Source organism: Ixodes scapularis, unplaced genomic scaffold (assembly GCF_016920785.2).
Source record: "Ixodes scapularis isolate PalLabHiFi unplaced genomic scaffold, ASM1692078v2 PGA_scaffold4__175_contigs__length_147842914, whole genome shotgun sequence".
NCBI classification, from domain to species: domain Eukaryota; kingdom Metazoa; phylum Arthropoda; class Arachnida; order Ixodida; family Ixodidae; genus Ixodes; species Ixodes scapularis.
The window spans coordinates 110,642,200-110,774,183 of record NW_024609879.1 but is presented as its reverse complement, the minus strand read 5'-3'; the positions used below and the strand labels follow the sequence as shown (position 1 = coordinate 110,774,183).

The window sequence follows — 131,984 nt, the reverse complement described above, 5'->3', positions numbered from 1 at the left end:
GAGCAAAGCTCCCCGATTGGTCGCCCGCTACTGTGTCGAAGCCAGAGCCGACGTTCCATCGAGAAATATCGGATCGCCTGTGAACACTCGTTAAAAGGATCTATCCTCATTCATTCTGAATGGTTCCATAGTGTCCTCCCTTTTTAGCTTTAAACATTTAGTAATTTCGTTGTACACACAACCCCCCCCTCTGCTGTGAAGCTTTACACCACAAACCGATTAGGATATCGGTCTAATGCACCATCCAGTGAGCGTGAGCACAAAAGACGGTGTGAGCATCTCTATGCTTTTTAACAAGTCTGGTAACTAGTGACTATAGTCACTGGCAGGGTGAGAATGGCAGGGCATCCCCTTTATGAGCCCAGCCTCCAGCACACGCTCGTTGCCCTCCACCATGCTTCGGCTGCGTGTGCATGCTTGAAGCCCGCGAGGCGTCAAAGCCTTATCGAAGGCAGGAAGCACACGCTGGAGGCGGAACAACTTAAAGAACCTTCCTGCCTTTCTATTCCTGCCGGTGACTGTTACAATGTTTTCCTCCATTTGTCGACTAAAGGCTGGTTCACACGTTTACATTTGACTGCAATTAAGTGCATTGTGATCTCTTGTAACCGCATGACACACTGCCGCCATCTGTCGGGTAAGCCCAGAACTCATCCAACCTATATGTGACTATCGTTGGTGACACGTTAAGAGTTGAGGGGAAGCTCTTCCCACCTCTTTTCTCTTTAGCAGGGCGAATGCTGGAGAGGAGGTCACCTCCTCTCCTGCGTTCGCCCTGCTAATGTGGAAATAGGTGGGAGGTGCCTCCCCCGAACCCTTAACCTGTTGCCGACTATTGAATGAATGTTTTGCGGTGTTTGCAAGATCAGATCTATGCTTTATCTACGAGAAACAATCAATTACAACGTTGTCCTAATAATTTCGAGCGTACGGTGAAAAATAAAAAATTGTTGTAAAAAATTGTCAACATATATGTGCGGGTCAGAAGTTTTCCGAGGCTACCCCGACAGATGGCGCTAGCATGCGAGTGTTTTAAGCGCTCACGAGAAATCGTGCAAACGTGCGAAACCAGACTTAAACCGTCGGATCACCGACCTTGCGCTCGCTCGCAGGCATGCGAGCCAGGTGGACGCGGTGTTGCTATCTTTCCCCGACTGCGGCCACCTGGGGGCGCTACCGTACCTCGTGGGGCAGTGCGACCTCAAGTGCCCCATCTACGCCACGGTGCCCGTCTACAAGATGGGCCAGATGTTCATGTACGACCTGTTCCAGTCCCGGCACAACATGGAGGACTTCACCCTCTTCACGCTGGACGACGTCGACGCGGCGTTTGACAAGATCATCCAGCTCAAGTACAGCCAGACCGTGGCGCTGAAAGGTGCGCTCACTTTGTCCTCAATCCGCCGCTGATATGCGGCAGACGTCAAGGATGGTTGCCTGTGCCAACGTGAAGTCATTATGATTCTCCGTTTAGCAGAAATGACTCGTTCCCCGCACCCGCTCATTTTGATTTGGATTAGCATTGTACCGGCTCGTAGGTATGCAGTCACTACGGCACAATGTATTTTTATACGGTGGTACCGAACGGACCGAAGTGCCATTCCACAGTGGAGATTTTAATGCAGTCTAACTTCCCGGTGTCTGACCTCTAAGGAAAAGTTTACTTTTCAGAAATGTCATTATGAGCCTGTTTGTCTTGGCCAAGGTGTGCGAGCGTTCGTAACACGCGGCCGTGTAATGCTTGGATCGTGCATAAGGCTGCACTGCAGCGTTCAATCATGCAGAAGGCACGGTCGCTCGCAACCGTGCCTTGTGCATGGTTGCGAGCTGTGTGGACAGATGTCAGCATCTGTCCACATGCTGTAACGGAGCATCTAAGAGAATTAAGAAAGTTAAAATAAACCAAAGAAATATGCAGCTCGCACTTTCTGTCTCTTGTCAAAACGATAAGAATGGTCTTCCTCTAGCTTCCTTGTTCCTGTTATTTCCTTTCACAAATTTAAACCCACCAACGATAGTCTTTCAGCTTAGCGTCTGCGGGCAACGTAAAAAAGCGCACCAAGGCGTGACCGAGAAGTATTCGTTTCTGCTTGCCAGAGGCGCCGCCCAAATTTGAGAGCTATGGCACCAAGGTTACCATCACCAGTACCTCTACTGGGCTTGCTCTCAGAACTGTGAGTTCACGAGTTGTGATGTTTCGCGACTAAACAGGAAACTTGCGTCGACATGCATGGGGGACCCCATAGTGCTCGCCTCTCCTTCGCCAGACTGAACCGTTGCGTGACCGCATCGCAGGCAAGGGCCAGGGCCTGTCTATCACGCCGCTGGCCGCGGGCCATATGATCGGCGGCACAATCTGGCGTATCGTCAAGGACGGCGAGGAGGACATTGTGTACGCGGTGGACTTCAACCACAAGAAGGAGCGCCACCTCAACGGCTGCGTCATGGAAACACTCACGCGGCCCTCTCTTCTCATCACCGACGCCTACAACGCAAACTATGTCCAGGCCAGGAGGCGCACCCGCGACGAGCAGCTCATGAGTGAGTCTGGAGGGTGGAACGCTTCGTGCGGACCAGTGCAGTTTATTATCGTTTTAAATTGATAGCCTTATAAGGCTGGCTCGCACACTCGTCACTGCTTATGAATGGGTGCCGTATAACCTCTTGTGACCTTTTACGACTGTGGAACACTCGCAACTTGATATATGTCCTACTTTTTTGCACATCATTGTCTTTTTCTTAGCTCGAAGGACTTTTGACAGTGCTATAAACGGACGTTTCTCGTAAATAGCTTGTATGTATGACCTCGCAAATACCGCGAGGCCTTTGCTTTAGTTAGATGCGATTCCGGGGTGGCCTCGTAGGTGGCGCCAGCATGCCAATCCATTTTCTTGTCGCAAGAAATCGCAACAACTCAGTCGTAAGCAAACGCAAGTGCGGGAAGCAGCCTTTGTGGGGATCCCTGCACGGGCCTTGCTTGTTTGTGTCAGTGTTGGTCGCATTGTAGCAAGGCCACGGAAGAGAGTGCCAGCAACGGAGCACAGCTGTTGGTTTTGTCATCAGGGCGCATGCGACCAATGGCATTGCACCGCATGGAGTGCTAAAAGGGGGGGAGGGGGGATAAGCACTACACTAACATTCCCACCCCCTACCGTGCAGTAGGGTAGGAATTGCACATTAGTGCTTGTTCATTGCATTCAATGAAATACCTAATCCAGGCAATCTTTTTTTCTCTTTAATGTAGAGGGTGTGATTCTGTTAGCTTAAAAATGCATAAAGTGCTTTCTGAAAAAAAGAATACTTGTTGGTGTGCACGTTGGTAATGATGTAACTTTGGAAAGAGTTTTATACATAAAGACAAGACAGGACGACGCAAATTTTTTTGTGTTATATTGTTTGATAGGTGTCACTTAGAAACTGCATCTGGTTCCAGATTGCAATACCGCCTACTGACCCCATGGCAATAAGAATTGTGCAGACTCCTTTCCCTCGGGTTCTGCTTCTTTTTTTTCTGGACCGATGCAGATTAGGAACGTTATAATTAAACCTTGTTTTTAGGCGCGTTGTGCACTGTATTTTGACAAAGACGCAAAACGTTAATGGTGCAAAAGGCTTAATACTGAAATTTTCGTTTCGAAACCAGCCAACTATATTTTTCCTCGCATTCTCTCGCTGGAGCCGAAGTGATGCGCCCGCCTGACTGCATCAGGTGGATGGATTGATGGATATCAATCGTATTCTTTTTTACGGGCGGTAGCTTGCACCACCTAGCCTCAAAATTGGGCTAGGTGGCGTATGGAGTGTGCGTGCTTTTTCATGTCCTAGTCATATCTTGCCATCTCGGACGACAAGCCGGAACTTCTCACACTTCTCTCAAGGCCTCCGCTCTTCGGCCCATCTCAGTTCGTCGGCGTCGTGTCATACAAAAGGGACATTAAGTCACTGTCCGTCAGAGGATTTCTAATTCTAACGGTGTCAGATTGTGAAGGTCCATCACATGCACGTGCGAACAAAACAGCTGCCGAAACATGGTTCGTCGGAGCAGCGGCAGCTTGGGACAGCTGGGGATCCGGAGACACCGCTCTGATCCTCAAAGCTTCACCGGTATCTTTATATTAGGTGGTCTGTTTCGTGTTATTCCCTAGGTTAGAAATAAAATAAAGTTGATTCTGTTATGTCCTTTTTGCTGCTTGCCATCGCAGTAGGCCGTGCTGTAACTTTTTCAATCGAATAACTTTTTTTTTTTTGTCATCTCTGTCTAGCCAACATCCTGCAGACCCTAAGGAACGGCGGCAATGTTCTGGTGTCCGTGGACACGGCAGGGAGAGTTCTGGAGCTTGCTCACATGCTGGTAGGTGTCCCATCGTGCCGCAGTTTTTTTGGTCATCCCCGCCCCTCAGGGCCAAGACTGCCATGCCTACCCTACACCGCTATGGCGTCGTGTGCATAGCATTCAGCTCATCGCCTTTATAGAGCTTCGCGCTGTGGGCTTTTGTGGCACGGGCCTTTTGTTCTTCCGTGGCTACTGTCGCAATTTGTCAGCAAGAACACTTTTCTTTGGTGCTTTCATATTTGTACTTTAAGTAAGCGTCTTATAAAGCAAAGCTGCTTTCCTTTAGCCTTTGCTACATCCGTGTTTTTAATTTCTGAGTTCATTGGGGCTGTTTTGTTTTTTAGAAATTTGAGAACAATTGAGAGTCATCACTTGATGGACTCACTAAAAGAGCAACGTAGAAACAGATAGATAAAAATCCTCCTAGCATTCATTATTAGTAGCATACTAAAAAGAAAAGTTTGGTTCCCTCTGGAGCGTGACAAATTTCCCCCTTCTTTATATGGCGTACAAAGATGCTCATATGTGCATTTAAGATCGGTTACATAATTGTTAGTTTGTCAAGTTTCTCAAAATGGGAATGATTCAAATGCAAAATGCATTGCTTTCTTCTGACAATCTCATCTTGTAAAATCTAATTTGTACGGTGCTTCAACTGTGCAAAAAATGTTTTTTTTTTAGGTGACAACGAGTACAGTAAAGATAGTATAATCACTTACAAGGTGGAAATAACAAGGAAAAGTTTCAGTTGCCCTGCCTCTGGTGCAACCTTTCTACCTTCCACAATGCTTCAACGTCCCGCACACCTCAAGCGCACGCGTGCCTCTAAAGCACAGCAAAAGGCATGTAGCGCATGCTGGAGGTCGGGCATTTGAAAGACGCGCACGCATGTACGGACTTCCTTCTGGTTGAAGTGGTAATGAGGCACTGTCCGCGTGGCTGAATTGAAAGCAACGCGTAAGCCCGCAAGTCGCGTTGCGTCGACTGTGTTTCGAGTGCATTCTTCTCCGCAGGAACAACTGTGGCGCAACCAGGACTCCGGCCTTATGGCATACTCGCTGGCGCTCCTCAACAACGTCAGTTACAACGTGGTCGAGTTTGCAAAGTCTCAGGCAAGTCTGAAAAAAAACATTCAAGCGTGCGCGAAAAGTGCTGGGATTGAAAGGGCCGTGGAATGCAAAGGGCACCGGATAGTCCTTCTCTCTTGCACGTGCTTATCTTGTTGGACATATTTCATGTTTTCTTTTCTTGTCCTTTTTTTTTTTTTTTTTGTGCACCACTGGCAGGTGTTTAAAGCTTAAGAGATATCACCTTTTTCGTTCTCTATCACTCTATCAAGGCCGATTTAAACGTAACTTAACACTGTTGCAATGCTGCATCACTAATATAGCACTGTATCAGTGCTGTGTCACTAGTGCTCCATCAGCAAGATCGGTGCCATTTTTAGCACCGACTGTACAAATTATATATGTATATGTCATGTGTTGTTCAGGGGGACACTACCAAGAAAAGACAACAAATGTCTGCAAAGAAAAGTTGATTTTTAAAATGGATTTTGAAAAATGTCATATTTACATCCACCATCATCTAGAATATTTCCAGGAAGTTTTATTTGTTTACATGGCATAGTTTTTTTGTTTTTTTTTTTTCATATAAATAGTGGTTTGTTTCTTTGTTGCTAAAGAAAAGGGAGAGAGAGGTTCAAGCACTTTGAAGACATTTTTCTCCGTTCCGCTTTTTGGCATGAATTTCAGTTTAAGAAAGCTCGTTTGGTAAGAGGACAAAAGGAAAGGCTCGCTCGTTGTTTTTTTAATTGTGAATTTAATAGGCAATTCAACTCTGGCATTGTTTTTTTACTTTGTGGATGTCTTTTATAAAAGATCTTAGGATTTTGTTGACAACAAAAGCAAAAACTTGTTTGATGTTTCCAGTGCGGTGATAGTATAATAGAAATTACTTTTTGGCAATTTTCTTTTCACAGTTGCACTCTCCAGGCATTCTGCTGCATTTATCTAGTGAAGAAAAACGTTGGGTATTGTGTTAGTTCTCAAACTATAGTTTTCCTAAACAATGTCATTGCACTCCTGATGAAAACGATTATAATTTCTTTCATAATTAATGTACACAGATGAAACTTTGCACTGCATTTTGCCTCGCAACTGCCGGCATATACTGTAAATTTTATTCATATTAAAGGGACACTGACGGGGTACTTTAGCTCTCCAAGATTTTCATTTGTACATGACATATGAGAGCCCAACTACCCAGAACACAATTTGCAGCTCGAAATTCGTTTTCTTTCCACCCAAAACAGTTGACTGAGAACTGGCCAGTTTTGAGTTGCCCTCACTCTCTTCTCCGTGGTCATGTGCCTTTTTTTATGGTTTAGACAGAACCACCAAAGTTAATCAGAGTCGTGGGTCATTGGAGGCACACACTCAGTACTAAAAATGGACAAAAAATATTATACCCATTTTTTGTGGCTTCTAAAAAGTTGCAACTACATTGATTAAAAAAAAAAAAAGTTGCACAGCCACGTGATTTTTGGTATCTTTCTCCTCCTCTATATTTACTCTTCCTCCCCAGTCCAGTGAGCAATTGAATTTTTTTACTTTATTAAAAATATATGTGACGATGTAGCAAAATATTGATTGGGTAGTATTCAGACAGCCTAATAAATCGCCTGGCAAAAAATAAAAAAAAAGTTTTTGGGGGGTGTTAGTGTCCCTTTAAGGGCCAAAGGTTTAATAGTTGACCCTTTTGGGTAGTGTCCTCCCTTTAAAAAACCCTGAATAGAAAAAAAAAAATTTAAACAGTCTGGTTGGGACATGCGTGTCAAAAAATTAATTTTACGGGAAAAAAAAAAATTTTTTTAGAGCAATATTGACGCCGCAATTTAGTCGGTAGTCGCCTCCTTTCCACTTCTTTTCTCTCGGAATTTCGGGCTTGTGGAGGAGAGGTGGATCGGCTTGTTCATCACATTGAGGTGGAGAGAGTATATGACCATTCCGTGACGTCACAAACTTTGCGCGCAGAATTTTAAAAAAATATTGCGCCGTCAATATTAATTTTAAATTTTTCCCGTAAAATTTATTTTTTGACAGTGTCCCAACAAAACTCTTTAAAAAAAATTTTATTTTCTTTCTTTTTAGGGCCTTTTAAAGGAGCTGTGCAACGATTTTAACGTTGAAATAATTGGTATCTTCTACTTTTGGCATTGTTCACCTTGTCAGAAAAGACAGAAAACACACCTCCTTCGAAATGTTGCGATTCCGCCACGTAATCGCGAGGCAAAAATTAGAATATTCCTCGACCTGCAGCCGCGAGCGGCGGCCATGAGAAATACGCGGCATGACGTCAATGGGGGTCTTGTAGAAAGATGGCAAGTTGTGCGAATACCTGCTCAGTAAAAGGTAACTTTTCTATAAATCTTGTCGTTCCAACATAAATATAAATGCGTCAAAACCCTGGTATCATCGACAAAACTTTTATTATACGGAGTTTTAGTGGTGCCATCTATCCTAAATCCACAAAACCGTCGGCTCTACCTCCGACCGCGAACAGCGGAACAGCCACCAGAAGCTGGAGGGGGAAGGGGACAGGGCCGGACGGGTATGGCCGGACCCGGATGAGACTTACCTCCTTTCACCATACTGTTCGCGCTGCGCCTGCCAGCACGTGGTCACATGGTCGCGAGTGGATGAGTTCTCGCTGCTCACTGATGGCTCTAGAGAGAGAGCTTCACCGGAACCCCGCACCACCCCCATTGACGTCACAGCGCACGTGACTCGGAAGATGGTGAAGGAGTTGAGAGGTGCCGAAAACCTCAATCTTTGGTTATTTTTAAAATAGAAACTAGGACATGCAGGCAAAAGCGGTTTTTTGTTCTTTACTTCAGCAAGGTCGAAACACCAACTCCCACATTATTTAGGCAAAGCACTGAAACTGTTGCACAGCTCCTTTAACATGAACAACCTTTTGTATAGACAACAATGTTTAAAAACAAACTGGGCAAACTTTTTTTTCTCTTGTCTCGTTGTTTTGGAGGATTTACAGCATGGATAATTTTTGGGGGCAACAGAGGTGTTTGTGTTAATGAGACATGACTATGCCATTGTATAACTGATGTACCACTAATGTAGTGGAAATTTACTTAGGTAGCTCTGTGGCATATCTGTGAACATGTCTTTAGTAGACATGGGCGAATAGAGGATTCCGGGTCCGAATCGATTTCGAAGCAAATAGTGATTTTGGCCGAATAATTCCGAATAAAATAGTTTGAATAGTACAAGCAACAAATACCGCAAGATATGTTTATAGTTTGGTATTTGCACTTATTTGGTGTTAGAAGTAAGTACTGTAATTATTGATTTCAAGTGTATTGAGTGCGGGAGCACAAAATGGTCGAAATGGTTTAAAGCTTGCGCCACCTGGCCGGAAATCCAAGCCAGAGTAAGTCAAACCCGTTTATATCGAACTTGCAAAAAAAAAACGTCTACCAGTTTGATATAGCGGGCAATTCGATATAAAAGTTTTAATAAATTTGACTCAAAAATACACTTTCTGCTGAAGTATTACACAATGAAGTAGTGTTGCATCTTCTGCTGCTTTTTCTTCATTGTATCCGCGATAACGATATTTTTCTACGCTATCGACGGACTCCAAAATGCTGAGGTGGCTACCTTCTATATACGTGTATTAGCGCCGAACTATGCCGAGAGCACGGAGCACGTCCGAGCAGGAGCACCTCCTCCTGCTGAGTGCCATTTTGCTCTGCAAGTTGGTTTTCCCCTAAAAGAATTGGGTGAAGCCAACTAGAAAAGCAATATGACTTTTTTTTTTGGGGGGGGGGGGGGGGGGGGGGCGTTAATTGTTTAAAAGAAAAAACAGTATGGGAGAGGGAGCACGGAACACCCTTCTCCGCTCCCTCCACAAAATATATTTTGCGCGGCCGCCCGGAAAAGAAAAAAAGCTGCCTTGCTTTGCAAGCTGGGTTTCCCCCAATGCTGCCGCTCGTGTTGGGGGAAAGCCAGCTTGTGGAGCAAAACGGTGCTCTTGGCAGTTCGATATATCGGTAGCGGCTGCCATTTTTGTTCGATGCAACCGTCGTTTTTGCTATATATTATCACTGTAATATTACTGTGCACAAAGACTGTTCGATATAAGGAATCATTCGATGTAAACGGCTTCGATATAGTCGGGTTTGGCTGTATTTAGGAAGGTTGAATAATTCTATATTGTCGAATAATTCAATATTGTCGAATACTTAAATTTGATTCGAAGCGAATGCTGAATAGAACAGAATTCGATTGACTATTCGTAATAACCGAATATTCGCCCATCCCTAGTCTAGTAAACCAAAAATGCCATTCTTCTTTTTATTATTTTTTAGCACAAGATGTGATTTGTGTTTAGCTTGGTCACGTGTACTAGCTTGTGATTCATGCTTCATTTCTAAAATTGTTTCACTTTTTTTTTTTTTTTTAAATTTTAGGTGGAATGGATGAGTGACAAGGTGATGCGCTCCTTTGAAGGGGCACGCAACAATCCGTTCCAGTTTCGGCACCTCCAGCTCTGCCACGGCCTCGCCGAGCTGGCACGCGTGCCTGAGCCCAAGGTGGGTCGGGCTCTGGTTCAGTATTCCAGCTGGCGGCAAAGCTCGTTAGTCAACCTGAACTCGCAAGTTTATTGGTACACCGAGAAGCATACTCCCCTGTTGCCTGAAGTGAAAGTATGCAGGCAGACACAAATAAAATACCAGACAGCACAACTCGAAATCTCAAGAGGGATATCCAGGTAGGAACTGAGGGAGAGAAGACACAAGACTGTGCTGGGACGTTAGAACGCTGAGCTCTGGCTGGAATGATTAGAGGGTGGGTGCAAAGCTACCTACCTTTGTTTCTGCTCAGTTTCCGAATTCATTGGAGTGCTGGACGCCGGTGTTTGAAAATGTCTAACATTTGCCGTTTGTACCTGTATTGTGTCGTGCTGTTTGTTGTTTTATTTCTTCGTGGGTTGGTGTTTAAATTACAATCCTGCTATGTGTTTGCATTGTCTAGGCTGTGGATTCGATGCAAACCAGAAGGGTATCTTGGGGTATGAGGTAGTCACATTGTCAGCAGACGGTCTCCTTGGTAGTTAGAGGAAGGCAGATTTGTCAAATTGATGTCTACATTTTGGGTTCATTCTTTGGTTCTTGGAGGAAGCTGAATTTTGCCCAATACTTTTCTAAACCTGGAGGGTTCCGTCAAAATTAGATTAGGCAAAAGTTTTTCTAAAAAAGGTGGAAAAAAACTGATAATCTCAACAACTATAGTTTTTTTTATTAGGGATAATGGAAATGAGATCGAGTACAAATGTATGGATGGGCATAATCTACATTAGACAAATCCAAATAAATAAAAAAAAAATGGGGGGGGGGGGGGGGTTGTAAATAAACTCTGAAGTGTTATTTTTTTTTTAAAAAAGCTTGAATGCACAGTGATGGTTTTCACAGCCTGAAATTGGCTCGCAAAGGGTGACAATTTCCTGAATCTTAGTTTTTGACGCACAGCTCGACGGATGTCACCCCTGTAGGTTTCTCGGTTGCGAAACATCATTGCACGAGCTACGCCCGGATACTCTTGAGCTACCAACGACGGTAGCGAACCGACCTTACGCTGTCTAAATGCAGAGGTCTAATTTGGCCTTCTTTTTGGCAGTGTCACTGCGAAGCAGCATGCAAAACATTCGTGTTACACTTGTGACGGGCTTTTCAGGTGGTGCTGGCGAGCATGGCGGACATGGAGTGCGGTTTCTCCCGGGAGCTGTTTGTGCAGTGGTGCCGCAGCCCCAAGAACAGCGTGGTGCTCACCAGCAGGACCGCCCCCGGCACCCTGGCGAGGCAGCTGGTGGAGAACCCACATCAGCAGACGCTCACCATCAAGGTGAACGTCTACTAGCGTAAAAATCAAATACAATCTTTTTTCTTAATTTTTGTGGGTTGGTTTTTAATAATGGGCTTGAGTTGAGCTGGTTGGTTCTAGAGCATCACGAAGTATTGTTATGAGGGTGCGATAACGCGGCCGGCTATAAAAATGCTCGGTGCTCTGCCAAGAATCGAACCCTGAACCTAACGCTTTGCACTCCGATGCTCTAACCCTACTCCAGTGGAGCAACTCGGAGGAGCGTCATTATGGTCGCCGTGCGCTCGTGGCACTCCAGTGCCACGCGATTATGTCGGCCATGGGTTCTCCAACTGGGTACCGCGGAACAAGGGGGTTTTGCGAGCTGGTCTTGTGGGTTCCGTGAACAGCCAATTTACTCTCCCCCCTCCCTAGTTCAACCTTCCGTGGACTGAGCCATGGATTGAGTTGGTGTTGCAAACAAAGCAGGCCTCACCTTTCGCACTAATATGTTTACATATTTTACATTGTGCCCCAGGTTAACCGCTCTGCCTTCTTGCTATGAGTACCGTATATACTCGCATAATGAACACTTTTTCCTGAAAAATTGGCACTGCAAATGTCATATTAGGCCCCATTCTGACACGGCAAGGTACTGTGGCACGTCTCCAGTGGCGCACCCACGGCTGGTCGGGGGCGCACCACAGTAACCATGCTCTATAAATTGCAAACCTTTTTAGGGCACTTTACGGGGTGCCTTTTGCTGATGGAAAAGCGCCCTACGAAGCTCACTCAGGATGAAAAGCAGCGCGACCGTCCTTGGGCGATATATATTGCTAGTATCCGGCGGCACGCTCAGGTATATCGGCGACTACGCGTATAAGAACTCGTACCAAGTCCAACCACGGACTGCCAAGGCCGCACGCACGGATCAAGTTTCGTTCACGGAGACAAGAACTCGTACGGAGTCCAACTGCCGAAGCCCGCTCGCACAGATCAAGTTTCGTTCAGGGAGAGGCTACCAGACACTCTCAGCCTACAGCACAGGGTGCACCTCGCTGTGCCCTTCTGTTACGGATTAAATAAACACATTTAGCCAGAGTATATGAAATTAGGCCTAATCCCTTTCACAATTTCATCGTCCGAAAGCGGACCACAGACGTCGGCTTGTTTGTTGACATCAATGCATCCAATAGGCGAAGAATGTCCGGGGCTCGGCAATTCCTCAACCCAAGCTTCGTCAAGTGTGCGGAACACTTGGTTTCACAATTGATCACTTCCACAACTACCGCAAGTACGCACTTGCGGCCATTACGTGAGCAGCCTGGCTTGGCTTCACTTGGCTTGATTATGCCTGACCGCTTGGCGGCAAAAGAAAACTGGCTTGGTGGCTTGCTGAATTGGACGCAATTCGAGACTCTCGGATCCAAAAATTGGAGGTGCGTTGATTATGGAAGGGAAAAAAAAGTCAAAATATCGATGCCCGTTGTGGGGGTGCGTTCATTATGCATGTATGTTTATTATGTGAGTAAATATGGTAGTCTTCCATTTTGTCTTATTCTGTTGGTGCAATAAACTCCTGTTCACTATCTAAACGCCTTTATTGCTAGTATGATCGGTTAACAACAAAGGGAGGGGGTTGTTCCTTGGGACTTTTTGAGGCTTGCTGGGGTTCCCTAGGATGAAAAAGGAGAACCCCTGATGTAAGCTATTGCTACATGATCATGTGACACCCCCAGTGTCACGTGATCATGTAAGCCATTGCTACGTGATCGTGTGACCACTTTAGCTGTCATGGGATCCACTAGAGGTACGCAGTTACTATATTAGGTGACCACATTACATACCAATAAATCACGGTGTGTCATTTGACACGCCAACGACTTCAAGTGACCAAGTCCGCTAAATTTAGGAAGAAAAACATTCTGCATATTTTTGACTTGATAGGTATGATTAAGGATGCTTTCCTTGATTTCTTTTGTCCCAAACCAATGAACGGTATCTGACATGCAACAAAGCCGGAGAATTAAAAGGGCGACAAAAGTTATATGGTATGTTTGAACATTTGTGGCACGTAAGTTTGAGCGTGTTTATTTGCCCTACATAGCTTTTTCCATGAGCTAACGAACAAATGTCGCCTGCAAAGCCAGGCACTATGGGAAGGCGTGTAAACCAAACTTGTGCTGATTGAAGGATTCGTCTTCCACAGGTGAAGAAGCGCGTCCGTCTAGAGGGCTCCGAACTGGAGGAGTACATGCGCAGGGAGAAGGAGCTGGCCGCGGCACGACACAAGGCAGAGAGAGACACGTGAGTCGACTCGCCTTTGGACCTCGTTTGCACGAGACTGATCCAGAGCCGAAACAACTTGTTGCAGCCCACAAATCGATCGCTTTCGGTCGTAAAAACGGTTTCAGAGTCAGGTAGACGCACTGTATGTGAGCGAGGTGCACTCATCTTTTTTAATTCAGAACACATAAACATCGCCTTATGCGAGAGATGCAGCAAGGTTGGGAAAACGGTTCTCCACAAAAACGTGATCTGCACAGATGTCGTTTTTGCGGGAGGGCATTTTCTCTATCCCGTCGATCACAACAATTGGTTATCCACGTGCCCTGTGAGCAAATGGATGCGCAGGTTTCGTTTGTAAGCATTGCATCGAGTAGGTATTACTCGAGCAAGTGGCGTTATTTTGGGTGTTGGTAACAAGGTTTAAAGAGGTCCTTAAGCATGCTTGAATTTCAATGTTGATTGCAGAGTGGGATGTTTTTGATCTTTATAGCTTGAATCGAAGGCACCACAGTCGTCATTCTTATTGTTCCTCGTTTATTTTGTCTCCAGCTAAATAATTGAAACATTTTCACTTTATTCGGAAAGTGTTTCTAAACATATTTTAAAACTGAATGCTGCCGCAGAAGGGCAGCTCTTGTCGTAGTCGTGCAATAAGTTACACTCCTGAAAACACTAATGCTCTTAAAATTCCGTATTCCGTGATTTCTCATTTTCTAATTAAGCCTCAACGTTTCTCTAGAAATGCATAAAATATTTTTTTAATTAAAACTTTGCGATTCAGGGAACTGGATGCTTCAGACTCGAGTGAGGAGAGCGAAGACGACATGGACGTGGATGAGAAGAAGCCCCTGCCAGAACCCAAGGGGGAGGTGGGCACCACACCCTTCTTTTTTTCCCTACTCATGAGATAGCTTTAGCAACAGCCATAGAAGTATTTCATTGTGCATGGCATAGATAACTTTTCTTTATCGTAACGCACAAAAGTTAAAACGTTCGGGATCGACCTCAGCTTTCTTGGCAACAGCCTTGACCTTTGTATGACTTGCAGCAAATTTGTCAAATTTTAAAATGAAAGAAAAAATATTTGCACGTGACAAGCAGATTTACAAATCGCCTCGATTAGGACAGCTGCAACAAATACTCCTTTTACATGCCCCAATTCATGTACTATTTGTATTAAAATTAACGGAGCTTTGAAGTGGACATGTGGGAGGTTGGAAACAACCTTTACGAGTTCAATTGAATTTTCGTTTTAAGTCCCGAATTCGCTTCAAACTCTAAATCTACCATTCTAAAGTGTTGGCGAGCGCGTTGGTCGCAACGTGCCGCATAAATGGGTGCGTCTTCGAACCAATGTGGTTGCGTTTTGACGGGTTCCCCTAGGCCAAGTCCAAGTCGTTGGGGTTCTTCAAGCAAGCCAAGAAGTCTTACCTCATGTTCCCGGTCAAGGAGGAGAAGATAAAGTGGGACGACTACGGAGAGATTATTCGGTACGTAGGTGGATTTCCCACAAACTTCTATTGTTCCTTTCACCTTACGATGAACCCCCACCTTGTGCCACCAGCCATTGGGAGACAGTTCAGTACCACGTGGGTGCCACGTGATCTTCGGGAAGGTTGCTGCAACGTGCAGGGCACTTGGTCACGTGATACATTCACAGCGCTAGATTGGCTGGGGTGGCTTGTAGCATCCGCTGCGGTTCATCGTAATTGTGAAACAGAGCCCAGTAGACTTCCTACAACTTTTAGAAGACTTCTAACAGACTTCTGATTTTCAGGAATTGTTTTACTTCATTTTCCCGCCTTTGCACGCAAGCGCTGGTTGAACGAGCTTAGGTAGCGTTCCACGATAACAACCTATTTAACAAGCATGTCAGAAAAGCTTTTAGTATCATTTACTTTTGCACTTTTGCGTAAGTTTTGTTTGAGTGAATGAGGCTTTTCGTGACGAGACCTGCTAGGCTTCTTAGAGTCTGTTCAAATGGGGTTTTACCACACGGCCTCTGTGCCAAGCCTACGTCTGGATTGCTTTGTCGTATCACCTTTCTGACTCGAAGCGAGCGTGGAGCCTGGCAACGAGAGTTTTTAATGTCAGAAATGCGATTGCATGGTCAGTCTATAAAATGCAAAAAGAAAACCGAAGAAGTTTGTTTGTTGGCAAATCTGTTCTGATTGATCTTTGGGAGAGGATAATTTGGTCATCGTAATATAATTCTTTTCTTTTTTATTTTTATTTTTTTAATATAGAGGCTGACTATGCTCATGGGTTGGCCGGGCTCAAACCTATGTTTTGTGAAGATCTTGCACCTATTTTTCTCTTGTCGTAATGCTGTGGACAGTTTAAGGTGCCATTAGTTGATGAGAGCTTGCATTTCGTCTGCAGTCCCGAGGACTTCGTGATGGTGGACAAGACGACACAAGAGGAAGAAGCAGACGACACGAAAGCAGACGACGACGACCTTGCCCAGGGTGAGCATTTCTTTTGGACTCACTGGCTCATGGTTGGTTGTCATCATACTACCACCAGACTCCCTCTCCTTATACATGAAAGCTAAAATTGCTGGACTTCATCCCTATCTCTAGAGCACCCAGAACAGATGATGGAATGATGGTGGATTTCCCGCTCCTGCTGGAAATATGGGTGTTGCCTTTCATGGCATTAATTTGTTAAACAACAGTCGTTGCAATATTATAGTATACCTAAAGAAATGTCAGGTTTTTCGAGAAAAACCTCTACTGCGAGAGTGTCTGTTATATCAGTGCTACCTCAAATGCCTCTACAAATATTCTGTACCTGTATTACAAGCATGCTTCAGATTTGCTTTACTATACGGAGGTTCTACTGTGTACCAGTATCTTTGGTATATGGCTGAAAATGAGCTTTGGCTCAAAACGAGTCTCAACGTGAATATTGCACTAAAAGCTTCTTTTTTTTAAGTTTGTTTTGTGGCATAGGTGTAGGTATCCCGGACACCTAAGAAAAATGTCTTCTGGAAATTCAGTGTCAATTTAAAGGGGTTGTGCAACGATTTTCAGAATTTGGCCAATGAACTGCAGGAATTAGTTTGTGTCACCTAAAACCTCTTTCTGTTTACCCTCGTCCCCAGCCACGTAGTTCACATACCTGATATGGAGGGACAAAAAAAAAAAAAAAGCAAGACATTACAATCTAGAACAAGTAAAAAATTGAGCAGTCTTGTGTTAACAGCGATAGCTGCAACACGTCACGGCAAAGTCGTCGGGCATCGGCATCGCGTTAACGCACCGTGGGGCGCGTGAACGAAAGCATTCGGAACAAAATAGACACCTGGCCATTTTCTTCCGAACGCTTTTGCTTTCTTTTTGTTCCGGAGCACGTGAAAGCGCTTCTCCCGGCACGAGCTCTTGGCATTGACAGTGCTACAACAGCACTTTGTTATCTACTTTTGTTTTTCCTTTTCTTTTTTTTCCCAGAAAGAATGTGCAATGGGCATTGGTTACTAGAAAAATCCAGAGTATAGAGCAGGTTATTAACGCCGTGGCGTAGCTTGGTCACGTCTCCGCTTCATATGCAGTGAACCAAGGTTCGATTCCCGCAGGCGGCAGACAATCTTTTTCAGGGATTTTGTAACATCAACAATGGACGCCCTGCATCGCCAACGACAACATCAACAATGGACGTCGTTTCCAGTGGTGGGAGGAGCCTATAGCAACTATCGCTGTAAACAAATATAGAGGAGGCAAAACCAGGAATGACGAAAACGTTAACACCTTCCAGTTGCTTGGCAAGGACAATGCAATGTTTTCTCCTGCACCAGAAGCCCTTTGATTCAGGATGGCGACGACTATGCGGAAAAGGAATATACAATAAAAAGCAGAAAACCATTTTCTTTTTTTTTTCTTTTTTTTTCGCTTGCTATTTTTTGTTTTAAGAAAGGAAACAAATTAAAGTTTGGAGGACGCCTCAACTCTTCAGAGCCCCCAGCCGCTCCGTCTGCAACTGTCGACTTTTCAAAGATTAGCATCGTTGAAGGTTGCAGGGAGCGATTAAACAAAATATGGTTCGCCACAAAGTCATACGGCGAGTGTGGCAGCGGTGTGGGACTGGTTTTGTTGGCTTCCATGTACTGCCCGTGATGAGACACCGTGGTTCCCATAACCGCTATATGCGACTGCTGATCAGCAAATAATGCATCTTTTTTTTTGCAGTTATGCAGCAGATTTGCAGTATTTCGGTGGAAGTTGGTGCGTTTTCACTCTCTCGTGCAAAGACAAACAGACTTTGCCACTTTGTTATACTGGCGTGGCAAAGGCAGTGGTAACTTAGAATGTGATGTGTTAGTGGGGAAAAACTGTGTACACATGTGAGGACTGGATGGTGCAAATTATTGCTGGGTGCCATCTTGTGCAGCGGCAATTTAAATGCTACTTTCTCAGAGCCTGTTGGAGTGAGACTCATTAGACCAATCGTGCAGAAAAGAAAACAATTAAAACGCGACAGCGCCAAGCCGAGCTCTGGCGATAGCTTGCGGCAGGGCCAAAAGCTTGGAACTACCTCCACCTGTTGCGGCAAAGTGAGCACATCAGACGGAGCGTCTACCTATTTTTCTGCTTTTCTGTCACTAGCTGTTGCATTCTTTCTCTAAAGAAGCTCGGAGCACGCTCGTTTCACGGTGCAGAGCACCGTTGTATGACTGAACAAGTGGCGTTCCCCCCCCCTCACTGATTGAACACCAGTACCAGCCGAACCTCTTCCTCAAGTTCTTCAGTGTTACTCCCAACGGCGGCAAAACACCACAAGTTCAGACATAGGGTGGCGCTCTGCTTCATGAAACGAGCGCACTCCAGGCTTCCCCAAAGAAAGCAACAGAAAAACAGACTCCTTCGTTGCAATGAGTTGAAATAGTTTCGAGTGTTTGATCCTCTTTTGCCGCGAGCTGGTGCCAGGACACTGCTCGGCGCTGTCGCGTTCCAATTGTTCTGTTTTCCGCACGCTCCGTCTAGTGCGTCTCGCACTTCAACAAGCTTTGAGAAAGTCATATGTACACCTCAGCTGCGGAAGATGGCACCTACAAGTAAGACGTCCACAAGCCCTCATGCGCTTACCTCGGACAGCACAAGGCCACTTCACGCCATCCAGGCTCCACATGTGTACACAGTTCCTATGCACTAACGCATCACATTCTGTGATACCACCGCCTTCGCCACACTAGTGTGGCAAAAGGGTAATTTTTTATTGGGAGTTTAGCGCCAATTAAAGTGAGACGGAGTACGAAACGAAGCACAGATTCGCAGTATACACCACACAAATGACGATCTTTGCAGACGTGGCCGAGGTGCCCACCAAGTGCCTGGAGAGCACGCTGAGCCTGGATGTGAACGCGTCGCTGCAGTACATCGACTTCGAGGGCCGCTCGGACGGAGAGTCCGTGCGCAAGATCATCTCTATGATGAAGCCCCAGAGGGTGATCCTGGTCAGGGGCAGCCCCGACGCCACCCAGGCCCTGGCCGCATTCTGCCGGACCTCGGGCGCCGTCCAGGGGAGGGTGTTCACACCAAGGCCCGGGGAGGTGAGACGACGACGCTTTTCGTATAGGGTTATTTCGAATAATACGCCTTTTGATATTCGCTTTACAATGAACTGTGATATTCATACTTTTCAAAGTGTTGATCGCAGTGGGTCAGCTCTGTTGAGTACTGCAGAGACGCAACACTCGCGAGCTTTGTGGGTGTTGCTTCTCTGCGATGCACAAATGCTCAGTAAGGAGCACATTTAACATGGCTAACCCACCACGATTATGCGAGAGTGTATGTTATGCAGTGACATTTTAATGCGAAAGAATTAACTGGGGGGGGGTCTCATGAAGCGAGCCGGCTTCATCAGTTTGAATCGTGAAAACGGCAGCTTAAATCCCTTCTCCAAGTGTAGCCAGCTCCCAGCTAGGAAACCGCGCGAAAAGCCTAGACATGGCACCTAGTTCCCCCTATACCAAAGGAGTGAAGTAAAGCTGATGAATTTTCGGCTTCAGTCCCATTGGCTGGCGCACATCAACGAGGCTCCCATTGGCCGCTGCGCGTCAGTTTGAACAATCGCTTACCCGATAGCGCTGCGTGTCGGCGAGGCAGCGGCTCCACCATTCCACGCCCAAGGTCAGCGCGCCGTACGCCGCAGTCGAAAGAAGGGAGCGAAGAGCAGAGTGCGTGCTTTCGCATTCACAACTCATAAGAAGTGCTTAGGTGTACCTCGAGCCTTTTCATAACCCACGATCATCATTCATATTTGTTTTCTTTTTTGTTTCTTTCTCGAATTTGAAATTGAAGAATGTTTGCTTATATCGATCAGATTTCTAAATCCCCTTGGGTAGCTTAGCTGCCACAAATTTGTCATTTACAGGATATAGTTTTTAAGTATAGTTATAATAAAATTAACTGATCTTAGAAGTGGACAAGTGGAAGCAGGGGCAGGTGCAGGTGTTTCCAGAGGGAAGGGTCAGCGTATCAGATGTTTGAGAAAACGCCCCCCATCCACTTCCTTGCCCTAAAATTTTACATATGTGGAATTCAAGGGGGGGGGGGGGGGGGGGGGGGTCACAATGTTTATACCTCGCTTCTGAATCCGCCACTGAGAGGTTGTTTACTATTTGCGCATGCCAAGTTTCGGATCAGAAATCAACTCATAGAATCAGACTTTTTTCTAAGGAACCCTAATCTAGAAAATTCTATAGAAGTTGAAGGCTGCTGGCATATGTGTACCATGTTTCAGACTCAGGTACAAGGTCTGGGGTGATACCTTGTCTATTTCTTGGGGTATTATAATTGAGGCATCTGTTGGCTGGAAAAACCTGGAAATATGGAGGAGTCATTGGGAAAATTTGGCCAGAACGTTGCAAAAGTCAGGGTCGCCTGGGAGCCAAAGATTCATTCATTGGAGGCATTCTTTGATGTGTCTGTTTGGGAGATTCATGACTTTGCAGTTCTAGGTAGGAGCTGTCACTGAGTTGTGAATCCTATAGGCATGTGCAAATAGGGGATTTCGAGTTTGAAGCAAATTAAAAGTGAATAGTGATTTTTGGTGGAATATTTTTAGATCAAGCATCGAATAGTTCCTTCAAGCCTTTCACTACCATGCATCATGCTTCAATGAAAATTCAGCCAACCTTATGTAGGTTCTTCCCAACCTTCCACTTGTCACTTTTAAGCTCAGGTTATTTTAATATAACTATATTTATGAACTGTTGCACCTAAACTACAAATTTGTCAAAGATATCCTAATCAAGAAGATTTATTTTCTATGTGCAAATATTCTCTGCTCAATCTAAAAATTGACAAAATAAAAGTATGAATAATGAATGCAGGTTGTCAAGAAATTGCTGCCTAAAATGTACCCTCGCATAATGCATAGGCCCGTTGAGCGCGCTTCTCACCGAGCTTTTGTGCTCTGCGGGGAAGCAACACTCGCGCAGCGTGCGAGCTTCGCAGGTATTGCTTCCCCACAGTGCACAGGTGGGTGGTGGGAAGCGCACTCAATGGGACCAACCACCCGCAATCAACACCTTCGAAAAGTATGAATATCGCAGTTATCTCGAAAGGAACATTGAATGTCGTATTATTCTAAGCTATTATTCGAGCATTCGCACAACCCTAGAATTGTATATATATGAATCTTGTTTTTTGTATTTTCTCTGTTTTTGAACCCGCATTGTGTCACTGTCCAGAACAAACAACACATTGCTGTCATCTATGTTTCTAGGTCTTTTTTTTTTGTTATTATTAGTCTGGAAATTTAGGTAGGAATTTGTTTGGGGGAAAACTCTGAGGAATATGGAGTCTCAAGTAGAGTAGTTGAGCCTTATTTATCTTCACTCGAGAGTCTTCACGCGACGTAGAAAGCTTCGTGTGGTCACACGAGCCCTTGGCCCGCAACAATGACGGACTTCCCTGTTGTTTTCAGGTGGTGGACGCCACGACGGAGTCGCACATTTACCAGGTGAAGCTACGGGACTCGCTGGTGAGCTCGCTGCAGTTCTCCAAGGCCAAGAACGCCGAGCTCGCCTGGCTGGATGGGGAGATCATCGCTGAAGAGCACCTGGCACCTGACGGTTCCAGGGAGGATGCGCCAGGTGAGTACACTCCCTCTCATCAAACTAACCCACTTCTTGTAGAAGAGGGTTACTTTAATGTGCTGTGAGCATTGAGGTAGTTTTCGATTTTAAGGCAAAATGCTTTTAAGGGCCTGTTTTAAAATCTAGATTATCGTTGCTCTAAACATTAGACACTGGAGCATCGTTGCTCCAGTGTCTGAAGGCATATTTGGAAAAGCCTGTGAAGCACCAAGTCAACAGGGCAATTTCGGCACTATGACTGCCGTATTTTCAAGAATGTCATGTCGCCTTCTTTACTGGAAGAGAGAGAGAATGTGGGGCCCGAGGCTTAGGTAAACATCCCTCGGTGATTTATGCGCTAGGCTTTAGCCAACGTTACTAAACCATTCAGTTGGGAAGCTCACCCTTGAAACATAAACCGCTCGCGTCCACCGAGACCATACTGGATATGATAACAGCGCCGCCCTTCAGTTACGAGTCCAAACATTAAAGTTGATTCGTATAGCTACTGCGAAATAGCACTGTGAAATGGCACTGTGAAATGGCACTGTGAAATGACACCACCGGCCCTTGAACGAGCCAGAGCGACTCAACCTGAACTGATCCGTGCAGCCATGCAGTTCCCGGAGCAGCAGCTGCAGTAGGAATGGCGGCATTGCGATCGCTTTAGCTCGGTTCTCAAGTATGGATTGAAGCCACTTTTTCGAAGCAGGCTCTAGGGCAGTTTCCCAACTGAGTTCTAGTAATGTTGCCTTTAGCCTACTCCCGGATTTGCTAACACCTATCGGGTAAGCAAATCTGAGAGTTTGCTAGAGGCTGGTACGCGAACACCGAGGCTTGTTTAGCTAAACCTTGCCCCACCCCCCCCATTCCTTCTCTCTCCCCCTTTGCAAACCAGATGATGTGACGTTATGAAAATGCACCAGAGGGCAAGAATAGGCCTGCTAACTTACGACACAAACTTTTCCAAACATCCCGTCGAAAGGGGTCACGTGATTGCGTAATTGCTGTGGTTTATGCCAGGCCTAACAGCGACAGGAAGCCAGTTGCCATCACACAGCAGCCGACCGGCGGTTCAAGTGCCAGTTCACAGATAATCCGTTCGGTGCAGTGTGTAATGTGTGTGACTGACCGGGTTCAGGCGGATGTGAGCGAAGGCTTTCTAAAGGCCATGCATTTAGAACGCCTCTGGGAAATGCCAAAGATGCAGCCGATTTTTTGTTTTATCTTTGCTTTATTTGTCTCTTTCAGACGTGGAAGAGTCAAGAGACAGCATGTACATACTCCAGCCGCTGCCTCCAAGTCAGGTGCGTAGTACTTGCCTGCCTCCGTGCCTCGCCTTCAATAGTTTGCATTACAGGAACGAAGGCCTCGCAACGGCAAAGCGTAATGGGGCTTTTTCTTTCCTTGTGTTTTGTTTTTCTTTTGCTTGCCCGATTCCTTGACGGTGCTTTGTATACTTGGTTGCAGTCACTGAGATGACGTAACCCTTTGTTCCATTAATGTTTGTATTGTATAACATTGTTCTCTGTTAGCTTTTGTACTGCAGCATGTTGTTCTTTATTGATGTTTGTACTGCAGTTTGTCGTCCTCCATTAACGTTGGACCCCAACGTTTTGGAATGCAAACGTTAATATTTGTTGGGGTACAAGCATTAATGTATGTATTGCAACATGTTCTTCATTAATGTTTGTACTGCAGCATGTTCTTCTCCATTAACGTTCCCACTGCAATACATTCTCTATTAACATTTGTACCTCACAATGTTGCTGTCTGCTACTCGTCACAGATTCCGGGCCACGCCACCATTTTTGTGAACGAGCTGAAGCTGTCGGACTTCAAGCAGGTGCTGCTCCGCAACGGAGTCCAGGCAGAGTTCTCCGGCGGAGTGCTCTACTGCAACGGCATTGTCGCAGTGCGGAGGGTGAGACATACATACTACCGGCGAATCACGCTTAATATGTCGCACAATTCGCTGCGTTGAAAATTTTGAGAAATGTTGTGTTATCTAGGTGTAGGCAATCTAAAAGAATAACAGAGTTCTAGAGCTACCAGAGATGGTTTCTTGGGCATTTGTTGAAGCACTCCTAGATACAAGCATAGTAGAACGTTTGGTGTCTGTCCAGTGAACGGCAAGAAGTGCTTGATTCCCTTTGTAATCGTTAGTTTTAGATTATATGCTTCAAAAATGGGGATACGCTGGAAACATGTTAACAGATTTAGTAAGATTTTATGAGTATGATATAAATGGTGGATCTTGAATAGTACCGTCATGAGGCCAGTGGCTAGTTTTGAGGAGATGGAGGTAGAGGGCAGAGGTGTGCATGAAAAACATTAGTAACCAACACAGTGTCACTGCACATTTTTGCAGTGCTTTATGCACACACTTTTGTTTTTTCTCTCACTTGCCCTTGTTTCCGTTTAGAATGAAGCTGGCCGGATCAACATCGAAGGCTGTCTGTGTGAAGACTACTTCAAAGTGCGAGAGATCCTGTACAAGCAGTATGCCATCATCTAACATTAAAAACAGGGAAGAAAAATGCATTGTTGTGCAGTGTGTTATTTTTGCTAAAACCTTGGAAAGTTCTGTTTTCATCAAGCCTCACTTGGGCCTTTTCTTTTATGTGCAATGCACAAGGGTTAGGTGGGCCAGCGGTGTTGTAGATCAGTGGGTTCCCAGGGGAAGCTGCCCACTGTTTGATGTTTGATGTCTTACAAGTACTGTGGCGTCATGACCTGTCTGATGTACGTATTTTCAGAACTCAATTACTGTCCCTTTATAGTTATTTAACTTTTAATTGACTTTTTTGCAAAGAGCTTATCCTTATTTCCTTCACATTTGTTGTTTTCAAGGCATTGGCTTGCAGTTGAGATCAATCAGTTCTTTTTTTAACATGAAGTGTTCTTTGGCTAAGTGTTTGGCATTTTATGAAGCAAAAAGTGAAGCCTGGATAAAACCGTTGCATCGAGGCTCGACACTGATTGGTTGATGGGTGGGAGAGAAGGAGTGAGGTGCTCGATGCTGGCTGGTTAACGAGGGGCTTATTGTGACCATCGGTGGAGTGAGGACAAGTAGGTGAGGAGGCAAAATGGGAAAAGAGTTGGGGGTTAGAAGGTTCTGGAAAAGCACCAGGTTTATCATTTTATGTGTATGCATGCCACGCGTTAAATTGTCTGATGAAGACTGTCATGAATGTAGGCGTCCAGCTGAACATGCTACACGTGCTACTAAACGATAATGTAAACATTTACGATGCTAGAATGTTTCCTGTGTGCAACAATAGAAAATATGCAAAATTGTTTGTACGTCTGGCAACACTGTGTGCTGCCACCTTTGTTGTGTTGAGATTCATCTGCTTTTTGTCAATTTCGTGGCACTGTTGCTAATAATCGAGGCCTACTGCCCACCGTCATCTATCCTCACCCACACCTACGAGCTAAAGGTTAGTATTGTTTTATGCTCTTGCACGTGTATGTGCTTGTCGCACCGCCGGAAACCACCCCTGAAAAGAAAAAAAAAATGTTTGTGTTTTAAACAGTCTAATTGGGGCACTTGTGTCAAAAACAAATTCTACGCAAAAACAATTATTTTTTTTAGGAATATTGATGGCAAGAGATTTATTTGAAATTCTGCACGCTAAGTCCATGATGTCACGGGTCATTCCGGAATAACCACCTCGATTGTGAAGGCAAGCCACTCCACCTCTCTACCACATGCCTGAAATGCCGAGAGAAAACAAGCAGAAAGAAGGTGGCTGCCGACTAAACCGCGTCCTGCGCCATCAATACCGCTCTAAAAAAATGGGTTTCTTTTTGCGTAAAATTTATTTTTTGACACGCGTGTCCCAACCAGAATGTTTGAAAAAACTATTTTTTCTTTTCAGGGGTTCTTTAAGTGTTGGCAAAGGCGCAGGCGCCTGGTTTTCGAAAGCTTTTTTTCTGCGTGAGTGCCCTTCCGAGCAAAGGATTCTTCACAACTATGCTTTTGCACCCTGGCCTTTACCAGCACCGAAGCCAAATGGTGAGATGGAGCATGTTCTTTGGTGCCCCACTAGATGGCGCTGTGCATTTTGCATATGGTCTATGCGGAGCGCAAGTTTGTCTGCTTCTTTTGCAGGGGTTGTGGTGACGTCGGAATGCCGAGCTCTGATTGGCTCCAATTAGGGGATTGGGCAAGGCAGATTGCTTTGAGGTCTACCCACTATCCTTCAATCAGAGCCCGGCGTTCTGACGTCACCACAACCCCTTCAAAAGAAGCCAACACTACTAGAGCACTCAGTTGGGAAACTCGCCGTCGAAACCTGGGTCGCTGGCGTCCACCGAGACCGAGCTAAATACGACAACAGCGCCACTCTTTATCATTTGTCTGTACTGTAGTCACTTTGAGCTTTTACAAAGCATGTTTTTACGTAAAAACAAACGGAAAAGACTCTTTTTGTATGAAATGTATTGGAGTTTAGTACAAAATGAGGGGAGTGTGATGTTTTTATAACCTTTAGTTTGCAAGGTTTCGCGGAATAATTAATATTGTTTTTATACAACCATGCCTCAGCGGTGCTTTCAGGTAGCGCGTCCCGACCTAGGTGCAATTTTAACTTCGGTAGTGATTCGCGGCGCGTCCGATGGGGACACGGGGGTGGCACTCCTGTAACCTCTTCCGCTGTATCTGTTTCGGCGCCGAAGTGGCCGATTAGAGCCAAAATAGAAGTAATGTGCAGTTCCTCGAATGGCCGCTGCGGGAGAAATGGCGGCGTTATGTTCGCCATTAGCTCGGTTCTGGTGGACAGATCGGGGCCACTTTTTCAGAGCAGTCTCTATGGCAGTTTCCCAACTGAGTGGCTAACAAACTTGTGCTTGCGTTGCCTATCAATTTGATATAAACTTTTGTGCTCACCACTTTGTATTAAAGAAAAAAAAATAATATGAATTGCTGAACGTGTTAGTTTCTCTCCGTCCTTTCGTTTTAATTGTCTCATTTATATATCATATCTTATGATTTCACACATCGCGCGGTCTGACGACATAACAATATCAATATCAATTTAAAGTATGCTCTGCGCCACACCCGCCAGATGGCGCAAGCTACACTTAAATTCAACGGGAGTATTCATTCATTTACTTCTCTATCATGTACAAACGCTCCATGCAACGAAAAGTACGAAAAACAACTAGGGTGGCTAGAGAGTTGGGTGTGTCGAGCGCGCCGGCTCTCCCATGCATCGCCGCGGCCGGTTTGGAAAATCACCGTCAGGGGCGCTCTAATCAGCCTGTATGCTAGGCGCGCGCAGCTGGCGCACTGATTTCCGTGCGGCAAGGCGGGTAGCGACGAGTTCAGGCCCGCTTTCATCTGTTCGTTAGCGCTCGTGTGAATTTATTTCAACCGTTCCTGCATGCCCGTCAGTCAGGTGACACGCGGAGACCATGGGCATTGCCCAATCAACCTCCGGCGTAAAGAAAAAGCAGAGAGCGAAGCACTGCTTCGTTCCAGGATGCACGACAGGCTACAGGTCTGCAAAAGAAAAACACACGCTGTTCACCGTCCCGAAGGACCCAGTCCTCTTCTCTCAGTGGGACAGGAATATTTCGAGGGGAGACACGCATCTTCAGGAAAACTCTGTGGTGTGCGCATTTCACTTCGACAGCGGTACATCAAGCGATACTTCTCTAATGTATCGCTCGATCCGTTCGAGATATCGCTGTATGAGTGATGTTTTGGGGCTCATAGCTTCCTGCTGAACACGTCTGCGGCAAGCGTTGGGAAGTACTTTAAGTACGTTGTACTTAAAGTACAATGTACTTAAGTACATTGCACTTAAATTACTACTTAAATTAGATTTAGGAAACTTGTACTTTACTTGAAGTACATTCTCTGAGTATGTACTGTACTTTTTTTCTGCTACTTTCCGAGGAAAGTACAATTCCCGACTTTAAGGCACATTCCCTGAATTCGGTTTTGTTAAATTTGTATCACGAAATGACGCTTTGTCAACTCCGAAGAATTACTGGGAGGGATATTCTACTCTCACCAGAAACGTGAGCAGACGACGCATCGCTCCGTTTGTTTTTGGGGCGGCGTTCTCGTAGCTTTTTAAACTCTCGCTACTTCTCTGTCGGTCAGCGCAAGCAACGAGGTTTAAGATATCAGGAGAGCAAAATTAATCATAATGCAGCACCTGAGACTGTGGTGCGAAAAAATTAAATTGTCAAGTCGAAGTAAAAGACAACAGAGGAGGACGTCACAACGTTTTAAGACATTCTCTTTTGTCTTTTCCTTCCATTTGAAAGTTCCTTAATTTTTTTCGCACCCAAATCTCAGGTGTCACGCTATGATTAATTATCACCAGCTCGCTTGCACACGCTTTTTTTTTTTTTTATTAAGAAGAGGGCAATTTTTCTATGAGAGCTATGGGGCTGACGTCATGCTCCGTCCTATTACATTTAACCCCCTTGGGTGCAACAATCCAGTGCAAGGGGTGCCAAATTCAGAAGAGGGTCTTCTAAATCCGGCTCCATTCCTGAAAAAAAAAAAAAAAAAAGCTACTTTGTGGTTACTTGACTTTATCAAATATTCGCCGCTGTTCTCGCAATCTCCCCGCCCCCGATGATCTCCGTTTTTAGCGTCTGCATGAGAGAATTCACCAAAAAGCACCGGTATTGGTGAAATAAATAAACGCCGATAAACATCCGCCGATTTTTGTTATAAATAAACACCCTATGATGTATAATATGTTACTTCGCTCACTCTCTTTTAAAATCGATTTTGTAAAATTCATTGCTAGTTTTCCACGTTGCATAAACATGTAAAGTGCCAAAAATGCATTGTTTGCTTTGTGTCATGACAACTTTTCGCGTTGTTTCTCGCCAGCCATGTCTGCTCTTGAATCACAGGGGAATTGCTCCAGTCTCCAGAAGTATCCAGCGTCCTCACACCTATTTTAATGTTGAAATGCCTGAGCCGTTCAGCGTCGATTCATTTGATAGACTTAACACAGCGGCTTGAAACGCGAAATTTCGTCACGGCTGCTGATACCTCGGCGGACGTTTCACGTATCTTAAAAACATAGTACAAGATAAAATTAAAAAAAAATTGCCCCATTTTCTATATTACCCCGAGAGCGTTGCGGTGTGAAGAGAACGACTTCAAGTGCGAATTGACCTTCGTCGACGCTCCAAAATCGGGTCGACTATCGAATCCGGGTTTATCAGACATTCATTATGCCACACCAATTAATTTTGTAAAAAAACACAGCCGACAAGTGGCCGGGAAAAGGTCCGCACGCAGCGCATTTCGGCCCCAGCGCAGCCAAAATGCCGCTGACGCCGCGGTCGGATAGCATACAGGGCTTCCGAGGCGCCTCCTGGCGACAGATTTCCTTTTGGTGCCGCGCGCCGGCCGCCGCTCGACACACCCAACTCTCTAGCCACCATAAAACAACTAAACACGGCACGGCGCCTACGACGTTGGATCGGGACGAATATCGCTGAAAAGTGGAGGCTGGTTCTCTAAACATAAAAATCCCCGAAAAAGGCCACAGCGGTATGGGTGTGTAATCCCCCCTCCTCCCTCTTTATGTGTTGTCCGACCAGACACTCGACTATCCGACGGGAACCTACTTCCGTCGCTTGTCGACCACGTTCGGAGGCTCTCGGACTCGTAAAGTCCGTGTCGGGCTTCAGCCCTCGCGCCCTCCGATGGGAGCTGTCCAAGAGCTAAGCCTATTCGTCTCAGCCTCCGTCCAAATATTCCTATCTGATCGAAACTTGGGAAAAAAACAAATCGAAGGGAGAAAAAAAATATCACAACAATCATCTCAAGCTTATCTGCTAAACTAAAAAAGACAGTCGCGGGGTGCTGTTTCTTTTGCGGAGTTTTTCGAAGGCGAGATCTGTCTCGTACGGTGTCGAACAAGTGCGCTGCGGTAGCGGGGCAAGGCTGACGGCGCTACGTGTGTTTTCCGCAGGCCCGTCGTCGTCCTCGGACGATCTACGCAGCGTCGACGACGAGGTGTGAACTCAATCGACCGCATCTGCGTCGTAGTCTGAAGTGCCCGGTCGTTTCCAACGGGAGCAAAGCCCGGTGAGTGGCGAAGTGCTTCCGAACGCACCACCCGCCCTCATTGAGTTGGCTGCCGTCAAAGATTTGCAGTGAACGTACCGCCTATTAGTTTAAAAGACGCGTTCCTGCGTGTTATTCCGTGTTGTGAAGACTGCTCTTACGGTTGAGATGGGTCTGCGGCTCTGGGCAGTGGATATTCGGGTGGTCCGTCGTACGGGCATTCCGTACCAGCCGCGAGAGCTGTTTATCGTTAGTGTGAAAGGTGTGACGCCGTTCAGGCTGACGCGACAAACGCGTAGTAGCGTGTGTTTCGAAGGCCCCAACCTAGTTCAAAGTAGCCTGAATCGTCTTCCTACACCCAAAAAGTTTGGGGGCAGGAAGCGGTTCGTGATAAGGCATGACTCACCGTGTTTTGAATGTGTTGGTTGCAGGACTATGATGCAAAAAAGAAGAAAAAAAGTTGTTTACCGGGCGATATATTTTTATTATTTGTTTCCTGGTGCGCGTGTCGAGTTTTTTCTACAAGTCCCCGTGTGCGTCATCACGCTTGTTACCCTCTCGTTATTAAACTGGAGGAAATTAATGTGCAAAAATTTCAGAGGAAATGCTTTGAGAACGGTTAGCTAGCGACCTAGGCAACATACTCATAATGGTATGATTAGCTAGGGGATGGAGAGGAAATGGAGCAATGTTTGATAAACAGCTTATGCATCCATGAAAAAACAAGAGTGAGATAAGACAGAGAGAAACAGTGACAACTTGAGAAGTTACAGATACCTGATTATGAAGAATGTTTCGATCACTGCCAATTCCCAGTACTGTTACCACAAAGCGCATAACTTCTGGCACCTTTCTTTATTAGTGAATGCTCAACTGTGTTGCCACCTCAGGTAGTTTGTGAAGCCTTTCAGATCACTTCTCCTGACTTGTTCCCTCTTTTTGTCAATGAATGCTCGAAGAGATAAACAAGGTTTGTCCCTACGATTTGGCTGATAAGAGCTAGTGGAAGGTACAAGTGGCATTAGTGGACAAGTGTTTTTTTTATCGTTCAAGGGCATGGACAATCTTCAAAGATTTTAAACACAGACAAGTTGCTGGAGGTCAAGCGTGTTGAACTCAAATCTGGAAACCCGGGGGCAAAAGGACAGTGACAAGCTGAACGCCTGGAACCATGCTAAAAAAGCTAGCAGACAAATGTTCAGTGTTTAGGAAGTCAAAATTGCAACCAGGAACCAAAGGGTTCCTGGTTGCAACAGGCTCAGGAACCAAAGGGTTCCTGAGCCTGTTGTCCTAACCTAAGGAACCAACAAGGACCGGCAATTGTTTTGCTTGCTCATCATAGCAACAGGCCTTTGCTATGTCAATGAGCTGTCATGCATCAAACTTTTTTTTTTTTTTCCGGCGTCCTTTTGGGGGAAGCTTTTGTTGTAAAAAAGTGTGCAAGTACTGAACCTACCTTTATGCAATCCTTGGGAGTTGGTATGCAGGGCTTTAATTCGCAAGAAATTTTGTCTGTTCATTGCATTTTATCTTGTTATATCTTGTAACAATACACAATCCGTGATTGGGCCTCTAGTCGTAAAGTGTGGTATTCAATAATGAAATAGTCTTCTGAATGTGACAGAAAACATAAGCAGTTAGTCAGTTGCACCAAGGATTTTGCAGTTGACAAATCGAGACTAAAGCGATCAATGAACATCCTTTGATTTACTGTTAAGCGAGCAGTAGCTGAGCTAGCTGAAGTACAACCTAAGCACAAAAATTTCGATTTAAGTCTCAGCAAAGTGGTGCCGGTTACATGTAAACCGTTTTGATAGCACACCTTTGTTTGTACAGTGGCAAGTCAGGGTTTGCAAGGGTCCTTGAAAACCTTGAAAACCTTTGAATTTAAAAACAGCTATTTCCAGACCTTGAACACCCTGGAATTTCTAGCGGTGCTTGAAAAGCCTTGAATTTCCTGATGATAGTCCATTTCTCGCTTGCAATAATGAATTTCTTTTACAATACTAAAATAGAATTATTATTTTTGCGTGCATGTTAGCACATATTTCAAAATTTCAACGAGAAGGTTTTCTTATATGACAGATTTAGGCACATTTAGCGGATGCCTGTTAAGCACCTGGCCACAATGGTAGTAGTCCCAGTGGGTCAGGATCCGGTCTCACCCGTTTGCCATCTTGCGATCTTGGCCCTCGTTTGCCTTGTTCTGCAGTATGGCCATAGTAGCTTTGCGCCATAAAGCCCGCAACCAACAACGTTTGCCTTGTTCTCTTGCATACCATTTGCTAGTTACTCCTGGTTTGCTTCTCCAGCGTCTGTTTTACACTACACATGGTGGACGTAGTTTAAGTTGTGCACTATGCCGGATGTGCAACTACAGACACCGAGAAAGCAGAGGCAACAGGTGACATCACCTACATTGTCAAGTCGAACAGCCGAAGTAAAACGGTGAAAACGAAGATGTAATAACTTCTAAAAAATCAACCAGGAAATCAAGGAAAAGCTGCAGTAGCTTATCTGACCCCTTTACTAGCACCTCTTTGGCAAATGCGCCTTTTCCTAGGTATCGTGCAATAAGGAATTTTTACAGTGAATTTCAAACAGTTATATTATAAGTTTACTAGGTTAGCATTAAAGAGGTCCTTGAAAATATCTTTACAGGCCCCCTTATGAGTCCTTAAAAACCCCCGAGTTTTTGTTTTGGAGCTTGTATGAACCTTGCAAGTATACTTAAAAAGACATAAAAAAGGTAGTTTGGAGAGATAGATAGGTTGGTAATATTGGTAATCTTAACATACACAAGTTATACTCGCTCGCCCATGTAACATCTTGAGGAAGAGATTGGTTCATGTCGCAATGAGTAGGCTCTGGTGAATGTACTTGTCTTTTCTGCAATGTTTTACTATAGTCCGTTGCAACTCAAGAAGGTAGGGCAAGGGTCAGATGAGCTGGGGAGGAGGAAGCAGACATAACACTAAAGAGAGAAGGTTTCTCCCCCTCTTTTTCAGCATTCCGTCTGCTTCCTCCTCTCTGCCCCGGCTTACCCTCTCCCTACCTTCTTGAGTTGCGACGGACTATAATGCCTATGAAATGACTGTGTGATTAGATATACCATAAAATCCTGATATATCATAAAATCCACTAAAATTTTGGAGATAACCCAGTAAAACTGGGGGATGAGGACTCCTTAGGTCAACAACATGTAAAGATATGTCCTCTGTATTTTTTCGAAATGTTACAAAATTGAGGGGTGGGCACTTATTATGGAATGAGCGGGTTCTCAATATTTTACAGTAGGTTAGTGCATTATCCAGTAAGGACCCAAGATCTGTATTGGCTCAGGTGTAAACAGAGCCGCACAATTGGTGCTGCTGCTCGTATTGGGAAAATGAATACAAACTTTCCGCTGATGGATGGATGGATGTTAATGACTACCCTTTATAACAGGCAGTAGCTTCTACCAACTAGCCTAAAACCAAAACACCCAATTTCCCCCCACCCCTCCCCTTCCCGTCCTAGGGCAGTTTCTTTTGTGGGATATCGCCAGGAGGATGTTTGGGAGATCGGGCAAAAAAAAATATGCACCCCCCCCCCCCCCCCCTTCCCGAGGGGTGGAGTCGGCACTTTTCCTCTGGTCAGACCTTGTCAGCATTATACCAATGCTGGACCCACTGGGAAACGTGGTTGAGACCTTGGGTTGGAGCCATGCGGGCGAGAGTCCCAATTTTCCTATGTTCCACCCTGTTCCACCTGCCCCCAGCTGTGCTAGTTAGTTGTATTTCATTCCGTTTCTTTTAGATAATTTCCACAAATCTTCTAACCTCCTCTTTGTAATTGTACCATATTTTCCGGGCTACAGTCCGCGGACTATACATGTTTAAAAGTTGAAATTTCTGGCTGTGCGGACTATCTACGTGTGCGGGCTATACAGGAATTATGTTTTTCAATATCGTTGATTATGACGAGACGGGACGGATTTTGTGAATAAAAGAGTATGTTATTGATAATTTATGTATATTATGGGCTTTTTTTGTGAGCTAAGAAAACACATATGTCAAGGTGTGCCACGTATGAGAAGAATCTCATGTCGACTAAGCACCAGGTGCGGGCTATGCATGGGTGCAGACTATGCAGCGGGTGCAGACTATCTAAGCAAAAACTTTCATTTTTGACCCCAAATTTGCCTCTGCGGACTATACACCGGGTGCGGACTATAGTCCGGAAAATACGGTAATTCTTTTCTCCTCCGTTCTTTAATCCGCGCCAACAGAACCCAGCAGCCCCTTCAAAGCCGCACACCTACACTGTCGGTGTTGTCAGCATGTGGAGTTGACTTTGTGACTTGTTCATAGCCTTGCAAACCGCAGTAATTGTGTCGGATACAAGATGTGCACGGCGCTGAGGTATATCGAAATAGCGCATGATACTGCCGGACTTTTATCTTCATTTGGAGAGGCAGCGGTACTCAAAGATTGGATTAATAAGTGGGCATCGGGTAATCAGCATGGCGGTGTGGCACTCACCGTCTCTTTCAGTTGTGGTGAGTAGGCTCTGAACTTCACTGCTGTTCAAGGTTTTTCTGCTAGGCCAAATAACTTTAGAAAAATATGCTTCAGTTTGTACATTGAATATCGCTTTGTGGAAGAGTCTCTGGGGTAGTTACATGAAAAATATAACATCACGCAATATTGAATATATTGCATGATGTCCTCATTGGATGGCATCGGAGGCCGCAGTTTAGCGGAATAGTCGGTGAATAATGCAGCCAATTCACTCCACCTTCCAGTGTACCTACTGAAATCCTTAGGTGTGGTACCTTATAGCAATAATTGCAATGGTGTAGGTTGTACTCAATAACAGTGATTGTGCTGGTTAGCAGGTGATAATTAGTCATAATTAGTGTTTCATTTTTTGGGGGTATATTTTTCTACATATTTGGGGGCATTTTTTTCGGGATTAATATTTTTTTCTCGGAATTGTTATGTACCAAGGCCAATTTGATAGAATGACTGCACATCGATAAATTGCTTCTTGAACTAACATTGCCCTTCAAAAAATACATTAGTATCTTTAAGACCAAGTAAAAAGAGTGACTAGGTTGTCATTGTCGCGACCGAGATAAGAGGTGGCAAACAGGGAAAATTTCACACAGATACTACATACCTGGCTCTGTTTGGTACTTTTTCAGCTGACGATGTCACACTGATTTGACCTGCTCGTTAATACGAGCGCTGAGGCATAGCCTCCTCTATACTCAAAGCCTGGCAGTTCGACGACGGAGCCATAGACTGCCCAGTCGCTGATTTGGAGCACGAGGATCTGGTAGCATAGAGCATCAAAGAGCCATTTCTCGGGGAACCTGGACATCATCGCACAGCTTTCGCAGCAGCAAGGACCCAAAACACACTTGTTCGCTTGGAAGAAGTGCGTTTCGGCGTCTCGCCGCAGCGGGGTGCCAGTCACGTGGCTCTCCTCTCATCTGTTGTCTGCCGCTCCACCTTTTCCATTTCGACGGCCGCTTTTCGTGGCAATCTGCCAGGCTTTGTCAGTATATAGGAGGCTATGGCTGAGGTGATGAGGGTATGCGTAAATAGTTAGGCCCTTTTTACTTGGTCTTAAAGATACTAATGTATTTTTTGAAGGGCAATGTTAGACTTGCAGACAAGGTGTTTGTCGGCGCCTTCATCAAACACTTGAAAATCGTCAAATTCATTCACATAATCTTTAATGGTCTGAACTAGAGCCTGTTTGTCACCAAATGGGCTGGGGGGTCCTTCATAGGTGGCATGACTTGCAGACAAGGTGTTTGTCGGCACCTTCATCAAACACTTGGAAATCGTCAAATTCATTCACATAATCTTTAATGGTCTTCAGTTTCCGACCCATGGTGAATGGCGTCCAAATGTGGTCTGAACTAGAGCCTGTTTGTCACCAAATGGGCCGGGGGGTCCTTCAAAATGCCTGAAGAAAACAGGACACTGGTTAACGTAGCAGTTTGGGCGAGTTGGTTGCACATGATTACACACACCACAGCGCACTATAGCAAACAACACTCACACCTTACACACGAAAAATAAAGCAAAATTCAAACAACTTTGTCAAACAACTTTGTTTGTTTGTAAGCAAATAACTTTGTATTCTTCAACCTCTAGCACCACCAAATTTCCCAAATCACGCGCACCGATCTCCTAGATGCCTAAAAATGTTTTCTCTTTTTCTGTCAGGCGAGCATTCTATTTCAATAAGCTTCGATGCCCAAATTTCCAGATTAACATCTGCCGGATATCCCACGTCATTATTAACATCGATTGCTGAGAGCATCTTGAAAACAAAAAATACGAGATCATATGTCACACCAAGAGCCAGAGAAAGATCTACGAGACCTGTCGTGCTTCCATATTTCCACAGGTTCTCCCATGGCATCAAGAAAATCGCCAACAAGTTCAACATCAGTGTCGTCTTTACTGCTCCCAATAAGCTTGGCAACTTGTGTAAACAAGTCAACTCACCTGATTTCCACCGAACAGTATGCTGCACCAAAAACCATCAGAACAGGTTCGTTGAGTGCGCCGATGAAGTGGTGTACTCATTTCCCCTTTCGTGCGGGAAAGTGTACATAGGTCAGACCGGACGATGCCTTAATGGTAGGCTCCGGGAACACAACAACAACAGCTCCAGAGCCAACTCAGGGCATCTAGGCATACACTGCCGGGATTGTGGGTGCGACGTTCACCTGCCATCCTGTACAATTTTAGGTAGGAACAGAAACCAATTAACTCGAGAAATTATCGAAGCAGAACATATCGCCAGGAACTACAACAATTGTTTAAGTACACCATCTTTACACCTGACAGAAAAAGAGAAAACATTTTTAGGCATCTAGGAGATCGGTGCGCGTGATTTGGGAAATTCGGTGGTGCTAGAGGTTGAAGTTATATAAAAAGAGTTGTCAGTCAGCGCGGTTTGTTTGAATTTTGCTTTATTTTTCGTGTGTAAGGTGCGAGTGTTGTTTGCTATAGTGCGCTGTGGTGTGTGGCTCTCCTCTCTTGGTCCCTGGAAGAAAAAAGGACACTGGTGTCCTTTTTTCTTCCAGGGACCAAGAACTTGCGCCCGTGACCCTAATATTTTAAGAATGTCATCCCGGTACCGAAGAAGACGGGCCAAGGGACGGGGTTTCAAGAAAAGAAGGAGGCTCGAGGATATTCAGTATAAATTGTGTTCAAGGTCACAAAAAAAAAAAAAAAAAAGTGCTGCAGATAACATTTTTGTCTCCCAGAACTGGGGATTTCCCTATTTAAGGGCATCTCCAATTCTGGGTTTTTTCCCCGATTTTGAGAAAACTGCTTCGGGGCTATTTATCCGAATTTATCGGTACTTCCCGAAAACAGGGAACCCTTATCACAACGCAACACCCGAGACTGGTGCAGAAAAATGAAGGAACTTTTAAGCTGAAGCTAAAGACAACGGCAGGAGGACGGTTTGGATGTTCTCTTACCGTCGCCTTTTTCTTCGACTTAAAAATTTCTTCATTTTTTTACGTCACTCGAAAGACAAAACAGAAATGCAGCGAGGGTCTTTACTTGCGTCTGCTTACGACAAGAAGGTTTTGAAGACAGTTAAAGTCCGCACAACACGTCGTGGCAGAACGTAATGCTAGGAGTCGTAAGGCAGTCGGGCACACTCAAACGCCGACATCCGAAGCAGACCTCTGTTGCACTACCGCTCATTTGGTGCTCTCTTCTCGCAACCCTTGACATCTTCTCGGGGTTGCAGGTAGCGCACTAGCGGCGTGAGCGCCGGCGGGGCTGCCTTCTCGTGGGATGGAGCCTCCCCTGGCGCCCCAGCGGGCGTCCTTGGGTCTCCAGGGGGTCGTCCCCCTGGCCGGAGTGAGCCCCCTGGTGGCGGTGGCCAGCCCCATAGAGCCCCTCCCCATCGAGCCACAGGCCGCCATCGTCAAGGAGGGCTGGCTCAACAAGCGAGGTGCGTCACTCGAGCGGCGTCGCGACGGAGCACCTTGGTGTGAAAGGTGCACTCAGGTGGACGCTGAGATTGTCTGTTTATGATGATAGCTTGATCTTCAAGCTCTAAGCAATCTGAGAAACCCCAAGTTATGCTCATGGGCAGCTGATTTTCCTATTAAAAGTCTGATCGAAGATCTTGAAACACCCCTCTCTCTGCGCCTTGGAGCAGGCACCAGGGAGCGCCGTCAGACGGCGTTCTCAAGCAATAATTGCTGTGTTACATCTCCTACACGTTTTTGTCAAAATATGATGCACAATGCGCCAATAAGGAGCAATAATAGTAACGTTCGGAACCTCCGCGCAGCATGCAATTAACTATTTTCATTGATAAAATTTTATGGAGGTAGTAAAGACTCAAGGATGTCCCCCCCCCCCCCCCCCCCCCCCAGGGGAAATTGGTGCCCATCCATTTTTACTGCTGCTAGTTTCTTAGGACATCTTGCCATCTAGAACTGGTGACTTTTATTGACTAAAGCCCAACAAAAAATATGCCATAAAAAATCAGCTTCTACATAAAGCACTTGAGTGCCCCTTTAACCCTTTTAAGGTTGTTGCCATATGTCTACGGCGGCAAGTGAACATTTCAAAGTTGCATTTTATTATATTTTATTTCAAAGTTCCCACCTAGACAAGGAAGTGTGCACTCCCCGAGTAGGTGTTTGTTTTGGAAACCATAGTTGTATTTGCACCATGTTTCTCCTTGCTGGGCAATTCAATTTTTCCCTTTAAAAAAATAACCTCAACTTGGGCGCATCATTTTCAAGAAACAACAAAAGATTGCGACCATGCCATTGATTTGTAGTAATTCCAATCCAATCCGTATTTTGTGGTTTTAGTTGATTTTCTTGGTGTGTGTGCATTGCAGTGTAACCAGGTGATTCTTCCTGGACACTAAGTAGATATAATGTACTACTATTATTGTTGTCTTGTTGATCTGAAGACAATATTGTGCAGTTTCATTCCTGCTGAATGGTTGCAAAATACTTGCAAAATACCGGCATGTCTCTTGAGGTGTTTGCTGTAAACATTTGAGGTGCCAACTGGAGGGTAGTGGGAGAGTGCTTATCGGGGGTCTTTGGAGCTTTCTTATCTCCTTCCAGGAGGCTGGGGCATTCTACGCAGTGGTATCTCCGCAGTGGTATCTCCCAATGCATGGTGTATCAACTTCATTTCTTTTGTTAGCGTATTCACTAGCAACATAGCGCTATAGAAAGCTTTTGTGAAGTGGCAGGAGTGGAGTTTTCCTCTCCTCAACTCTAACTATGGAACTATGATATCCGTGTTGTTTACATCAAGACAAAAATTTGAAAGGTTATTGAATGGACACTAAGGACACCACTTTGATGAGCTCACTTTGGTGAGCTAAGGACATGCAGCAGGGTTCTGCAGTATTGCAATTTAGATGTATGGCGGTAGTGTTTCAGAAATATTTCCATATTTATACTTTTGTATTGCAATACAGTTTTTTAATCAATATCTGTATTTTAGTATCGAAATACATTTTTGGTGTATTCTTTGTGTTTGGTACCATCTCGGGCCAATGTATCTCGTTACAATGTTCGAGAAATCAGTGACCCCCAAGCGAAAGCCCAAGAGACTGTTTCCTTTCTTCCTTTGTTCTGCGGAGGGGTAGAAGGTAGGGTAAATGTGACACCGAGGCTTTCTCATCAAGCAGAGCAAGGCTTGTTTTGAACGCCATGGCCCCGACATTGGTGACTCCCTCCTCTATTTTCCAAAGAAAACATTCCGAGATGCTTCATTTGGATTTTTTGTAGCATCAAAACGTTGAAGGCGCAGTGGGTATGAGCTTTACAGCGTTTCTTCCTTTAGGTAACCAAAAAAAAAAACACTATTTCATTCGAAGGCGACATCTTTATGCGAATCCTGAAAAGGTGCTGACATGGGACCCCGTTCACGTCCAAGCTGACAGCGCAGTGGAAGCTACGTGCTCGTTGGACCAATCATACGTCTTTTTTTCGCCACGTGATCACGCGCCTGCCCAGTCGCTGAGGGCAGGGTCAGGTGATGAAATGGGAGACAGCTGATTAGTCCGGCTAGAGCGTAGCTCCAACCGCACTGTCAGCTTAAAGGTAAACGGAGTATAGATAATGCTCAACTTTTGGGGGTATTTCAGCGGATATAAAACAAATTTAGAGGTTCATGTAATATTGCTCCGAAGGCATGTAATATATCTTAAGCAGAACTGCACTGCATTCTGGGTGGAAAGTATTATGATAGTGAAGATTCGCTTAGTTCCCACAGCTTTATTTTAAAGGGACACTGACAGGGTATTTATGCTCGCCGAGGGTTTTAGTTGTACGTGACATGTGGGAGCTCAACTACCCAGAACACAATCTGCGGCTCGAAATTCGGTCCCTTTCCGCCTGAAAACCACCGATCAAGAACTGGCCGGTTCGAGTCTCGCTCACTCTCTTTTCCGCGGTCACGGGCCGTTTTTTAAGGTATCGATGCGACCACCAAATTTAATCAGTCGTGGGTCACTGAAGGCACACACTCAATATTAAAAATAGAAAAAAATATGAAACCCATTTTCTGTGACTTCTAAAAAGCTGCAAATACGTTGATTGAAAAAAAAAAAAAAAAAAAGTTCCACAGACAACCGGAAGCATTCTGTGCGTTCGTCGTTTCGCATATCGTGGGACTCACGGGGACGGCGATGGCAGCGGACGACGGGCGTGGGACCTCTCTTTCAGAACTGTCGTTCGCGGTACCGGCGAATCCTCTCTACCTTTAAAAGAGAAATTCGGGACTGATCAAAAGAAGTGGTATTCATCCCGTACGACACGCCCGACCACCAAGCCGATTTGCACAAAGACGTCGCCGAGCCGTCGCTCTCTTCTCGTGGCTGAAGACATCGCTCGCGCAAACGTCAAGCACGACGTGTCTACTTCGAGTTCAATATGCACGCCTACGATTTCTTTACTAGGTGCGAATGTCACCAATGCGTGGTGCTTCCCGACTTCGACCTGGGAGTGCTTTTGCTAGAGAAAAATCGGCAGCAAACTTTCTAACTTACAGTTTACCGGCTGAAATATTGCTAAGGAAAGAGATCCAAAAGTGAAGAGATGCCCCAGTAGCTCTCAATAAAGAAAAAAAAAAAAGCCCCAGTAGCTCAGTGGGAAAGACGTCCGCTTCACACGCGATAGGACTGAGTTCGATCCCCCGTAAAACCCTTTTTTTTTTCAATCTTTTTTTGATGTTTACATATCTTTTTTTTTTTACAATAATCACTGAAGAAACAAACAAAAAAAAAAAATAACAAACAAATGTTGTGGACGACCCTTTGCTTAATTAAATGGTATGGGATTTCCTTTTTTTGACACCTGTGAACTCAATGTAATCATTTTCCACAAAATGCAAGGAGCATATAAATCAGGTTGCGTCCGCTTTCCGAGGTGCCTGTATATGTTCTACAGGAATTGCAGCCAGCCATTGGTCCCGATCCCATTAATCTTTCGGAAACTCTGTCGCACAATGCCCCTTTTTTTTCGGACGCTGGACATGTGAGCCAGCTCTTCACGCAACATCTTGGGTGTATTCTTTTCGGAGCCGATCATGGAAATTCACCACGGGCACTCACTACTCATCTCCAACTCCTCAATGTACAAAACAACTCATCTAGGAGTACAGAACAACGAGCGGAACAAACATAACTGCAAAAGAATCGCACAGCGAACAGTTCCCGTACGCCGCATGTCGTGTCGTCTGTTACGGAGAGGAGAAAAAAAAAGAGAACGCATGGTCGGGTGTAGCCACGTGACTTCCGCCACTCGCTCTCTTCTCTCCACTTCTCCGACCTCCGTCGGGTTTCGATTTCGGTTTCGAGCAGTTGCGTCTTTTGGCTTTATGAAAAAAATATGCTACTCTGTTGCAAAATATTAATTGGGTAGTCCTCCGACACCATTATAAAGCGCCTGGCAAAAAATGAAAAAAAAAAAATGTTGGGGGGTGTCAGTGTTTCTTTAAAAGGAAAATGGAAATTCTATGCGGAAATAATTTTGAGCTTGAGACTGTCCAGAGTTTAGCTTTAATATTTACCTCACGGTTAGTATGAGTTTTTGTTTGCACTGGAGGACTCATTTTTCCCCTTAGAAGTACAAATCCTGTCAACATAGCCTACCTTTTACCATCTCCTATCAAGGTTTCATATACATTGAAAGCCGAAAAAAAAAAAAAATATTTGCATGGTTTATAACTTTCCCCTCTGTGAAAACAGTTTTCATTCGTCAACAAACACGGGTTCATAACCTGTGTTTGTTGGCACTTGTGGTATGCCTTATCTCGCGCACTAACATGAGTATTTGCCCAAATTGGCAGCGGCTGACCGACGAGCTATTTAAAAAGTTACTTCTCATCCAACATAGTTTGGTGTAGCATCGAAGTCGTATGTTTAGGTTCTTTTGTATTGCTTCCATATGAAAAGATAAAATATGTGGCAAAAAGTTGTTTTGTTTCTGTTTTAGAAATAGAAATTTTTTTGCTGGTGATATACTGGATAGAAAGTGTCATACTAAAGAAAGGATGAAAAGTACATCAGAAAAATGTATGTGAGTATTTCTACCCCTGGAAAATGGATTCCTTTATTTGTGTTTCCAATACAATTAAGGTATCTCCGCCCAACCCTGCATGAGGTATGTTAACATTCTTTTTCTCAGTTTTTTTTTTTGCTAGATTTTGCAATGAAGAGTATTTTTTTCCTTGGCTGGCCCTCTTTGATCTGTCCCAGGTTATGAAATGCAGTAGAGACCATTTCTACAAAGGCCTCTCACCTCTTCAAGCTTCTTCGTATGTACAAACCTTGACACAAAAGATACTTTTTGTCCGTAAACTATGTTTCGTGTTGGAAATTTGTACAAAGCCGTCTTCATGGTGCAGACATAAAAAAAGGGGGTGGGGGGAGTTAGATTTTAACAGAAAAGTCGGTTTCTATTGCAAGAATTTTGCCAACCTTGCAGATGGGCTAATGAAGTTTTTGGCAGGTTTCCATTCTGTCGAGTAAGTGACTTGAGGATTTCGGAGCTCTCTTGTCTGCAAGTCAAAAAACGGTCAGCCTTTCCACTCTCGTGAAGCAAGAAGAACAGCGGAGCTGTGCTCCATACACTGTCTGCTTCTCCTTCGTCGTCGTCTGTTTTTCGCGCTGTTTCCTACAATGAATCCCACCAACGCACCCAACTATCCATTCTTCTATTATAGCTGGAAAGGTTGCCGCCATCTACAAGCGACGGCAGAAACCATACTGGTTCTGTGCTTGCCGCCGTCGCTTATAAATGGCGGTAGCTGTCCAGGTAGGTTTGTGTCGACATACACGGACACGATCCTGGGGAACCTAGCCCTTAAAGGGGTACTGCGCCGATTTCTTCATGGTCCCCGATTTGCTTGAAATTTTGCTAAACTCGCCAAACAACATCGCCAAAATAGTATCCCAAATATTAGGTCAAAATAATTTTTTTTTCACGAAGTTATTGAATTTACAATTTTGGTCCTCACCGTGTTTTTCAAACTGAAAGTCTCTACTGGCAACAATGAAAAAGTGACGTCATTGGAAGTGCAGGGGTTCACTCTTTGGACTGTAGAATTTGTTCCCAACTGATTTGAAGCAGTTTCATGGTGTCAAATGAATGCCTTGGAAGCTCGCTCTAGTCCCCGCGCTCCAGCACGGAACAAATAATTGGCATATTCTATTTTTTAGACTGCTCGCCCGACTGGCAAGCTGAACTTCCACTGACGTCACGGCCCTGAAAAGGGCGGGTATATTTGAATGTCTGTTTTTGCATCATTTTCATTTGCCGATTTCACAATGACTATTATGAATTTCACGATATTAAATAGCATTCCAGAAAGGGTAAAGGCCTGGGAGTCAGAAAATATAGTTAGTTGAGGTAGCTCAAAAATCGGCGGAGTACCCCTTTAACAGGTCTGCTGTAAAAGTGGACCGATTTTGAGCGTCTGCTGTACCATGGCGGTTGTTAGCGATTGCTGCCTCGGTGCATGCCTGTTTGGGGCTCAAGCTGTTGGGTGTGGCCGTACGAAAACAGTTAGTTGTGTGCATACATAGTCTTATTGGGACTCGGTCATCCGCAGAACATCACCGGCATTGTAGAGAATAACTGCGTATTGATTCGCACTCTGAACCTAAGCTTTTCTGGTTGGATATTTTTTGTGCACCGCATTCTACGAAGGAACCAAATTTAATGTCAGACTGAGCTTGAAAAAGTGACTTCTTGTAAACAAATATTCTGAACATCCTTTGGGTGTTACAAAAGAAAGCGTGCAACAAACCGCTTGTCTATGCACACATTGCTCAAAGTGTTTCCCGAAACGATTTCCTTAGCCTCAATTTTTCTCGATTTTCAAAGCACCCCGGTAGAAAAAAAGAGGGACTTAATTTTGGATACCATTCACATTTTGTTGGTCCCGCTGATACTGTAGACTGTGCACCATTGCTCATGCAACACGCAAGGTGCGGCTTAGGATGGCAAACTCTGTCCCATCGAAACACCCCTCGTGTGGGGCCACTCAATCCTGCCATCCGCGGTTTTGCAGGTGAACACATCAAGAACTGGCGCAAGCGCTACTTCGTCCTACGGGATGACGGCACGCTCATCGGCTTCAAGCTGAAGCCAGAGCACGGCTACACAGATCCCCTAAACAACTTCACCGTGAAAGGTGGGCGCCCAACAGCTATTTTTCGTCCTCTAAGGGTTACCCTGAAATGGCAACTGGCTTACGGTTACCGGACTGAAATGTAACTTTGTTATACAGTTGTGTTTCTATGAATACCGGGTGTTTCTGCGAATACTTCGGTAATGTCCTTAATTTGAGGTGGTTCAGAAAACAAAAATTTTTGGGAACAAACTGCCAGCCATGGTAGACTTCAGAGGTTGCAAAAAGAATACTAACTAGCGTGCTAATTATGTAAAGTTTACTAAAAAAACTTTTGAATTGGTGAAAATAAACACGGTTCCAATCAGAAACTCGCTGAGCGTCGTCGAAAACCTTTAAACCGGTCAGTTTTAGGTCAACTTGAAGCACGGAAGCTCATTATATTTATTATTGCGCAGCAGGCGCAAGGTCGGCAATACGAAGACAAGGATGGCATTCTTATCATTCGCGTTTTCTAGTTAGAATGTTTTCCGCAATCCTCCGATGTCGTCCATGGCTGGCAGCTTGTTCCCTAAAAGGTTTTCTTTTTTTCTCGAACACCCGATTTTTAAAGACGTTTGAATGTGCTCGCAGAAATACCTGGTATATCTAGCTGCAGTTATGTCATTGGTCACCGTACTGATGTAATGGAATAATTGTTACGAGGTCACTGACAGACGGAATCTTCGGTGGCTTCGTAACAATTAATAATGCGAAAGCATTAACTCTCCCATGGAGCGAGCCGACGTCGTCAGCTTTGAAGCCACGCCAAACGGCACCTTAAACGCTTTCTCCAAGTGGTGCCAGCTTCCTGTTATAAAACCACGCGAAAAGCCTTGACAACGTAGTTTCCCCGATCCCAAAGGAGCAGAATAAAGCTGATGGATTTCGGCTTCAATCCCACTGGCTGGCGTGCGTCATAGTTTCAAGGAACAAGGCCCCCATTGGCCGCTGCGCGACCGTTTCAACGACTGCCAACCCATGGCGCTGCATGTCCATCAGCGCCGCGGTAACACGAAGCATCCAAGGTCAGAGCAGCAAGGAGAGGGCACACTCTGCCATCGACACAAATACGCTGCACACAAAATAAGGTAGCGGAAGAATGATGTGCATGCTTTCGCATTCACAACTCGTAAGAAGTGCTTACGTGTACCTTAAGCTTTTTGTCACCTGCGGGGAAGGCTGGAAGGTCGATGGGTAGATGGATGAACGGATGAATGAGTGCAGCTAAATCCCTTGAACTGGCTGGTGGCTCGCGCCGCCTGGCTTGTGCCGAGGGCACCTGCGACCCCACCTTTTCTGTCCCTCGGATTCAGAGCAGAAGTTTGAGTTGGTCACGCATTTGCTAATTTCCGTCTGCCATCGTTTCACCAAAAACGAAAATTTTATTTTGCAGGTTTGATTATGTTATTAAATACAAGAGATGCGTGTGTTCCGTGCAAACAACACTCCGTATCTGGTTTGTGCTAGATTTTTATTATTTTTATTACATATATTTTTTTCTCCAAGTATTTCTTTTATTTTATTTTAATATTGTTTTTATTTTATTAATTTAATTTTATATATTTTATTTATTTATTTTTTATTTTTTGTTGTATATTTTGATATATTTCTATTCTTTTCATTCAACAACCTGCTGCTCTCGCCGGCACGTTTGCATTCGGATAAAAATAATTCGGCCCTCCAGACCAGCCACACTAATGGCTCAGTGGCCACGATATCCGACTGCCACCGTACCGATCCAGGTTCAATCCCCGCCGGGGCTCAAACGTTGTACATTAACTCTACACAAAATCTTCACGTGTGGCGTACATGACACTTGCTGCGACGGTTGTTACAATGCTCGTTCGCGACAGTTTTCTCGTAGGAAGCGCCACACAAAATGCATTCGGTGTTTAAGAACATTGGGCAGCATGTTACTACTCTTATCCTCCAATTGCTCCGACGCCGGCAGCGCGACGTCGGCCTGGCGAACTACGAGCTCGCCAGGCCGATCGGTCGCCTCCCCTCATGACCCGACCCCGCTCCCCGCACGTGGGTGTGGGGACCGGGGTCGGGTCATGAGGCCGAACGCAGCACTCAGATTCTAACCGCATCCACACTCATTATCGCTGCCACAACATCAAAAGTTTAATGCACGGCACGGGCTTCGACTATTCTAGGCGGTGTTGGTATAGTGAGCAAAAAGCCCAGTTTGGAAAAATATTGAGAAAAGAAAAATGCAGTTGTTGACGAGTTTCTTTAAAAGGGTCATACGACGCTTGCTTCACCCTCTCGTAGGCTGCCAGCTGATGAAGTCGGACCGGCCCAGGCCCTTTACCTTCATCATCCGAGGGCTCCAGTGGACCACCGTCATCGAGCGCATGTTCAGCGTAGAGTCTGAGGAAGACAGGTGCGATGATTCATACGTGCCGTGCCAACACCCCTTCAACACAACCCCGGGGTTGATTCAACACACCCCCGGAAGTTTTGCGGTGTCACGAGACATAACACCATCAAGGACCTATAGCATCTAAACCAACGTTTCTAAGGCACTCTGGACGGCCCGCAAAAGTCGGTTTCTCAGGGTATCCGAAGGAATGAGCTTACCTCATTCAAAAGAAAAAAAAAATCCTGTTCTGGGCAATCAATGCCACCACTTCACAGACGATGCGCGCGTAGTGACAAGTGCTGCCGACAAATGGCGTATGTCACGTTGATAAGGCGCCGGCCGACTCAGGTTGATAGCAGACAATCTTGCAAAAGAACCCGAATTGGCCGGGGCTCTCTCTACGCGCCATACACCATCTGTCGGCAGCACTTCTTTCTATGCGTGCATTGCCTGCAAAGTGGCAACATAAATTGTACAGAAGGGGTTTTTGTTTTTTGTTCTTTCAAACGAGGTAAGTTCATTCCTTGATTTTTTTACTGTAAACTTCCACCACCTGCTTGCAGCTCTGTAGTAAATTGCAGCAGCATACATTGAAAAACCAATTTTTGCGGGCCAACCAAAGTGCTTTAAAAGCATTAGTTTAGGTGCTGTATAGGTGCCACGCATTTATATTAAATGTTCCATCCTCGTTTATGTGGCCCAAGCAATGTTAATAATGCACCAAAAGTAACATTCCCGAAGGTAACAGAGCGAAAGGCTACAACGATTACGACGTGGAAGTTCAGTTTAATTTGTTACACGACGTTGCAGCGGGTGACGACCCTTTCGTCGGACGATTGTATCGCCGAACGTTTGGCGAATTGTGGAAACAAGCTCCACAAGCTTCTACCGTGGTTCGTAAATGTTCGTGATTTGGAAACTTACTGTCACACTATGGGAGGGCTTTTTCCTGGGGACGAACCGAATTAGCGGGGGTGCATCGTCTCTTCTGTTGCGGGGATTGCGGCGACGTCAGAATGTCGAGCTCTGGTTGGCTCCAGTTGAAGGATAGTGGGTAAACCCCAAGGCAGCTTGCTTCAAGGTCCACTTACCGTATTTGCACGAATATAACGCGACCACGAATATAACGCGAGGGCAGGTTTTGATGCCCTCAAAAAGAAAAAAAAATGATTACTATTATAACGCAAACCGAAGCCGCGTCAATTTCTCGCACTCGGGGGCATAGCAGGTGTGAAAAGTCAATGGAAATAGAAGAAATATCAGTTTATGTTTTGACTGCACTCATCCTCACTGCTCAGGTCCTTCCGTTTACAATCCACTCGAGGACTATGCAGATAAGCAGCAGCACGGCACCTGCTTGTCTGGTAGTTCCTTTTTCTTCCGTGCAAGCTTCTCCGCAGCCCACAATCTAAACAAGGCACGAAACAGAAGCACCAACACACAAACACCAGATCACTCTGGAGCAGAAACTAAACAATGCGCACCAGAAAAAAGACTGGTGAATCCGATACACGATCACACTTCTTGTTCTGGTCCCTCTGCATAAACAAATGCCTCGTGTTGCAGGATTGCGTAAACACGGTTGGTGGTCTTGGCTTGGCTTGTGTTGACTTGGCCCGGCTTGGCTTGGTTTGGCTCGAATTGGCCAGTGCCCGCGTTCCCGCATGGCGCACGCGGGCGCTGAGATTTTGCGGCGTATAAAAATGCTTTTTTCTGTTTTCTATTCGCCCCTTCACGTGGCCCAATAGCTAATAGATTCCCTTCCACGCACCCACTTCTTTTCACACCGGGTATTTTGCATTGAGCCGGAGGGATGGCTTTCACCTCCGGCTTTCTCCAGACTCGCGCGCCTCGTGGCTGAACTCGATTCCGAATATAACGCGAGGTGCGTTTTGGAGCACGTAATTTCGAAAAAAAAAAGTCCCGTTATATTCGTGCAAATACGGTAATGTCTTTCAATCGGAATCAGTCGGAGCTCGGCGTTCTGACATCGCCACAAGAAGCGAACGAACTTAGGCTCCGCATATCGCCTAAAAGACCAGGCCTACGCACATCATCATTGGTGGATCCTCGACCCGACTAGAGCGGCGAGCTCGCCGAACCTCGACACAAGTCGCCGCGTCTCGGCAGACATGTCCGTCTTGGCCAACGTTGCACCCGTCGCGAGTCTCTGCGAGACGTGCCGACGCAAGCCGGGTGGTTCTAAGTGGTGCCGGTTCGACGCCGTCGACACAGAAGGCGAGCGGTAATGCTGGCCAAGCAGACATTGAAGGCGAGAACGAAGGATTGGCAGTCTCTTTCGTCGCCGCTACCTGTAACTGGTGATGCAGTCCCGTCCCGGTAGTGTGGACGCTGTATGGGCCCTACCTGGGAACGTTAACTTTTGAACCGCTCACACAATCGGCGTGATATTTGCAGGTGATGCTTGTAAACATATAGGTAGAAGGAGGGCATGCAATGGTTCAGCTCTGTGAACCAATTTTATGAGGTCGAACAGTCGAACCTGGATATATTGAATTCAAAGGGGATCGTAAAATAGTTCGATATATCAATAATTTGATTTACAAAAATATGTTAACTTCGGCTTAAGCTCCAGTTGAAATATCCGCGTGTCTCTGCTAATACCGAATGCTGCAACAAACGGGACCTCACCATGTGGAGTCTTTAAAAGCCGCTAAATACAGTACAGCTTAGTTGATGAAGATCACAAACACCGCCGCGTTTACGCGACGGTGTTTGCTATCGTTTATGCCTGGCCATGACCTCCACATATCGCCGGCAACAAGACACGCAAATAATTTAAAAAAAATGAAAAAGCGAGTTGCATAAAAAAAAACAGAAAACCTCATCCATAGAATAAAGTTACGCAACAAAAATGACACCTCTCTAAATTCAAGCAGCAAAAAAAAAAAAAAAAAAAAACGAAACAAAAACGGTTTGATTGCTCAACCGTTGTTGTCGACACACTCGACTTGAGAAAAACTTTTTTTTTTTTGCTTACTTTAATTTGGGGCTAAGGAGTCGCGCAGCGGTGTTTGGGGAAAGAGCGCATGCTACCGTTCCAACAGCGGGCACTCCCTGCCTGCCTCCCTGCACGCGCGGATGCCCTTCTCCTTGCATTTGCCATCCTCCCTATTTTTTTACGGTTGCTTTTGGTTGCTTTTTCTTTCTTAGAACTGCTCTTTCGCTGCTGCATATCCCCATGCGCGCGCGTATGCCGGATTGGTGGTCTGCCAGCCCCGCAACGCGAGCTATGTGCTCGCGGCCAGCACAAGCCAACCGTGGGAGAAGGGAAGGGTGTTTCTGCTTGGTTTGCTATATCGAATGTCCCCGCCGCCGTGGGAGTTCGATACAGAAAAACGAGGCTCTTATACTATTATGTGTGATTTTCAAGGGGATGTTTGGACTGTTCGATGTAAGCAATAATTCAAAATATCGGGGTGTGATATAACCGGGCTCGACAGTTTACCCCCAGACCGAAGTAAAGCATAACTTTGCATGGAATCTGCTCAATTAATCTGTCGTTGAGAAATGGTGTTGATAACCACATACTTTTCTGGTGGAATGCATACTGGAATACCTGTTGCTGGTTACTATGAAAAAAAATTTCAGAAAATGTTTATTTTTCAGGTAAAAAAAAATATGGAAAAAAATTTTTCACATTTACCATGTTTTGCAAATTACAATTTTTCATAGTAAAGGAGCATGAAAATGCAAAATCTAAGTTCATAGTAACTGGCTCCATGAAATTTTGGCATATAAGATGCAAATATTAAGTCTCGATAGTTTCATGCTGAAACAATTGTTTTATTAAGGTGGGATTTATGCTAAAAAGTGGATTGGAGAAAAAAGCATTCAAGGTGCTCAGACTTTGAATGTTTTCCTTTAGCATTGGTGAACGGAACATAATTTATAAAAAGATAACTATGCAGTGTAAACAAATGAAACTTTCTGGGAATACTCTCTTGATGTTGGCAGATGCAAATGAGTAATTTTTCGAAATCAACTTTCGTGTCTGAATTTTTTTTTTCGTTAGTGTCTCCCATTTCAAAAGGCGCCTAAAAAAAACGGTTTCTTTTTTTAATATTGTGGGTGGGATTTCCGTGCCAAAAAAACTAATCTTACGCGAAAAAAAAAAAAAAAATATTTAAGAGCAATATTGACGGCGCAAGACGCGATTTAGTCGGTAGTCACCTCCTTTCCACTTGTTTTATCTCTTGGCATTTCGGACACATGGAGGAGAGATAGATGGGCTTCGCCTTCGCGTTGAGGTGGAAAGAGAATTACCATATCGTTGAGCAAATGACCATTCCATGACGTCATGGACTTTGTGCACAAAATTTAAAATAAATCTCTCGCCGTCAATATTCTAAAAAAAGAAAAACAATATGCATAAAGCTTATTTTTTGACAAGTTTGTCCCAACTAGACTGTTTAAAAAAAAAGTATTTTTCTTTTCAGGGTTTTTTTAAGGTAGGACATCCAGGTAGAGAGGCAAGAATTTTAAACCTGTAGTTTAGATTGTGCACAGCTAGTTCGGGAATGAACTGGGTGCATAGATGCATTGTTGTCTCTCTATTATGAACCAAAACTTTCTTGTGATTAGCATCAAAAGCTTTTTTAAAAAAAAAGTTCATAATGTGCTACAAAAACGGGAGCCAGAGTTTTATTGTCGTTAATAGTTCCTTGCCTGTCTTGAGAAAAAAAAATTATAAGACCCCTGCACTAACAGTGGCTTGGTTTCTCTTCGTTATTGTCTATGGTCACGGATGACAAATCCATCTGCAACATCCACTGGCCGTAAGTACACCACTTGTGTGTAAAATGCAACGCTGGTTATTATAAAGCAGTAAAATATATGTCGGGCATCGAGTGGAAGTGGACAGAATGCGTCCTACTAGTAAGAGGCCCCAAGTGTTCATGTAGATGAAAATGTTTACTATCTTGGCTAGAGGCACCCAAATTTTTGCAGCCATTTCACCAGTTTGCAATTCGGTGTCGGTAAGACTGATACATTGACTTGTATGCACAAGCTACCGCTCATTATAAGGGGTATAGCCGCTAACATTTATCCATCCATTCAAGTCCAAATAGACTTTATGTTTAGAAAATCTCCTTTGTTGTGGCAACTTTGGTTGTGGCACACGTCGTGCATGGTGTTACCGGAACTTTTGCGCATGATCCCTTGAAACCACCTTTACAAAGAGATGTCCGGGAAAAAATACTTTGAAGTGCTTATTCCCGGCTATTCGACCGACTTTCAATTTATCAAGACGTCGCGCCTAAAAAAAAGATGGTGCGCAGATTGCAAGAAGTATGTGTACATGTCATTCACGCTATGGCAATGTACTGCGACCGACCAACGTTGTGATGGACGTGGGGCCACTACTTCGGTGCTGTAGTTTCTGGTACCGGCCAATCGATCTTCAAGTGCAGAACATTAAGCGGGAGGGATATAAGTGCGGTGCAGGCAACTTTGTCGTTGTCTGCTTTACACGCCGGAGATGCAGGGAAAGAGAAAATGCAATTGGGTGTAGCCACGTGACTCCAGCCATCTCTTCATGTTCATGTTCCGTTTTTGAGTAGTTGAATGTTTTTGCTTTATTAAAAGTATATGTGACTGTAGCAAATGTCTTCATTTCACTTGCAGGTAATAATTACTAAACATTTAAGGGAAATGTCTGCTTTAGAAGTATAAGGTGGGCCTGTAATGGCAGACATACACTTTTGCTCGTTTCCTCCTTTCCCCTCTCTTCCTTTCACCTTGCCCCAACGCAGTTTAGGAGAGAAGGGCACTTTGAGGACTTTCCTCCTGCAGAAAACCAGAGTCGTATGTAGGTCTTTAGTTGACACATTCCCACCGCTCGAACCAAGGTTAATAGATCAAAGTAAGTCTGTTGTCGAGCTTCCTAAAACACCTGGCATTTCTTTGTGGCACATCCGCTCGATGGAACTTCCTACGCTATCAGCCCAACCCATACAGACAGAAGCAGCAGAATTGGTGGAACGTCGAATGCACATTGCCTTCTTCAGTAAAAAGTGATTCTACATGGTGAACATAATGTTTGCACAAAAAGAGTGTAGTTCAAAAAAGGTTTTTCTTCATGGCCCGTGGGAGCGGTGCCGCTGGTGGTGCTAGGATCAACATCGGCCCTAGCTGCTCATGCGCGGGCAACGGAGAAAGGCCTTTTTGGAACGGAGCTCTTCCACTGAGCTTTTCGTGTGGTAGATCTAAGAATGTTGGCTCAAACGGCTCGCACGAGGCAGGGATTGGACGGGTGTCGCAAGACAGCGCCGCAACAACCGGCTTCGTTCACATGCAGGGAGGACTGGGTGCGGGCCATCCAGCTGGTCTCGGACCAACTCCAAGTGGACGAGGACGTGGAGATGACGGAGCCCCGTGACGAGATGGCGCTGCGCGACAAGTTCAGCGTGTCCACCCGAACCTACGCCAGCGGCAACCGCATCAGCCTGGACAACTTTGAGTTTCTCAAGGTCCTGGGCAAAGGCACATTCGGCAAGGTGGTGCTGTGCCGCGAGAAGGCCACTGGCGCCCTCTACGCCATCAAGATCCTCAAGAAGAAAGTGGTCATTGACAAGGACGAGGTGGCCCACACGTTAACGGAGAACCGGGTCCTACGGAGCACCAAGCACCCGTTCCTCATCTCGCTGCGCTACTCGTTCCAGACGGCAGACCGGCTCTGCTTCGTCATGGAGTATGTCAACGGCGGCGAGCTCTTCTTCCACCTGTCCCGGGAGCGGGTCTTCACCGAGGAGCGGACACGCTTCTACGGCGCTGAGATCCTCCTTGCCCTCGAGTACCTGCACGGCCAGGGCATCATCTACCGCGACCTTAAGCTTGAGAACCTTCTCCTGGACAAGGACGGACACGTCAAGATCGCGGACTTTGGGCTGTGTAAAGAAGACATCGCATTTGGGGCCACCACCAAGACCTTCTGCGGCACACCGGAGTACCTGGCACCCGAAGTGCTTGAGGACACGGACTACGGCCGCGCGGTGGACTGGTGGGGGCTTGGGGTGGTCATGTACGAGATGATGTGCGGCCGGCTGCCCTTCTACAGCCGGGACCACGACGTCCTCTTCGAGCTCATCCTGGTGGAGGAGGTCAAGTTCCCCAAGAGCTTGAGCCCCGAGGCAAGGCATCTGCTCGCGGGGCTGCTGGTGAAGAACCCCAGGCACCGGCTCGGCGGGTCGGTGAACGACGCAGGCGACATCAAGATCCATCCGTTCTTCCGGTCCATCAACTGGGACGAGCTGGCCCAGAAGAAGGTAGGTGCACTCTTATTGTCTTCTGGTACCGACACAGTGGGGTTTACTGTCGTCACGGTACGTCTGCTTGTTTTGGAGTCTGTCTAGTAAAAGAAATGTGGATATAGCGAAGCAAGACTGAAATATGTTTGTAGAATTGGTGCAGGCATTTTAAATGCTGACGCACGGTAGTGAAGACTAATGCCAGGAAGGTCTGCTGCGGAATCATTTTGTGGTAAAGACTCGCGGAGTGTGGATGTAGGAAGGGAATTTTGAAGTATGCAGGTACTTAGTGGTGGGTGTAAACATTTCAGTGACTGATGCACGGTAGTAAAGACAGACGCCGGGGAGTTCTACCGTAAAATATCTATGGTAAAAACTGGTACAGTTAAGTTTTTGATGTAGGGAAGCATAGTTGTATGCATATGATACTAATGATGACATTTGTAGCCTCCACCGTTGTAGCAAAAAACTAGCGACACGAGTCGTTGTGGCAGAATGGGGAACTAGGTCTGGGTATAAAGTAAAATCTGCACAAAGCTGCCAACAGGTAGCACTAACGGTGCCAGTCGCACAAATTTGCACGAGCTGTGGCTGCCGCAGCTTCCCCTCCCCTTTTTCCCTCCCTCCTTCCATTCCCCGTATTCTACGTTCTGGGCGTTCGTTATTCTGACTCTGCTGGTTCAATTGCGATTTTCAAATATAGCTTGTTTGAGCCCGGAGCATTTGAATACAGCTTCTGTGCTCAACAGCTATTTTCAAAAGACGCATGACCCTGCAGAGTTACAGGTACACGCCATTATATCAAACAACAAAGAAATCTGCTAACTTTTTCATTCGTATTTCCCAAAGAGCAATACAGTTTTGCAGGCACTGCCCTTGAGGCATCCACAACTGTATTGTGGAGTTGTTGAAGGGTATTGTGTTGAAGCCTGCTCTCGGAAAGGTGAACTTCTTCAGATAAGTAGGTAACTGCATCATTCTGCAGATATGTAGAGGAAACAAAGCCTATCTTCACTCCATGTACGGTTGCTTCGGCACGTCTAGCGAGACTAATTTTAAAAATTTTCGGGAAGGTTAGAACTTAAATCAAAAAATAAATATGTCTTTATAAAAAATTTAAAAAAAAAATGTTTTTAGTTTTATTTTTTATGCACTATGCAGCTATAACTCACCTGCAGTGAAAGAAAATTCAGGGTGCCAGTCTTCCGCATACTTCCGACCGCCGCATCCCAGATGAGTGTGCCTGCTTCGAGCGAAAACCAAAATGGTGCTTCTTGCAAAACGTTGCACATACTTCTAGCGATCAAACAGCCTCGTAGGAAGCACAGACGGCAAAAAAGATTCTCGAGTTTCGTTGTTTTGATTTCGCCAACTTCCCGTCGGCGCATCTGAGCCGTCTGCGCTTCTTCGCAACGAGAGCAGGGGGCATAGAAAACTGTTGCAGCAGCCACAGGTAGAAATTCAAATGCTGGCACCGCAGATTATGCCACCCTGTTGGAAGAGGGGCTTCCCAATAGACTGTTTCCATAAAGCCCTGCATGCAACAGGCACGCGTTGCACTCTGGGAACTAGTTGACCAGGGAGGAGAGTGGCATGGTTTCGGTTTCGATCGACACGTCGACAAGAGATGCATACAAGTATGCATACATCGAGCTCGCGCCTTTACATTAGTGTTGTTGATCAAGAAGTTTGTTTCGTGCGTCCATAGACGAAATATAACTTTTTTGCAATTACTGTTTTCTTAATACGCCCGAGTACGCGAGGTAAAACTCGGAGGCGCCATTGTTATCACAGACTTGCTTTCAGTGCGTGAGCAATCGAATGAATCAGTCACACACCCGTTTTTAGTGTGCATGTGGTGCTCATAGTTTTTCTACCAATTCACTATTTACCTTGTGACTCACTTTTGTAAGAAGTTTTTTTTTTTCTCCTCTCTCTGCACGTGCTTTCTACGAGCGTGCATAGATGCCTAGTTGTAGTAAACCGTGTTTCCCTGTTCATGCTCTCGAATCACCGCTTTAAAAAGTTTTGCACTACAATTGCGCTTTGGCACCAGTTCGTGTAAGCTTGAGGTACCTGGCGCCCACCTTACTTTGCAGCAAGCCTGTGTTTCCTGTCCTCATCTGTGCGCACAAAACTCGCGTTTGCCTTTTCCATTCTTTTTTTTTTTTTTTTTTATATATTTTATCTTGGTGCGTATCGGCGCTGATAACTTATTAGAACCAGGGTGGACAAAAATAATGATTAAAAAAGAAAAATCTGATTTATGTGATTTATATTAGATTTTTGTGATTTAAATTGCTGATAAGCTGCTCTAACATTTTCTGCTCCTAATCTGCTCCAAACTGTTATGTTGCTAGTTAAGCTCAGAAGAGTGGTTTAAGCAAACTGTTTAATAAGTAGCATACGGGATCAAAGCCGCAGCTATGACCAGTGTCCTCAGTTTTCTTCCCGTCAGTTCCAAACGCAACAGCGCGTGCCACCTTCTGCGAGCGTGCTCACTGGATGTCCTCTTCCTCACATCATAACATGCCCCCCTTCTTCTTTTTTGAAGATGACGCAGTGCGAGTGCGGCACTTGTCAGTCTCTGTATCGTAGCGGCTTCACCACGACGCGTCCACTTCTTGTTGTTTTTTGGTTATCATGTAGTGATGCAAAACTATCGATAAATTGACTATCGATACTATCGATAGTTTTTCCAAAACTATCGATAGTGTCTCAGAACTATCGATAGTTTTTCTATAGTCGACTATCGATAGTACTATCGATAGTTTTTCGATAGTCGACTATCAATAGTGCTATCAATAGTTTTTCAATAGTCGACTATTGATAGTACTATCGATAGTTTTTCTATGGTCGACTATCGATAGTACTATCGATAGTCGACTATCGATAGTTTTTACTATACTGGCGGCTAACGATACTATCGATAGTGCTATCGATAGTCTTGCACCACTATAGTCCGTTACAACTCAAGAAGGTAGGGCGAAGGTAAGAAGGGCCGGGGAGGAGGAAGCAGACGGAACGCTAAAGAGAGAAGGAGGTTTCCCCATCTCTTCTCCAGCGTTCCGTCTGCTTCCTACTCCCCGGCCCGCCTTATCCTCGCCCTACCACTCGCCTCCCCCTTCTCCTTTTTTCGCCCAAACTCCCATCTTCGTCATCACTGAAAGCTGAACCAAAGTTGGGATGGTAAGTGCCTGGGCTAGTTGGTGTCCTGTTTGAAAAAAACTAAAGCGATAAATAGAGAAGAAGGAGCGACACAAACTACTAGTGTCGCGAAACTATCCATAGTAAACTGGCGACAGTACTATTAATAGGTTTACGATAGTCGACTATCGATAGTTTTTTGATAGTCGATTAACGATAGTTTTCCGATAGTCGACTATCGATAGTAGTCGACTATCGATAGTTTTTATTATCGATATTCAGATCTCTGGCGACTATCGATAGTGCTATCGATAGTTTTGCACCACTATAGTCCGTTACAACTCAAGAAGGTAGGGCGAAGGTAAGACGGGCCGGGGAGGAGGAAGCAGACGGAACGCTAAAGAGAGAAGGAGGTTTCCCCATCTCTTCTCCAGCGTTCCGTCTGCTTCGTCCTCCCCGGCCCGCCTTACCCTTGCCCTACCGCTCGCCTCCCCCTTCTCCTCTCCTCGCCCAAACTCCCGTCTTCGTCATCACTGAAAGCTGAACGAAAGTTGGGGTGGTAAGTGCCTGGCCTGATTGGTGTCCCATTTGAAAAAAAATAATAATAAAGCGATAAAAAAAGAAGAGGGAGCGACGCAAACTACTAGTGTCGCAAAACTATCGATAGTAAATCGTCGACAGTACCATCAATAGGTTTACGATAGTCGACTATCGATAGTTTTCTGATATTTGATTAACGACAGTTTCCCGATAGTCGACTATCGATAGTTTTTCTATAATCGACTATCGATAGTACTATCGATAGTTTTCCGATAGTCGACTATCGACAGTTTTTCTATAGTTTTCCGATAGTCGACTATCGATAGCTTTTCGATAGTTGACTATCGGTAGTACTATCGATAGTTTTTCGATAGTCGACTATCGATAGTACTATCGGTAGTCAGATTTCTGGCGGCTATCGATAGTACTATCAATAGTTTTGCACCACTATTATCCTGTTGACGCAGGACCTGATACCTTGTAGATGCGTCGTCGTTTGAGACTGTAGGGACATAGTCTTCAGCGGCTTCGTTTGAAAGTGTAGGGAAATAGTTTTCAGCTGCTGTATTCGTTTCTGCTGTTCCATGTGCTTCTTTGATGTGGTACCGTTTGCGCCTGTAGGTGCGTCCTTCTTGTCCTTGCACCGTGTATGACCTCTCACTCGGGCCTCTGTCTAAAACCACACCTCTGTTCCAGTGTCCCCGTTTTTTAAACCAAATTTTCTGTTTTGGCTGTAGTGGCAATAGTGTCTTTGTTTTTAGGTCACTATGGCGGTGCTGCCTCGCTTGTCGTTGTTGAAGTGTTATTTCAGTTCCTCTGTCGTTATAGATAGGCAGTAGGTTATCTGGCAGAGTTGGTACCAGTGTCCTCAGTTTTCTTCCCATCAAAAGTTTGGCTGGTGATTTTAGTCCATCCATAGGCGTGCTGCGGTAATCCAAAAGGACTGTGAATAGGTCCTTTCCATCTTCCTTCGCCTTTATCAAAGAATGCTTGACTGTCTGCACTGCGCACTCTGCCAGTCCATTGGATCTTGGATTGTACGGACTGGATGGATTATGGAATACATCCCAATCACTCAAGAAGCCTCGGAATTCGGTCGAGTCAAAAGGGGGTCCATTGTCGCATACTACTTCCTCTGGTATGCCAAATCTTGTGAAAGATGCCTTCAGAGCGTTAATAAGACCTCTGGCAGTTGTTGATACATTGTTTGAACATCGATGTACTTACTGTAGTAATCAATTAAGAGAAGATATGAGGTGCCATCTAAGTGAAAGAAGTCCATGGCAATGTTTTGCCAAGGCCTTTCTGGTAGTTGTCGATCAGCCAGTGGTTCACGTTGGTTGTTCCTTTGGTGTCGTTGACAGATTTCGCAACGCGTTATCAAGATTTCGATATCTTTGTTCATAGTTGGCCAATAAAGACTCTCTCGGGCACGGTTTTTGCATGACACAATACCCCGATGAGCTGCGTGAAGTCGCTCAAGGGCACCAGGTTGAGAGGATGCTGGCAAAACAATACGCCCTCCTCTACACACCAACTGGTCAACCAAGTGCAGTTCATCTTGAACCTCGAAGTAGGGCCGCAGTTCTGCCGATACTTGGAATTTGTGTTCTGGCCAGCCTCGCTGGATGTATTGCTTCACAACTTGAAGCGTTGGGTCAGTTGCAGTCTCGTCCCGTATTTGCTGAAACTTTGTCGCTGTTGCTGTTGCACGTATGCATACATTGATGGGTTGCTCGTTTTCTGCCGTGTGCATTACCTCAGATGTATCTGGGTCTCTTGAAAAAGTATATGCAAGCGTCAGATACTTTCCAGGAACATATGTCAGTTTGACATTGTAATTTTGCAGGCGCAGGAGGAGTCGCTGCAGTCTTGGAGATACTTGGTCGTAGGGCTTTTCCTTAAGTCCAATGAGTGGCTTGTAGTCCGTTTACCTCCACTTCACGTCCAAACACATAAAAATGAAAATGCGTACTAGCGAACAGGACTGCAAGTAATTCCTTTTCAATTTGCGCATACCGCTGCTGTGGCTCAGTCAATGAAGCGGATGCATAAGCGACAGGTTGTCCATTTTGCAACAACACTGATCCAATGCCATAAGAGCTAGCATCTGTCGACAGAGTGACTGGCGTGAAACTATCGAAAAAGGCCAAAACTGGTGCCTTTTTGAGCAACTGTTTAATATGCTCAAACTCTCTTGTCATGTTGGCATCCCAGTACCAAGATGCGTCCGATTTTAACAAGTTTCTCAACAGTGCCGTTTTTTGCGAGAGATCTGGCAGAAACTTCGTCAGATAAGTAATCATACCCAAAAATCTTTGCAAGCTTGCCTTGTCTGTAGGGGCATTGAGTGCTGCTATAGCTTTTACTTTTTCGTTGTCCGGTGCAATTCCTTTGTCTGTGAGAGCATGTCCAAGGTATTTTACTTGACTCACTCCCAGCTGAACTTTATTTGCGTTGAACTTTAGGTTGTGCTTTCTTGCCAGGGTGAGGACTCGATGTAGTTGTTCCTCATGCTGATGGGGATCCTTTGCTGCGAGTAGAACGTCAACAAAATAAGGCCGAATGTCATCGTGTTCACGGAAGATGTCATCCATGGTCCGCTGAAAGAGTTCTGGGGCAGTTAAGAGACCGAATGGTACTCAGAGGAACCTGACGGCCCCATGGTGTGGCAAACGTGCATATGAACGAGCTGGGCTCATCCAACACCATATGCCAGAATGCTTTACTTGCATCAAATAGTGTGAAAAGGTTGCAGCCGCTCAGTTTGCTGAACATTTCTTCTTGTGTTGGGATTCGGTAATGCTCGCATCTGATGGCTTCGTTTAGCTTGCGAGGATCCAGGCAGATCCGTTTGCTTCCGTCTTTCTTTGGGATTATCACTATTGGATGTACCCAGTCAGTTGGCTCTGTCACTTTGACGATGATTTCGTTGTGTTCCATCGCTTCCAATTCTTGCTTCACCCGAGCTTCAAGTGCTAGAGGTATTTTCCGGGGTGCTGCTATGCTGGAAACCGCATCTTTCTTCAATGTAATCTTGTACGTCCCAGGAAAACGACCAATACCTTTAAATACATCTGGATATTCCGACAGAATGGCTGTGAAGTTGGTGGGACATGCCGCCGTTGCTGAACTTGCAACCGTTACATGCTTGACTCGCCTCACAAGGTTAAGGTCAGAGCACGCTTGTATGCCAGGGGTTGGTTGAACTTCAATGTCCAGTAGGTAAAACTCCAGTACATAACTTCTCCCCTGGACGATGCAGTCAATGGTGCATCTCCGAGAAACTGCAAGGTTTTCTCCACTGAAAGTCAACACTTCGACTTTTGTGGGCACGATTGTTACTTGACACCTGCATTTGTGCAGCAGAGAGCTAGAGAAAACATTGGCCTCTGCACCAGTGTCAAGCTTGAAAAGAATTTCATGTCCATTAATGGACACGCGTTCGTACCACCCTGTTTCTTTTGTTGGTCCAATTGAACCAACTGCGATGCCTCCCAAATGGATGGTTTCATTGGGGTCATTGTTCATGGACGAGTTGGAAGTTTCTTCTACTGCAGAAACACGTCGATATCCGTAGGTTTTCTGCTGTGTCTGGTTGCACATTCGGGAAAAATGTCCGAATTTTCCACAGAAAAGGCAGTGCTTTCCGTAAGCTGGACAGTTTCGGGGTTGATGGGAAGTACCACATTTTGAACATGAACTTTGCTGTCGGTTGCTGGATTGGTCTTTTTGTGGTTCGGATGGCTGATACCTTCGTTGCGCTGCCCTGAAGCTAGATGACTGACGATAGAGTCCGTCAACTCTAACCTCGTCTTCAGTTTTCTGAATATCATTCACATGTTTTTTTTTAGATTTCAGCTGCTTTACAGGTTGAAATGATTTTGTCCAGGGTTAGACTCGGTTCACGAAACAATCGTTCGCGCAAAGCCACGTCTCATATCCCGATGATGATACGATCACCAATGAGCCTGCTTTCTTGAGCTCCGTAGTCGCATTTCTGAGCCTGCAGTTTTAGCTCAGTTACAAATTCGTCAATGGTTTGTTCTGGCTTTTGGCTCATTGTGTTAAAAAGGGCTGTCGCTTGGGTGACGCTTTTGTAAGGTGCATAGAGTTTATCAAATTCGTGCAGGATGTAATCTACTGCATTCTCTCTTTGCCCGCTTTGACCATCTCCCGTTGGTTGCAGAGGAAAGGTTTTGCGTAATTCGTCTTGCCTGAGGTCCAAGGCAGTGGAGCAGAAAAGCTTTCCGAGTTGAGATAGGCTTGGGCGCATATTCGCAGGCTACCTCGAAGATAAAGTAGGATGATTTCCACTCCTCCCATGCTCTTGCTGGGTCGTCACCAGGCTGGAACGGACTAAGATATTGAGGTGGGCTAGTTGGATATGCACGATGTAAAAATTAACGGAACGGAGCCGGCGGTTGTAGGAAAGCAGATGCCATCTTGTTGCTGCTGTTGCTTGTTAAATTTAAAATATGGACGTTCAGCTGCTCACCACTTCTGACACCATGTTATGTTGCTAGTTAAGCTCAGGAGAATGGTTTAAGCAAACTGTTTAATAAGTAGCATACGGGATCAAAGCCGCAGCTATGGCGATTGCACGTCAGTTCCAAACGCAACAGCGCGTGCCACCTTCTGCGAGCGTGCTCTCTGGATGTCCTCTTCCTCACATCATAACACAAACTGTAGACTTTTGTGCTTCGAAGTTGCTCCAAAATGCATAAACTGCTGCTCCAAAACAAGAATTTTTTGTGCTCCTAAGCTGCTCCAAAATCCAGATTTTTCTGCTCCAAAAATTGCTCCAAAACCTGTCACCTGTCTCACCACTGTAAGTGGTAAAAACGTCAATGCAACCGAAATGTTTTGCACGTTTGGACTAGAAGACGCTGCCGCGGAAGCTCCAATCAACTCAACAACATTTACCTGACAACGTGCGCGCAGTGCTCGAAAAACGAAACCGAAAGAAGATGAGTCGGGAGGGCGAAAGCTTTCTCCCGTCTGCCTGGAGAAGGAGGAAAACGTCTCGTTCCTCCCTTCTTCTCGTGTCCGCTTGGAGGCAGGAGGAAGACGCGCCGTTGCTACCCGCCCATACGCACATTCACGTTTGAACGCGTTTGAGTGCGTTGCGGCGTCCTTGCGCCCAGTGGCGGTCGCTTGCGGAGCGACGCGCGCCTACCCGCAACGCTCCGTAGCGCAACTCTTCTAGTACACCATAGCGCGACGCAAGCGACTAGAGACTCGCTCAACTTTCCGAAGCGTTGCGGTGCGTTCGACCAATCAGAAGCCGAGAGTGGAGAGGAGGGTGACGTGTCCGCTCGCCCCACTCGGCCGACTCAGCGAGACGTATCCGGTTCTCCGCCCGTAGAAGTTGCTTTTACGATTTGGGGATAGGTGGGGAACGTATTTTCCAGGGCTGCGATGGTTCAAGCTTGAAAAAACGTCGGGGAAGCCGGCAGGATTGTCTTGAGGTCGAACACTTCGACGCTGTCGATGTGCGTCGCCATGTTGCCTTGGATTACTAGCAACGATAGCGCGTGCGCGTACAAGTTTGGCGCAAGCGCTCTTCGCAACGCAACGCGTCCGCTTGCCGCTATGGAACGCGCCGCGCTCAAACGCGAACGTGCGTATGGGCCTTTGCATCGGATGGTAGCGCCGCTTGCGGGAGCGGCCGTGGCGGAACCAGAGCATTCTCTAGTTTCGTCCAAGGTTTTAGTTTCCGCGGGGCGGCTGATTAGGTCGGGTTGCGCTAGGGACCTTAGGTTGCGCATGTCGACGCGCTCGGCCGTCGTTTGATCGCGGATTGTCTGTCGGGAGTCGCCTTGGGGTATGTGGGACAAAATGTGCTTGCTCGACCGTGTCGGCGTGGTCAAAGGAATGGCGTGCCCTTGCGCTTCTCGAACTTTGCGTCGCTCGTCGCCATCTTTCTCAGTTGGGGTGCGAACGGGCGCGGCCATACAGAAGGCGTTTCACAGCCCGGCAGACAAAGATGGCCGCGCGCAGAAGGCGACTTTCGCAGCCCGCAGGGCGTTTCGGCAAACTCCTGTCGAAATTCAGTCTGGCAACTTCGGTAACTGTCGTCGACCGAGTTTCTGGTATACATCTGTCCACGCTAATGGCGAACTTTCGGTGCCGGTGAAGGGATGAGGTGAAGACGGGCTGGCCCCAGTATGGAGCCTGGCCAGTCAAGGCGCTAGTCGGCTATTTTGTTCGATATGCCCACGTGATGAGACATGAGCTATCTTGTACGCTAAAGCATTTTAGGGTGTCATGTGAACCCCTGAAATTTTTGCCGTCGGCACGCGCCAGACATTTTGTAGGAACGAAATAGTGGACGAAATACCGTCAGTGATGGATACAAGCGCCGCGTCAGCGTTCCTTTCGGACTCGAGTCTTTAAAACTCCCTAAAAAGAAAGAAAACATTTTTTAACAGTCTAATTAGGACACGTGTGTCAAAAAAAAAAAAAAAATAATAATTGTACGCGGAAGACATACGTTTTTAGAGCAATATTGACGGCGCGAGACGCCATTTAGTCGGTAGTCACCTCCTTTCCACTTTTCACGTTGAGGTGGAAAGACCGAATGACTCTCTCGTTGAGTGAATGACGAATGACCATTCCGTGGCGTCGTAGACTTCGCGCGCAGAATTTCAAATAAATCTCTCGCCGTCAATATTGCTCTAAAATTTTTTTTACGCGTAAATTTTTTTGACCCACCCAAACTGTCTAAAAAAAAGGTTTTTTTTTTTTGTGTGTGTGTGTGTGTGTATAGGGGGGGTTAAGAAATCTCTGAGCACTTACACACTCGATCCACGAGCCAATTGATAAAGTGAACTTTATCGAGAATTTAACCAAAGTCCTTAAGTGCGGTTTCACTCAGGTAGACGCCTCGTGCAGACTATAGTAGTCTTTTAAACTTATATTTTAGCCACTGAATTTCTTAAAGGGCCTATTAAGCAAGTGAGGATATCCTTTGCCGCGCACCAACGTTGCTTATTAAAGGGGTTATGACGCTCCAAAAATAAAATATGAGATAATTATACCGCTAGGACCCATTTTATGGGCCTATAATCCTGCTAATTTTGTGTTGAAAATGGCGCGATAGTTTCGTGGATAAATCGATTACTGTGCGGGTCCCTCGGAGGGGCAGATCCAGGCGGAGCTGGAAGTTGGCTACGTAGTCAGCCTCCAGCGCGGTGTCTCCTTGCACGCACTCACAGACTTGGCTCTCTTGGCGTCTCGAGCCTCAGCTTCTTCGTTTACCTTCCACGTTGCGAACATGCGGTCCGTGACGATTACGTCTACGGCATCGCTCGCCTTGTCAAAGTGTTCGCAATTAGAGTAATTGCTATCAAGAGGTGTTGGAAGCTGTTCATTTTGACTGCGACCCGCTGGAGAGCAGCTCCAGCGACGACGAGTTACGGACAAGCTCCCCGTGGTCACCGTCGTCCGTGAATTTCTCGCAGGCGCATGCAGGGTGGAAGGTCAACGGGTCGGGGTTGAGAGCGAGGGTAGCGTTCGGGTTACCGAGTTCCGTGAGCCGTTTTGATCGTACCGCGGCGAGGAGAGCTTGGGCGATCATGAGGGCGCTGAGAATGAGAGAGCGTTCATGGTCACGTGGTTTATGGACACCATGGTGTGACTAACTTGGGCAGTGTTGCCTGGTCGCCACATGAAAATGATAAAAATTCGTAAATTGATTATTGCAATTACCAGAGCTCTAAAAATCGCGTAACTTGGTGTATATACTAAGTAGCCTATGAGCATTCCATTTCAAGAATAATCTATCAGTTTAATTTTCGTGTCATTACCCCTTTAACGCTGGCCCCGGGTGGTTGGCTGACATTCTAGTGTACGGGCTCTCGCCTTTCTGTCATCGCCTCGCAAGCCATCCGGGGTTACATTGCTCTTGCAAATAAAGATTATTATTATTATTATTATTATTATTATTATTATTATTATTATTATTATTATTATTATTATATGCATTTCCAGAGACATGTTCTTTCCATCAGATTAGCCTTTCCGTGCATTTCTTTTTATAACAAAATAGCGCGCGAGATTTAAAAAAAAAAAAAGATGTCTACGTGATTAGGATTACAAACATCGCAGGTCGCAAGCGAATAGTCAGTTTTTTATGTTTTGTTTTAGATTGGGAGAAAAAAAATCTTGGGAAATTGGGAAAACGAACAGCAGGAGAAATCGTTAAAGGGATACTTCAACGAAATTTGAAATATTCTCGTCGTGTTCAAAAATAGGTTGTTATATGATCCACAATATCCGTAAATGACAATCGCACGTTTGTATTTTGAGCCTGGTGGCTGTATTGTTCGTTATAAACGGCCCACTCTGGGAAGCGCTCGGAGGAGGCCCAGCGGAGACCACGTGACATCCAACGCAATCGTGACGTAGGTCGTCTCAGGACGAGCAAAGCTACGGCGAGGCTGATGTCGAGAGGATGGCCTAGTCGTTCCAGCCACCGAAGCGGCTGCTTTTGTACGAATTTTGAGTGACGGGTTAATCCTCTAAATCTTCTAGGGGGACAATAGCGACTTCTGCGACACACAAAAAGCATTCTCGGAAAGAGGGGAGTTCCTCCTTTCCCTCTTCTCTCGTCGTGGCCGGAGGCGAGACAACCTCCGTCACTAGCTGTCAAGGTTCCTAGACGGGCATTACAAGCGAGGCGTCAGCGACATCCACCAGGTGCTCTTTGCTAATCGTTTCATTCGTTTTAAAATTCATTTTCGTGACTTTTTTAACAAGATATTGGTATGTTCGATGTGACGCTGCTCCTTTGATCACATATAGACCAAAAAATGAGCGCCGAAATTTCGTTGTAGTACACCTATCTATTTGACTGGTTTTCTTTCTTTTCTTTTGCGTAATGGATTTGCGTAAAACGCAAATCCATTGATTTGCGTTTTACGTCCGATCGTCAGCTCACATGGCGAACAAATGTTTGGCGATTAGTTGCTGCGTTTCCCGGGTGGGACGCTTCTGTCTAGCCAGCCGTGTTGGTCAGGTGGACTATAGGTGGCGCAAGCCTCCGCCCGATTTAAAGGATTCAGCCGGATCCACCTATTCATCCGTGCAGAGAGTCTAGATTTAAGAGAGGGAGCAAGTCGAGCCATGGAGGGGGCGGTTGCAATGTAATGGCGGACGCCTCCCGCGCATTTTGGTCGCTAGTGCAAATGCGTTGCGTTCTCGCGTGGCGAGGAGGAATGCGGGGACGGAGACGCTTGCGGACGTTGAACGCTTCCCTTACCTGCTGGAAGCTCACACTGCAGACGCGAGTCGTAAAGCACGTGACCACGGCAGTCGGAAGCACTTTAGAATCTAGGCACACTACCGCCTAAGAGACCATAAAGGCAATTTAATGTTTTTATTTATTTTTATTTTTTTTTTAAATAAGGTGTCAAATAAGGTGCACTGGGGCCTGGCATGCCACACAATTTTTTCTAGAACGTTGTGACTCTTTTTTTTGTACCTGCACATAAATTTGCGGAACCGAAACAAACATTCAGATTTCTTCCATTTTTCGCCTCTGGAAAGAGAAGTGACGTCAGGGAGCACTGTCGGCATCGGTAGGATTTAGTGCACATTCAGTGTGGTTCCCGTGGTTCGCTCTAGTGCACGGCGGTCTGTGAAGAAAACCTGGAAGAAATGGACGACAACGCCGCGCTTTCCTCAGACGCGGGAACTTCATGTTTTTACCCAGACTCCGGCTGACGTGAAGGTGCTGCTCAAAGTCTTCTGATCGGAAATGCAACGAACAAATCCTGACACCGCTGTCCACAGCTCTACGCAAGACGACGGCGCGCAACCAAATGCTGCGCATTGCTGCATCGGTCGGCAGTTTATGCAAACTAACGTCGCCCGATCGACCGCACGTCTTTAGCCGACCTTTCGCGCAACCTACTACTCCACATAAACGCGGCATGATAGGTGAGACACCAGTTCGCAAAGCGAACACGAGACGACGCTCGAAACCAAAACCAAGAGTCCGCCGCCCCCGGCGCTCGTACCTCTTTTCCTTTTTTTGTTTTGTCCATGGTTGCTAAATGCTTTTTACGTGCCCGAGGTAGCAGTGCGGGATGCGTTCAACCAGTGACAAACGGAGGGATCGCTTCAGATTATGCTTTTATACACGGTATGAAACCTATGAATTCCCAACTACAACTTCAAAAGATTATCCAACGTTCAAATAAACTTTTTTCATCACATCTCACCACCGGAATCGAAACCAAGAGCGCGTCTATCGTTTGAACCAATCGCCAGACGAGGAGTCCGTTGTCGTCACGCTTCGACGGCGCACTTTAGTTCACCTTTCTGCCGCCGCCTCGGTGGGGTCTCAGGCATCGTTCCCGGCGCTATTATTACCGCGCCTGTTTGCTCGATTGGTGCGGCGCCCAAACTTCTGTTCGGGCTAGAACTTGGTCAACAGTATCTGAGACGTGGCTGACATCCATTTCAATCGTCGAATAAAACTTCGAAACTGCCTTCATGGTCCCTTTAAGTCGTTGGCTTTCTTTTCCCCCTGATTGGCCGGCGCGGAACTGGACGCTTCTTGGAAATCGTCACTGAAAATTGATGCTGATTCACACTGGTACCGAAACACTCGTGTCTCGAATGTCGCGTGCCAGGAATCTCCGGGAAGTGTTAGCGACGCTTAACAAGTCATCGGACACCCGGTGACTTGTGGCGCAAGCAGACGTCGAGGTTTCGTAACGTTACGTACGAGAACGGGGCTGTGTAAACCCAAACGCCCTCGAGACGCCGAAAAAGTGCCCATTGAAACGTCCACAGAAGCACCGAGAAACCGCCTTCGTGTTTGCCGACCTTCAGTCTGCTGGTCCCAGTGGTGGGTCGCCTGCGGAGCTAATCCCAGAAAGCTGTCTGTCCGTGCGTTTCCCCGCTAAATTTAGCGGAGAAATTGACGTCAAACGATGAGGTTGTCACGTGACGTTACGTGACGGTGACGCCACGGCTTGGCCCCCGACGTCGGGTGACGTGACGTCAATTTCTCCTCCAAATTCAGAGGTGAAATGGTAAACAGTAGAGAGTTTTAGTAGATCGCACCGATGCCCCCGATAACGATACGATTAATGCGAAAAGGCGGCGGCTGGGTATGCGGTAGGGTGCATTCAAGCGAATTCTATAAACAAGACTGCTGTCTTCGCGAACCCGTGAGCGAAGTAAAAACAATATCCTTCGACGACAGGATGGATGCGATCTCTAATCGCCCCGTGTATACTGTTAAAACTTGGTCGGTCTGCGAGCTTTGAAGATTGATGGCCGTGATCCACTTGCGATTTGATGTCGGCTCGCCGTCACCGTTGTGAACAAGATTCGGTCTGTTTCTTCTGGCTCTGCGACTTTTCAGTCTGCTATACAAATAACAGGTTTTATTTATTTATTTTTCTTGGCTTGGGATTGTTGGTTGTTACAACGGCTTTCGTTTCGCGTCGTCGCAGCTCTGAAATGTTGAGGTCGCGACAGCTGGCCACCCTCGCTACGCTGACTGCAGGTTCTGATTTTGGTCACCGCGAGAACGAGATTCGATTTGCTTCTCGCTGAGTGAGCAGCATTCGGTTCGTCCGTTGCGAAAAGCGTCATTCGCAGACGGACGTATAAACCTGACGGCTGGGCCTTGTCTTCGAGGTCGTATTGTGTGAAATGGCCCTTTCCCGTGTATCTATACTCGTTTGTTACATCAAGAAAAATTTTCAGTTTTTTTGCGCATTATTGACGCGCCGCAAGAAGCAGTTCTCGCAAGATTGGGTTATCCGAGGAAGAAACTGTGTTTTTTTTTTGCGTTTGAAACGTCTCGATAAAATAGCGGTAAGCTAAGCTAAAATGTTGCTTGACGGTCTTTTGAAAGGGGTTTATTCGACCCTTTTCAAAAGTTTATCGGGCAACATTGGCGGTCGCCATTGCTTGGATACGAAGCGCCTGATTGGATCCGAGTCGTCGCCGAATGCTGACGTCAGCACTCGTGGCCAATACGAGCTGAGCCGAGTCCTCGCCAAACGCTGACGCAGGCTTCGTGTCCAATAGATGCTCGAAGTGTGTGATCAAGCAATTGCGGACAGGGGTTGGCACAGACTTTTGAAAAGGGTCTATTCAGTACATACAGGAGTAAATCAGTAATATTCCCCAGGTAATAATACTTTTTTCTTTTTTTACTGCGGTATTTTAGGGGAACACATCCCGCAATTTGACGAATGCTTATTGCGGAAATTTCGCTGTGCTAGCCGAGATTTCGGTTGCACGTCAAAAGATCCCCCGGGTCAAAACGCGTATTTTCGTGGGCCACGTGCTTGAATAGTGCATGTGCGTGATATTCTGTTAACATAGGCTTATTCGTGCATGCTTCGATTTGTCGCTTTATTTTTGTATTTGCTTTAAAAGGATCCGTCACGAGCCGTTGACTATGGGTCCTGTTTTGTGTACTTTTTTTTTTTTTCCATTTGTATCGTTGTTGTGCCTGGAAATGTACGTATGAATCACTGGCCAACTCTGCTATGCCGAGCGCAAGTTCGCCTGCTTCTTGCGCATGAAGTTGCGATAGCGTCAGAACACCGAGCTCTCATTGAATTTGATTGGAAGGATAGTGGGTCGACCTCAGTGCGTCTAGCCTTGGTGTTTATCCACTGTCCTTCTAATCAAAGCTCGACGTTCTGGCGTCACCGCAACTCAATGCGGAATAGGCAGGCACAGCGCAAGCGTACCACCATGTTCTCGCAGACGATACCACGCCACGCTTCACACGGTCGCAAAATCTGAGTTATTAAAATCTGAGTTTAATAAAATTCTGGGCTAAAAACAGAAAGTTTGTTGGGGCGTGAGGGTCGCTTGACTGGGGGTCCTTCCGTGCGCGCAGGTGACGCCGCCGTTCAAGCCGCAGGTGACGTCGGACGTGGACACGCGCTACTTCGACCAGGAGTTCACGGGCGAGACGGTCCAGCTGACCCCTCCCGAGGCCGGGCCCCTCAACTCCATCTCGGAGGAGTCCGAGCAGCCCTACTTCCAGCAGTTCTCGTACCACGGCAGCAGCGGCGCGCTGGCTGCGGGACGCCACTCGGCCACCGACCGCCGGCCCGTGCTATCGTGAAGGCGCGCTGCCCCTCTCCTTGTACATACGTCAATAAATGTCCTCCCCCCTTTTTTTGGACGCACGCCCCCCTGGTGTCGACCGAACCGAACGGGTGTCTCTCGGTGGGCCCGGTGCCGGGGTAACGCCGACTAGGTTTGACCAGAGGAAAATTGGCGACTACCTCGCCGGGGGGAAGAGGCGGGGGGTGTTTGTAATTTTTTTGCCTAATCCCCCAAAGGTCATCCTGGGGATGTTCCACACCCCCTGGTAATAGTTACGAAATTGCACTTTTGGTTCTTCATTTCTAGGCTAGGTGGCGCAAGCTACCACCCACTATGAAGTTCAGCCGTTAGTATCCATACATCAAAAAAGATGTGTCCTGCGATTTTACAAATCAACCAATACACTGTTTACACACCAGCCCGCGTAGGTGTTGGCACTGCGCGTGCGCGGAAACCATATTCGCGAGAGAGGAAGAGATTAGCTCAGTTACGCTGCTTGCAAGAGCAGTACTCCGCCGCCTCTCCCCCAACAATTCGCCTCCCGTCGTTCGACGCGCCGCCATGTTTGAAGGACGGCTGCTGTGGTTACTGGTTAACTGCAGTGTATTTCTGAGGAAGTATGTTTCGAAGAACAGCGCCTAGATGATGTTTCACCCAACGTCCTTTGATCCATACTCCGCGTCAACATGTATGCGCTACATTACCAAGGCTAGCGTATAGGTGCCACAGTGCTGCAGCCCCGCGCTGCTGTGAGAGCACGTGACGCATTCCCAAGCGCTCGAGTAATAAACACCCAATTCACACGGCAGCGTAAAGGTACGTGTAGTAAAGGGAGCTGGAGATAGTGACCACACTGCGCAGAGAGGTCCCTTTCGCTAAGGGAGGTCCTTTGCTAAACGGAGCTCGCCAAGCTCCCTTTACAGCTACAGGGAGTAGCCTCGGACCCACGAACTCAAAATAAAAATCACATATATCTCTTGTTTAATGCATCGTAACAAATTGAATATATATAAGTAGGAAATTACTGTGAACCCAAATGTGATGGAATAATACATAATCGAGGAACGCATACTCCAGCTAGCGGGCAGCAGCAGCAGCACGTGGAAAATGGAAAACAATGTCTGCTACGAACCCGCGAACGCGATGGACCACTGCGAGTTCTTTTTCAAGGTTGTAGACGAGTCCATCCCTTTCGATGGCGGGACTGGCGTAACCGTGAGACTGACGTAGTTCGTTTCTGCCGGGCACAATTTATCTGCTTCAGTGAGAACTTTGCGGAAGAATGGAACTGCTAAACAGAAGAAGGTCGCCCACCTCGCAATGGAAACTCGTAAACGCAGATGATTTAGGGCCAGTGTGGCCAGACGGGTCGGACGTTTTAAGGCAAGGCTCATTTAGGTGCGACCTTAGACTTAGAGAAGAAAAAAAAAAACGTGCCGCCAAAGCAAACACGAGCAATATTGTGGTTTTAAATGTGATATTTCACACGCAGTAATAAAAGATCTGCGCGTCAAACCGATTTTGAGGAATAATTGTTTGTCACATGCTCCTCTCGCGGTTTAGCTGGTTTAGCGGGAATGCAATCAACATCAACTTAAAGTGCTCCGTTTATTTGGTTTATTTATCGTGTGATCAAGAACGGCGTTTACTACAGGTACCTTCAGCTAAGGGACTGAAGCAAAAAGTACCTCTACGCTGCCGTGTGAATTGGGTATAAGAAATTTTGTGAGCGTTGGAGCACTGCGGAGGCTATACCAACCTTCACAACGTAGCACGAAAATACTGACGCCGAGTATAGTAACGATGGTTCCACCGTACTTTATGCATGGTCTCATGCTTTATGAAACGCAGTTTTCAAGGGAAAATCTAGATGCGCAACGCAACATACCGGAAATTAGCCGGAACTGAATGGGAAAAGGTTTGAGGTCTAATATTGAACTTCACGTGTAGTGTGCCGATATGTAAGTTCTGGAAAAAGTAATATCGAAGGGTGCTTCGTAATTTAATGTCTCGTAATTTTGATTAGTTGACGTGATTCCGTTTTTATAGCACGATAAAAGAATATTTTAAACTTTTTTTAATATGTAACAATGCATTATTAGTACAGTTCGTTGCTTACTTGTTTTTTTTTTTTATTCATTATATCCTACTGATTGTTCACGTAAATTATTGTGGACGATGTAAGACGTTATGAAACTCGAGAAAAAGCTTTTTTTTTCAGTATCGGACAGGTTTATTAAATGCTGAATAATAAACTAACGACTAAAAATAATCGTAATATCGAGACATTAAAGTATATTTGAAAAACAGCCTTTCAATTTGACATTAACTTTATGACCATAGAGTACATAAAAAGAAAGTTATAAACCGTCGAAAAAACAAAAAGGCATGCACGGTGGGGTTGCACCTTAACCAACGGTCACACGCTACTAATACATCGTACGAGAGACAATCTGCAGTCACTGTTAGAGGCATGCTTATATATAAATACATATATATAACCACACATCGGGGAATCATACATATGGGTACGAAGCAAGAAAATGTTTCCCACGTGCCTTAGGCTTGTCAGCTGATAGTTCTCTCCTAACGTTTCGCTTTTATCCTGTTTAGCGTTGTATTTCTGAAAGAATAAGTGCACCACTAAGGAGGCGTCAAGCTGTTGGTGGGTCACTGAAAATAAGAATAAACAATAAACAATACATCTCCGCGGAGAAACTCCGTGTCTTTTGTATGATGTATGAGCAGTGCCACTGCGGGCTTTGCGTCAGTGTCCTGGTCACAAGCCAGAAGCGCGAGCACCGTGAACGCTTCTAATTGGCACAGCCTGCTGTCAGAACACCCTTTGAAATAAGCGACGCTACAGGAAGAAAGCGAAGACAGGACAAGCGCTGACTGATAACTATCGTTTAAAAAGAAAAAAAAAAATACACACGTTCAATCATAATGACGATGGAAGCACGGAATGCGTAGAGCACAAACTACCAGCCCGCAGAAATTGACGCCGCGTGACTTGAAGTCACATGACGTGTTCACTTCACGTCAATTTGCCCGCTGAATTTAGGAAAAAAATCGACATCACGTGACGAGGTCACATGACGAGGTAAGGTGGCGTCAATGCTCCCGCCAAATGTAGCGGAGAAATTGACGTCCTATCGGCTCGAGGTGGTATTGAGGAGTTTCAGCGACGGTGTCACCGCCCTGGCGGCCGGTCGCCGAAAGAGAACGAGGGGGATAGGTTCGCTGGGCAGTGGCTTTGTGTATATGCGTTGGCCGCGAACGTAGGCTTATAAACTTCGGCAGCAAGAATATTACGCGGCTCTAGTGTTTCGGTACGAGCAACAGAGGTGACACGATCTGCTACGACCAGCTACGACCACCCGCCGCAGCGATGCAGGCGTCGAAGGAGCGCAACCTGTGTACTACGCAGTCAGCCGCCGTCGCCCGACGCAGATCGTTCGGCATTCAGGGCTTTCCGCCCCGGGTTCTTCGCTTGTACTTGGAACCGAGTATTATTTCCTGTGCTTGTGTATGTGCTCAGTGGCTGGATATGGACCTCATAGAGCAGTTCTTCAGACTCAACAGCGATTCAAAGTTGACGGCGGAAGGGCTTGCGGCAACGCTTTCGGTTGGTGCACGGCTGCGACGACTACACGGATAAATTTTAAGATTGGTGCTAGCAAGGTGGGCCATAGTCGCTTTATGTTGACACGATTTTGAGTGTAAGTACTCCGTGCAAAGGCGAATCTATCGCGTTTCTAATCCACCTCTGTTTTTGTTGTTTTTAGCACGCACGACCGTCTGCTAAGCAAATGCTTCTGTACCGATCACGGAGTGAATGTCTTCGGCCTTACATTGCGGAACGCCCAATAAAAAGTCATATTCGTTCAGCAAGAAAACTTCCCTTTCGAGTGACCTTCTGATTGATAATTTCTCCCGTACTTAAGTGCTTTAATCAACACGATCGATTAAGTTTGCTTCCCTAGTTAGGACATTTTTGTGCTACATGCGGCACGAATGCTTGGCACGATGTTTGCCACTGGTGGTATTGTGAATTGGTTTACTTCCAAAGCTAACAGTGTGACAGGTGGGACCATTCAATTTGCTAAAAATGTGATGATATGGGAATTTCGTTGCATAACTAGCGTTTTACGTTTAAGATTGATAAGAAACATGCTGATGTGCTGATGCATGCCTACAGCATAAACTTTGCGGATCCAGAATAGATGTGCTATAGGCTACAGCCTCAAGATTTTTAATGGACCAAATTGGTGATTACACGGCAATAAATGTTGTGGTGAAAAACTGCCCATTGACTCGGTGAGTTTTGATCGTGACCATTGGTGTGCTGTTGGCAAATTAGATAATGGCACACCTTTTCCCTGACCATCTGGCTTCAAGGGGCATTGCATCTAGATGTGCTCAAATATCTTTATTTCAAGATTCAGTGGACCCCTCTGCATCATTACAGTAAGGCAGTGTCAAGTTACAACAAACAGCAGTGAATATACAATGCATAATAACAGGCACCAGTGTCCAGGCGTATAGTCCGCAGTAATCAGTTTGAGCCTAAAAATGTTTGTTTTGTTTAGATAGTTTGCATTTGTTGTATAATCCGCAGGGCCCGATCTCCGCGCCCAGTGCATAGTCCGCCAAGCTGGTGCGTTGTGTCTTCGTGCTTTTTTTCCTGGGTGGCATTTTCTTCAGAAGTTCTTCGGTGAACGCTATTGAGCCTGAAGAACTGCTTTTGAGGCCCATATCTAGCCACGGAGCACACACAAGCACAGAAAATAACACTCGGTGCCAAGTACAAACGAAGCACCTGGGCGGAAAGCTGTGAATGCCAAACGAGCTGCGTCGGGTAACGGCGACTGACTGCGTTGCGCCCCTTCGACGCCTGCATCGCTGCGGTGGGTGGTCGTAGCTAGTCGTAGCGAGATGATCTTCACTTCAAGCAAGAAATCTTGTTATACCATAGTCAAGATATGTGTGCAAGTGTTCAACGACGTGGGCTCTCTCACGTTGGTGCAGTTGTCATCAAGAAAGGTGCATATCAACAATGTTGCGTGTTTGAGGCTGAAACTATAGCGCATACCTATCTAAACCTAAATTTATCGGTCTGCGGCTACAAACATTTTCGTTGACGTTGCTTAGATGATGTAACCATTCAGGCCTCGCATTAAATGGTGTTGCGACTCTTCGGTTGTGTATGAAAACCTATTTTTGCCCTAATAAAAGACATTTCCAAAAGGACATGTGTCTTCTGCTGATACATATCTTCCAATTTACAATGCAGAGGCAAACAGAAAATCAACTGCATACATCTACCACTTAGCATAAGCACCTTTGGCATTCATTCTTGAGCACACTCAAATATCAGCTTAGTTTGGTCTTGTTTTAGAAGCTTTGCCCTGTTCTGTAAAAATAAAACAGTTAAAAAAGCTTTACCTTCGTTCTCCTTCTTGCATTTAATACAGACTTGTTTGTCAGCAGATATCACCGTGGCACATACAACTCGAATGACCGATGAGACTATTGCTATTACAATAAAGCTTTCCACAAGAGCCGAAACGAGGCTTGTAGGGGTGCAAAAGCACATAGAAATGAGATTGGCACTTCCGGGGATTGTTTACATTACGCGTAAAAACAGGACGACCGGCGACCAGCTGATCGCAAGATAACACCAAGGATACCGATGTTTCGATACGCAGGATAAAGACCTCAATCGTCCCTTGTATGCTGCAGTTGTCATACTTTCTATCCAACCGCTTTTTTGCTCAATTAACTAGAACAACCGAAGAGTTCGCGACACCTTTTAATGCGAGGCCTGAATGGTTACATCATCTAAGCAACGTCAACGAAAATGTTTGTAGCCGCAGACCGATAAGTTTAGTATTAGATAAAGTACGCGTCATAGTTTCAACGCGCGAACATTGTTGATATGTACCTTTCTTTGGACCCGCGTACATTCGGTTCTACTTGATGACAGCTGCACCAGAAGTGAGAGCTCACGTCGAACACTTGCACACATATCTTGACTCTGGCAAGATTTCTTGCCTTCAACTGGCTTGAAGACTTCATCTGTAGCATCACGGTAGGTCTTGGTTGAAACGATGATCGTCTCGCACACGGCAACAAACAGAGAACTACACGCTTTGTTTTATTTATACGCTACCGGTCTACGGGCGTCGCAAATCTATCCCCCTCTTGTCCGCCATGTTGGATCGATCGGAGCGCCCCCTATATTCGCTGAAACTCCTCAATCGAGTCTCGTGGTTTGATCACGTAACACAAATTTTTCCCGTTTAAATTTGTGACGGCCTGGAGCTGAGCCGGTTGGTTTGACATGCTTCCTTGAATACCAGCTGAACGTAGAGGAAAAGTGAAGGAGAGAAGAAAACAAAAAACCACACTCCTGTTTTCTTTTTTGTTTTTTCGTTTTTTTCTGTGTTTAGCTGGTATTCAAGGAAGCTTATAATTTTGGCGGGAAAATTGACATGGCGGATCTTCATGACGTTCACTCTCAAATAACTTTGTATACTAAAATGCATTATTGCATACTAAAATGCAAAAGAAATACCAACAAAGAAAAAACGGATGGACATGGGAATATGTCAAGAATAAACTTACCCGGCTTTCTCACACCTGACGCAACTGCGGTGGCGCTGCTGTCGGTATTACGCATGCGCAGACGCTATGTTTCTCGCGAATCAATCTGGTTTGTGCGCAGTGGCCGCACTTGGTGCATTTCAGGAGAGAAGAGTGTCTGCACAGCTTGGATCGGCACTGCAGGTGCGCAAGCGCACGAGCGCCCCGAAGCTTGATCTCCAGAGCCACAGAAAACTGTCCCCCAATCAACAGGGGGACAGAAAACTGTCCTTCTGTTGATGTTGGTTTTGTGTCAACACACACACACACACACACACATGTCATTGGTAGCTTGCCAAAGTAATCTCACGGAAACGAAAACACGGTTGTTCCTAGGTCGATGAACTTTCATGGTTTATTGTTTTGTTCTGGCTGAAGTCATAAAATTCCATAGTACAACGACCGCGCGGATATTTTTTTTTTATTACTTTGGGGGGATTATTAGGTTTAGTGGGAGAGGGGTCGAGGCAGGGGGATCTGTAGAGAGATCTGACGTTACAAGTGATGCGTCGCCCATATTTTTCACTAAAAGCTAAATGTGTCTTCCTAAAACAGCTGGTGCGTAACGGTTTTAGTTTTCCATAAAAAGAGGTTTCCCTTTGAAAGTCTAGAATGGGTGACCCTCCCCCCAACCCTTTTTTTTTTCTTGATGTGGACATGTATGTTTCGTGTGAACTTTTACCCAATACCTGTCACTTCTTCTGTCAGGGGTAAAAAGTATTAGTAAGTAAAAAAAAAATGCTAAAAGTTGAAAAATTATTTCTATGTTACCTTTAGTTAACCGAGTAGCAACCTGACTTGATTAGGTCAGTTGCGTAACTCCTGCAGAAGGGGGTACCCCCTTCACTAACTTCTCACCGCCTCCCGTCGTTTGAAGCGGCACCAGGGTTTTCGTTGGTGGAACGATTCCAGACTAGGGGTGTCGCGAACCGGCCGAGGTTCGAGTTCGGCCAGGTTCGACTTTTAGAGCGCAGCTCTTAGGGGCCCGTTTCCAGCCTGAGCGGCGTCGGCGCCGCCGTCGGCGTCGGCGTAACCGCGAGGTCACGTGACCCCCCAGGTCACGTGACCCTCCTCAGGTCACATGACTCCCCTCAAGTCACGTGTCCCCCTCAGGTCACGTGACCCCCTGAGGTCACGTGACCCCTTGATGTCACGGGGACACGTGACCAAGGGACACGTGAGGTCACGTGACCCCCTGAAGTCATGTGACCCCCTGAGGTCACGTGACCCCCCTGTGGTCACGTGACCCCCTGTGGTCACGTGACCCCTTCAGGTCACGTGACCCCCCTCAGGTCACTCAAGCCCCCTTTGGTCACGTGACCTCAAGGAGTCAGCTATCCCTCAGTACGCTTCCATCTTCCTCCTCAAGAGCTGCGCTCTAACCGGCGTTACAGGGAATTGTAAACGGCTTTCACTTTTTTCGAACTTTTAATGGAGAGTTCGACGAACCTTGAATTGAGGTTCGACTCGTATGCGCATGCGCGACAGGCTGGCCAGTTGGCTTCGGATTGGATGGTGATGGCTAAGGGACGAATTAAGGACAGCACTGATTGGTTATTTCAGTTAGTACAGTACAAAAAAAATAAGTTCTTAACTTCTTCAGTGCTTAGAATTAATTTCTTTTCATTGCAACTGTTCATAAAACTAACCCATTGCTATATATAAAAAAAAGAAGTTTTCCAAACCTAGACATGCTTGTATCCATAATCCAGGACTGGCCACACTGTCTAAGTGGAACCTGTCGAATCTGGTTAAAAGGACGAAGGTTCGCTGAACCGGTTCGAACAAGTCGAACCCCGAAAGTGCTATTAAAAATCCGGTTCGACAAAAGTTCTCGACACCCCTAATTCAGAGGTTGTGCTTCGAAACGTACGTATTCCATAGAGAGGCGAGTCGTGGCGAGTGAGAGGGGGGGGGGGGGGGGGGGGGGGGTTCTACTCGTGCAAGTAGGGTCTATGAGCAGTTCCGTAACTGAGCTAATCTGCGTATGTGGCCGTGTTCTCGCGCACGCTTGTCTTTAAGGTAAACGTTCGGCAGCCCTCTGCCTGGTTAGGATTAGACATGAAGCGAAAAATAGAGACTCTAACCAAAACTTTAATAAACATTTACCCGACGTTTCGGGACCAGTTCGGTCCCTTGCTCACGGGTGAGTCTCAGCCGTGAGCAAGGAACCGAACTGGTCCCGAAACGTCGGGTAAATGTTTATTAAATTTTTGGTTAGAGTCTCTATTTTTCGCTTCACGCTTGTCTTTATTCATTTATATTGTTTTCTTTCTAACCGATGTTTCCGCGGCTTTCGCAGCTGTTTCAAATGAGAACGAAGCAACTCAGGGCGCAACTGTGACGCTGGCATCCGGCCCGTTTTTTTTTTTTTTTTTTTTTTTTTTTTTTTTTTTTTTTTTTTTTTACGGGGCGCAATCCTTTCGGTTTTTACCGACCCCACTGGTCGCCGCACACCTCTCGTTCGACGGTTCTAAAAAGCCGTCGGAGCCCGCAGATAATTAATTACACACAAGGTCGCGGCAGAAGCTGCCCTTGCCCGATTAGATAGGGCGCCGTGTAGGAGAAAGTTGAGTCAGTCAGCCGTCGCAGACGCCGCTCTCAGTCCACGTGCGTACGCTCGCCGGGAGAGACATCGCGCTCGCTCGCCACTGTCCGTCTCACCATGTCCGAGGAGTCGTTGGCCGTCGTCGGGGGAGGTCTGGTACGTGGTTCACCTTCGAAGGCTGCTTCGCTCTTTTGCGTGCCCTCGTAACCGACCGTGCGTTGCGCTCTCTTGTAATCTCTTACCGGGCGGGTGGATGCATGGATACTGCCAAACCCTTTTAATCGGGCGGCGGCTCGCGCCCCCTAGCCGAATCTTTTAATTTCGACGGTAAACTTTAATCGAGTTGGTGTCGGCCGCGATAAGTTCGGGTAAACAATAAGGTTAACCTTTTTAACGGTATATTTCTAAATTCGAAATTACCGGAGCAGGAAGGCTAGAAGCTCGAGGGTTGGCCGCCGTGATGTGCCCTAGAGCAGGTGTGTCGAAACACCGGCCCCCGGGCTGAATCCGCCCCGCGGAGGTCTTCCGAGCGAACGGTGGCTGGCCGCGGTAGTTCCAATGAAGCCCGGCCCGGGGCTCGGTTTGAGCAAACACTCTGTTACCGGCGCAAGGATAGGCTCCGATAAAGAAACGGAGTCGCAACGCGCATCAATGACGTAAGCGAAGAAACCAGAAAAAAAAAATCGAGAGAAATCGGTTTTTTGATAAGGCGTGTCCTCTCGTCTTATTATTATTTGGACATTTTCATTACCAGCGTCACCATGCATTCTTAGTCTTTTCTTTTTGTTTCAACTTTGTATATATACGCTGATCTAGGATTGTTTATTAAGTTAAGCTGTCATTTATATTTATACTTATTTAATTTCCGGGCCTCGAGACAGCAATAAATCCCTGATTGGGACCCTTTGCCAAAACGTTTTGAGACACCTGCCCCAGTGCAAGGAGCTCGCGCTTGTAGCCTTTCCTGCGGTACATCTTAAGGTGAAATAGAGTATATTCACGGCTAAGCACGAGCATTTATTTAAGACACTGGCATAATGGCGTCAGAGGCACTGTGAGTAGCGCCCGCCCTGTTTAAATAAGAAAAAAGGGTTTTGGTTTAACTGACTAATAAAACACTTCCAACTTTTGTAAAAAAAAAATTTTTTTTTTTCTGTGTTAACGAGATTAAACCTGCTCACAGTCTAAGAGAAATAGTCGCTTATAAGATTGTCACGCATCAAGCCCACGGAGCCCACGAAAAAAAAAAAATAATAACCCGTTAAAAGGCACTTATAACAATATACACGCGCGGGGCTATCCAATGGATGGCAGCGCACTTGGTTACAAGGAAACGCGAATGTGTGAACCGCGGCACTTATGATGGACCGCAGTGGACGATACACGAGCCGTCCCAGCCAATCCAGCGCTGGGAACGAATCACGTGACTATGCACCCCGCTCTTCTCTGTGCGCCTCTTCCGAAAGGTCAACACGCGGCGTTCGATTGGCTCCAATGGCTCGTGGCGTCTTGCACGGTCCAGCGCAGGATAACGAAACCGTATACGGAGGGAAACTGTGGGAGATCGCGCGGCGAGCTCTGATTGGAAGGATTAGGGGTAAACGCCAAGGCTTACTGCCTTTGACTTTACCAATCCCGCCAATCAGAGCACACGAGAGCCAGAGTTCGGCACTCCGGCGTCCCCGTGCGCTCTCGCCCCCTCCTCTCCCCCAGTTTCTCGCCGTATAGTACAACGCGGGTGTCACGCGTTCACTGGCACGCGCTCACTGGCATGAACGCGTGCGGCGCAGGTTGGGTCCCTCTGCGCGTGTCTCCTCGGCAACCGGGGCTACCAAGTCGACCTCTACGAATCCAGGGACGGTAAGTGAAAACGCTCTCAAGAGGTCGCGAAGCGTGCCTTGTTGTTTTTATGTTTATGTAGAGAGAGGGAAGGGAAGGGCGGAGGCTTAGGTAAACACCCTTCGGTGATTGACCCGAGCCTTTAGCCGGCTTCCAGATTTGCTTGCCGCGTAAGCGTAAGCAAACCTGGATCGCTGAGGCGTGTTTACATATGCGTCAGCCCACCCCTCCTTTCTACAATCCCGTAAATCAGGTGATGTGACGTCCATGGAAACGCGTCAGTCGCAGAGCCGATATCGGCCGCTTTTCCGAATACGCCTACTGGATTGGGCGCCCTTATCGGCTAATGCACCCATATAGTATCACTAACTGCGGAGTGGCGATAAGATGCTCGCAGTAGAGACTGTAGTGTTGGTTGATCTTCCTTCGCTGGTCTTCCTTCGGTCGTCTTGACCAATGAGGGGATATGTCGACGTCATGTTTCGATCCTCGTGATGGCTGAACGGGTTAGAACGAAAACCAATAAGTGATCGTGGTGCAGCATGATGCACTCGGAGAGCTCCGATAAAACCTTTCAAATGAATCCCGAAACGAAAAAAAAAAGTATGGGAAATTTTAGCTATAAACTTGGATTGAGCGCGTTGGTAATAGATTCAAAAATATACGAGAGAGTCAGACAAAGAGGACGGACAGGACAAACATGTTGTCCTGTCCGTCCTCTTTGTCAGACTCTTTCTAACTATACTTCGTCTCACCCTACGATGGACTGAAGGCGAAAGCTACGGACCGCCAGATACAATTACGAGCCACTTAGAAATTGCGTGCTACTTCGCTTCGACGCACGTCGAAGCGGAGTAGCACGCACCCGGGTTAAAAACTCGCTCTTCTGAATACGGACAACATCTAACGCTTAGAAATAAGGAAGGAAAAAAAAAGGAGACGTTTACAAATCTCTGTAATCTGAAATTAGAGCGCAGCTCTTGAGGATGAACAGGGGGGGGGGGGGGGGGGGGGGCGGTATAGAGTGGAGGGTATGCCCCCCCTCCCTCCTCCGTATCATCTCGTTCTACTCTACTCCTTTCCTCCTCCCCCTCCTTCTCTTACAGCTAAATCTAGCTGCAAAAGTGGCGCCATTTAACTTCAACACCAATTCAACTCCCCGCTAAATTTAACGGGGAGTTGAATTGGTGTTGAGGTCCCGTGACGTCAATTTTCCCGCTAAATTTGGCGCGGTTACGCCGACGCCAACGGCGACGCCGCGAAACACAAAATCGGGCGCCTTAGAGCTGCGCTGTAAAAGAAAATCGGTAGACCTATTTCTAAATTACCCAAGCATCAAGGAGAATGCAGGGATTGGTATTCCACGCGCCGCACGTGGTGGCCTCAGCAGTAGTGACTTGTCTAAAGCAAATACCTAAAACAAATGGCATCTATAGCACGCGCGTTCGTCAACGCTTTATTTTGGTTATTTACTTCGAATATTTTATGCAGCGAAGGTGTGCGCGTGCGGCGCGTGAAACACCAATCTCTGCATTCTCCTTGATGCCTGGGTAATTTAGAAATAGGTCTATCGGTGAATAAAAATGCTTTCACGTAAATTTTCCACGAGTTGATTGACATTATATCGAAACCTACTACTCTAATATGCAGGAAGCTTAGTTTGTGTTCTTTATTCTCTGGAAACCGACTCTTATAGCATATGCTGCTTTGTGGATGTTGTCTTGGTTCGAGTTAAACCCGGTTCGACCTTTTTTTCGAAACTTTTAACGAAAAGTTCGACTATTACGCGCAAGTAAATTGAACACGGGCTGACGTCACTAAGTAAGGGGGAGGTATTTTTATGGGGTGTATTGTTTCTCATTAACAAACGAAATCAAAAATTAAAAATTTGCTCTTATATCTTATGAAATACCGTATACCGTATATGAAATACCGTACAATGTATATAAATTGCGGGTGTTTTTTTTATTTTTGTTTCATCCTGTTTTCGTTGGCGCGTTTAATTTATAGGAGGATGCTACTTCGGTTATATATTTCTTGTTCGGTTCGTTGACACGGATGTTGAAACTGGCTCCCGCGTGCACATATATCGCGACCACAATACACATGTGCGGGCTTATCAAGTCTCTTTCGCCACGCGCCGGCCGTGCAAATATCATGATGTAGAATACCCGAGACTGCGGTAAAAGCTGGGAAAATTGGTCGAAGAAAAAAAGACAGGGGAAAAGAACGTATCAAACTCATCTACTGCGTTTATTTTCTCAAAGCCTTAAATATCCACAACCTAATCACCGACCACCGACGTCATAAGAACAACCTTTGTTATACAATCCTACTGACACTGAGTTTCACTTAACCCGTAAACGGTGACCTCAATCCCAAGCTGAAACCTTGGGACAAAACAATCCCACCGACCCAGTTCTTTTCCAGCCGGCGGAGCTAAGCAGAGATACTCCAAAAAGTATTCGGGAATACAAATACTGAGATCATGTTTTCTAAGGCCAAAATATAGCTACTGAGATACATTTGCCTTTTATGCAACGGGATATCCCTGCCTGAGATACTTCCGCAATAACGGCGAAAAAGTATTCCGGAATACAGATACAGATACTTATAGAAATACATTTGTTCCCGAACGGTGCTATGTGGAGAGGGTGCAGTTCGTTGCGAATGCGAAAGGTAATATATGCTTGTGCTCCTCTTTTTGTGCCATTTTATGCACTACCCATTACCTCGAACTCTTTATCTGTTCCTCTGAAAAAAAAAAAAAAAAAAACATGTCACCCCCGTTGAACCATGCATAGTTACAGAACGGTAAAGACTGCGTGCCATGCTTGACAAAAGGCCTCTGCCCGAAATGAACCCAGTTTTGCCGTGAGGTTGCATCTAAAACTGTCACATTATAAGCCTCTGAGTCACCCATAGTGTAGGGAGATTGTACGTTAGGGCCGTACTTTTTCTCCACTCAAATCCTTTAGATTTTGTTCCGCTAAATTGAAAAGAATAAAGGGCTTTGTGAGAGGAGCTGATTTTGTTATTCTTGCAAGTAACCTTCTTTAAACCACAATTTTTTTTTGTTATTGTTGGTGATTGAGATGGATTATGTTACAAACCAGGTTCATATTACGAATTCCGAAGCAAGTTGCACCAAACAGATGTTTTTATCCTTTAAATTTATCTTAAAAAGGGCAACAAATGTAGCGAGATGCCAAAGTCGGGCAAAGTATCGCGATACGAGCGATACATTGTAAATGTATTTCACTACTGAGATACACATACATTTTAGAAATGTATCTCGATACAGGGATACACATACTCGAAAGTATCTCTAAAATACTATCGCGATACTGCCCAGCTCTGCCAGCCGAAGTCTGGAAGGGCTGTGCTTTATCTAAACGAGGACTGATATCCTCCAACTGAACCCTTGCCCGTAAAATGACTCATTGCACGTTTATCTACAAAATAAAAAGAAACATTACATTATGATTTTAAGAAACTTCTTGGAACTACTTCCAAGTTGCATCGAAGCATGGCTGATAGAGTTACCGATGGGTTTGATACGAAAGGTCTCTTTTATGAGCCTCTTGGTGTTACGTTCTCTGTGCACAATGTCAGTTGCGACCAAAGTGCCGTACTTTTCGCCGGAGAGGAGAGACCAGCCACTCTAGCACAATTTCCACTCTTTTTTTTTTTTTCTTTTTTGCACCGCCAGCGCAATTGCACCCGGTAATTTGTTTTATTATTTTTTTTTATATCTGGCATAGCAACACACGATAGCTTGCATATCGAGCGGGGGACCGGTGGTCGAGTAGGCCAGCGCACACCAGCTCAAAGCACGTGGAGCAAAAGCTCGCGCTGCAGAGCCCAGGGATCCCTAAAGCTTCTCTATCCTGGGAAAAGTGGCGCCATTCATTGTTGTAGAAATTCTTGAGACACGTGCCACGCGCCACTTCTGGGAAGAACATGGCGTCTGAAATCTATAGCTTATGGCGAATTCCACTGGGCGTTTTGGAGCGCGCCGGGATCAGTTGACCAGATCCGGACTGGAGCACACGATCCGAACGGGGTCGCGCCGCCTACGGATCCCCAGTGGAGCATGACCACTGCTCCGGGATCGGCGGATGCCTTCCCGTCATTCAACTGCCCGGGAATCCCCTTTCCGCGGCCGCCGCGGTCGTTTCAAAGACATTTTCGCAATCGCGGGGCTAACACGTGTTCGACGCACGAGCGGCAAGAATGGCTCAGGAGCCCGTATCGCGGCAAATACCTTCTCTTCTCCTTCCTGGAAAACGAACCGGCTGTCGAGCCAAGGGGTAAGCAAGCGGCCATTACGAATTCTTCCGATGTCGAGGCAATTTAGGAGCCCAGCCCGCGACGTGCTTCTTCTTCTGAGGCGAGATGGGCGAGATCAGGCGAGATGCCCCACGAGAAGGGAAGTCACGTGTTTGCGCCGAGGGCTGGCCCGGCTGGCTTCCGGTTGAATCCGCCGAAATCGTGGGAGCGACTTTTCTCGGATCCAGATCGAGATCTGGAGCGGGAGCTAATCCAAAACGACCAGTGAAACACGTCGGTCTCGATCCCGATCGCCCAGTGAAATAGGCTCGCTCCAGAAAAGTCGATCCCGGCGCGCTCCAAAACGACCAGTGGAATTCGTTATTAGTGCTGCGCTGTGCCGCCATGATCTTCCCAAGGGCTGCACGTGCCTCGCGTATCGACGCACCTTGCGCTACTTCTAAAACATAAAGGGGCTTTAGAGACCCCGGGTTCAATCCCCACCCCTGCCCTTTTCGATCTGGATGAGCATCGTACCGGCGTACCGCACTGGCATCGAACCGCACTGGCTAAATTGCTCATCTACAGCTGAGACACCAAACACCCACTCAGGCAGGCTAACATCCGGCTGTATAAACATGCACACACCAATTTGCTATTTTTTTTGCATATCGAAATCCGGGCATCTGCGCTTGAAATTTCCGAAAATGACGGGTTTTTAAACCGAGTTTGAACGCCAGCCGGATGCCAGGTACAGCCCACTTGGCGGAGCAGACGACGGCCGTTTTGAGAGGGGGAATGCATTTTTCTCTTTCCGCTCTTCCTACTGGAAACGGACGTGTCTGCCTCTTTTTGGGACGACCCTCGCCGAGCGTGTTTAGCTTGCTTGCCGCGGCGGGTAGGAGATCTACTTGCGATGACGTCACGCTCAGGCCTTAAACGCAACTTTCGCCTTTCCGAACAAGGTCGGTCAATGCACCAGTTTAAAATGCCTACATATCTGGCGCTTTTTTTTTCTTTTTCTTTTTTTTTTTTTTTTTGAAGGATATTGCGGTTTAAACATGTGGGCCACAGCAGATATGGGCACGTAAAAAAAGAAATACTACAATCTTTTTTTTTTCGTATATCTTTTTCTCGAGGAAACTACGAAAGGTTGTCAAACGCGCCGCATGTTTTTTATTTTTTTTATTTACTTCGTGCTTGTATTGTGTTTTCTTCTTTTTTTTTTATTGCGCTTTTATGCGAAGCCTAGCTTTCAAATAAATATTTCTAGCTAAATGATGCCTTTTGTACGTATAAATAAGTTAAATAGGCGCTTGGTAGCTGACCAACTGATGCCAGTAAAAAAATGTGTGTATACTTTTTTTTTTTTGTCATCGCGGGACGATTTTAACGCTGCAAGAATCTGCGGCGTGAGTATACCTCTTTAGTTCGTTTCATTTCGACCCGAATAAACAAAAAACACGTCGCTTGTAGCCGCGTGCGGGGCCATGGGAACCAGGGCGTTACGCGACTCCTCCCAGTTAACAACAAGGCCTCGGTGCCGAATGTTCGACGTCACATAAAGAAGGCCAACTCAGAACACGGGTTCGCTTACGAGTACTTCAGACAGTACTTCAGACAGTGCCTGCACGCTGTCCGTTGTACGAAGTATTACCAGTGTGATCGCGTGGCATATAACAATTTTTTTTTTTTTTTTTTGCGCAACGGCATTGCGCATCTCTTGCCTTTGAGAACTGCGCAACGCATATTTACGCGCATTGGGAAATCACGTAAAAGAGGTATTGCAGAAGAGAAATTGTTGTACGCTGTTGCGAAAAAAAGAAAAGAGAAAAAAAATGTATGAGTTGCGTTTGCAGTTCTTGAGAGGAGCAATCAGTATTGCCGTCGGCCTTTCAGATGTAAGTACGTCCTTGTTACAAGTTATTGGCGCGAGTACGTGACTTCGCACCTCGCATCTCGGTTGCACGATGGCGCGTGTTGTCATCTGGCGCCGTCAGCCGTCAGACCGGAGTTGCCCCTTTACAGGCACTCTCTCCATTAGCGACGGGGTCGGCAATTTCCCCGATTGGCAAAATCACGGGCATAAGAGCATTGTCACGAATGTAAACTTGGACGGCGTCGTACGGGACTCGTGACGTCACGGCCAGGCAAATCCTGGTCGTTACGTCACGGATAGAAACCCCAAGAGGGCGCCACCGGAACATCTCGGCGCCAATACAATAAAATAAAATAAACAACAAGAAAAAAAAAAGGTGGGCTGAACGCGTGTTTGCGAGTCCTTTCCGTAAATCCCTGTGGTTACCGGTGGTACGTGCAAGTAACCGAAACTCTTACTTATACGTGGTGAAAATAATAATTATAAAAAAAAAAAAAACGTCATCATAACAAAAAATGTTTCACGGTGCCTTCTTTTTTATGAATTGCTTTGAAAATAATATATAGGGATTTGTTATAACGAGAATTCCTTGTATATCTCATCATCCTCTCTCATGTATGCAAAAACCAGGGACTCAAACCGTAACCGTAACCGAAACCGAAAACCGTTTAGGAACGAAATTTTTTCTGTAACCGTAACCGAAACGAAACCGTTATTTGATATTTATAAAAACCGTAACCGTAACCGGAACCGTAAATTATTCACCGGTAACCGGTTTTAACCAATATTAACCGAAAAACAAACTATTAGTTTTTCTGAAGTATGACCTGGAGGAGGGATCTTAAATTGTTGTGGCCATTTGACAGAGTTACTGTCAGCGAGTGGTGCATCTGGGTACATATTTCCATTCAATCTGACTTTAGGATTAAGAATACTCAAATTGAATTAATGGTCGAGCTTATAATTAAAAAAATTCTATATTTCTAAATCTGCCGTACTCCTACATCGCTACATGTATTCAGTACGTGTCGCTTTCAGTGTATTAACTAATAAGTTCGAATTCTCAGATGTCCATCCAACTCGGTTCTATCAAAACCACCGATGTTCCTGACATGCAGTAGCCATGCAGTATAAAGAAACGAGGTAAATTGGCCATCATGCAGAGCTGGCGGAAAAGAAAACCTGGGCCCGTTTGCTCGAAGCGCTAACCGCGGCTAAAGTTAGCAGCAGTACCTAGGAGAGGGAGTTTGAAATCACGTGACTGGGGGCTGGGATGCCGGGAAGCATGGCGGCGCCCCGGTGCGTGAGCGCCGCTCGCTTTGTAACTAATATGTCGTTGTAGCTGCACTATCGGGCGCGTTAGTCAGCAATGAATGGTTCAGGAGGCTTTCGCTTTGCCTTACCTCGCTTAAATCGCAAAGCACGAGCAATGACTTCGCGGCATTTGTTGCATAGTCTTTCGATTCTGGCCTTTCTAAGCCTAAATGAACGCGATAAGTGTCGGCATGGCAACGTCTTTGGAAAGCGGATTGCCTTGACTCAATCGACCGGATATTAATAGTACACAAAAGAAGACCAGCGTCCCGCCCCGACAGACCTTTTTCTAAATTACCCAAGCATCGAGAAGAACGCTGGAAGTGTAATTCTATGGTCCGCGCTCGCTGTCCTTCCTCTTATAAAAGATTCGAAGTAAATAATCATTATAAGACTTGGACGAACGCGCGTGCAAGGCAAAATTTGTTTTAGACTTTTTCCTTTAGAACGATAGGCCCGTAGCTCACAAGTTTTGAGCAGCGCTGCAGGCGAGCAAAATAGAATATTTGGCTCGCATTTCGAACGTGCATCAATACGCTTCCCCACTAGAGTTTTTTCTACTCAGTTCCATTCTAAGTTCTAGCGTAGCAGAGGCTACAAGAGCGAGCTGCGAGCTTTCCGCGTCCCTGCCAAGCACGCGCGCTCGTGCAGTACGAGCATCGTTCAGGATGACGCGCTTTTCCGAGTAGCTTCGGCTTCACTATCACGTAAAGTGAAATATACGTGCTCGCGGAAGCTGTGAAAGAAAGCAAATATGAAAGGAATGTTTAATGGAACGCTGCGGCCGCAAGCAGCATAATTCTGTTCTTTTTTTTTTTTAACTTTTTTTAGACGTTTTGTTACCGCACATCTACAGATGCTGACAGCGGCTTGTATTCGAACGTGGCACGTGCAAAATCGAACGTTACAGCGCCACACGGATGATGCAGCCAGCAAAATTTGGTCGCGTCTTCCGTAAGTCTTCCGGACGCGCTCGCGCCCCCTGCCCAGAGCAACGGGTATATTACTACTGCATACGCCAGCAAGCGCAATGCCTGCAACTACACTCGTAGCATGCACCTCGGTGCTTGGGAAATTTGTGTGCTATCAATACAAGGCCGATTGAGTCAAGGCAATCCACTTTCCAAAGACGTTTCCATGCATGCCGACAATTATCGTGTTCATTTAGGCTTAAGAATGGCCAGAATCGAAATACTATCTAAAAAATGCGGCGAGGTCATTGCTCATGCTTTGCGATTTCAGTGAGGTAAGGCAAAGCGAAAGCCTCCTGCACCATTAGTTACTGACTAACGCGCGCGATATTGCAGCTATACAACGACATATTAGTTCCGAAGCGAGCGGCGCTCACTTTGCGGGGCACCGCCATGTTTTCCCGCATCCCTACCGATCCCTGTCACATGATCTCAGAATCCCTCTCCTAGGTACTGCGGCTAACTTTAGCCGCGGTTAGCGCTTCGAGCAAACGGGCCCTAAAGCCCCTGTATCCTGGGAAAAGTGGCGCCTTCATTGTTGTGGAAACGCGCGAGACACGTTCAGCGCGCCACTTCTGGAAAGAACATGGCGTCTGAAATCTAGCTCAGTGCTGCGCTGTGCCGCCATGACCTTCCCAAGGGATGCACGTTGCACGTGCCTCGTGCGTCGACGCACTTTGCGCTACTTTTGAAACATGAAGGGGCTTTAATGGGCCCTGCTGTTCATTAATAATGTTTATATTGTTTATTTAGTGTGAAACGTGTCGCGAGTGACGATTTTGAAACAACACAGAAAGAAAAAAAAAGTCAGGGGTTTGACATTGGCGTTTTGTATTATATATACAATATATATATATATATATATATATATATATATATATGCTTGGGCTGAGAGTGGTGGAAGGAGCGAAGAAACGTCAGAAGGGTGTCCGAGTTTTTTTCTTTTCCTTCCCGCGCCGAGACCCTTCTTCAAACCGAGTGGCACCCGCCGCCTAAAGCCCCTTCATGTTTCAAAAGTAGCGCAATGTTCGTCGATGCACAAGGCACGTGCAACGTGCAGCCCTTGGGAAGATCATGGCGGCACAGCGCAACACTTAGCTATTTCAGACGGCATGAATTTCCCAGAAGTAGCGCGTCGCACGTGCCTCGAGCATTTGACAACAATGAACGGCGCCACTTTTCCCAGGATAGAGGGGCTTTACCGTCGCCGGCACTGCCACGCCTCTCAGCTTCTCAACATGACAAAAGAAAAAGCCATGGAGAAGGATGACTCCTCGTCAAACGCGCCAACGCGCCACCCTCGTCCAACAGACATGAGATGCAATTTCTGCCTCCTTCGCCTGAACCTTGGGAGCTGCCCTGCTTCCAATCGTCGATGGCCTGGCCAATCTCGCCCCACACGGCCAGCAGTCTCAACAGTCTCTCTCGCAAAACTGTGAACGCGAGCTATTCGAACGTCGGCACGGTGAGCTCGAACATCCACAGACGCGCCGAGAGATCGCTTCCAGCATCGCCGGAGGCCTCCCCCTGCCACCGCCGGAGGTATGGCTTCTACGAGAATCATTTCTACCAGAGCCACCAGCGCAATCCAACTACCTCTGATAGAGCCCCCACCACCCATGCCGGAGCGAGGGTCCGTCATGCCTACGACATTCTGAAGGACCTCGCCCAGGACACCATAGGTTTCTCCACGAGAGATGTCCATGAGATCAGGCATCTCCCCCGCCATCGGTTCTACTGGGATGACATGCTCCCCGAACACCAGCCCCTCATTTTCGATAGACTGGAACTCTTCCACGTCGTCGCGAGAGGGAACTGTAGGACGGCAGTCCTATCCCAGACGTCGAGGATTCGAGTCTGAGGTTTTCAGAGAGCTCCCCGACCAGCTACCCAACCAGCCTCGACGCGGACGCCACACGCCTCGTGCTCCCGCGCACACCAGCTACCGCCCAGACACCAAGTCGAAGAGGCCCCCTAATCGTGAGTCGGGCAGCTACGCTGAGTCTTCGAAACCCACCAGTGCCGTCATCGACGGCACAGTCGTCTCCTCGACGCTCCTGTGCGTTTTTCCTGTCGAGGACATTCTCGCCCATGCTCTTTGCGAGGCTGGCGTCTCGGCCGACCGTGCCCGAGCTTGATCTTGGATCGAAGAAAACGACCCATTGGATCCCGACTCGACAACCACCGCCACCGAGCGAATCCTGGAGTGGCTCAGCAGGACCGACAGTCATTGAGCCCCACGCCGATGACGGCTCCTTCGACACGTACGATGGCAAGGAGGAAAACCACACCAACACAAAGGAACACACTACAGACAAACAAAGCGTCGTCGAAGACTCTCAGTCGGACCTGGGTAGCACTGCCTACAAGTCAAAAGCGACGGGCCCTACACCGCCAGTCCACTCGACCCAGCAGGCACCTGATGTCGACTGGGCAGTGTTTAGTGAGGCAAGTAGTTTTCACGGGCCGCCCGACTACGGCGGACTTTCCATTCGCTGCACGAAGGCTTCTTGCCTCACGGCCCGCCCAGCCCAGCTCTCAATTTTATTACTTCATTCCACTTAGCAGTATTTTACTAGTGGATGGCTGTAGTTCTGTTCCTTCCTTCAGTGAAGCGAAGACTCGCCTGCATGTATGAGGTTGAAATCAACTGTAGCGACGAGAAAGTGCGAATGGTTCTTCCAGCATCAAGTGGGAACTTTCTTAGGGTAATTGTTTATAAATGGTGCCAAACAACAGAGTAGCGGTGTTTATTTTAATTTCTATTATATAGAACGCGATGATCCCCGAGTACTAGAAGTAACATGTATGCTCGGGCATCAAACTAAATAATGTAAGTAGATGTAGTGAACAAGAGTTGGAGCTAGGAACGTGTGCAACTTTTGACCAATTAGAAGTATTAAGACGTTTCTAGGTTCCTTGTATTTCACGTTATTGGATATCTGAGACTACTTTAAACAGTTTTTTTGTAAAATGGCTGTCTAGCATTTCAATTAGACAAATTATTGGAAAAACCGAAATAAACCGGTTTTTATGAACGTGTAACCGGTAACCGAAACCGCAAAAATTAAAACCGTAAAAAACCGAAACGAAACCGTTATCAACAGGAAGCGGTAACCGTAACCGTAACCGAAACGTTATATTTTTCGGTTTGAGTCCCTGGCAAAAACACTGTTTTTTTTTTTTTAATGATTTACGAGCAATGTGATTGCATGCGGCTCTACATGTGTTTTTTTCGCGAGTTGTGCACAGAAACATCGATCAGTTGCATAAAACCTTCCGATGCAAAAAGTAAAAAAAAAAAAATGTTTTTAAAAGCACGAGCGTTGACACGAGAGAGCTGATCTGTTCAAATCTACGTGCATGCAAAGGAACAAGTAGAAACTTTCCTGCATTGCGACATAAATTGTATTAAAAAAAAAGAAAGGGTTAATCGACGTCGTTTCCCAACGACCTGAGTTCGCACAACTTTCTCTTGTTGCAAAATTCTTTTGCGCTGCATTCTCGGAGGCCATACAGTGACGAAATCCGAAGCGTCTTTTATACGCAGTTGCTTCACAGACGCCGTGAAGCGTGCGATACGCCTTGTGGAGCGAAAGAAGTACCGAAAATAAGCATATATTCCATTGATTATAATGCAATTAAATGCAAAGGTGCAAACGAGCTGAACAGGAATGACGAAAATAATCCCAGGAGAAGGGGAACGAGAGTGACAAAGGACAAACACAAATCTCCAAACACAACTAGGTGACTGCTGCGCAACCGAAAAAAATCCGCCTGGTCCGGGTATCGAACCCGGGACCTTTTCATTACAGGTGGAGCGCTCTACCAACTGAGCTAACCAGGGGTTAGACGTCAGTAGAGCAAACGGATTTTATCAGCCGCCACCAGTCTAACACCAACAAGGGTGAAGCTTGCAATTTAAGGTTATTATTAGAATGCAATTAAATGCAAAGGTGCAAGCGAGCTGGACAAGAATAACGATAATAATTCCCGGAGAAGGGGAACAAGAGGGGCAAAGGAGAAACATAAATCTCCAAACACAGCTTGTTCCCCTTCTCCAGGGATTATTTTTGTCATTCTTGTCTCGCTTGCACTTTTGGAGATTTGTGTTTGTCCTTTGTCCCTCTTGTTCCCCTTCTCCGGGGATTATTTTTCGTTATATTCCATGCCAACAGTTATAAAGCTTCAAACGAAAGGCTCCGAGGTGAACGCGAGGTCCTTGCATCAGTGGGCTATAGGTCAGATTCGTTGCATTGAATCGAAAGCCATTGTGTCGAACGCCACTCCGCCGTTTGAGCGCCATTTTGTGGAATGCAGTTTCGTCGAAGGCCGTTTTGTCGAAGGCCATTTCATCGAATGTCATTTCGTCGAACTTCCTGTTATCAAGCGCCACTTTGTCGCATGATATTTTCGGGAAATTGTTCTATCGAAGGATCGCTTCATATAGCGGCGCGGTGCTATAGCGAATCAGAGAAACTAATTCACCGTGCTTACACCGTTGCCGCTGGTATTTGCAAACGATTGCTGTGCTTGTTTTCTCTCGAAGATAATACGTGACCGTCAAGGCCTGCACCGAGAAGAAGGTCCATGTCCATTACTCCACAAGTTTTTATAAATAACTCAACACGGCCGCTCGTGTTGAAGCTATAAAACACGTGGAAATGCTGTATACACTTTTTTTATCTCTCAACCTAACTCTCTCTTTTTTTTTGTTTTTGTTTTGTCTGGTTCTAAACCCTAACCACCCCCCCCCTTTTTTTTTTTTTTTTTCGCGATCTAGAAATTTAGCGGATGTGCAAGTCGACGTCCTCCCGTTTGAAAATAAATTATTAATAAAAATAGTGCTTGGTTTTATATGAAACAACGGTATAGCAAGAGGGGAAAAGTTTCCACATTAACGTTCAACGATTAATAAAAAAAAAAGGCTGTTTTTAAGTTCGTTGGGTATGTGTGTTTCCGCACCAGGTGCATGGAGGGGTTTACGAAAGGCTTAGCCGGTCTGACCGTCGGTCTTGTTAAGTCGTGGTTTAAGGTACCTCTTTCCCTTTTTCCGTCTCAAAATGCATTTACTGGTGCTTCCCTGTCAATGAACTCAGCTGCGTTTAAGAACTTCTGTTGTCTTGTCCGTTTTTTTTTTTTTTTCCCCCTTTTTCTCGGGCTTTTCAACTATGTCGTTTAACCAGCTCGCCTGCACTCTTTCCCTTCTGAGCTTAGCTGTAAAATAGTATAACTTATTGTGTAGTGGTTTATGTTGTCGTTGTTTGTCTAAACACTTGCTGAGAACCCTGGGAACTAAATAGAGAAGCGCAGTAACCTTACACTATTTATTGTGGCGAATCATATGACCCTGATTATTTTTGGGAACCCTGCACGAACCTCGCTCGCCCGTGTTGATGTTGATCGCACCGTAGCAAGGCCACGGGAGAGATTCTCAGCAACGGAGTGGCATCTGTGAGCTTGACGTCATAGCGCGCGAGACCGATAGTGTTACGCAGCACGGAGAGAAGGGGGGTGGAAGGGGGGGGGGGGGGGGGGCGGCAGTAGGCTAACACCCCCTTCCTTAACCGCCCCTTCCCCTTTTTCGCTGCGAGAAAACGGGTCTGCGTACTGGGTAGGAACTGCGTATTAGGGCTATGGCACCTTCATTGCATTGGTCAAAATGTTTAAGCCAGTTGATGTTTTCTAAAGCTGATACTTCTGTTACAATTACTTAGTTTCTTTATTTGTTTTTGTTTCTATTATTGGTTTATAATATATAAAAGTATATACTAGTAGTTTATGCATTTTATTTTATAATTTCTAGATAATAAATGCTCTCTCTTTCCTGCGGACACTACCTGGACAGGCGGAGAGAGGGACAGTTACGGCTGAAGCCTTCTAATCGGGCGGTAACATGCGCCACCTAACGAGTGCCGCATCACTAACGTGGCTCCCTCTGGGTGTCGATCGGGGAAGTGCAGACATCCGACTGCAGGAGCATGTCCCCGGTCGGAGCATCAACCTGGCGCTGTCTGTCCGCGGGAGGGCGGCACTGGCGCTGCTCGGGCTCGAGGAAGAGGTCATCGAGCGGCACGCCATTCCGATGCGGGCGAGGCTTATCCACCACCCAGACGGCTCGCGCAGGGCCATGCCGTACGGAAAGGAGGGACAGGTAAGGGTCCTCCGGCTTAAGCCCCGAAGAGGGACCGGGGCTGCCAAAGAGGACACTAACGCGAATTTCAATCTTTCATCTTAGAGCGACAACTGTTATGGGCTCTTACCTCCACTCGAAACGACGTGGGGCGTCCGTCGAGGTGTCATGTGACCTCACAGTTTCACCAACGTTACTAGATTAGCTAAGTTGTGTAACTCCCGCGGAGGGGTCCGTCCCCCGTTGTTTGAAGCGCCATCTAGATTTTCGTGTCAAAACTGCGTATTCCATAGAGTACGGTGAAACGCCATCTAGACGCTGCGGTTCAAAGCATATATATTCCATGGAATACACTGCAGTTACCATAGCTGCCGTCTTCAAGACGGTGGTGCGTCGAACGACGGGAGCCAATGGGAGGAACCGGCGGGAGCCGGGATGGAGCGGCGAATGCGGCGGCGCCGCCAGCGCCGCATATTCCCCCCGTGATGAACTTGCAAAGTAAGAATGAGCTGGGATGACCTTGAGGGATTCGCGTAGCGTGGCGCGGGTATTTTTTGTTTCTGAGTGAGGCTGAAAGTACATGAACGTATAATTGTAAGAGCTTGGTGGAAAAAGGGAGCTTCAAGGTGCTGAGAGCGTTTACTGAGCCGGGAAAGGTGACATTGACGAGAAAAATTTCCTGAAACATGAGGCGAAACTGCGAATGTGGGCTGCGCGTTCGGGGTCTGGGTCAAAACTCCCACAGAGCCGAATTCGCAGTTTTTACCGTTCACTGCGTCGTGCCTGCGGCGGGCAAGCAAAAGAAAGATTGAGTGGGTTCTGATTGTCGCCGTGACAACATCGTCTCGTGCGTTCCCCTTTTAGTTCCGAGGAGTCGCGAATTTTAATTCTAGCTTGCTGAAATGAAATACTTGAATACATTCTTAGCTAGAAATTTTGATTGGAGGGTATTTGTTAAGCTCATTGCCTCTGCTAAGGGAATATTCGTGGCTGGTGGTTGGTCACCATAGCTCTAAGTCATCGCGCTTAAGGTCATTGAAACAATTTCGGCCCATGGCGTGCCGTTTTTTTCGCCTTATTCTTACCAATTAGTGACCAAACTCTCAACATATAAGGCTCTGGGGAGGCGAGCCGTGAGGGGAGAGGGGGGAACTGCTCAGTGGAAGAAGCGTCTATGAGTTCGTTTCAGCTAGAGCCACTACATGAGCTACGCTTAGGTAGAGTATGGGCACGGTTTAATTTAACTGCATTATAATTATATCCATGCATTTCTTGCTCGTGTAAGGAAGCGCGCGCAATAGCAAGCCTGCCAAAGTCATCCTCACGCACATGGTGCACGTGCTTGCAGCCTTGCACGAACGGGGCACCAGTCGAGACGCCGTACCGACACAAGTCGTGACGTTTCTTTCTGACCGTTCTGAGAATAGGGAGTATTCACTGGCGGCCATAGCTGTGTGCGCGAATGCTGAGCGCGTGGTGATGGCGAGCTTCCACAGTTCTTTTGCCACGTGCATTCCGCACCATCATGGGTGCCGGTCTTAGCAGCCTATTGATGTGAGCTCGTTCTGAGCATGCGCTCTAAACAGCACCCACAAATATGGCGTCCAGTGAATACTCCGAGTCCGCGTGCATAGCTTTGATAGGCGCTGCGCGAGAGCGGAGATTCCGAAAACTCCGGACATGACGGAAGAAGGGGCTTCGGCGGTGCTTAAAAAATGATTTTCTGCGGTCTCCGTACACCAAATTAAAAAATAATCTCGATATTCGTGATCTTAGAGGCCAAACGAAGATGACGTAAGTGTTTTTCTTCCTCAAATACAGAACCGATTTCAGTTCCACTTTAGAACTCGCGCTGTCATGCTGCCAGTACACCATACAAAAGACTGTCCGCAGACAACGTTCGACGCATATACATATGCGTGAAACATAAGATGCCGAAGTCAACGCCCCTGCATCAGGATGGAGGTGCACCCATGTGCGAGGACTGACCAAAGTAAGACCGCTCACCACGAAGCAGGACACGATGTTCCGCCATTTCCGTGGCAAGCCATTCCGGCAAACGAGAGGCTTGCCATCCCGTTCTGTGATAATCGGGATGCCGTATTGTCCCTCCGAAAAACGCCTGCCCTCGATCATTCAGATATGAAGTTATAAACATCCTCAAAATCGGCGTGAAATTCCGTGGCGCTCACCTAGAATTCCTCGAACGACCCCCCCCCTTAAAAAAAAAAGAAAAAAAAATTCGGAATTGCTAGTTCGTAAAAAGTTTGGTGTCGGTTGTCACGACCGTCACGACGGAAAGTCGCTAACGGCAAATGAAGACAAGCGAAAGCTTTAATCAAGAAATAGAGGAATCGTCTCCACTTTCACCGTGTTTGTCGGCGCGTTTTACGCCCAAAGAGCAAAACACGAAAACCGCGTCGCCAGACTCGGTTTGTCTGTGTATTTTGAACGGTTTTGTTGACAACTCCAGTCCCACTGGGAAACAAGTTTCCTTGTCTTTGCATTCCGCACCGTGTCCGCCAGGTGGGACGGCGGACTCCGACAAACAGGCTGTCCGTCGGTGTCGCCTGTCGCTCGTTGTCGTGTGTCGCTGTCGTTTGTCGCTGTCTGTCGGTCTAGTGGGACGCGGCTATAAAAGTCCCCATTATATCACGGGAGCATTGACCGGAGAACCGATCGCGTGTTCGGAAAATCCTGTAGGTTAATACCCTTGTCAGACGGGCACCTGAAAGGAGATTTACGCCAAAGGCCTTTAGGATTTTCAAATTTTACGTTCTGCCGTGCCAGACAGCGCACGTAAATGTCATTTAGACGATGTTTAGAGCGATTGAAGTCTCTTAGCTCGGTACAAAACCAATAAATCATGTTCACGCCAGAAAACTATTATTTTGTCGATACAAATATTTTTTTAAAGTTTTTCTGAAGCAAACAATATATTAAAAAAAGACAAATTGACGAGTTTAGTCGAATGATCCTAACAAAGTCCACTTCAAGCCCAAGCAAAGTGGTTTTTTGTTGATTAGCGGCAACCCTGGGCGTCTCCCGCTTCAGTCCTATCTAACCAGGGGGGGTAAAGGTGGGTGAGGAGGAGTGGCAAATCCCGTGCGCCGACATCCTGGGTCCCGAGTGAACGAACGCAAAAGAGAGCGACAGAACACGAGAGAAAGAAAGCAACGTTGCCATGGTAACGCGAAGAGTGAAAACTCTTAGCAATATAAACAGTGATAATTTAACGTTGTAAACTAAATTATGAGCTATTCTAACGCTTATAAAAAGCAATAAACTCATTACGCTGCATTAACTTCCCTTCTGTCGAAATCTCGGAAATCTGGTGGTTGCGCAGTTTCGTATTCCTCAACCGCGCCCAGCCGCGCCCCACTGGCGAAGCCGGGTATATGGTTTAGTTTAGCGTTAACGCGAGGCCGTACATCTGCGCGCTTTTCAAAAAGAAAGCTTCGAAAGGAACGTGAATATCTTTCCACCGGTAAGTTTGTGAATTGTTGAAGTTCACGAAACTGCTCTGATGATGTAACCGTGTTTGGGACCCAGAAGGTCTGCCTGCATGATCCGCCGCTTGCGGCAGCCAGAATGTATGGGAAAATGGCGGACCTTTTCCTCTAGAGTTAGTATGTATGATCTCTATGTATCTAACCAACGTTACTAAAGCACTCAGTTCGGAACAAGGAGAGTTATAAGTACTAGGAGAGGGCACGTTGCAATATTGGTGAAGCCTACTAGTCATAAAAACTTTAAACGATGTTGTGGCCAACGTGATCGTAGATCTCTCCGGCAATTGGTGCGCGTGACATGTCACGTGTGAGATGGATGGTTGATTGTAGAAGGACCCCTTGCAGGCTTGCGCGCGCTCCGTCCGGTAGGTTTTATCAGATCGAAGGCTAGATGAAGGCTAGCTACGGTCACGTGATATGGTCACGTCGGCCTGATAAGTGAGGAAAGTAAGGAGGAAAGTAAGAAAGAGGCGAGGCGTCAAGGGAGCATGGCTTGTCGAGTCTACGCGGCTGACGGCATGCCCTCTCCTACCCTTCTATCCTCCTTGGTCGGGAAACTCGCCGTTGAAATCTGGGCCGCCGGCGTCCACCGAGACCGAGCTAAATACGACAACAGCGCCACTCTTTATCATTTGTCTGTACTGTGGTCACGTTAAGCTTTTAAGGGGGGATCGGTTGCCGAGTGGGCTAAAGCGCACACCCAGCTCGACGCGCGTGGAGCGAAACCTCGCGCTGCAGAGCCCAGGGATCCTGGGTTCAAGCCCCACCCCTGCCCGTTTCGATCTGGATGAGCATTGTACCGGCGTGCGGTCGTGTATCACTACTGCGTGAGCACGTTAAAGACCCCGGGCTAGCGGTTGTACTGAACTGGCTAAATTGCTCATCAACAGCGTGTGACTAGTCACAACTTTAATGGCTGACCAACTACACGCTGTATAAATATTCCCACAACCCCAATTATTATTATTGAGCTTTTAAGCATGTTTTTGCGTATTAAAACAGCGGAAAAAAAAACTATTTTGTAGTAACGTTTATTGGAGTTTAGTACAAATTAAAGGGCGTGTGATGTTCTTAAAATCTTTAGTTTGCAAGGTTTTGCGGCACAACTAATATATTTTTTATACAACCATGCCTCAGCGGTGATTTCAGGTAGCGCGTCCCGACCTAGGCGCGTCCTAACTTCGATCGTAATTCGCGGCTCGTCCGCTCGGGAAACCGGGGTGGCATCCCTGCAACCCCTTCTACCGTGTCTATTTCGGCGAGATGACCGATTAGAGCCAAAATAGAAGTCACGTGCAGTTCTTCGAGTGGCCGCTGCGGGAGAAATGGCGGCGTTGCTATCGCCATTTGCTCGGTTCGCGAGTACGGATCGGTGCCAGTTTTTGAGAGCAGGCTCTATGGCAGTTTTTCAACTGAGTGGTTTAGCAACGTTGGTCTATAACGTTGCTTAGTGCTCCCGCTCCTTTACGTGCTTCTGCTACGCTTTTGCCCTGTTCGGTTCGGTGTCATGCTCGCGCTTGAGGTTCATCGCACGCGTTGGAGGCCCTCCAGATGATCCTCCCAAAGTCGTATCAGCGCAGTTGATAAATAAAATCTAGATAACTATGGCTGTAAGGAAAATCGAGAGGAGGAAAACCAAAGTGCCAAACGGACGACGTGAGCAGGCGACGACGAGGCCTACTAGATAGCTGGGGCCATGAGTACAGAAAACTATTAGTAGAGCGAGGTTTGTATAGAATATACGTGAAACACGCTCTTTTTAAATAATAAAAATGCAAACGCAGTGGTTTTAGATATCGGTACGATTTTTTATTTCAATTCGCCTCTCTAGTGTAGACCGTTGCTGACGAGAGTAGGCCTTTAGCAGCCGTAAAGGAGTTGCGGGAACTCAGGTTCACGAAAAGGACCTTTACGCTAAATGCCATTTGAGTTGCCGTGTGGCACTGCCTAAATGACAGTTACACTAAAGGTCCTTTGGCGTAAATGTCCTTTTAGGTGCCCGTCTGAAAGGGGTGGTCAACAGGCCGGTAGGCCTATTGCTAAATTACCCAAGCATCAAGGAGAATGCTGGTAACATAGGTCTACGCGCTACACCCGCTGACGTCTGCAGCAGCCAGCTGTTCTATAGTAAAAGCCAGAATTTTGCGAGGCGTGCCAAACGTGCTGATCCTTACGGCCTCACCCTGTGTATTCGTCGTTCAAGTCCGCGCGTGGTCGGAGATGGGGAACGAAGCTGGGAAAGTTGTTTTTTAGTGCTTGTTCGTTTACATTCTACACATGTCGGGAGTGCGAGCTTGCCCAGGGTTACGTTTGCATGCACTCTGCGCGTGCCTGCGCGCACAACAAAATTCTACTTAGACGCTAACTCCGCTCTCTCTCTCTCTCCCCACGTCCCCTCTTAGGCCCGAGCTCGGCTTCTAGTCTAAAGTTCTAACCGTTGCTTTCTTTTTTTTTTTTTGTTAGTAAAAATGGCAGCTTACGGAGCTCTCGAATGGAGCTGAATGATTTCATTTACCAAACACGTGCGAAAATGAGTCTAATTTTCTCATTAAAATTTTCGGAAAATCGCTCGTAACTTTTTGAATATGGGTTACTTGTGAACATTTGCCATTTTTTCGGACAGCTATCGCTACACTTGGACGGAAACTGAGCCTCGGCGATGTTCATTTTTGCAGGGACAAAAACACGGTACATTTTCGGGAGGGAGAGAGAGAGAGAAAGAGAGAGAGAGAGAGAAGCGATGTAGACGGAAGTAGGGGGGAAAGTGAGAGTCAATCGTGTGCGCGCGCTGGGCGCATTTGTCACTGGCTCCAGACAGGCTGTATACGTTGACGGAACCGCCTCTGATCACCTAATCACAGGCGCCTCTCAAATCTTGGAACGTCTCTCTTTATCTTTCTCACTTTTCTCTTTTCTTCTTCTTTGAGAGGCAAAGATTGCGACAATTACTGGATCTCGCAACCGCGGATTTCCGGGAAGAAAGGGGTTCGGAGAACAAACATCGACCTTATCTTTATGCCACCGCAGATACGCGAAGATCGCGAAGCACCACTGTCCGCGGGGCGAACAACAACCCAAATAAACCGCCATTCTTTTTTTTTTTTACGATTACGGTGTCTTTGTGGAAGCAGTCGAGAGATCATTCGGTCTCTCAACCTGGCTTCTCCGTTCATACGACGTACTAAAGGAGAGACAGAAAAAGAAAAGAAAGAAAAAGAACGGGTAAAGCCGCAGCTACATTGCCCATACAATCGTACGAAAGACCTGCGAAGTTCTTCTGCCCACACGCCCCAAGCAGGTTCGAAGCACCGGAGCCAAAAACATTTTCTTCTTATTTTAGGACAAACATGATAGGGGTTGTCATGCAAGCAAGAAACATGTCTCAGACAGTGATTGCAGACTGTCTTTTGTTTGATGCAATAAGCAGTGTGACCGCTTCTTAGCATAAAGTGGGCGACATGTATATAACTCTTTTGCGTTTTTCGACACATCAGCGGTAAAAAAAAAAAAAAGAGATAGGGTTTTGGTGAGTTAAGACTGTTAAATTTTTGACAGAAAAGGAAAAAGAATGATAAACGATCCGTTTTACACGGAGAGCAAGTCGTCTGCTTCGTAATACGCAGGGGTTCCGGTGGCGTCCGAACGACGCCGTGCTCTGATTGGCTGTGATTGAAAGGATAGGGGGTAGATCTCAACGCTGGGTGCCTTGAGGTATGCCCACTATATAGGTATATATAAATATATTTTAGAGCGCAGCTCTTAGGGGCCCGTTTCCGGCTTGAGCGGCGTCGCCGTCGCCGTCGCCGTCGCCGTCGCCGTCGGCGTCGCCGTCGGCGTAACCGCGCGGTGCATCATGGGAAATGTCCCATAATGCACCGCGCGAGCCCCCCACCGGGGTCACGTGACCTCGTGGGGGGGGGGGGGGGGGCACGTGACCCCCCGAGGTCACGTGACCCCCGAAGTCACGTGACTCCCCTGAGGTCACGTGACCCCTTCCCCGAGGTCACGTGATCCCCGAGGTCACGTGACCCCCTGAGGTCACGTGACCCCCGCCGGTCGCGTGACCTCCGTATGACCGTCACTGATGACGTTACCGGCATCCACATCGTCATCATCACTGATGACGTCATCATCACTGATGACGTCACCGGCATCCACATCGTCATCGTCATCATCACCGATGACGTCACCGGCATCCACATCGTCATCGTCATCATCGCTGATGACATCACCGGCATCCGCATCGTCATCGTCATCATCACTGATGACGTCATCAGTGACGTCACTGATGTCGTCACCGGCATCCACATCGTCATCGTCATCATTACTGATGACGTCGCCGGCATCCACATCGTCATCGTCATCATCACTGATGACGTCACCGGCATCCACATCGTCATCGTCATCATCACTGATGACGTCACCGGCATCCACATCGTCATCATCACTGATGACGTCACCGGCATCCGCATCGCCATCGTCATCATCACTGATGACGTTACCGACATCCGCATCGTCATCGTCATCATCACTGATGTCGTCACCGGCATCCGCATCGTCATCGTCATCATCACGGATGACGTCATCAGCGACGTCACTGATGACGTCACCGACATTCGCATCGTCATCGTCATCATCACTGGTGAAGTCATCAGTGACGTCACTAATGACGTCTCGGTACCCGCATCGTCATCGTCACTGATGACGTCATCAGTGACGTCAGTGATGACATCATCGGCATTGGGGGTCACGTGACCCCCCAAGGTCACGTGACCCCCCTGGTTAGTTTAACCCCCCCAGTGCCCTTCCCTCCTCCTCCTCAAGAGCTGCGCTCTAATTCGGCGTTACAGGGAGTTGTAAGCGGCTTTCACTTTTTTTAATCAGCCAATAAGAGCTCGGCATTCTGACATCATCGCAACCCCTACGCAACCCCGGGCGGAGCCGACACTTTGGTCCGATGGAGCAGCGTCAAACGTGCATTGCCACGGGGCTCGTCGCGTCTTTGTACTTTGGCTACCCGTCCGCTAGACCAATCACGCACGGTGAATGCGCCGTGATCCCTTTTACGTGTTTCTGTTTGGTGAACGACTGGGCTGGTGATGGTAGAAACGCACAAATACGACGAGCGTTCCATTTCATGTCCAGAGTCGTGTGCCGACGCTACGAGGCGAATCAGACGGCGTCAAAAGCGAAATTATTGCGCTGTACGTCGCGTTTCTGTATACGTGTTATATCGTCGCTGAACCAAGCATCAACAGAAAAACAAAACAGATCAGTGAGTTGCGCTTTTGATTCTGCTTGACTGCAGGTGCTATTAGTTTCAATAGCGTTGGCTGCGTCTGGACTTTCGAAATACCTGTCCGCTTCAATCTACCAAAGTCAAATACCCGATTTTTCTTATTTTTCCTTTGTTATCGTTTTTTTTTTTTTTATGTTTGCTTTTCTTTTTATTGAACTTTCTGGGGCCCCATCCGGGTGGCCTCGAATGTCTGTTTTGAGCTTGGCGGCAGGTTGCTACGTTCTGAGCTGTAAGAATAGCGAACGAGTAAGTGCGTATCGGTGATTCTTTTTTTTTTTTTAACTCGAGCGAAAACGTGATGTGTGCCACTTGCAAGCGAGCGTGAGTGGTTAGTTTTAGTTGGCCTAGGTATGACAGGAGAACTACGTATTCGTAAAAAAAAAATATATTTTAAAGCTAATAAAAAAGAAATTCACTGACGGGTGCGCTTATGGATTTTTATTATCTATTTTACTTCGCGGTGAACATAACATCCTGTAGCCCCATATATCGTCAGTGTGTATACAGAGGAGGCGACAGCTTCGGAGACGTGCGCGGCTAAAAACGTGGCTGTGGTCAGCTTTCCACGATTGGTCAAACGCGTCGTCTTTAGTGGAATTAATTTTGCTTTCGTCGATGGAAATAAGAGTGACGTCAGATTGTTAGCGTTGACGGTGTTGGTTGAAAAATGCGCTGGCTCTAAGCTTCCGTCGTGCCTTATACGCACACCGTCGAACTTGGCGCTCGCAACTGCGCGAAAAGCGGCGAGGACCAGAACTCGTGACGTCACGGCGGGGCGTATGCTGGTAATGACGTCATCTCGGCAAAAAAAAAAAAAAAAGCGACCTTGGTGATGATGAGGAGTACCGTCTGTGTGCTCATCGTCGTCTTTTGTGTGCGCTGTTCTAGCTGTTCAAAAGCACGTTGCACCAACAATATAGTCACCGCACGTCCTAAAGAACGCAGGGCGCGGCAATTGTTTATTGGGTCTTCGGCGTTCGTATCGGCTAATGCAGCAATCTGATTGGCTGCTGAGCGATAATGAGATGCGAGGGACTCGCCACACACTCTCTTTCTTCAGTTGTATGTGCCTACAGCTAGACAGAAGGCCTCCGTGCCGTTATCACGGCTAGAAGGATCGAGGCCTAAGACTGGGCACGAGTGCTGCGTCACTGTTCGGCCGGGACTCGTGTTCAATCAGCGCGTCGAAGGTCGGACTCCGGCCCAATAGCCGAGTTATAGCGCGATCCGACTCTGATGACGTTTCGTGAAAGGAAAGGAGGCGATGCGGAGGCTTTGATTATTCTAGGTGGTGTTGTTACAGCCCAGGCTTCGGTCTTAACATTTTTATGTTTCTCCTCTCACGCAGGCTATCTACTCGGTAGGGCGGCGTTTCCTCAACGAAGTCTTGTTGACGGGTGAGACCTCTTCGTCTAAAACTAGGGTTACAGTTTCATAATGGAACAGTGCGAATTTTTGCAAGGACAGAGGAAGGAACTGGACAGGACGAGCGCTGTCCTGTCCAGTTCCTTCCTCTGTCCTTGCAAAAATTCGCGCTGTTCCATTATGAATCCATACCAACTGGCCCAGTTATCCTGTTTACTAGGGTTACAGTATATCATCTGGTTTAGGACGGTAGGACTTCGTAAATGTAGTTTTCCTTTTCACCCAATATTTCAATGTTGTTTTCCGTGCTCACGTAGATTTTCTGCGAAATTCGAATTTTCGCTGTGAGATTTTTTTTTTTCTACAATGCATCATTTTTTTTTTTCTATTTCTTTCTAAAGAAATGGCTGCTACGGCCACCAGACTTCCCGGTGTGTCTCGTGTGTGGAACGCGCGCCTCCGAGTCGTCTGGCAACTGTGTAATGTACACTGAGAATCGCCGCAGCGTACAAACCGGTAGCATACATGACCCGACAGCTCTGGTTTCGTTGAAACACGTTTTGTGGAAACGCATTTCATGGAAACACGTTTCAAGGACACGCGTCTCGTCGTTGACACTGTGGCGTTTTGTGGAAACTCATTTCGTAGACATGGGACGGGCTCTTGCTTCGTTTTGTCGACAACATTTTTTTTTACTAAGTGAATTGGATTGAATTGCTAACTTCATTCTGTTTGCTGGAAGTATCCCGGAATTATACATGATTTGCGCGAGACGGAATCGTGCCATGCTGGTCGTTATTCTTGCTCTTTCCGAGACAAGCAAGGTTGTTGGTATGTATGCTGCCAAAGGCACATGCTCGGATGCAAGACCACCACAATGACAGCTGATTAGGCTGCAAGCCATGTAGTGGTGCCATCCTCCCATCGACGGAGATGGCCTCGGTGCGTTGCGATCTTTGAGTGCGGTTTTTATTAGGGAAATTGGCCGCGTATCGTCACGATTTAGGGATTTATAGGATGCTTAGAGCCAGCAGAGTGAGCTACCGTCATATTTAGGCGATCTCAGTAACCTCCTCGGAACACCTTTAATCGTAGGCTTCCAAGCAGACGGCGCTACGCGCGGTCACCCCTCGCTCCGCTTTGCTCCGCTCGGGGAAAAATGGGTGATAAATTAATCTTAGGCTCAAGGCTGCGCCAATTAAGCCTCGTCGGAATCGCCAAGAGTTCTGTAAGTCTATATGCTACCATCTGGATGCCGGCAGCGGAGGCAATGTACATTGCGATAGTCGACGAACGCCTTTCGAGCGCGGGAGCCTTTCGATGACACAAATTGTTTATGAAACGCCGCAGTGTGGACGAAACGTCGTTCGACGAACTGGTTGCCACCGACACCGGTCGGAAACGCGTTCTAGGTGCCGTGGTCGTGTTTTGACGCCGTGTTTTGTCTTGCAACGCAGCGTGCGAGGCCAATCCCAACGTGAAAATACACTTTCGTCACAAGCTTCAGACGGCGGATCTCGACAAAGCGCATCTCACGTTTCGCGGGTACGTCACTTCATACCTGCAACAACAAATAATAATAATAAAAGCATACTGCAAGAACGCCGACCTATCGTTCAGAATTTAAGAATTTATTTGTATTCATACCGCTCTAGATATAAATGTATATAATCCGTAGATTAATCGCCTTTTTTTTACTTTTACTTTTTTTTTTTCAAGACGGAGGTTTGGAAAGCTTAGTTATAATATGTAACTAGAGGTTCTAGTGTTTGTCGTTTATTGTTCATACTTAGGTCTAATAAATCGTAGTTTACTCCGTAAGATCGACGTAGTATTTGTTGTACACTACATCGGCCCAAACCCATGGCATAAAAAAAAAATATCGGTGGTAGAATTACAAATAACACACCAGTGGTGCACAGCTAATGTCACGTGAAACTGGCGGCTTTAGTCAAAGTGCCCCACCCCTAAAAAATAAAAAAAAGGAAGGATTTTCTTTATTGCAGATATAAGCTACGCATCTCCGAACGCGCATTTTCCACCAAAATCTGCCGCTGGTGTTCCAAACCAGATACCAAGGTTTCAGCACTAACCGCTATTTTATTCAAACGTTATAAGTGACATTCTGGCATTTTCAATGGGAAAATGGCGGCCGACAGAGCTCTCAAATACATGGAGCTCTGTGGAGTCAGACACCGAACACGGCTGAAAATGGGTCCCATTTTGACATTAAACTTTTCAGAAAAATCGTTTAACTTTTGAATACGATAACGGTTAGAGCTGGAACGTCGGCATCTGGTTGGAACCGCCACCGCTACATTTGGACGGAGAACAAGCGTTCTGCAATGCGTATGCCTTTATTTTTGCGGCGAAGATAAACACAACATTTTTGGGAGAAACACGCTGTATATTTCCAAAACACTCGCAATGTGCCCTTCCATGGTCTCTTTACTGCCCCCTCAAAAAGAGGAGCGCTTTAGAATACTTTTGTAAAACGCCAAAAAGACAGTCTTTTGTGTGTGTGCTTGCTTTTATCTTTTGTTGTTGTCGCAGGCCCGATGGTCAAGAGCTTCGCGTCCAGCATCGCGCCCTGTTCGGATGCGATGGCGCTTACTCTGCGGTACGGCGGCAGATGCTTCGAAGGCCACGGTTCAACTATTCCCAGACTTACATCCCCCACGGCTACCTAGAGCTCTGCATACCGCCCACAAAAGACGGCCAGGTGTGTGGAAAGATCATCGCATCTCCGCGTACATATGCTCCAACCAGAACCAACTTCTGCCAACGCGCCGTCTACAAAGCGAGTCCGCGTTTGCCCACCCAGACTCGCGTGAGACTCACGTAATCTCACGCGAGACTCGCGTGAGATGAAGCTCGAAAACGGCGTCCAGTCGATACCACAGACAGGAAAACTATACGCCACGACTCGTCTATGGAGGCTTCAGTTCAATACGGTGATGTCTGTCGATGTCCTTCGATGGCCTCATGCGGCTGTATTTTCAGGCCGTTGTGGTTCTCTTTGTTTCCGCACGCAGTTCGCCATGGAAGTGAACTATCTGCACATCTGGCCCCGGGGTGAGTTCATGCTGATAGCGCTGCCCAACCAGGACCGGACATACACGGCGACGCTGTTCATGCCCTTCGACATCTTTGAGAGCCTGTCCTCGGCGGAGGAAGTGCTCGCCTTCTTCCGCGTCCACTTCCCGGACACCATTCCGCTCATCGGAGAGTGAGTGTCCTGGATTCATCGCTGACGCGCGCACCGAGTTTAGGCGATGTACCTTGGAGACGAGGCCTGCATATGACGTCACTGGTAGTGGACCGCAGACCTGCCCCAAGCGGCACACGACTCGACCGCTAAGTGACGGCATTTGGGGGAGAGAGGGGGGGGGGGGGGGGACACGTACGTTTTGTCTTCTAGGAGGTATAGGCTTAGGAAACATAACTGGCTCGCCTGCGTATTATATATATATATATATATATAAAACATGTAGGCAGAGTTTGATCTTTTTGACTCGAGAAAGCCAACTTTCGTCAAAAACTTTAACTTGAACATACTTCAGAAATATGGCGTCATGGGAATAGGTTGTATGAACTTTCCGCGCTCGGCGCAGGTAGTATTATTTTAAGCTTTCAACACTGGTTTGATTGCGTTCCTATCAAAAACGTTCCAAATTAAAAAAAAAAGACGTTTTAGTGGTGACTGCAACAAAAGCGTAAGCTTTTAAAAGTATCAGAAACTAGGTTTTGTGTTACGAAAACCGGGGTTTATGTAGCACAACTGTTCATGTACCAAAACCTAATCTTCAAAATTATGATGTGTGTTTTTTTTTTTTTTTTTTTTTGCTTAGGTTATTTGCTGCGGGGAGTAAACACTTCAACAATCACGACACAAGAAATTACAATTACACAAGCAATTACACAAGATGGTTTTCACAAAGAAGAAATAAAAAGAAAAACCTAATTTCTTCCACAAAAAAAAAGGAAAGCACGATTTTTTTTTTTTAATTACCCATTGTTTTTTTTAACCGGAGAGTTGGGGATGGACGGTCCGCTTTGTCGGGCTTATCAAAACCCGAACGCGAAACAAAGAGCACGTAAACAGACAAAAATAACAGGGCAGGAAAAACACGAGACAAAATTAACAAAAGCAAGAACAGCGTAACAGTTCACAGCCGCATCGGCCCCTGCCAAGCTGGCTTCCCCTGACACACGGGAGCTTGCGGAGAAGTGGTTTTACGGATCCGTCGCTTCATTTCAGGAATTTATTTTCGGAGCAGTCCAAGCGTTGTTTTCCTTTTTCTCTTTAAAACTTGCATGGCATACGGCGTTGTCAATGGTTTTCACCCGTTCTAGCCTTAATTTTTCTTTTCTTCATCTTCTTTAAAGATTTATTTTAGTGTAGTTTACGAGTACACCCACCGGAATTGTCTTTACTACCTCGGTGCGTGCATCTAACACCTTGTGACCAAAAAAAAATAATAATAATAATAAAAAAAGAATCAACAAACCCACAGCGTTCACCTGGTAAAATCAGACATAATCGTGTCTGGGGTTATCTCGTATCTGAGACAGGCGTCCGAGGACTTCGAAATTTGCGACATAAAAATCTCGCGCGTGCTCAGGCGGCGAACTGTTAGTAGCAGCAGCTCACGCACCGCCATAAAGCCAGCAGTTATATTTATAGTGCCCTTAAGATTGACGAAATTATCACCCACTCGCGTCGGGAGTTTACTGGCCGACCAGATTTGTTCTCTGTATCGTTTTATGACGCCAACCATCGCTGCTCTAGACGTCGTTGCGGGTAACCTGTTCTTCCTACACCTTTGGTTCTTTCGCGCGACCTCGGCTCATCTACGCCCCCTTTTTTCCTCTAACATAACGCGTATTGAAAACGTTTACTACCTCAGCCTCTGTGCTAAAAAGAAAAAAAAAACTTTAAATGTGTAAATTATAGCAACAACCCCACATCGTTTTGGGTTTGGCGTATACCTTCTTTAAAACCGACGACGTTTTCTGTTCACTGGTTTTGATATATTATGAAGAAAAAAAGACATCGGTTATCGAGCTTAATGTGCAACCAGGAGCCTCGCGTGTATTGATCTAAAAAAAAGAAAACTGCCGATTAAAAAAAAAGAACGAATCAATTTTTAACCGAATTTTAATGTGCCAGTCGCATTGCTCGTATATCACTCAAAATACACGGAGTTCCCTGCAGAGATGTATGAGATTATTATCTCATACATCTCTGCAGGTATGTACGATGTATCAATGGCGTTGCTGCGGATTTAGAGCGCTATATAGGAGTGTCCTATCTCTAACCATATATAGGACGTCGATTCTTATGGTCAGGGAATGCTGTCTATGGCAAGTGATCGGTTCTTGGATCGATATTTAAATCCAAGATCTCTGAACGAGTGTCTTTTTGCGTTTCCATCCATAATTTATATGCTTACTCGTGAACAAATGAGCCTCAGTTGGCTGCCCTAAAAACGTCCCCGAACCGCTTTTCGGTTCAGTGACGCGGGTCCGTTGCGCGGTATTGTAGGTGACGCGCAATGAAATGGCTGAACAACATTCTTCTTTTTTTTTTGTGCAAAACGTGCAGCGCCCTCTGCGGCGCCGAAATGAATTCTGGGTAGTGACTGTAGCAGACGATGGGGTCAACGCAGGTGAGCCAGCAAGAGTAATCACGCAACTGCGCTTATCGCTCTCTCTCTCTCTCTATATATATATATATATATATTTCTTTCTTCAACGCCCCGCGCGCACGTGGTAAATGAGTAGATCAACACAGAAAAGATGACAAAGCCGTAGACGGCTTTTTGACGTTTAAATATATCTCCTCGCTTCAAAGGGGGTGCGAGGTTGGGAGGTCGATGTCATGAAAACTTGGTCACACAAGTGACGTCACACATGGCGAATTCGCGTGGTTCTTTCTGCGCGCTCTCGAGCGCTCTTTCCAGAGCGCGCGAGCGCGAGATCGGGTGGTTGTAAGAGAGTGCTGTGGCCTGATCGGGTGGTTCATTCCGAGGGCGCCTCTCCCTCTCGGAGCGCTCTCTAGCACTCCGTCGGTAGCCGTCGGAGTGCGGAGCGGCGCAGGCGTCACGTGGGACTTGGACGGAGATCACGTGGTTTTGGTGACGATGGCTGGCAGTGGTCTGTTGTGTTTTTTTATGCATTGCCAATGTTAAGAAGATTTACTTCCGTGACTGGTCTGAGAATGTGAGAGTGCTCTGAACACATCAGTTGTGATCGGCTGAAAAGGATCCCGAGTATAGCTCTGGCGGCGAGGAGGGGGCGCTCTGCTCAATCAAGGTCGGAGGAGACATGCGACCACTTGAGTCCACCAACAGATGACACCGGAGCGCCGGCCGAATTGTATCGCCGCGTTCCCCGACGGCGCGCCGCTGCTGCGGGCACCCCCACAGTTCGCACGCGCGTCCCTTCTTATCAGCTGGCTTGCTCGTTTGCTCGCTTCAACGCGACGCACTCCTGTCTGATTGAAACGGCGATAGATGCCCGTCCGGCAGCCGTGATGCCACAATCTTCGCTCATCGCTCTAGACCGCGGCCGAGCTCACGTGCTCTGCGGCACGGGAAGTTCACGCGACTCTCTCGCGCGACTCGGCGAAGCGTTAAAAACAATCGCACGCAATTCCGCATATGCTACTCGAAGATGGCGGCGTGAGGTCCTGCGCATTTGCCTCTACCGAACTCCGAGCCACTGGCATTCGCTCCCCGCGCACATTGCCACGCGGCGGGAGCCGCGGACGTTCCTTCAGCTTCGGCCGTAGTTTTACGGATATTCATGCAGCATAGTGCTCCTGGCCAAGTGCTCCTGGCCACATTGATCTAGCAACTCGTTCAGCCTTCATCGTCTGCGTACAGGACCTCCCTATAATTCTTGGCGCGCTTCACGCGTGACCTTTTGATATTTTCGCAAATGGTTTATTGACATCCGATCCACGGAGCGATTTCTCAAATCAACTTGTTTGAAACGTGCAGGGACCACCTGGTAAAGAGTTACTTCGCTGTGGACGCCTCACCCATGGTTATGATCAAGGTAAGGACGGTCGGTCGTCACGCGGAGCGCGATTACAAAGTCTAACAACCGTGTGCTGTCCTCCCCGCACAGTGCAATCCCTATCACGTGGCCGACAAGTCAATACTGCTGGGAGACGCCGCCCACGCCATGGTGCCCTTTTACGGTCAGGGCATGAATGCTGTAAGTGTGGCGGTACTTGGTTGGAGCATAGCCTCCTATATACTGACAAGGCCTGGCAGATCGCCGCCAGAAGCGGCCGCCGAAATAGAAAAGGTGCAGCGGCAGACAACCGATGAGAAGAGAGCCACGTGACTGGCGCCCCGCTGCGGCGAGACGCCGAAACACGCCTCTCCCGAGCGAACAAGTGTGTTTCGGGTCCTCGCCGCAGCAAAAGCTGTGCGCTGACGTCCAGGATACCCGAGAAATGGCTCTTTGATGCTCTGTGCTACCAGACCCTCGCGCTCCAAATCTGCGACCGGGCACTTTACGGCTCCGTCGTCGAACTGCCAGGCTTTGTTAGTATAGAGGAGGCTATGGTTGGAGAGACATCATGCAACGGCTTTGGGGTTGCCTATCCATAGACAGATCGTTTCTGCCTGTTGCCGCTGGCGGGGGCGAAAACGGCAAGGAGGTTTTTTTTTTTTTTTACTTGTCCCGCCTCTAAGCAAGATGCTCCTACCTTTAATAACACTTCTCGTGAGTACACAAGCGTGCACGCGCAGTCCAAGCACGATGGAGGGCGACAAGCGCGTACTGGACGCCCTGCCGTTCTTATGCTGCCAGGAACTGAATGTATTACATGCGAGACGCCGTGTGTGTGCGCACGTGCGCATGTTCGTTAATTAGCTTTGTGAAAGTTAAACGCTATTACGTTTGCGCTCTGCCGTTGGTAAAGCCACCACATGATGAAAACTTTGTCTTTTGTATGATGTGTATGAGCAGTGGGGCTTCAAACCTTTCTCGCGACGCTTTGATGAGCTTACTCGTAGCTGGCAATAATAAAACTGTTAACGTCAGCTGTTACGAAGACGCACATAAGTGAACAATATGGCAGCGTGTCATTTGTACGTTATTATAAGGGCTTGTTCAAAAAAAAAAAAAAAAAGAAAGAGTGTGTTTTGGTCATCTTCGTGCAGGGTTTCGAGGATTGCTGCCTGCTGAACGAGTTGCTCGACCAGTGTGGGCTGGATGACCTGGGTAAGAACTGCGGGACGAGGCCTTTAATTCGCGCGTCCTCTCAGAAGTCCTGTTTTAGGACGCGGTCAGGTAACGCCACCTGCAACCCGGACGAGGCCACGCGCCTTTCCTTTTGTAGTTCGCGAGCCACCACGAGCGCGGCTTGTATGCGTCTCGTGACCGAGCAGAACGCCAGTAAGAGCGGCGACGCCAAGGTGCAGGCGACCGTCGCTTGGCCGCATACTTTTGTCGCGCTTGAGCGTATCTTTGCCGCTTGGGCGGGTCGGGGATTCGCCAATGATGACGTCACGCGCGGGGCTTGTCTTCTAGTCTTCTAGGTGGTCTTCGAGTCTTAGCTCAAATCTCGAAATCATAAGGTTTTTCTCGTGTCTTTCTGGAACTTCATGTACGTCGCAAGAAGTCACAATTTGTCTTTCTCCTCCCCCCCTCCCCTTTCTTGCACCATTTACTACGTGACACTGAAGAAAGCGCATGCGAGAGAGAGAGAGAGAGACGGAGAGAGAGATGGGGTAGCGCCAAATCAGCCAAATATAATGGTAGCGCAGTTGCCTGCCCCTCGCCCCTTTTGGCTGTGTATCCCCCGTCGCCTACAAGATCGCCTCTGCCGTCTGCTGAAGCCGATTCTCAGTGTTAAGAAGTACTTTAAGTACATTGTACTTAAAGTGCTGTTTGAAGGAACTTCAGGGGGTGTTCGGATACCTGAACACCCCCTCCCCCCTTCCCTGGCCACGCGCCTGTGTGGGAGGGCGAAGGAACTTCGGAGGGCGTACGTTGGTATCTCTGGCCGCTGCATAAAAGTAAGACTACGAGAGCATGTCTTTTTTCTACATTTGTCACCATGAGCTCACCTAGCCATACATGTCGGAGACAGTAAATCTACTTTCGGAGCAAGAGAGGCAGAGAACTTTATGAGGCAAAATTCATAATAAAAAAGAAGACACGTTCATCAGCACGCCATCAATATCACTGTCCGAGAAAGATATCTGGTACTTCAATTTCCTTTCTTAACCCGGCTGCTTTTCTTTCTCTCTCTCTTTCTTTTTCCTTTTTCAATTTAAAACAGATATTTTTTTTTAAATATTTCTTCTACAATTTTATTTTTGAGTGAATGCATTCAGAATTACTTTTTTTTTCTTTTTCTCCTATACACGTTTGCAAGTCCGGCTTCGGGGCGCTGCCATCTTGCCTGTCGTGGGTGCGCTTGGACCAGTCATAATCCGATTACGAAGCCTTGCTAAGGCGTCGTAATCGGATTATGGCCGCTCCCGAGAGCGCACCCCACTGAGGAAGATGGCGGCGCCCTGAGACCGGACTTGCAAACGTGTATTAGTTTTAGTCTTTCTCTTTTCGCGCATTAAACGCTAAGTTGATAGTAAGCACTTGTCCTGTCCGTATCTTTGTTCTGTCAGTGTCCTTAACGCTTTTGTGTTTAAGATGTTAAAAAAAAACACTGTATGATGAATGAAAGGAAATTATAAAAGATTGTGTTAAAAAGTACTTGTACTGTACTTTGAAAGTGCATTGTATTCATAGTACTTTACTTCAAGTGCATTGCGCCCAGTGTACTTACTACTATACTTCAAGTACATCACCTCTAACTTACTTCGCAGCTTAGTTCAAGTACTTATTAGATTAACTTTACCCAACACTGCCGGTTCTATACAGGCCGTTCCCGGCATTCCTTTCAGAGCTACAGAGGGCGCTGCACGTTCTGCAAAGGCTCTATTCCCGATTTTAACCCGCACTCTCTACGACACAACTAAAAGCGGCCACGCGCTTGCGCGTAAAAAGGCATATAAAATGCACTCACAATACCACTCTTAATGGTGGTGACCGTCACGAGCATCACGCACAAATGCATAAAATGCATAGACTGATGGATATGACCAAAGTGGGTAGCCGCAGCTCGGATCGCGTGGACTGAAATCTCCCGTTGCAGAAACCAGGGATCCTATATAGTTCAGTTCACATTTCATCGATTTAATCTGGATGATCATGTTACCGGCGTGCCGTTGTGTATCATTAGTGCGTGGTGCGCGTTAAATACCCCAGGCTGGCAGCGGTGTACTGCATTGGCTAAATTTCCCTTCTGCAGCTGAGACACCATGGCGCCCACTGAGGCTGACTAACTTCCCTCTGTCTAAACATGCACACAACACAATTAATTTAAATCGTGTGGCGGCTTGCGCCACCCGAGTGCGAAGTCTCTAGCACCAGGGAGTGGCACCTACTGAGTCTTGCGAGTTGGACGACAGTATATAGTCAATAAAACGCCAACTAGAAAAGGCCTTCACCCCCTCCCCTACTTTCCCAACGCAATCACTAGTGCACAGCCGGCAACTTTTTGGGGAACTTCATCGTTGAAGTCAGCAGTAGCTCTTGTTGATAAGCATGTTGGTTTGACACCACACTTGGTGTCAAACCAACGCTTGTCACTTGGTGCCGGTAGCAACTTGGTGCCGGTAGCATAAGATTGTTCTGTTCATGAGCAACGATTGTCGATGCTTTGTCCGTTCAACTCTAGTCACGTTGTCTTTCTATGATTTACGGGGTTCAAGCAACGGCCGTTGCAAAGAGGATTGTTTCCGCGTCCAGGTGCCGTCTTCTCAAAGTTCACCACAACCAGAAACCCGGATGCGGAAGCCATCTGCGACCTAGCCCTTTACAACTACGTCGAGGTAAGTCTGTCTTTGCCGACTATGGACTGACTGCGGACCACATCGAGTTAATTTCAATTGGGATAACTGAGTTGTCATTTGTCATGTAGTATAATGCAAATAATTGCTAGCGATATATGACCGTGCATTTTATTTCCCTGTCGAGCGAACGGATTGGGCTACGTTGAGCACCCTCTGCATGTCATTACGTATTCGCTCGGTGTACTAAAGATATTCGCGGGGTTTCCTTACACCTACCGTCCTGTATGCACATTTTCCTCACCCCGTTTCTCTCCTTTTCAGCTCTTTTTGTTATAAAAATCTATGGGATACCAATTAAGTTAACTTAAACTTAAGGAAAAAGTAGAGGGCAAAACTTTTCTTACTAAAACAAATAAAAAAAAAACGGTTTGCGTCTGGATCGCTTAGGTGTACTGTAACCTAGGTCTGGTATGCGTTAACTCTTCGTCATCAGCGGTGAAGCAAAAGGAGAAAGACCACATTGCCGCGTACCCTATTCGTGTCCCGTGATGGTCCAAATGTTTTCTCGACAAACGAGTGCCGCCAGCATGACGTCACATGACTGTGAACCGAGATGTGCCCGTTGTGCACGCGCGTTGCAGATGCGCGACCTGGTGAACACGCCCGTCTTCCTGCTGCGCAAGAAGCTGGACACACTGCTGAATCGGCTCGCGCCCAGTCTTTGGATTCCACTCTACACCACGGTAAGGGTCTTACCCGCTATACTGGAACGTTTCGGCATACCGTCATACCGTGACGCCGTTACCGCGCGATACCGGGATCTCGCAAGCACCAATCGCGTGTGCTTGAGCCTGTATCTGCCGCGTCCGCACATGTAATCCCTGAATTCACGCCCGATGTCATCAAAAAAAGTGCTGACGGTGTCTGCCTGCTGGGACACCGCCAGGATCCTGGTGGTGTCCCAGCAGGCAGGCATCCGTTTTGTTGCAGTTTACTCCCCAGCTTGGCAGCCCACGGAAGTTTTGGCAGCGAGGAGTTGGCACGCCGCGACGGCAAGGACGCCCCCGCTCGCTCGTACTTTTCGCCAGATCTTCTATCGATAGGTGGATTGATGTTAGCGGCTTTACCCTTTGTATTGGGCGGTAGCCTGCGCCACCTGGTCTAAACTATCTTCAGGCCCCCTCCTCTTTTCCGCCAGGACCCAGGATTCTCGACATGCGACAACATGGCACGCCGCTGCTCCTGTAGTATCATTTGTTTCCACTTGGGGGCCACTTTCGATGAATGGGCGCGGTTTATGACGCTAAATACACCAGTCCACGACGCGTTCCGTAACACCGTATAGAGTAAAGGCACCAGTGTCACGTTTTTCTCTTGCCTCTCGACTGTTGCAGGTCACTTTCTCCAGAACCAGGTACCACGAGTGTGTCAAAAACAGAGCCTGGCAGGACAAGGTAAGACTGGTGGTTGATAAAAACCCGTTTGCTCTACTGACGTCTAACTCCTGGTTAGATTAGTTGGTAGAGAGCTCCACTCTAAATGGAGAGATCCCTGGTTCGATACCAGAACCAGGCTGATCTTTTCGGTCGCGTGGTTTTACGAATATTTACTCCGTAATTGCGGCAAATACTATTCCAGTTAAAATATTTACAAACATTTCATCCGTATTTTTTCTGCTTTTTTTTTTCTTTCCAAGTATCATTGATAACCTGTGTTTGAGAATTACTGCGTCATTTGAACATTTGAGCGATTACAGGTTTTTCGTGATTTGTTTAAACAGAAGAACGTCTGGAAACATGATAACGTGACAACAAAAGTTCCCCCGCAAATATTATTTTACGCTCCACACGTTCTTGTATTGTTGCTCATATTGAACGGAATAGGACGTTGTTGATTAGATGCATAAAGCGCCTGGCCGATATATTTTGGAAGTCCCGTGGAATTCATCACGAGACTTTTACGGTAACAGGCGAATTACCCCAATAACAAAATATGTGTGCTTCGGAGTCTGGACATTAAAGGGGCGGTGCAACGATATTCAATTGGAATGTTTTTCACTTTACACGAGCTTACTGGCACTAGTGGGACTCAAGGATACTCGCACGCAACGCCACTGACCAAGAAACTCCTTTGTTGCACTGTAATTTTGAGGACAAAACCGAGTGGTTTCATTCAATCTCTCCTTCGCAAAGCCTGATGACGTAGCTGGGCGGTAGCAGTACCGCCCAGTGACGATATTTGAATACGGCTCATAGATTGGACCCGAGCATGGCGTGGATACTCGATTTGGGTTCGTGATAATCGATAGCTCGAGAAGCATTCGGACAGTGTCCTAATAGCCGAACCATAACAATATCTTGAACTCAGCGCGTGTCCTGTGCCTTGCCAACCCCAGCGCGTGGCTATGATCAACATTGGCGGCATATAATCGGCTCCAGATCACGTGGCCGCTTGTTCTGGCTGCGAGTTGAGGGGGTGAACTCTGCTCGTTTTTCTTCATTTTTTTCTGCGACTTCGATTGCGTGTGGTGAAAAACTAGCGGGTACTTCACAGGTCATTAACGTCAGGGATCCGTTCTAAGCGGTATTTGCGCAAAATACAAAAATCGTTGCATCGCCCCTTTAAATGACTGGTTCCAAAATCAGTTTCCTGTGAAGGCTGTGCAACTACGTGATTTATATACGCTTCTTGGAAGCCAAGTGTACGTCCTGTATCCCTCCGCTTCATAATCTCCGCGACTATCACCAGGCAGGGGTAATGACCATCGTATTTCCGCTAGCCTTGTTGCCGTTACATGTTCCCCGACAGCCGTTATGCGACGTTTCCTGTTTGCTCGTGCACAGGTCATCAGTCCCGCAGACCATTTTGACAAGAAATATCTCGTAACGTCAAATAATTGCGCGTTAATAAAAAACAAAATTAAAAAAAAAAACGACTATTTTGCCGAACAAGCAATCGGCGATTCTGCGTTGGACTGGTTTTTTTTACCGACGAAACTTAAAAATCCGCATCGACACGTTTACTGCACAGCTGTCGGTGTTTACGAACCACACGTCGGCAGCCGCTCCGATCGGAAGGACTATGTTAGGGTTTTTCCAGCTGACATATTTCCCTCTGGAAAGTGGATTCATGCATGCAGACATGGCAAATGGCATTTCTTTTATTTCTTTTAACTGATGCGTAAAATTAAAAATAATTTTTGTCAGATAAAAAAAAAAAAAACGCGACAGCGAGACAGAAATAAAAGCTCTGCTACAATTCGCATACACGTAAACGCGCACATTTTTTCAGAGCTTTTCGATGAGAAAACAAGTGCTTTTCTTTTCATTTTTTTAACAATGGGGAAGAAATCTTGCCAACCGAAGCACGTCACATTCAGTAATATAGAAGAGTATCTCACATACACATTTATATGGACAAAATGTATCAGTAGATGAAACTATACTGTATGTTTCATACTATGTTTATTGTTATGGCATCACGTCCGTAACCAGTAATTTGTTTCTTCTTCCATTCGCTTTAGTGCTGATTTTGCAACTATACTATGCATGTTCTCACGAAAACGTGACATGGTGCTTCGTTAGACCAAATAGACGGGACGGCAGAAATTAACCTCTAAAATGGGACTGGCCCGGTCAGAACGGGACGTCTGGTCACCTTATATAGGGTGGTTCAAGTCACCAGGCTTGATCTAAAATGGACCGTAAAAATCGACGCCTGCACGTAGCCATCTAAACTTTTTGTCAAAGGTGTATTTCACAGGTCGGTTTTTTCTTCTAAAATTACAAAGCGTAGTTCTTTTTTAGTAAAAAATAGGACCAAGAAACTTGCCAGGGTCTACGGCGGGCTGTGACCCACACGACCAAGTCCAGTAGCGGGTTGTGTTTGCCGTTCCTATTGATAGATGACGTCGGGAGCAGCGTCTGAAGGTGCAGCCGACCAGCCAAAGATAGCAGACGACACGCAGACGAAATCCTTTGGCAGCAAAAGCGCCGCCGTTATGCAGATGCGTTTTTTACCTTAAGTTTTGCTTTTATTGTTCGCATTCATTTTTTAACCGAAGCGACATTTCAAAAAGATCATATTCATTTTAATAACCCACGGTGGTCGCGAGCTGTCGCGATAAGGAGGTAGCGCCATCTATCAATACGAATGCCAAACACGCCCCGCTACTGGACCCCTGTCGTCTGCGTTGCTGCCCGCCGTAGACCCTGGCAAGTTTGTTGGCCTTATTATTTACAGAAAGAGAGCTACGCATTGTAGTTTTACAAGAAAAAACCGACCTGTTATAAGTGGTTTTCTGAAAATTTCAATGGGAAAATGGCGGCCGACGGAGTTTTCGAATACATGGGGCTCTATGGCGCCAGAAACCGAAAACTGGCAAAAATGGGATCCATTTTCCCATTGAACTTTTTAGAAAATCCCTTACAACTTCTGAATAAGGTATCGTATCGGGCTAAAACTTCGGCATCTGGTTGTGACCTCTAGCACTACGTTTGGGCGGAGAATGAGCGTTCGGCGATGCTTACTAGAATGGAAAGCTGGGCTAGTTGGTATGAATTCATTTTGAAAAACAGCGCGAATACCACACGGACAAGAAGAAGGAACACACAGGACGAGGGGCTGACTATCAACTGTCTATTCAGAACGCATACATAGACATTCACGCGAGGACGGCTTCTTCTTTTTCCTCTTCCAGTCATTCGCCATTAAGCACGCAACATTGTACATCATATCAAATTAAAACACACGAGTACATTAAAGCACACCAGCACGGGTATAAGTCATCGCGTCTTCCTCCTCTTTTCTTCTTTCTTGGATCTTCAATCTCGATCTTCAATTCTCAGGTCAGCTCATGTCCAAAACGATTACCTCACTGTCCACTGGGCTAATGGATGGTTGGCTCACGCACCCGGGTTTTCGTTTTGCTATATATGAAAAAAAAAAACTAGGCAATGCCTAGTTTATTTTTGCAACAAAAAAAAAAAAAAAACTTTTTTTTTTGTTACACCCTATAGAAATCTCTAAATGTTACCGAATGTGCATTGAGGTGGTGGACTGTAGCTGATGAAATTTAAAAAAAAAAAATAGCTCCCTTCATGTGAAAATCGCAACCCAACAAACTTGCCATACTTGCCAGAATCAACGGCGGACGACTTAGCAGACAACCGAACTATCGATGCTTGTAACGTGTCGCGTCATCTCCCGATAAGTGCAACGAGCGTACGAAAAAGTGCGTCGTCTGCTCGCTGCGCTTGTCGGAAGATGGCGCCAGGCATTACAGTGCCTACATTACAGAGAGTTGCCAACTGCTCGATTGGGGTCACGTGGTTTCTGAGCCGCGTTTGCAATCCGAGCTGTGAGGAGGTGGCAAAAGCGTTGATCGTCCGCCAACGTATCTGCCTTTCCTCCTGCTTTCCTCCTCGCCACGCGCCTCGCACTTGCAAACGCTCCCCATAGATGGACCCTCTTTTCAATCTAGGCTCTATAGCATCTCCGTTCATCCTTACGCTCCGTTTTACGATAACTTGGCAAACTGTGGAGGCTGCAGCGAGGCACGTGACAACACTGCACAGTCAAGACCACGGAGGCCTCGACACAACAGCGTCGTCCGCGACAAAAAGTAGTTCTAGGCTTCTTTTTCTTTTAACGGCAACTGAACTCGCACTGTTGCATTTCTATAATAATAATAATAATAATAATAAATTAATAATCCTCATTTGTTCAGGGGAGCCGCGGTACCGGAGGAAGGGTACCATGGAGGCCCTCTTCGCGGGGATGCCATGGGCTGGTAACTTCTAGCAGACCGGTCTCGAGCGCCTAAAGAGGGCCAGTGATGTTCCATGCAGGGAATTTTCCCTTTTTTAGGGAATTTCCGGTCTCAATTTTGGTGAAAAGGGAAATGGGAATTTTAACACGTTTGCAGGGAATTTTAAGGATTAACGAGGGAATTCGGGAATAGCTCTAGAGGGAACTAAAGACGAAAGAAGTCGAGCGGTCCAAGAGTATCAAGAAGAGAAAGAAAGTTGGTGGTGCAGGAAAAAGGTGTTGGAACAACTCTTTTAAGTAGGTTTAGAAAACTTGTACTTAACTTGAAGTACATTTTCCGAGCATATAGTTGTACTTTATTTAAAGTAATTTTTCCGGTACTTTCCGAGCAGAGGTACTCCTAACATATTTTTCGACTTTGAAAAAAAAGAAAAGTGTATTGTTATGTAAAAACACGCTATCGTTTTTGAAGATGTCATTTGGTAATTTCTTTGTGTAAAGTAAGTGACGTAATGGCGGTTGTAAGATCGATGCAAATAATTTCCGCATAGGTTGATGGTGTTAAATAGTTAGTCAGCGAGAGTGAAATGGACTACTCCATGGCAACTTGACTTAAACCACCAACATTCGCTGCTATTTTGGAAAATAACTGATTTACCCTCAATTACCCCCATGAAAGATTGTGTTAAAAAGTACCTTTGAAAGTACGTGATATGCATAGTACTTTGCCTCAAGTAAATTTCACCCAAAGCACTTACTACCTTTCTTGAGATAATAACCTCTCATTTGCTTTGTACTTTACACCAAGTACTTTATAGATGTACTTTACCGAACTCTGGTAAATGATATATTATTTTGTTAATAAAAATATAAACTGAACACACTACCAAAAAAGAAAGTGTAATTTTTCACTAATGAAACTGGAAATCTAACTGGAATTGTTTCTGGAAACCTGAAATCCCAATTCCGTAATCCACTTAGCGAAAATTTATACTGGGTTTTTCGGTAGTGCAGTAACATTTTTTTCTCTTTAAACATACGATTTCCCGTAGCTTTTGCGGTAAAATGCGCGCATAGTGGCCTGCATGACCACAAAAATCAGCTGATACGAAAATAAAGGTAATAAAATGCAGGAAAATATGCGGGATATTTCAAAATTTTGCAGGGAAAAAGTACCTCGAATAGGGAATTTTTGTAAGGAAGGAAATTCTTGGACGTGGTATGGAACATCACTGGAGAGGGCCCGACTTGCAGACGAGCCGGCCGAATTACCGGCGACGCAGGGAGCACAGCAACCCTATTTAAGGGAGGGGGGTTAGTAAATCTTTTTGATAAAATTCATGAACACAAACACATCGAGGGGCTTTAGACTACAGGGGTTGGCGCCGGTGTTAGTAGGGCGGCGGTCTTTACGAAAGCGGGCCTTGAAGTCCCTTAGCTTGCGGTCGAGCTTGTAACCGAGCACAGTCTTGTCGACAGAAGGCATGGTCTAGGCGACTGGTCCGGCTGGCTCTCTGACCACACATATATATATATATATATATATGCTCTGACGATGGAAAAGACACGTCTTATGCCGAGCTGGCTTTTTCTTTCAATACTATATCGACACTACGCTACATGACACGAAAGAAAGACGAAGACAGGTTACTTTTTAACGATACGTAATTGGGATCGACCCTGTTCCGAGAGCAACGTGACTTTTCAACGCTGTTTGAGTGATCTCAGCCTTGCAATCGACCGCTTCCGCTCAATACATCGCGCTTGCATTAGCAGTTTTATAAACTGTTTCCTGAGAGGTCGCTATACTATAGCGGACGACGATGTTGCGGCGGCGGACGTTTACCCGAAGTGTGTTGGTTTCGCAGCAGACGACTCCTGTGTGTGCGTGTGTGTGTGTGTGGGGGGGGGGAGAGGAGGGGGGGGCGGGGGGGGGGGGGGGGGCGTTGTAACTGGAGATTGGTGGAAAAAGAGAGGGCCAATTGTGTACGCGCACAAGGCGCATTTGTCACTGGCTTTCTGGCCAGCGGACGACAGCCGGTTCCCCCGGGCCTCGCATTCGGAGCAGTGACACAAACGCTCTGTGACGTGTCGTCACGTGCCTCGCTCCGACGCCGTAGCCTCCACAGTTCGCCAACTTATGGTGAAGCGGAGTATAAACATTCGGTGAACGTTCCAGCTTTCTATGCGCGAGCGCCGATTTCTTTCGGTTCGTTTTACAGCGCCGGGATCAATTTTAGAAACCACGGTGCGCAATTGGACTTTAGAAGCCGTGCGTGCGACTTCCCTGCTTTTATTTTTCAGTTGCTGTCCCGAATAGTGAGCGGCACCCTGGCCAGCTTCGGAGTCGCAGCGCTCGCCGTTGGCTTGCAGTATGCCCGAAACTTCTAGTTGTCTGACTCTGCGTGCTCACGAGAGTGCCCAGTCGTACCCAAGCCAAAGAGGAGGATGACCGCGCTTCCATGCATTTTCTAGGCAGCTCGAAGACCATTGGGACAGCAGTGCGGGCTAGTAGGCGTCCTCGAAAGAGAGAAACGGACAACCTCCCCCCGCCCCCCCCCCCTCCCCCCTTCCTGTCTACTGTTTTAGAAACTGCTCGATATAAAGGTGATCGTTGACGTTGAAAGATCCGAATGCGAATGAAATGTACAGTGGCGTATTAACTTGTTTTTCAGTGGGGGGGGGGGGGAAAACCAGACCCCCCCCCCCTCCCCGGTCGCATATTTTTACTAGTCATGGGCCAAACTTTTGCCGAATCAAAAATTCGGCGCAACTTTTGCCGAACTTTTCTAAAGATTCAGCAATGATTTGGCAAAAATGCACTGTTACCAGACTTAACATTGATATTTAGTTGGGTTTTTTTTTTTTTGCGAAAAAAGGTTAATCTTTATTTTTCCTTAACTTTAATAAAACATGTAGTGCCTATTGACACAGTTATGACTAAATAAGGTGATATTTTACAACATAGTATCGATGTCGCTTTTGTGTGTTTACTGGCGATTTTAGTGCTTGCTTGCAGAAAGTGGAGTGACAACGAGGTTGGGTAGTAGCCGGCGCAGTCACGAATCACGCTACGAGAGTTTTGATTTTGAGGCTTCGTCAGCGCACGCCTGCAAGTTTGATTATATTGTTAAAATAAAGGCAATTTCTGCGTTCTTACTTTCTCTGGGAGTCGCGGTTTCGTGCGCGAAAACGAATGCAACGGTTGCTGAGCCTTCACCAGAAGAGATAAGAATATTGTAAATATGCATGTTTTTCGATTTGAGTCACTTGACGTCAGCTTAGGATGGAAGTATGCGTTCCATATTCGCCAAGTTATACGTTTTTCATCTTTAAATTCCAGTTTCTGGTGTTAGGACACACACGGACGTTTAGGAAGTTGGGGAGAGTTAGGAATGGTCGCATGTGCAACGTCGAGCATGATAGTTCTGTGTTTAGTTTTATGCAGATACATGGAAATCGCGAAATGACGCGAACTAAAAAGCAATATTATTCTTTTTTGGCACAAACTACTTGTGAGCTGGAAACAAGATTGTTATAATAATAATAATAATAATAATAAAAAATATAATTATAATAAATTTATTTGCACATACTGGAAGCGGCCCATGTGGTGGTGTGCGGGGCTAGGCAGATAGGTGAAAACCCTTACGCAGAGCTCTGCCAGCCAAACTTGTACGTAGTTCAGCTACTTTACTCAAGTTACTGTAGTTTAACTACTTTTCTGTGTAGTTTAGTAACTTTCAATTACATTTAGATTTTGGTTATTAGTAGTTTAACTACTTTTCCGACAAATTACAAATTACGTTCAGATATTAGTGGTTGTTTTGCCTATCAACAGAGATAAGATGTTGGAAGGTCAGCTGATATTTGCAGAGGGGGAAGCATGTGGCGTAGAAAAGGAGGGGGGGGGGGGGGGAGGAAGAAACTAATTTGGATAGTCTAAAACTCCCCAAAATTTTAACGAGCCCCCCCCCCCCCCCCCACAGCAACAACACTGCTACAAGGCGCGGGGAGCGAACAAACACGACGCAAGAGGCCGAGTAACTGTGGGATTAGCGTCGAAGATTGGCGTTTCTCTGTGTCCCGAAGTTCAAGGAGGCTTGACCCATTTGAAGAAAGGGATTGCCCCGTTTCTCCCCAATGCAGGAATTCTTGCCCACTACAGGAGGTATACACACTACATCCTCACTCAAGAGGTAACAAAGTGCAGCACCCGCTCTGAAGTTCATCTGGTGCATTGTGCTGCCTTTCGCAACGTCATCTGGTCATTTCTCTGAGTGAAGTAATGGCGGCTATGAAACCGATACAAATAAGTGCTTTATAAGTTCATTCTGTTAAATGGTTCGGCAGGGAGAATAAAGCAATTACTCTGTGGCGTATTAATTGCCGCCATTTCCAAAAAAAAAAAAAAAATGATGCATTTTTGAATTTGCCGTTTTTTCCGAAAAAAACTGATGCACCTCCGATTTCCCCTAAAACGATCCATACCGACAAATAAAAACAAAAACAAAAAGAACGTTGTATAGGAAATGAAAGGGCATTCTGAAAGGGTGTTAAAAAGTACTTCAACTTTACTTTGGAAGCACATTTTATTTATAGTACTTTACTTCAAGTACTTTGCATTCGGTGTACTTACAACTTTGAAGTACATAACCCCTCATTTACTTTGTACTTCCAGGTAGTTTTTAGACGTACTTTACGCAACTTTAGAGTTTTAGTATAGCGTTGCAGGATCTTACGTACGCAATACGAAATAGTATAGCGTGTACGCTAAAAATGACCTGCTCGGACCGAATTTAGTTGTGCGTTACGTTTTCGAGTGAACGCCGCGCATGATCTTGGTTAAATTTGCTAGAGCCGTGGAATTCCGCGTGTTTATAGCGCAACCATGCTCCTGGAAAGAAATATTGAAAAAGAAAAAGTGTCCAATCATTTTATTTCAGATTAAACCAGGCCACACCTTCTGCGGGGTAGAGAGGCTACGAGTACGAGTGCGTAGCCAAATTCGATCACGGAGCCTCCGTCAGTCGTCCCGTGGAAACGGCACCTTTTATCAATGCTATCGCGGAATGAAATTCATAACCCTGATGTCCAGTGCATAGCGAGAACTTCGGCGATTTCTTTTAGAGTCGTTCGTCCGTCGGCGATGAACTGTGGGAATAGGCTTAGCGTTGACGCACACTGCGAGCGGCGAACGTTTCCACTGTGCACTCCTTCAGCTGCAGGGCGGTCTGATTCGACCGCGGTAGGTCCCAGAAAGAATCGCCGAGCTGAACACCACGCAATTTCACGTAACACAGAACTTCGAAAACACCACGTCGCCGTTGCTGTGCCAGTCGAGGCAACCACCATCTTGAAACTGGCGCTCTCGTTGGGTCCGAGATCTCTCGAGAGCGTCCCGCAAGGCCCGCTAGCCAACAACGCAAAATCCCCAGCGTTGCGCGTACGCAATACGCTAGCCCTTCTATTGCGTTCTGCGCATGCGCACTCACGACCCGCAATCTCCTTGCGTACGCAAAGCTACAGCGTACGGTCCACTAAAACTGTCTACTGTAAGCAATCAAACACTGTCCGCAAAATCAAGCTCAGGCAGTGTTAAACCTTAAAGGTGAAATGATACATCCGCAGTAAATCCTTGAGTAAAAAGAAGTACACAACAATTAGGCATGCAGAAGCAGAACCAGCTATTAAAGCATTTATGTGAAAACACAAGCCGCTTTATATTCGGCTAGCAGAATGTCGCTAAGGCATCAAAGCCTTCGTAAGTACTTCCTTGTTAGCATAGAAAAAATAAAAGTAACTTCAAAGGTAAGTTGCTACTTTTTTATGATAATTAGTAATTTACTCAATTACTTTTTTATTTGAGTAATTTCTACTCTACTCAAATTACTTTTGAAGCTAATACTCAGTAACTTAACTTAATTACTTGTATTGAGTAGCTTGTACATGTCTGCTGCCAGCCTGCCCCCACATATAAAAGAACAAAACACAGAAATAAATGTACAGAATTACGCACTACAGAAAACACGTAAAAAGGAAAGAAAAAAAAAAAGGGAGAAAACATGTATCACATTATGACGAGGACGCCAGCAGCATCCCATACATTCTGGCAAGCTCTCGTGACTGCCCCGTTTGACGGCAGTGGGCTGCGCACACTGATCATAATTGTCAGTTGTCAGTAAATGTTTCGACTACCTCGTTGCATCAATGGAATCTGTTGAAGAAAACTGGGTTCTTTATAAGAAAAAGATGGTTGACCTGGTGCATCTGTATGTCCCTACCATAAGAATTCATACCGACTCATCCAAACCATGGTAGAATAAAACGCTAAGGTCATTATCTAGCAAGAAAAAGCGACTTTTTGCAAGGGCAAAGCGATCTAATTCATCTCGTGCTTGGGACTCTTACTACGATGCACTTAGAAACTATACGAAGAACCTTAGATTATCGAAAACAAAATTTTTCTCTCAAGATTTACCAACAATATTGCGTAACAACCCCACGAAATTCTGGAAGCTAATGTCGCCCAAAAGCAGTCCCGCGACTATCAACCTGGTACACCATAACGGTGAACCTGTTGAAGAGAGCGAATGCCCTGAAGTGTTTAATGAATACTTTTCTTCCATATTTACAAATGAAAGTCCATGTAATATTCCCATCGTTCCTGTGGAAGGTTATGATTCCATGACACCAATTTCTGTTAACGAAATTGGCATTAATAATCTAATTGCTAAACTCAAGCTTTCATCCTCAGGTGGCCCTGACAATGTCAATGCAAAAATCCTTAAAAATACTGCTGCAATTTTGAGCAAATTTTTCTGCCTCATCTTCAACCAATCACTTTCTGAAAGCTTCCTTCCTTCCGATTGGAAGGTCGGTAGGGTAGTTCCTATCTACAAGGAAGGAACTCGGTCTTCCGTCTCGAATTATCGCCCCATCTCTTTAACATGCATATCATCTAAACTTCTCGAACATATCTTATACTCTCACATAATGACTCATCTGTCCTCAAACAGTTTTCTTTTTAGACAACAGCATGGGCTTCCGCAAGGGCTACTCTTGCGAGACTCAGTTGTGCGAATTTGTTCATGAGTTACATACTAACCTTAACTCTCATGTACAGACAGATGCCATATTTTTGGACTTTTCAAAAGCCTTCGATCGTGTTCCGCATCGCCGTCTTTTTTCCAAGTTATCGTCCCTGCATTTAGACCCCTTAGTACTCTCCTGGATTAGAAACTTTCTCGCATCTCGTGTTCAATACACAGCCATTAACGATCATGAATCAAGTCTAACGAGCGTTACGTCAGGCGTTCCGCAAGGCTCAGTCCTCGGCCCTCTGCTCTTCTTAATATTCATTAACGATCTTCCATGTAACATTTCCTCTAAAATACGGCTTTTTGCCGATGATTGTGTCATATATAACAAGATCTCATCGGTTAACGACAGCCACCAGCTTCAGAATGATCTTAAGGAGGTTAGCCACTGGTGTGGTAAATGGTTGATGACGCTCTATAAAGCTAAGTGCAAACTAGTTCAATTCACTAGAAAACAGTCCTTGTTAACACATCAATATTCCATTGACAGCGATGTGATTGAAGCTGTTCCCATGTACAGATATCTCGGTATCAGACTAACATCCTCCCTCACTTGGAAAACTCATATTGAAGCCATCTCTGCAGAAGCATCTAGGACCCTCGGATTCATGAGACGAAACCTAAGAGATGCACCCCCACATGTCCGGAAATTAGCCTACGAAACGTATATTCGCCCTAAATTAGAGTATGTCGCTGCAATTTGGAACCCTCATCAAGCATACCTTATCAATACATTAGAAGCAGTGCAAAACCGAGCCGCTCGTTTCATCCTATCATCATACGATCATTTCACCAGTGTGTCTTCTTTGCAAAATCAACTCGGACTGACGGCTCTGCTCGTACGAAGGAAAGTTTCTCGACTCTGCCTCCTTCACAAAATTTACTACCACTGCCCAGACCTCAGGGACTCCTTATTATCAGCCCCAGAAAGAATGTCGTCTCGTCTAAATAACTCCCGTGCCATCAAACGAATTTCTGGTAAGTCCAAAGCTTTTAACGAATCCCTTCTTCCTCTCGCCATATCCGAATGGAATCAGTTGCCATCATCGATAGTCACCATGAGCGACGCGTCAGCGTTGCTGAATACGCTTCAAACCCATGTTTTGTGAGTGTTCTTTTGTTTTCATCATGTATACCTTCTACTCCAATTTTTCCTGACTGCATATTATTGTATTTTATTGCGTTTATATGTTGATTTATTGTGTCGTACTGCCCCCCCCCCCCCCTTTATGTAATGACCTGACTGGGCCTTTAAGGTGGAAATAAATGAAATGAAATGAAAATGAAAATCGCACAATCCAGAATACACCACATCATTTGTCACTTGCCGAGTGGACTGCGTAAACTACTGGTCGATTTTCTCTTCCTGAGGCAGAAAATATTAAAGAGAAGCACACTCGCAAATGCTCACACATGCACAGTTACCGTGTCGCCTACTCCACACCTCGCCGTAACCGCTGGTTTTACTAAACTGTGCGATGGTAACCGCGCAACTGCGCGGCGTCCATTTAAGATCTATGGCCCCGGCGGCATTTAAGATCTATGGCCCCGTCGCGTTCGTGCGCGTGCGCAGACATTTGCCGAAGCTTTGCCGAATCTTTGCCGAACTTTCTTTCAAAGAAAGTGATGGCAAAATCTTTGCCGAATTTGAAGTTCGTCAGATCCGGTCCATCACTAACTTTTAAGGCGGGTGTGTGTG

At 46.4% G+C, this 131,984-nt stretch overlaps 3 protein-coding genes across 3 annotated transcripts in view; all 3 read left to right on the top strand.

Moving 5' to 3' along the window:
• LOC115320777 (cleavage and polyadenylation specificity factor subunit 2) overlaps positions 1-24,130 on the top strand; it is a 24,981-nt gene extending 851 nt beyond the window's left edge. The window contains exons 2-16 of the mRNA XM_029980955.3: positions 1,113-1,378; positions 2,296-2,541; positions 4,263-4,351; positions 5,347-5,445; positions 9,828-9,950; positions 11,092-11,259; positions 13,427-13,524; positions 14,288-14,375; positions 14,890-14,996; positions 15,889-15,974; positions 18,810-19,054; positions 21,436-21,604; positions 22,838-22,893; positions 23,376-23,510; positions 24,012-24,130. Coding sequence (XP_029836815.1) covers positions 1,113-1,378; positions 2,296-2,541; positions 4,263-4,351; positions 5,347-5,445; positions 9,828-9,950; positions 11,092-11,259; positions 13,427-13,524; positions 14,288-14,375; positions 14,890-14,996; positions 15,889-15,974; positions 18,810-19,054; positions 21,436-21,604; positions 22,838-22,893; positions 23,376-23,510; positions 24,012-24,104 — 2,068 coding nt within the window. The 3' untranslated portion in view covers positions 24,105-24,130. The remainder of the gene's footprint in view (positions 1-1,112; positions 1,379-2,295; positions 2,542-4,262; positions 4,352-5,346; positions 5,446-9,827; positions 9,951-11,091; positions 11,260-13,426; positions 13,525-14,287; positions 14,376-14,889; positions 14,997-15,888; positions 15,975-18,809; positions 19,055-21,435; positions 21,605-22,837; positions 22,894-23,375; positions 23,511-24,011) is intronic.
• Positions 24,131-37,420: 13,290 nt separating this feature from the next.
• Positions 37,421-70,829, top strand: LOC8029029 (RAC-beta serine/threonine-protein kinase). Its single transcript, XM_029980957.4, has 5 exons — positions 37,421-37,622; positions 44,228-44,350; positions 46,607-46,718; positions 53,020-53,986; positions 70,539-70,829. Exons 1-5 carry the CDS (start codon positions 37,463-37,465, stop codon positions 70,767-70,769), a joined length of 1,593 nt encoding a protein of 530 aa, XP_029836817.1. The 5' UTR covers positions 37,421-37,462; the 3' UTR covers positions 70,770-70,829.
• Positions 70,830-79,847: 9,018 nt separating this feature from the next.
• On the top strand, positions 79,848-125,825 carry LOC8036040 (kynurenine 3-monooxygenase). The gene is made up of 14 exons (XM_040215266.3): positions 79,848-80,105; positions 81,740-81,809; positions 96,188-96,378; positions 106,517-106,565; positions 107,991-108,078; positions 109,087-109,255; positions 109,569-109,762; positions 113,541-113,598; positions 113,671-113,760; positions 114,717-114,777; positions 117,373-117,455; positions 118,058-118,159; positions 118,811-118,870; positions 125,490-125,825. Exons 1-14 carry the CDS (start codon positions 80,067-80,069, stop codon positions 125,574-125,576), a joined length of 1,341 nt encoding a protein of 446 aa, XP_040071200.1. The 5' UTR covers positions 79,848-80,066; the 3' UTR covers positions 125,577-125,825.
• Positions 125,826-131,984: the final 6,159 nt, after the last annotated feature.

Excerpts from the sequence above, each read along its gene's own strand:
- LOC8036040 (XM_040215266.3), top strand. The coding sequence starts at position 80,067 with ATGTCCGAGGAGTCGTTGGCCGTCGTCGGGGGAGGTCTG. Across the intron at positions 108,079-109,086 it reads GCGCATCTCACGTTTCGCGG|GCCCGATGGTCAAGAGCTTC; the intron begins GTACGTCACTTC and ends TTGTTGTCGCAG. Across the intron at positions 113,761-114,716 it reads ACGGTCAGGGCATGAATGCT|GGTTTCGAGGATTGCTGCCT; the intron begins GTAAGTGTGGCG and ends ATCTTCGTGCAG.
- LOC8029029 (XM_029980957.4), top strand. The coding sequence starts at position 37,463 with ATGGAGCCTCCCCTGGCGCCCCAGCGGGCGTCCTTGGGTCTCCAGGGG. Across the intron at positions 37,623-44,227 it reads GGGCTGGCTCAACAAGCGAG|GTGAACACATCAAGAACTGG; the intron begins GTGCGTCACTCG and ends GCGGTTTTGCAG. Across the intron at positions 46,719-53,019 it reads GTAGAGTCTGAGGAAGACAG|GGAGGACTGGGTGCGGGCCA; the intron begins GTGCGATGATTC and ends GTTCACATGCAG.